The sequence below is a fragment of the Rhipicephalus microplus genome, chromosome 8 (genome assembly GCF_043290135.1).
Source record: "Rhipicephalus microplus isolate Deutch F79 chromosome 8, USDA_Rmic, whole genome shotgun sequence".
NCBI classification, from domain to species: Eukaryota; Metazoa; Arthropoda; class Arachnida; order Ixodida; family Ixodidae; genus Rhipicephalus; species Rhipicephalus microplus.
This window is the reverse complement of record NC_134707.1, coordinates 63,838,964-63,983,142: the sequence shown is the minus strand read 5'-3', so window position 1 is coordinate 63,983,142 and position 144,179 is coordinate 63,838,964. Positions and strand designations below refer to the sequence as shown.

Genomic DNA, 144,179 nt, shown 5'->3' with positions numbered 1-144,179 from the left:
ATATTACCGCCCGAATCGAGGGTGACGACTATCGGTCGTGCGGCCGCACTATCGTCGCTCACCGCGTCCTGTTTCTCTCGTACTTGGTGCAGGCGCCGAATGTCGTTTTGCGCATGATGCAATGTGTTCGCCTGTTGTTCACTTGGCACACCGACTGCAGGCGGGCTTTCCTAGCACGCCTCAGTACACCCTGGTTCATACGCCATGGTAGGGCAGGCGGGCGGCGGCGAGCCCGGGCTCCTTGAAGGTTGGCGTCACACGCGCCGACCAGTCCTGGCAGCTCACCGCACAGGAGGCCGCCTAGATGACAGCATCTCTTTTTTTAAAGATGATAGTCTTTCTTCGGGACCTTTGACGCAAAAATTTTGGTCTGTCTGCCTGTCTGTCTGCCTGTCTGCCTGCCTGCTTGCCTGCCTGCATGCCTGTCTGTCTGTCTGTCTGTCTGTCTGTCTGTCTGTCTGTCTGTGTGTGTGTCTGTGTGTACACTTGTCTGTTTGTCCACTCTTGACGGTACCGGGTACTCTGAACGGAACCAGCAGATACCTCAAACGCGGACCCCTTCCGCAGCACCCACCAATGTGTCTCAAGATTCAGCGTTCATACTTGTGCGATTGTCAATTAGAAAAAAAATTGGCTGCATAACCATGGAGTGAATGATGGAGAGTAGGGCGAAGCATTCGTCCGTTCATTCGTTCTTGCTTCCGTCTGTCCATGCGTCCGCCTGTGTGACCATCCATGCGTCCATCCGCCCGTCGATGCGTGCGTCTGTTCGCGCGTCCGTCCCTGCGTTCGTCCATGCATTCAGCCCTGCGTCCGTTCATGCCTCCATTCATGCATGATCCATCCATCCTCCATCTATCTGTGTGTCCGTTCATCCATCTATTCAACACTCCAAGTACCACCATTTCGCATCTTTTCATCATATATTCCCCCCATAGAAGCACCACCATCCAGCGGACATTCCAAGGACTAAACGAGAGGTGGCACAAGCACTCTCTTACGGTTTGCGCTTTGGGTCTACTTCCCACCTTTAACCACCTCGAGTTCATGGTTTATACTAGTTCGCTGTATTCATGGCACTGCGGTGCAACGCTCGCTAAACTTTTCTAAAATCAAGGAGGTTACACCCAGCGAGTATAAAGTAGCGACATTTTCCTGTCAGGTAGTGCTCAATGTACATACCAATAGCTGCTAATGGGGATCGCAGCGTGCGCGTTACCTAAAGGCCGAATGCTCCTCTCTCTCATTCCCCTTAGCAGCCATTAACATGTGCATTAAGCACTATCTTTTATCGTTCAACAACGCACAGAAGAAATCTCTCACCGGAACCACCTTGGAGGTCAAAATCGTCAGGACTGCTATTTCGGGTATGTGCCAGTGGTGGTTGCGTACTGCGAGCTCTAGTGGACTCATGCTCTAGTGGACTCTATCATTGCTCTAGTGAACAAATGCTCTAGCGGACTCATTCATTTCTTGCGCCTAGTTTTCAAGGCGCAAGTTTTCACATAATAAACCAGCTCTTGGTGTGTTTCCTCTTAAATCTGTTACAATATTTTCTTGAGTGAGTCTGAGTGAACTTAACTTTTCTAGCTGACCTATGGTGCTATGTGCTCATCTTGAGCATTACTAGCAGCCTTAACTGGATTCACGTTTACACTCACGCCTCCTGTTACGTGTTCTAAAGCAGTGTCGTTCATACACCGTTTCAGCCTACAGGTAGCAATATTTATTGATCAGAAGAGCAAATTAAGTAGAGAGGTGGCTTATCCTCCCTGCAGCCAACTCTTTCAGAGAATATCTTGACAAACATATCGTATCTTGTAACCTGTTTTAAGAAAAATACCGCACTGGTTTCCAAGCACTCGTAGTTTAAGGTAATATTTCAAAAACGGCCAAGAAGAGCACCAGTTACGGAACACCATGGTCGAAAAATCTAAATCAAGTCGACTCACTCGGACTCACTTAGGCTCAGGTCAAGTCGCGAGCCTCAGTTTGAGTGAGTTCGAATGAGTAATTTTTCCGTGAGAATGAGTCCGATGGATTCCGGCTCTGGAAAAGTTTGTGAAACCTGAGTCTGGGTCGCCGAAGGACTGATTCCTCTGTACGAGACAGCTAAGTGATAGCCGAAATTGTTGCGAGTTGAGTTAATACATCGATTTGCGGGATAGAGAAGCCAAGCCAAAGTGCCATTGAATGCGATGAAACCCTCAGTTTCGGGAGACTCAAACGTAAGCCTAGCGACAGCAAGGACAGGCGAACCCGCAACTCGGACTCAAACAAATAGAAGACAGAAATCGATAGCGGCAGGCAAATGCTCAGCTCTGTTTCTTTGTACCATTTTTACAGTGTGCAAATGGCAGGGACTTATATGACCTTAGAAGCACACTCAATTTTCTTCTGCCTTGTGATCACACAAAAGCTTGCACCAATGAACTTCTATATAGACGGATGCCATGAACTACGCCATCGACCCTGACTTCGGAGGACATAGTCGAGTGCATTGGTGGGACTATTTTTTTTTAGTGGCAGAGGCACTTGGCTGCGGCACTTCGGTCATTTGTGAGGCTTCTCCAGACTTCTCAAGTAGTGTCGGACCATAGTCCTATTCCGGTCCTTTTTCCCGAGAACGATAGCAGAACGGAGCACTTTGCCATGCGACGTTACTAACTTAACTAGTCAAAATGCTTTTTCAACAGCTATTCAAAAATGGATATTATTGGAAGTGCTGGTCTTGTTTCCGTGTTCTGCTGAATTAACGTATTTCACGCGCTATCTTGCGTCCATGCCACTAACTCACACTGCTTTTTTTTCACGCTTCCTAGTGAATGCGCTTGGTGCACTTTGTGTGTTTTGCATTAGACTGGCATTGCTGTTTTTTTTGTATATTCACGTAGCTATTTGTAACGAAAAATACTGCTGCTTTGCGAATAGCGCGTGCTTGTGCGTCATGACAACCTGTAAGCTTACTGCATTATTGCTTCCCTGTGTACCGCGGACCGTGTTCCTGGTCGCGTGTAAACCTTGTGTTCTAACTGTGCACTGTACCACTCCTGCCTTGGCTGCCAGATGGTGGCTGGCAGTCTTGAATAAATAAATAAATAAATAAATAAATAAAGATTGTAAACAGTGGTAGGCGTCGTCGACATACTGAGGCCCTTGTAGCGACGTCGCGGCTCCGTCCATCTCAAAACTCGCCACCACCCTCTATGGCGTCGTGACTAGCGGCACAGCGGTTGCGAATTCCGCATGCCACAACGTGGCTACGAGAGCCTCGCTATGCAGACAGCGCTCACCACTGTTTACAAGCACAAAATAGGTCTATAACTGTTTCTAATAGCAGTGTTTCAAACTAAGCAGCAGCGTAGTAGTGAATGATGAGTTGTGTACTTTCGCACCGCAGCCTAAGCAAGAAGTTGTCGCGAGCCGTACCTCTTTCACTGTTTGTCTCCACTCCTGCAAAAAGGAACGGGCAAGGGTAGGATCGACAGGCAGACGGAATGCGCCCGGTCAGCCGACATGTTCCCCAGAGTGGTTCTAAGAAAGGGGAAATAAAGAAAAGATCGTGTCGTCCCAACTGTGTCTCATGGAGGTCACCTCGATGAGAGATACAATTACATCGAGACCGTTACGACAGTTACAACGCATGTGGGAGGGAGAATTTCGAGTGAAAGTAAGAGGAATGCAGGAGAGAAAAGAGAACACTCATACAAAGCAGGAGTATGTGCATTTCTCTGCGTTACACTCAGCTTTTCCGTGGGGCACACACAAAAACCTTACGCATATTTTTTTAAACATACCAGGATTTATGGATCAACTTTTAATGCAAATCACGCGAGCTTTTCGCAGATGCACTGCTAGAATACAAACACACATCTGTTTCCGACGCCAAAAATTTTGCATCAAAGGATGATGGCAGCGTTTACGCGGAATTTCAGCAAAGGATGACGACTCTTTGTCTCTAAAGAAAAAAAAACGCGTTTTTGCATAAGTAAAACTGATTAGCTTTTACTTGATTGTGGATATGTGGCGTTTAACGCCCCAAAATCCCCATATCATTACGGGAGACGCCGTAGTGGAGGACTCCAGCCATTTCGACCACCTGGGGTTGTTTCTTTCTTTAGAAACTAATGTACCTTTAATCCTGATGAAGGCCAGACTCTAGGCCGAAACGTCGAAATAAACCACGTTGTGATCGCTCAAGGAGGATCTACTGGACTATATGCAACGCTACGGCCACTCAACCACCATGCCTGCCTACACAAGACTGGCCACAGGTGCACCTCCAGTCGAGCAGGTCTCACAGAAGTTCCCTAAACATGCACCAACATCAGCCATCATCGGAAACTCGCAAACAAGGTATTTACATCGGCATTTCAACCCGCATGAGAAGACGACGCCTGCGATCATTTCAATCCGCGGAGCCTCCACATTCGACATCGAGAAAGAGCTTGCCGGCAAACCACGATCTGTGACCACGCTCGTTTTTCACGTCGGTACGAGCGAGCTGGCGTCATAAAGACTAGAGGAATCGCTACGCCGCCTTCACCGCCTAGTGAACAACACGCTTCGGACACGCCAGGAACTCGAAAGGCTCGTTGTTTCATGCGTGCTGCCCCGTTACCTCAACCTACAGCTGGAACGATCGAACGGACAATTCGTGCACCGCTTCAACCGGGATGCTCGTCAATTCAACGAGACAGCCAAGGCCTACTGCCGAAGGCCAAACAAGGTGTCATACGTCGACTACCAATTCGAGCAGTTGCCACCAAGACGCTTCCTTGCTGCGGATGGGCTTCATCCGAGTTTTATGGGTGTCGCTTCGATCGCCGAAACCCTCAAGAGTGCACTCGGTCGCGGAGACTTCGAAGCTACCACGGGGTGGTCGACTCAACCAGCAGCTCCCGTCAATATCTGTTCAACACAACAAGACACCCAGGACAAGAACTCTGCATATCAACATACACCAGGAACCCCACACCAGGAGCCACACCCACCCAACATCACAGTTGAGTTCCCGACGATCCGCGAAACTGTGACTCCTGCGAGCCACAAGCACCCCCTCACCATCATCCCCTCACCACTACTAGGGGGGAAGCCTGCTGAACAGCCAACACGCGTCCCTCCATTGCGGATGTCGAGACCAAAAGCACTACACGACAGCAGCACTACACCACTTCTCAAAGGGAAGCCTGTCGAACTACGAAACCTCGTCCCCCTATTGCGGACCCCGGAACTGCCTACGAACGCGTTCGCCGGGAGCCCAACGCCAAAATCCTCCCTACAACGGCGAAGGGCTGCCGGACATAACTACAACCTGCGCACCTTATCAGTGCCATCCCCGCACCCAAAAGAAGATTGACTTCTGAAATGTAAGTCCAGCTCATCGCTCCCCAGTTGCAGTGCCACTTTTCTTAAACTACGAAAACTCGCTGACAAACGAATGAGACATGAAATGCATAAATCAACAATGCAAGTGTACCTTCGTGCTAGAATAGCCCCCAAGGGTATGACACTCTCCCTCACACCAGCCGCTACAAATCTAGATGAACATGACCAAATAACACGGAAAAATGTTCTCCTTGAGGCATCTCTTAAATTAACAGAAATCGCTCTTATTCACAGTGATAAGCAGGTAAACAAACTGGTCGCTATGACCAACACCATTCTCCGCCACAACACTTTATCGAACGAAGAAATCACCCGATTAACAGAATTTGAACAGAATAAATACCAAGGCATCATGACCACAAAAATTCATAAACTCAATAGAGACCATGTGCCAAAACCCGCGTTCCCTGATATAGTTCCTAATCACTACAACACCACCACCCAGGACACCAATAACGGTACAAACGAGCACCCATCTAGGAACACACCCTGTGACACTGTGGTTGTAAACTTATCGGGCACGAGCTTGTCACCTGACGAAGAAAAACTGCTATCTAAGGGACTAAGCTTTTGCCCAACCACAAAATGTTTCGATGAATTCCACTTGCTCCGAGACCTCGACAACTTCGCTCGAAGCTTAAGGTTGCGCAAATATTTCTTGGACAGGCCTTCTAACCACGAAACAATTCACCGTCGTAAATCAAATGACTGGACACCGAACAGTAATCGAGACCAGTGCTTAGACCTTTATATCACCGCAGTACAGAAAGATATAGTACACGAATACCACAGACAGAAAGGAAACCGAGAAAACTTGACAAAATCTGAAAAAATAAGTATGAAAAATTTGGCATCTAGGACAGACATAACAATAAAACCCGCTGACAAAGGAGGAGCAGTTGTAGTCCTTAATACAGCCGACTTCTTACAAGAAGCATACCGCCAACTAGACGACTCAAGGGGGGGGGGATAAATAACAAGAGGGAAGGCAGAGAGGTTAACCAGGCACATGCCCGGTTTGCTACCCTACGCTGGAGGAATAGGAAGGGGGCATAAAAATGAGAGAGAGAGAGAGGAAAGAGAAGAGAAAGAAATAGAGAGAGAGAGAGAAAAGGAGGATTGTCAGTCAATCGGCTGGCGCGTATGCAGCGGTGGCACTACACAAAAGTTAAAGGTGGTCACATAGGCCTGTAGTCCTCAAAAAGCACAAGACAGCTTTGACTGCTTTTTTAGCCGGTGAAAGGCGATGACGGTGTTCCAGTAGCATCTGCACAGAGAGTGGCCGATCGTCCAATTGTCGCAATGCGTCCGAAAACTTCTGTCTTTCAGAGGCAAATCGAGGGCAATAACATATCAGATGGTCGATGTCTTCTTTGGCGCAGCAGACGTCGCATTCCGCATTGTCGGTCAATCCGATGAGGGTTCTTAATGCTTTTGTGAAGGCAACCCCCAACCAAAGGCGACAAAGAAGTGAAGCTTTACGTCGACGAAGTCCGGATGGAGGTCGAAGTTCCAGTCGAGGGTTTATTTGGCATAGTCTCGTATGTCTTATACTTGGGGTGTTCCACTCCTGCAGACTCAGACTATGTGCCAGGTGACGAAGTTGCTTTGCAGTGTCAGTCCTTGACAAAGGAATCGGAAGGGTGTGTTGTTCTTGGTGCTATGTGCGAGCCGCGTTGTCTGCGGAATCATTGCCACTGATCCCACAATGGTCAGGAAGCCACTGAAACTTGACCTCGTGGCCTGTTTCTGTGACGTGGTGAACAAGCTTGACAACTTCGTAAGTTAATTGTTCATGGCAACCTCGTCGAAGGACTAACTGCATGCTCTGTAGGGCTGGTTTTGAGTCAGAAAACACAGCCCATTTACTCGGTCTTTGGGATTTGATGTACTCTAGGGCGCCACGCAAAGCCGCAAGTTCTGCCGCTGTGGACGTAGTGACATGTCACAGTTTAATTCGCAGAGTGATTCCTCTAGCTGGAATCACCACCACACCACCAGAACCAGACGCTGTGGTTGAACCATCAGTGTATATGTGCACGTGGTTGTTGTACATTTCGTGCAGATGGCTCAAGCTCAATTGTTTTAGGGCTGATGAAGGCAAACTTGATTTTTTCTGTATTCCTGTAATTGAAACACGTACTTGTGGAAGTGTCAGGCACCACGGAGGATACACCAGTTTCTTAGCAGGCGTAAAACCTGACGTAAACGACACACGATGAGCACAGACAATTGCACTAAATTTCGTGCGGGGCCTCTCAGTAGCGAGGGTTGCCAAGTGGTAAGAAGGATATTAGCATGTTGCCTGAGGTACGTACGCATCGTTTCAATGGTGATGTGTGTCATGATCGAGTAGTCCTGTGTAATGGCAATTGTTTCAGCTGTCGATGCGCAGCGGGGTAAACCAAGGCATATCCTAAGCGCTTGGGCTTGAATATTTTGGATTGTGCGCAGGTTCGTTTTGCACGTGTTAGATATAACAGATAGGCTATACTGCACGTATCCAGTAAGATTTTACGAATGCCTCCCAGGTGATCCGACAGACGAATACAAACGTATCGTATCAACAGAAGTAAAGAAACTGTTGGATGCAGAAAAGATAACCAACACTGACCACAAACTGATGCGAGCAGCATACCCTCGTCCAGGTCGCTTCTACATCCTCCCAAAAATTCATAAACCCGGTAACCCAGGTCGACCAGTCATATCAGGCATCAATACAATAACTGAACCCATATCAGGGTACGTGGACAAACTAATAAGCCACATTCCATGCACCCTCGCGTCGTACATAAAAGACACCACACATTTTCTTCGAGACATTGCAGGTCTGTGTGTGCCGAAAAACTCGTACTTGGTTACTCTTGGTGTCTCTTCATTGTATACAAATATTCCTCACGATGACGGCATAGCTGCATTACAAAACATGTACACGAACCATAGACAATCTAACACCCCAGATTTCTCTGCCAACGCACGAGGATGGTCCTCGAATTAAATTCATTCGAGTTTAACCAAGAGTATTTTCGAAAAATAAGCGGGACCGCTATGGGCACCAAAATGGCACCTAATTATACCAACATATTTATGGGAAAGCTAGAATCTGAAACCAATGTTATACAAAAGATACATAGACGAAATCTTTCTTATTTGGACCCACAGCGAGGACGAACTTCTCAGCTTTATCGACACTTACAATGCTGTACATCCGAACATACACTTCACACACACATACTCGCAAGTAACCATAAATTGTTTTGATGTTACCATAACGATAGAAGAAGAGAAGCTCTCTACAACCCTATATCGCAAACCAACGGATCGACAACAATACCTCCATTACCAAATCGATCACCCACGCCACTGTAAAAACAGTATTCCATACAGCCAGGCTCACCGGTTTAAGCGAATCTGCTCTAGAGACGCTGACTTTGACACGAGCTCTCAGAGGCTAAAACTTGTGCTCTAGAAACAAAAATACCCCCCAAATGTGATTATAGACGCTGTTCAAAAAGCGAGAAAACTAAAGCGTGAAGACTTACTTATGAAGCAACCACCACAAGAAGACCCACAACGAACAAACCTCTGCTTGACTTACAGCACAAACTTCCCCAATGTAAACAAAATCCTTAAACGACATTACAACATTCTGGAACAAAGTGAACGTCTGAAACGCGCATTTCCATCCGCTCCAGGCGTCGTTTACCGACGACCACGTAACCTCAAAGACACACTTGTCCACTCTCAAATTAACACATCACCCCCCAATAATTCATGCCGACCTTGTTTAAAGCGATGTCTTGTATGTAAGGTGATGCGAGAAAAGCAACCAGCACACAATCCAAGTTTTCGATTAACATACGAGGAAACCTAACATGCGATTCCTCTAATGTGGTATACCTACTCGAATGCAACGCGTGTGGTATGCAGTACAGCGGACAAACAGAAACACCATTTGGGATTCGCTTCAATAATCACAGAGCCCATGCGAAATCAGCCCCAAGTCTACCTCTATCAAAACATCTCAATCTTCCCGACCATGCATTCGACAAACTATCAGTAACGCTCTTAGAGACGGGATTTAAATCAAATCGAGAACGTGAACAACGAGAGTCATACCTTATTCATTGATTTAACACCCTCAATAGAGGAATAAATAAGAATCCTGGAACACTTGCAGCAAATAAAGCATTAGAAAACAATAACGGCAATAATGAAAATAGTAACTGAGTTCACGGCACTGCAGCTGCGAAGGGCACTGGACAACTCAAAACGATTCCAAGTGTAACTACTCTTCCTAAGTGCAGCTGTCGTCTGTTTTCTGTTTTATTTTACTACCCAATCAATTGTGCCATGTATGACATGCCCAACATCAACCCTGTGCACAGCCGGGAGGCCCCCACTACACGCGTAATCCAGAAGCGGGCAAGGAATTCACATTGCGCCCGCCTACCAGCCTCTGCCTAATACGCGGAACCCCTCTTTCTACGACGAAATGTTGACAGGGCTCCGAGTAGTTAAAGGCTTAGAACTTTCCTAAAAAAGCTCTTTTTTGCCCCACACCGAACCGCCAGTGCCAGGAGGCACCGTCTGGTCGGGAAGAATGCGTTAGTGAAAGGAAGCATACACAGACCACTGACATTAGAAAGGTGAAGGGGAGAAAGGGGAGAGGGATGAAGGGGGAAGTGGAAGGAAGAGTGGAAGGGGGCGCCCGAGGGGAGTCCACCTTATATTCTTTTTTTCTCTTTTTTCTTTTTTTCTTCTTTTTTCTTTTTTTCTTCTTCTTTCTTTTTTTCTGTCTTTTTCCTCTTTCCTTTCCCTCTGATTTGAGATTGTATAAAGCTGAGCACCAACAAACTGTGCCTTTCATCCTGATGAAGGCCAGGCTCTAGGCCGAAACGTCGAAATAAACCACGTTGTGACCGCTCACGGAGGATCTACTGGACTATATGCAACGCTACGGCCACTCAACCACCATGCCTGCCTATATATATATATATATATATATATATATATAGATAAGAGAAACAAGCGTGTACTTAAGGGCTCGTTTTTTGTTTTACACAATAATAATGAGATCTAACGGACAATAATGCGAAGGAAGGTATAGGGTAAGTTATTAGGCCAGTTGTAATGTAAATGAGAAGAAAGAAAAGTGGGTTAAAAGATACCTTGCCGTGGTATATATATATATATATATATATATATATATATATATATATATATATATATATATATATATATATATATATATATATATATATATATATATATATATATATATATATATATATATATATATATATATATATATATATATATATATATATATATATATATATATATATATATATATATATATATATATATATATATATATATACTGTGGTGAACGCCTGTGCCCGTTAAGCTTTAGACTGTTCTATGGATCAATAGCATGGCCCCGCTGCGGTGGTCTAGTGGATAAGGTACTTGGCTGCTGACACGCAGGTTGCGGGATAGAGTCTCGGCTGCGGCGGCTGCATTTTCGATGGAGGCGAAAATGCTGTAGGCCTGTGTGCTGAGATTCGGGTGCATAGTAAAGAATCGCAGGTGGTCAAAATTGCCGGAGCCCTCCATTTTGGCGCCTCTCATAATGAGATGGTAGTTTAGGGACGTCAAACCCTGCATATCAATTAATCAATTGTTAGTATTGCTTATTTATACCTTATAGAAGGAGGTGGAGGGAAAGGAAAGACAGGGAAGTTAGTCATTTAAGACCAGCTCGCCACTGTGTGGTGGGAAAGGGCGTAAAGGGAGAAAAACGTGACACAAAATAGATGGTGCAACATTATAGAAGGCTCTTATGTGTATCTATGTCGAAGAGTCAGGCGCATTTTTAAACATTTGCTGCGAGTAAGCTGCAACTCCTGATTAGTAATTGTCAGCTTTAAACCTTCACATAATTGATACTCTAAGCTATTCAATTTGAACAAATTTACATGCAACCGAAATGATTATGAAATGCCTGTGTTATAGAGCGGTGGTTCCGCTACAGATGTACTTTTCGAAAGTGCTTTTCTTTCTTTGCCGGACTACCTGAGACGAACTTCGCCTCTACGAAGACATACTCCTAGATATCAAGCAACTGCAGTGATTTAAGCAAGTGAGTGCAATTGTAAAAAAAACATGTTCAATGAGAAGGAGGAGGAGAGGTTGGAAGTTCGTATCTGCGTTGTCGTGAAGACATTCTAAAGAATAAATTACCTCAGTAAACTCCAGTTCTAAGAGTCCCCTTTCGTGCTCGAGTCATGCTCAAAACCCTTCACATTTTCGAAGGGATTGAGGACACGGCCTTTCATTTGACACATAAGAAACTCCAAAAGAAACTCCAAGTGTCAATTTCAAGTCGAGTTCGCCGTTGTAGCGCCCAACAAATGCTGTTTACTTTAGAGAAATTGACGATGACTCACCGTGAAGGACTCAATAGCACTGCGTAAACTGGTAGGACAGCGTATTTGTTCACATAGGGTGGGTTTTAGGTATGACACGCGAACGTACGTTGTGAACGGTGGGGAATTTCCCGTCTCTACTAAATGTCGCGCACTACTGAACGCCTCTGCTTCAATGTGTTTTCGAGAAACATACCGCGCAAAAAAATTCCCGCGTATCAACGAAGTCAATGATGATAAAGGAGCTTGCTCCGAACGTTAAACCTGGTAAACCGTGAATCCTCTAGACATATGTTCAATCGTCATCACTTAAAGACTTGACACAAAAGTTGTTGTGGTGTCAATGTATATACACGCTATATACACTATGTTTTCTTTTTGAAGAGCCATGCCACACGTCCTGGTGCCAGCCCGCAAGCATGATACCATCCGCTGTCTTGTACAGGCATTTTTCCTACGCAAACTTCATATTGTCGCCATTTGATTGTGGGGTGTACGAGTTCTATGTACAGCGCGCGACTCGTTGTCTGTGTAGAGCACACATTGGGCTGTCGGCAGATGCGCCATTGTGAGCACTCAAGAAGCTGCAACGCGCGACGCCTGGAGCGGCGTCGAACATGGCATTCACACCACTTCCACCTCCAGCGTTTCGAACACGCCTCTCTTCCTTGCCCGGCACTCATATCGAGGCGCAGTCATCGTAGTCCTCACCCGTTGCGTGGAGCCAGGATGAAGCCTCGACCAATGCGCTCAGGTGAGCGACCGTCGGCGGAGCGGTGGCATGCCACCCAGTGAGCGCTTTCGAAACTAAGAGCACAGTTGCGCCTCTAGCGGGAGCAATGAGCACTTGTGTACACACCGGCGCAACGACGAGAGACAACCCCCCAGAAAAAAGGCGCAAGCTCCTTAAAAGCACTCCTCATCGTTATGTAAGCTGCATATTCCTCTCCAATGAGCATTTTTAAAGTCTGCTGAAACTATATTGATTGTGAATTCAATCACAAGGCTTTATGTTATTAACTAGACTACATCACCAGTGGTCGCTTAGGGAGAATCACAGCATGATATGTTCGGAGAAGCAAGGTGTTATAATATTATTTGCATGACCACTGGATAAAAAAGCCTTACTTTTTTTATCCAGTGGTAGAAGTATTGATATGGTACAACATATGCCTCTACTCGGTGTGTGCTGGTCTACGCGTTATGGAATGAATAAAAGCTATTATTGCAAGGCAATTTAGCGACCACTCTATAAAAGCACCCAGTACACCCCAGCACGCCGTCGGCGCCGCCGTGCATTCGTCAGCGAAACCATTGTCAATGCATTCATAGCTATTCGTGCCTCTGGCGTGAAACTTTTCTCAAAGCTGATGATTGATTATCAAAGCTAATGGGATAGATACACCCAAACAAACTGCAAGGTATGAAGCCGCGATTTGGCATTTCACCGTAAACATCAAGGCCTTGCCGCACTGAACTTAGACATCCCAGGCCATCAACAGGACATACATTAATCACACTCATACCTTCTGTCCAGTGGTGATCCATCATTGTGTCAAAGATGCGGCGAACACTAACCGTGCTTCAAATTTTAATCAACTGTAAATAATTGAAGAAGCTTTGAAAACAACACTTTTTATTACCCTACCGCGAGCGAGTATCATTTCACCCATCCTTCTTCAGCGGTAGTGGTTGGATTCTCAAATGTCATTCGTGATTGGCATTTTGTAAGGACGTGTCCAGTTTTACTGTGATACCTTTAGGCAATCCGCAGCGCAACCTCCGAACGGAGGTTGCTGCTACGATGGCTACATTCAACAAAGCACCTGCCTCCCGGTCGTTGAATTCAATGACTTTGACAAGGAGCACGTGCTGATGCCAAATATGTCAGTGATAGTTTTACTATCGTGAACACTCGCCATTCACTTTTGTTAGGGTGAGGGCTTGGATAGGAGACAGAACGAGTATAGAGAGAGAAAAGGAAGAGAGACAAAATAGGAAGACGAAGAAATATGCCGCAATACGTTTGCTGACGGCGAACAGGGTACTTTAATTGCGATTGTGTATCCCGGGCATTATTTTCTACTTACACTGAAGTATTGAATCATCATTCATTAAACGCTCAAGTATGGGCTTAAGTATGGGCTTAAGTATGTGGTTTTCTGAGCTGGAATTTCAATTATAAAAGTGCATTGGTGGAGATTTATATTTGAATATCTGAAACGCAGTTGTCTGATCGGACCTCTGAAAACCAGCGTGAAAAAGTGGAAAGTTTCACGTGTGAAACTTGAAATTGCTGAAAACTAAAGTTGCAACCAGACATGTCTGCAGTAAGTCTGGTGGTTTCTGGTAAATTCGCCTAGGAGTGCTTATTTAGGTTTATTTTTTCTATGTAGAACAACCTGTCAATCATGTTAAATTCATTTACCATATGCAGCTCGGTTTGAGCTTTAAACTTCTAATTCGCAATTGGATTATCCGACACTAAATTTTTATTAAAAAGTGATATTGCTACATGCATGTATACTGATATTCTAGGGGGCGACGCGCGTGTGTGCCTGACGAGGAAGACGAAGGGTTGTCTCCGCTCGATCGCTGGTGAACCGGGCACGCCATTACCGCTGGTTTGGAATATATCTAATCCCCAGCCTCGTCGTTACGGCGTCTCTTCTTTTCCGTAACATATTTGGTGGAGGTGGAACGTTCCCCGTCTTCACCACGAAGCTTCGCAGTGGCCGCACCATTCAGTCTCCGGCCATGGCTACCAATGACAACAGCCTGTCAGCGTCTCCATCTGTAGCTCCAGCGACTACATACCTGACGATGCCCACCCCCCGTGATCCAGGTACATTCTCCGCACAACCTGGGCTCGACGTCGACTACTATCTCCGTATGTACGAGCGTGTTAGCCACACACACCGATGGGACCCTACGATGATGCTCGCCAACGTAATATTTTACTTGGACGGCACTCCACGGGTCTGGTTCGACGCCCATGAGACCGAGCTCACCAGCTGGGATACCTTCAAGGAGCGACTACGCGACATCTTTGGGGACCCGTCCGGTCGCCAAATGGAAGCGCGAAAAGAACTCGCCACTCGTGTGCAGTCGTCAACAGAGTCGTATGTCTCGTACATACAGGATGTCCTCGCGTTGTGCCGAAAAGTCGACGAGCAAATGACAGAGAGTGACAAGGTGGGCCACATACTTAAGGGCATCGCGGACGACGCCTTCAATTTGCTCGTATACAACAACGTCACGACCGTAGATACGACTATCAAGGAATGCCGTCGCTTCGAAATGGCCAAAAGCCGCCGTGTTCTGCCTCAGTTTACGCGGCAACCAAACACGGCTGTTACATCCACTTGCACCGATCTCGGTGCCGCACCACCCATGCAGGACAGCGTGACACGAATAGTTCGACGGGAGCTTGAGGCGTCAAGTCCGGCACCATTTCCTTCACATCCGCTCGATCATGGCGCCGCAGAAACGCCTCCGCCGGTCTCCGTTATTCAAGCCGTCGTGAGGCAGGAAATTGCAAAGCTTGGTTTTCCTGTGGCCTGCTCTGTGTCCCGACCCGTCTCCAGACCAATGACAACAAATGCACCACATTTTATTCCGCGATCCCGCAATCCGGCGGAATGGAGAACTGCAGACGACAAGCCGATCTGCTTCCGCTGCCACCGAGTTGGTCATATCTCCCGCTACTGCCGCAGCACTTGGACGCCCTCAAACTGGAGTCAATTTTCCTCTAATCGACCATACGAGGACTCCCGTCGGTATTCGCCCAGTCGTGTGTACCTTTCTTCCGACATCCCCAACAGCCGCTCCACTGCTCGTTCGCCGCCACCTCAACGTCGCCGTTCCCCATCGCCCCAACCACAACGCTATCCGTCGCCGGTCAACTGTGGATCCTCTCGGACGGAAAACTAGATCATGCAGCTCCGGGAGGTAGTGCTGCATCGCTTGCGAATGATCCAAATCCTTCATTGACGCTCCCCACTGATACGAACTTGATTGAGGTGTATGTGGACGGTATTTCCTTGACGGCGTTAGTCGATACTGGAGCTCAAGTGTCTATAATGAGTGCTCATCTGTGTCGCCTGCTCAAAAAAGTCCTCACGCCTGCAGCAACTAAAGCCCTCCGTGTCACTGATGGTGGAACTGTGGCCATCACTGGAATGTGTACCGCTCGTGTTAGTATTGCCGGCCGCCATGTTCCCGTTTTATTTACGGTGCTTGAAAATTCGGTGTTACGGTTCTTTTCCGTAACAATATGTATTGTTTATGTAACCACACGTCCAAACTTTTGAGATGAAACTGTAACGAGTTTCTTTTGCATTACCTGAACTTGTAGCGGGAACTCTTTCCAAAACTGGGGATGAAAGATGAACAAGCTTCAGTTCCTGTTTCAGAAGAGCGTGTGCAACAAGGGTATATACTGACTAGAGCAGCACCTCCTCTATTTTAAATGCCTGCCGCATGAGAACAAGAACAGCTGCCACATCATTTCCCTCCTTCATTTTCGATTAGTGTCAATCACTTGCACCACTTGTGGCGAACGGTGCAAAAACTCGACATTTTGCATAGCCTCTGAAATGGTCGTGTATAAAATATTGGCCCCGTGTGTGCATGTTACAGTGCAAATGTCGTCGAAAGACGATAGTCTTGCGTCTAGAGAGAGTGAACAAAACGTTTATTTGATGTTCTGTGCAAGGAAATAGATGAATGGTATACCAGAGGCGCTGCATTAGAGTGCTTCGAGCGTGCAGCGGAGGCGAATGAGCGCATCAGGTAACCCCATACGTGAGACATGAGCGCTATCTGGTAGTTATCTTGGAAAACGAAGCGTGCGCGTCCTGCGCACCCGTGTTGGAGGTGATAAGGTGTAGAACGCAAGGCGACGTGTAGGTGCCACCACCGTGTCGTCTTAGCAAAGCGTTGGAAACACTTGCCATTACGTGCAAGCGGTGCGTGATCAGCGCAGCGTCACTAAGGCTACGATTCCTTAAATTACTTGTGCGTGCCTTTTCCAGTGAAATTTACACATGCATAATATTGACGTTTTCTTATGGTGCCTCAGATATGCGCAATAAGTGGTTTTTAACTGATAATCGCACAAGTATGAACGCTGAATCTTGAGCAATATTGGTGGGCGCTGCGGACGGGGTCGGCTGTTTGGAGAACCGTTTGGTCACTTTGGGGCCGGTTAGGGTACCATTAGGGCGGACGAACAGACAAATGCACAGACAGACAGACAGACAGACAGACAGACAGACAGACCAATATTTTTGCGTTGAAGGTCCCCAAGAAAGACTATCGTCTTTAAAACAAATCTCGAATTACTCTTGACCGACGCACCCCTATGGGTCACAAGTGAAAAACCCCGTGATGACAGTGTCAGTCGCGAGTACAATCGCGAAGGCAGGGCGACTGCGCTGGCAACAGGAGCCAATCTTCAGGCATCTTAAAGGGCGGGGGGCACTAAACTTGGGTAATGCGTGTCCTTTGCTGTAAGCGTTTCTTTCAGCTCCAAAGCATGATACACACACCAATATTCGTTTATTTTCGCTAAATAGTTTACCATTGCTCTACTTATGTGGACCATTTTGGTTTTGATTTTGCGGCGCCGAGTTGGGCAGTGACGTCGTTGCATAGGCGGCTTGGCAACGTGACCGCACAAAGCTGTGACCGACATCGTGCTGAGTTTCGTCTCCTTTCACACGCACGTGCCAAACAAGCGCCAGCAAAACAAACGCGCTGACTGTCGCCATGGCCAGCTGCATTAGCATCCAGGCAGTGGCAAGGAAAAAGGCCGCCAGAAGGAAGCAAAGAGTTTATAATTACAACATATGCATAGAATGTGGACGAGTAAGCCGCTTGACGCTAGATGCACCGGCCTTTTATAGGCACCGATACACTGAAGGAGCACGGTGAATCCCTGCTGTTGGATGCGCGCGGCGTTTCTGACAGACAAGGACGCATCGAGAATCTCCTCGAAAGCAGCCAGTGTTCTCGATGGACGCACAGTTTCTCTACAAGGGATGCCAACACACTTGTCACTACAGATCTGGTTTGACGTGACGACAACTGCCGTTGCTTCTCCTATTCTGAAACGTCAGTGTTGCTACGCAAGCAATTGGGTTTAGATCGTAAAAGTGGGCATTTAGATACACTCTTAAAAGTAAATTAAAATATATTCTACGCGTTGCGGTGATGTTTATTCAAACAGAGGAGTCGCAACGAGGTCGCAACGGAAAATGGGCTTACGGCAAGTCTGGCAAAGGCGGCACAGGTTCTCGCGCAATCAGAGCACGGGGTTCTTCGTTCTCTTTGGAAGGCGCATACGCGTTAGGGCGTATGCTCCACTACAATACCACCGGGGTGAAGAGTAGCCATCCTGGCGACTCAGGGAGTAGGCACAATGAGGGGGTCGTAGTAGGGTTTGAGACGGTCGACGTGTACTGTCTCACGTCCTCGACGGGGCAAATCTGGCGATTGTGTTAAGGACTCGATGATGTAGTCCACAGACGAGGTTGCGTCAAAGACACGGTATGGGCCATGGTACCGAGCCAGAAGCTTAGAAGAAAGGCCAGGAACGTGCGAGGGCACCCACAGCCACACGAGAGAGCCAGTACGAAACGTAGGTGCTATGTGATGAACGTCGTCATGTTGGGTCTTTTGTAGACCTTGAGCCTCACTTGTCATAGACCGAGTGCTCTGGCAGCAGTCTTCAGCGTATCTGGCGACTTCTGAAAGCGGGGAGCACTCCGATGCATCAGGGTTGTACGGGAGTATAGTGTCGAGTGATTCAGATGATTTGCGACCGTACAACAGAAAGAACGGGGAAAAACAGTAGTCGCTTGCGTTGCGGTGTTGTAAGCGAAGGTAACAAGAGGTAATACAGCGTCCCAGTTAGTGTGGTCGGAGGAGGTGTACATCCTCAGCATGTCGCCAAGTGTGCGCTTGAACTGTACAGTGAGACCATTCGTCTGTGGATGGTATGCGGTAGATTTCCGGTGGATGATGTTGCATTCAGCGAGAATAGCTTGGATGACCTCCGACAGGAACACTCAACCCCTATCACTGAGTAATTCCCGTAGAACTCCATGGCGTAGAATAAAGCTGCGCAGGATGGAGAGTGCAACATCGTAGGCGGTCGCTGCGGGCAGAGCTGCTGTCTCAGCGTAGCGTGTCAGATGGTCGACGCTCACAATAATCCACCGGTTTCCAGAGTGACTAAATGGGAGGGGGCCATAGAGGTCGATACCCACGCGGTCGAATGGGTGAGCCGGGCATGGGAGTGGCTGTAACATGCCAGTAAGGTGCCGCGGAGGTGTCTTGTTCTGTTGGCAAGTGGTGCAAGACTGAACGTATTTCTGCACAAAGCGATGCATTCCTCGCCAGTAATAACGTTGGCGCAGCCTTTTGTAGGTTTTGAGGACACCTGCATGAGCACTTTGGGGATCTGCGTGGAAATTCATGCGAATTTCAGAGCGCATATCATTTGGGACAGTAAGGAGCCACTTCCGACCTGCAGGCGTGTATTTCTGGCGGTACAGAATGCTGTCTCGCACGGAAAAGTGGGCTGCTTGCCGGCGTAGCAATCTCGGGGAAGGGCAGCAGACGGGTCGGTAAGGTAGTCGAATAACAATGCAAGATTTGGGTCTTTACGCTGCTCCGAAAGCATGTCACTGGTGTCGATTGGTGACAAGGTGGTAAAAAGGGGTGACAAAGAAGATACGTCTGGTGTTAATGGTGATCCAGAAAGTGCATCAGCATCCACATGCTTGCGACCGGAACGATATACGACACGGATGTCGTATTCTTGCAATCGAAGTGCCCAACGCCCCAGGCGTCCGGATGGGTCTTTCAAGGTGGACAGCCAACATAGAGCGTGGTGGTCTGTGACCACGTCGAAAGGACGACCGTAAAGGTACGGGCGAAAATTCGTCAACGCCCAGATTATGGCCAAACACTCCTTCTCTGTCACGGAGTAATTCAATTCAGCCTTCTTGAAAGCGCGACTTGCATAGGCGACTACGTATTCGGCTTGGGTGCTTTTCTGTTGTGCCAAAACCGCACAAAGACCGATGCCATATGCATCGGTGGGAATTTCTGTGGCAGCAGTGGGGTCGTAGTGACGAAGAATAGGTGGTGAGATCAGCAGGCTGTGCAGCTGGCGAAATGCGTCGTCACATGCAGGTGACCATGCAGATATACCTTTGCTGTTGGAAATCAGACTCGTGAAAGGTGCGATGACGGATGCGAAGTTGCGCACGAAGTGACGAAAGTAGGAGCAGAGATCGACGACATTTCTTAGGGCTTTCAGTGATGTGGGCAACGGGAAGTCAGCGACAGCTCGAAGCTTATCGGGATCCGGAAGAACACCGTCTCTTGTGATGACATGTCCCGAGATGGTTTGTTTTTGTGCTGCAAAGTGGCACTTCTTGAAGTTATGTTGTAGGCCTGCCTGCAGAAGTCAGACACGTCAGAATCTCGTGGAGGCGAAAAAGATGTGTCGGGAAATCAGATGGAAAGACTACGATGTCGTTAGGTAACACAAGCAAGTTTTCCACTTGTGGGGGCACGCAAGATGGTATCCATTATGCGCTCAAATGTGGCAGGTGCGTTTCAGAGCCCAAATGGCATGACTTTGACCTCCTATAGGCCATCCGGCATTACAAAGGCTGTTTTAAAGCGATCACATTCAGCCATTGGCTCCTGCCAATACCCAAAACGCAGATCCAAGGTTGTAAAGTACTTGGCGCCTTGTAAACAGTCAAGAGCATCGTCTATTCGTGGTAGCGGGTAGACATCTTTCTTCGTAATTTTGTTTAAGCAGCGATAGTCCACGCAAAATCGAACGGTGCCATCTTTGTTCTTTACCAGAACCACAGGTGATGACCAAGCGCTTTGAGAAGGCTGTATGACTCCACGTTTAAACATGTCATCTACTTGCTCCGTAATGACGCGGTGCTCTTCGGCGGAAACGCAGTAAAGATGCTGTCGCAGAGGCTAATGTGAGCCGGTGTCAATAGTATGAGTGATAGTCGTGGTGCGGCCCAAAGCAAGTTCTTGAAAGTCGAAAGAAAAGCGAAACTTGTTAAGGAGAGCAACAAGTTGGTGGCGATGCGAGAGGGGAAGGTCTGCGTCAATAGCATTGTCAAAGGCTGACGAACTTGATGGCTCAGATGCATGAGCGATTGGGGCAATGTGACATGGCGTTTCGTCGGGAAGAATAATATCATCAATATGGTCGACTGGTTGCACATAACCTAACGTTTCACCTCGAGGTAAGCTAATGGGGTAGTTGCAGTGGTTGGTAACCAGCACTATGGTTAACCCAGACACAATTGTAAGAACGGCAAATGGGAGAACGATGCCCTTGCATTCAGTGAAAACCGGAGATAGCGTAAACACCACCATGGTGTCAGGTTGCGCCACACATGAAAGGCTAATAGGGACCGAAGCTCCCGGAGGCAAGGTGATGTCGTCTTCAACGATGAGTTTGCAGAGAAGAGGAGAATGGTCGGGCGATGGAAATTCACATATTGGCTTAAGGGACACTTCCGCACGGGAAAAATTCATGATAGCATCAAGACAGGATGAGAAATTCTAACCCAAGATGAAGTCATGAGAGCAAGATGGTAAAACGAAAAATTGAACGATGTACAAAACGCCTTGCATGACAACGCGTGCCGTACACACAGCCGAGGGATGAATGCGTTGCGCGCTAGCCGTGTACAGCCCCATGCCACAGAGAGATGTGGTCACTTTCTTCAGTTTGCGACAAAATTTTGCGCTCATCACAGAAACGGCGGCCCCAGTATCAATTAACGCTAGTGTGGCAACTCCCTCAACATCGACATCAACAACATTTTGCAGCAAAAAACGGAGGCCTTGATAACTGCGCAGAAGTTGCAGTTCTTGCCTCCGAACTACACTGATTAGTTTCCCTCCTCAGGAGGTAGTCGACGACGCATAGGCGTTGGCGATCGGCGACGAGGGGATGGGAAACGAGCCGTCGATGGGCGGCGATCCAAGTCGGAGTGCCTATAGCGAGGTGGGGGGCCTGTAAACTGGAGGCGAGACTAGAGGAGGTGGAGCCGAGAAGGCGACTGGATGCGGGGGGGGGCGGCCACAGCTGCGTAGCTGAGAGGTGAAGGTGGCGCAGGTCGTGCGTAGCCGGCAGTTGAGAGATCAGATGGTATCGAAGTGCATGGGTAAGAAGCCGGAACTGTAGGAAGGGCATGGCAAATTTCAGTGCGTATGGCCTGCTGCAGTGTCGAAGGGAGGCTTAATTGTGGTGGGCGCGTTGCTATGCGGCAGCAGGGAGAGCTGTCGGGCGACTTCCTCCCTGATGAAGTCTTTAATCTGGTTCGACAGAGTTCCTTGGCGAACGTTGCCATTTGCGAGTGCGACGGCCGAGATCGAATCTGGTGATGGGACACTCTGCCGGGCGATGGAACGCTGACGACGCTATTCATCGAAGCTCTGGCACAGGCTTACGAGGACTGCCACCGTGGTCGGGCTTTTCGCCAGCAACATCTGGAATGCGCCATGCTCGATGCCCTTGAGAATCTGTCGAATTGTCTCTTCTTCAGGCATAGATAGGTCAACACGCCTGCAGAGGTCGAGCAGATCCTCAATATAACTAGTGAATGTCTCGCCAGGCTGCTGGACTCGGTGGCGTAGACGCTGGTCAGCGCGGAGTTTGCGGACCCCTGGTTGGCCGAACGCTTCGGTCAGGAGGGTCTTAGGGCCAAACCTCATAAGCGCGAAAATGCACGCGACAGTGACAAGCGACGCTATGAGCGACGAAACAGGGCGTTCGCGCGACGTGTCGCGTGCTCGTTTTCGCGCGATCGTTCGGTTCTCCAGATTTGGAAACCGTCGCTCATCGCCCGAAAGTGCTGGGCTCAAGCAGCCAATAGCGAAATACCGGAAAAGACAAAGACTACATAGGTGCACGTGACCCTGCCCAAGTCACGTATGCGCAACAAGAAATAACGCAATGCTTATTATGCATGTGCATATAAAAAGTGCTGCAAGGCAATAATAAACACTTTCCGTTTCATTACACAACAATATATCGTATTTTTAAATTGCATACCACTCGCCACGTGGTTTTCTTGGTGCGAGTAGACGGCCTCATGCCAGCAACAGTGGAATTCGCTCGCCGAAGCCCTCGCGTGAATGAGGTTTGTCTGCGCTAGCGACTGATCGCGCGAAACCGATCTACGTCGCGTCGCTTGTCACTGTCGCGTGCATTTTCGCGCTTATGAGGTTTGGCACTTAAAGGTAGACCAGTTGGCAATGGAAGTTTCGCAGTCAGTAAACCACAGCTTAGTGACGTCAGCCAAGTAAAACATAACGTAGGTGAGCTTAGAGTCGCTGTCCCACTTGCTGCTGGCACTTACGCATTCGAACAAGGAGAGCCAGTCTTCGACGTCTTGCTTACCATTGCCGCTGAAGATTGGTGGGTCTCGCTGACGGGTAGCACCAGAGCAGGTCGACGGGGCAGCCGATGGTGCTGGCTGTGCTGGGATGGGCTGGTAGGCGACTGCGTCAGTCGTGTTGTACGGTGGTCTTTCGGCCAACTTGCGAGAGCGGAGCTCCAGGTCTGCTTAGGGATCTCAGCAGCCTCCACCAAATGCGATTATGTTTATTCAAACAGAGGAGTCGCAACGAGGTCGCGACGAAAAATGGGCGTACGGCAAGTCTTGCAAAGGCGGCACAAGCTCTCGCGCAATCAGAGCACGGGGTTTTTTGTTCTCTTTGGAAGGCGCATACGCGTTAGTACGTATGGTTCACTACAGCGTTTGTTTTGCCGACCCTTCGTGTGGAGAGTCGTTGCATACAGAGGAAACCCACAACAGACTTGGGATGGCCTCGAAATTTGGTGACACCACCCCTTTACATAAATGAGGCGTTGGCTAGAGTATGGTTGTCGGCGTTCTGTTCTGCACCTAATTCGATAAGGCTTACAGTGCGTGACTCAAAAATGCAGACTGTCTACAATGTGCCCCATGTCATGCTACAATTTCGACATGCAGCAGAGCGTTATCTGTGCAGACACAGTGCAATCAGACAGCAGAAGGCTCGTGATTCGTGTATTCGGTCTTCGTGTTGTTCAGCGAGCTAAAAAAAGGTAAGGTTGTGTAGAGAAAGATGGTCGCTAATATTCGCACGTAGGTAATTTATGCAAGGTGGCTCGCCTAATTTATGATGTGGGTCATGCCCCGCCGCGGTGGTCTAGTGGCTAAGGTACTCGGCTGCTGACCCGCAGGTCTCGGGTTCGAATCCCGGCTGCGGCGGCTGCATTTATGATGGAGGCGGAAATGTTGTAGGCCCGTGTACTCAGATTTGGGTGCACGTTAAAAAACCCCAGGTGGTCGAAATTTCCGGAGCCCTCCACTACGGCGTCTCTCATAATTATCAGTAGTTTCGGGACGTTAAACCCCACATATCAATCAATCAATTATGAAGTGAGTGATTTTTGATGCTGAATGCTAAACGCTGACAAAATTAAAAAAATCATTTCAATGTCTGTTCAAAATGCTCCCAAGAATGAGCACGCCGACATCCAGCAGTTAGCCTTCGCGAAAATGTGATCACCGTAATCGCAACTCCATTCTGTGACATTTGGGTTATGGTCTAAAGATCAAGGACCGGCCACTCTCAGTAAATGCCTACGTAGCGACAAGCGAAAGGACAACTAAGGGCGTCATTCACGGCTTAGACCCCCACATGACGCCTGAAGCGCTAAAAGCCAATCTCCGCATACGCACACAAGGGGTCAAAATTCTGCAAGCACGTATATTTAAAAACACCAAGACGGCCATTATAACATTTTTTGAATGGATTACACATCAGTACATCTCTTCAGACGGCGGAGAACTTGCTTGCTATGCCTACAACCTTACCACCCAGGTATGCAGAGTGTACCATCAGGTTAGTCACCATTCGGACCTCAGCCCCCAGCCGGAAACCCAAGTGTCGCGTTTGTGGACAATGGGACCCTGCAGCCGGACACGTGCGCTCTCCGAAGTGTGCAGCTTGTAGCAAGGGTCATTTGGCAGGCGACCGAAGTTGCAGAAAGCGACTCGAACCTCCGCAGAAAAAAACCTCAAGGGCTAGTGTGCACCAGCCTACTCTGAACGAGACCTCACCGAAGCAACCTCAACACCCCCGCTGGTTCAGTTCTGATGATGAACAATCTGCCCAGGACCACTGGCCTGAGTTGCCAGAGACTCGCCCAATGTTCAGCTCTAGATACAGATCTGGATCGAGATCCCGGACCCGGAAGGACTCTACTCGCAAGACCCCACCCAATTTCCCCTCACACAAGTCACCTGAATCTGCGGCTCCAGACACTGCGATCAAGAAAGCGCCCGATCGTGGTGAAGTGAGCTATGCACGAGTTGCTTCTCCCGATGCTCCTATAACAGCAAATCAGGAATATCAAAAAATTACTAGTGAGAATAAACTCCTCTGTGAAAGCTTGACACAAATAAAACGAGAGTTGGCCTACCTCAAAGCTAACCGCGGTATGAAATCGAGCCAAAAACACTTTCTAAAGCAACCGGCACATCTGGCCAGGTTACGATTGAGTCGAATTTATGGAAGTTACATTACAACAAGTAATGCAGCAACTGCAAAGCATGCGAATCTTTCAGCAGCAAATGTATGCCGAATTTCAGAACCTAAAAAGTTATGTAGATGAATCTATCGCTAGCATAAGGGCCGCTGTTTTTAAACGGCCTAAAAGCAGCCTGGGTGCACCGTCTATCCGTCGTACGAAACAACACCCAACCTCGTACAGTGATAGCACTATCCATGGCGAGTAAAACACGAGCACATACCGAATATTCCGAAATTTGGCAATGGAATTGCCGCACCTTCCACAAACGGGTGGCCGCTCTACAACGATTTCTGAACGCGGCGCCAGTCAAACCTTATGTCATTTGTCTACAAGAGGTTGGTAATAAGCCAGTCAAACCGAGGGGCTACAACACAATATCAAATCCAGACTACCGTAATATCGCCACGTTGGGTTGAAAGTAAATATGGACCAGTATAGATTATCTGGTAACTAGCAGCATTAACCACCGAATCATAGGTGTACTACTGCACAAGTGTAGACAAGCAAAAAACATACTCACGATTGTGTATAGCTCCCCTAAAGAAAACATGGCCAATTTCGACGCACTCATTCGGTATGCCAAGAGTAATTCCAGCATCCAGGATCGACTACTGCTTCTTGAGCACTTCAATGCCCCTAACACTACCTGGCGCTACCGAACAGATACCCTGAAAGGCCGGCAACTCGAGCGAGTTCTTGATGCACATGGGATCCAACTTCTCGTACTCCCGAAACACCCGACAAGGTTGGGTGACAGTGTAAGTGCTGACATATTTCCTGATCTTGCATTCATAAATGATGTCGAGGTGTTCTGGAGCAACCTATGGAAGAGAATCTCGGCAGTGGCCATTACATTTTGAGCGGGTCGACAGCCTCCCCCGAAATTCCGCAATGTCATGGCCATGTTGTATTAACAGATTTGGTAACTTATCGTAAAGTCCCACTGCCCGAAATTTTACCGGATAGCGCTGAAGATTTGGTAACGGATATACGAGAGGCTCACAAAGCGACTTCTAAGCGGGTTGGGCTCACAGTGGAAATCCTGGTAGCTGATAGCAGTCTGAACAATATGTGCAAATCCAAGAGAGGGTTGACCAAGCGTTGGAAACAACAGTGACTCAATAGAAAATTGCGCCTTAAATTTGCTGAGATATCTGAGCAGGCAAACGCTTACGCGCAGCAGTTGGAGATGGCAAGCTAGGCGAATTTTCGCGACTCACTCCGAAAAATCTTACACAGCTTTAAGACATCGGCAATACTGCGCAGCATAATAGAACTCGGTAAAGACAAAACGGCAGCACACCAAACTCTTAAGAAGCTCGCCGGGGAATTTCTAGGAACAGATGACGTCCTCCTCACTAAGCTCCGAAACGAGTACATAGGTGCAGGCACCACTGTCCCGTGCACTTTAGCGTACCAAGGCCAGAAAAAACGCAGTGCTCGACGCACTGATCACCAAGTACTATTCGCGGCCGCGCAAGCAGCAAAGCGCAATACTGCCCCGGGACCTGACCAGAGAACGAACGCGATGTTTCGGAATCTGAGCGACGTACACCTGAAACAGCTTACTCGGTATTTTAATTAACAGGTATGGGAGAAGGGCGTGGGTTCACAACATTGGAATGAAGCCAAAATTATTTATATTCCGAAGCTAGAAAAAACACCCGACCTACAAAATCTAAGACCAATATCACTACCATCCTGTCTTAACAAATTATTCGAAAAGGTGATTGACACACGCCTCACGACTTATATTGAAGATCAGAACCTTTTTCCAACAAGCATGTTTGGATTTCGCCAGCATTTGTCAACACAGGACGTCTTCCTTCTACTTCGTGAAAAGGTACTCTGCAATACCACGGTTGATGCAGAATATCTTGTCGTAGCTCTTGATTTGAAAAGCGCATTTGACACTGTGTCTCATGAGATCATCTTATCTGAGCTAAATGACATCGGTTGTGGGCAACATATATGACTGCGTTCGCTCTTTCCTCACCTCTCGCACTGCTACAATAGGCCTAGGCAATACACGCTCAGATCCGTTTCCTATGCCCAATAAAGGCACAGTACAATGAGCGATACCACCCCCTCTTCACTTCAACATCAGCATGAGACGCTTAGCAAGAGGACTAGACAACGTTTAAGGGATAGGGCATGCGTTCTATGTGGATGATAAACTCTATGTATCAACACTGGCTCTTTGGGACAAAAAGAGCGAACCCTACAAGACGCAGTGACTGCTGTAAACGACTTTGTTTATCAGAGTGGAATGAGCTGTGCTCCTGATAAATGTGAATTTATTAGAATCCGAGGCAGAGGCTGCCGCGTTCACGAGCCGGTCAAATTCTTTCGAGAAGACCACAAGATAAACGAGGTACAGAAAATGCGAGTCCGCGGACTGTGGCTACAAAGCTATCAAAATCATCAAAACCCTCGGAACGATGGTGAAGCAGATCAGCCATACGATTTATAGAGTCACCTATCACCGAAAAGGTTTCAAGGAAGCTGAGAAGCTCCACCTGGTTCAGGCTTTTGTCCTCAGCTTGCTAACATGTAGAGTTCCTTTCCAGGAAATCAATAAAACTAATTTAAGTGCCCTAGATGCGTTTATACGAACATCGTACAAGGCGGCTCTCGGTCTCCCACTTGGAACGTCCACAGAACTTCTCTAAGCCCTCGGTATACACACTCATTGTGAGGAGTTACTCGCAGCGGTGCTCATTTCTCAACGAAATAGGCCTACCTTAACCACTACTGGGAGAAAATGGCCACGCCGTGTAGGTTACCCTGCTCGTCTTCAGTAGGTGGGAGAGGAACTGAAGTCCGTGGCTAAACAGCTACGTGAAAAGATTCTGGCAATGTGAGCGGCAGGTTCGGTTAGGTTTAAACAAGGTCTCCAAATGGGCAGAAGAAAATGGATTCCGACTGAACCCACAAAAAGCACGTGTTTCTTGTTCCACCGAAAGAGAGGCATGCACTCAGAATCTGACATTGAATGAAACGGTTATCGTCTGTCTGTTAATGCGGAGCATAAATTCTTAGGCCTAATCTTTGACTACAAGTCGACCTTCGTATTGCACATCAAGTATTTCAAAAAAATGTTTCAAAGCAAAGACGTTTTAAATGTGTTGTCAAGTTCTTCGTGGGGTAAAGACAGGCACTGTCTTATGAATTTGTATAGAAGCCTCATTCACACCCGCTTAGATTACGGGGTCGTAGTTTATCACTCTGCGACTCAAAGTGATTTGAAGATGCTGGACTTCGTGCACCGTTTGGACATTCGCTTTTCTACGGGTGTTTTCCGCACTGGCCCTGTGGAAAGCTTGTATGGTGAATCGAATGAGTGGTCACTCCACTTACAGAGATGTTAAACATCTTTTGTGTCCAACCTTAAGGTGAACACAGACAAAGAACATCCATCTCATTTCACAATCATTGATCGGTCTTATCCTGCCCTGTTTCACAGCCATCCTTCAATGAGGCAGCCCTACTCACTTCGTGTCAGAGAGCTCGCTGAGGAAACAGATGCGCCATTTCTGGAACACTGTTTGATGGCTCCTTCTGCATATCTACCACCATGGCAGTGGCAGCTTATAGACTGTGACATATCTTTTGCGGATGTCACAAAGCACGCACCTGTTGCACACATCCGCACATACTTTCATGAACTCCAACACAAATACAGTTGTCTCGAATTCTACGCCGATGCCTCAAAAACGGACACGTCTGTCTCGTACGCTGCAGTTGGCCCATCCTTTCCAGATGACGGTACTCTTCATCCAAACACAAGCATCTTTACTGCAGAAGCTCATGCGATACTTGCGGCTGTCAAACACATTAAACAAATAAAACTACAAATCCAGTGATATACACAGATTCCCTAAGCGTGGTAAAAGCCCTCAAAACCCTTAAAAAACACAAAAATTACGGTCTTGTATTTCTTTACTCACTCCTATGCACAGTATACGCACTCAAACAACATGTCGTAGTGTGCTGGGTGCTAGGAAACTGTCAGATCGGGGGAAATGTCTGGACGGATCAAGTTGCTGCATCTGCCCAAAACAACGCTGCTACCAATACATCTATAGCTGTCCCTGCGCTTGACCTGAAGCCCTACCTTCGATGGAAGCTCAGGGCGTGTTGGCAGCGGCTATGGCATAGACAAACACAAAACAAATACCATGTGTAGTGAAAAGGAATGCCAACATGCAAACTACTGCAGCGACATCGACACGTTGGCGCGAGGCACGAGCTAAGACTGCCTGGTTGCTGCTGCGACGCTGCCCGTATACCCGGGCCGCTCTTGCTGCTTCTGTACCGACGCTGATACCGCTTTCGACCTAGCATTTACATTATATTTTGGTGGAGAGTGCTGCAGTCTTCCCCAGTCCTGGAACTGCGTAGCCGAAAGCTGCCGTCCGTCATGCCTGACGACGCTGTCTTCAGACCCCCACCGGCTTCGCCACGCAGGAGCTGTGCCTGTGCCGAGCTCTTGCGAGAACCCGACATCTTCAGCAGCACCGACGAGAAGGACGTTGAGGATTGGCTGGAATCCTATGAATGAGCCAGCGCTACTAACAAATGCGACGATCCCACAAAGCTTGATACCATGATGTTTTATTTAACGGATGTTGCCAAGTTGTGGTACACAAACCATGAAACGGATATCACCACTTGGATGACCTTAAAAACCTGCATCGTTGATGTTTTCGGATGCCCTAGTGTGCGCAAACTTCACCCAGAACAACGCCTGTGAAGCCGGTCCCAACAAACTGGTGAGACATTCACCAGCTACATCGAGGACATCTTCGACCCCTGCCGGCATGTCGACCCGACGATGGCGGAAACTGACAAGGTACGACATATCATGAAAGGCATTTCCGACGGCGTCTTTGAAATGCTGTGCTTCAAGAACCCTGTCACTGTCTCGGAGGTCATCGAATTGTGTCAGAGTTTCGATGAGCTGCGATGACAGCGTCTTCTCACGCGACGCCCTAACGTCCCGGATGGCACCCTTCAAGCCTGACCACCACACCTGACTTTCAGTCGCTGCTATCGCAGATCAAGAAGTTTGTACGTGCTGAGGTCGCTCGTCAGCTATCACTATTATCAACAGTCCGCCAACCACCTTCACCTCTGCCAGCAAACATTCGCCAGGTCATCCAGGAGCAAGTTTGCACGGCTCTGCCATCTGCCCATGACACTTCACCGTTGCCGAGCCCTGTTGCCTGTGCCGAGGTAAATGCAACTCTAAGCTATGCTGAAGTGGTGGCTCGACCACTTCTTCAGACTTTTACCTCACTACCCTCAGCCGTGCCGCTGCGACCCACTCTTCGGTTCGGTCAGCCAAGGTCCGTCCAAAGTAGTTGACAAGGACAATGGCGTACACTCGACAATCGCCCAATATGTTTTGCTTGTCGGCTGCTTGGCCCCATAGCACGTTACTGCTGTCGGCGCGTCCCTGTCTACCGCCAGAGCTACGACCAGAGTTTCGAACCTGCCCTTTATGTGCCACCGTGCCCTTCGTTCACTGGCTCTCAGCCCCCCGACCAGACGTCATTGTACGCCGACCACCACCCTCCTGTTAACCGCCGCTCGCCATCACCTCGATGCCGCTCGCCCGCGCCGATGCGTCGTCATCCTTCATCGCCGGAGCGGGAAAATAATTGCCACAATTCCAGAGGCAGGAAATGCGTCGCCCGCGAAAAGACCAAGGCCTAGCACTTCACCAACGAATGTTCTGGACGTACATGTAGACGGCGCCGCTGCACTCGCTCTTGTCAACACTGGTGCTGCAGTTTCAATGATCAGTGCTACCTAGACTCTGCCGCTTGCTCAAAAAAATTATTACGCCACTAGCTAGTATATCACTTCGTACAGCCAGCGCAGATCACGTCACGCCGGCCGCTAACTGTACTGCTCGCACGGCGATTGATGGCCTCATCTATGTCGTTGAATTGCTAGTGTTGGATTTCTGCTTCCATGGCCTTATTTTGGGTTGGGACTTTCTCTCCGCTAATAAGGCCGTCAATGACTGCTGTCGTGCTGAGGTGGCAATTGAAGTGCTTGGCGACACTCCGTTGTATGATGCTCTTGAAACTGGGGACAAACTATTTGTTGCTGAAGACGTCATCATACCGCCGCACTCTTTTGCCCTTACCATGGTGTCTTGCAACTCGCTCGCCGAGTGTAGTGCCCTTTTCAATCCATCAGCTCTTTTAGTTCGTCGCAAGTGTTCACTGCTACCTTATGCCCGTCTGGAACTTCATGACGGCGTCAGCCGACTGGTCATCTTGAACCTCTTGTCATTTCCTGTAACACTACTTCGGCGTGAGTGCGTCGGGTGTGTTTACAGTCTGGACCCTTCTGCAATTATCGACATGCCGACTGGTCCTTCCACCAAACACGAAGTCACCGGAGTAACCTGTGCTTCTTCGCCGCAGACTACTAAGCCTGACGCACTGAGCAGCTTCATCGCCGACACTTTAACCATTTTGCAACGTGCTCAGCTTCTATGACTGCTGAACAAGTTCCGTTCTTCCTTCGACTGCCAGCGTACTCCCCTCGGCCGCACGTCAGCTGTGTGCCACCGCATCAACACGAGTACCAATGCACCATTGCGTCAAAGGCCCTATCGCATGTCCGCTGCCGAGTGCCAGGTCATCGACGACCAAGTAGCTGACGTGCTCAAGCGTGGCGCCATCCAGCCTTCGTATAGCCCCTGGGCATCTCCAGTCGTTCTCGTTAAGAAGAAGGACAGGTGAAATCGCTTCTGTGTTGACTACTGTCGTTTTAACAAAATAACTGGAAAAAGTGGAAAACATGCCTGTGCTACTTCGATGACGTTGTTATATTTTCACTAGATTTTCCAACCCATCTTAGCAGGCGGGATGAAGTACTGCAGTTCCTAACTGACGCCGGCCTTCAGCTCAACCTGAAGAAATGCCGCTTCGGCGCAAGTCAGCTCACCACCTTCGGCCATGTATCTAAAGAGGGTATTCTCCCTGACACCGCCAAGCTTGGGGCAGTTGCAGAGTTCCCTAAACCTGTGTCTCTGAAGGATCTGCGCAGCTTTTTTGGCCTCTGCTCGTATTTCCGCCGCTTTATTCAGAATTTCGCAATAATCACCGCCCCATTGACTGAACTTGTACGCAGTGACTCGAAAAGTTACGCTTGGTCACCCGCCTGTACCGATGCTTTTGAAAAGTTGTGCCGCCTGTTAACCTCGCCACCAATCTTGCGTAACTTCAACCCGACTGCTCCGACTGAGGTACACAGCGATGCCAGCGGTATTGGACTTGGCACCGTGCTCGCGCAGCGCAAATCGGTATTCCAGGAGTACGTAGTCACATACGCAAGTCGTACACTCACCAAAGCAGAGAACAACTATTCTGTGACATAGAAGGAGTGTCTGTCAACTATATGGGCTCTAGGTAAATTTAGACCCTACCTATATGGTCACCCCTTTGACGTAGTCAACGATCACCATGCGCTTTGTTGGTTATCCACGTTGAAGGACCCCTCCGGCCGTTTAGCTCGCTAGGCTTTGCAGTTGCAAGAGTTCAACATGCGTGTTGCCTACAGGTCTGGTCGACTTCACGCTGATGCCGACGCTCTATCATGCTCACCCGTGTCCTCCGAAAGCTCTGCATATCTTCACGATAGTTATAGCGCGAGAACAAAACGACGACACAGAGACAATAAAAACATAAAGGACACGAGCGCTCGTGTCCTTCGTGTTCTTCTTGTCTCTGTGTCGTCGTTTTTTTTTTCGCGCTTTAAATATCTTCATTCCATACCAACTAGCCCAAGCTGCCACACTTCTGCATGTCTATCTGCCATGGACAAAATGGTTGCGTTCCCAGAAAACTGACATGGCGTCTGAGCAACGTAAAGATGACTGGATCAGCTCTCTTCTGCGATTCCTTTCAGACCCGTTGACTTCTCCATATTCTCGAACGTTGCGCCGTGAAGCGGCTCAATTTGAGATCCGTGATGTCCTCCTTTATCGCAGCAATTACAAGTCTGACGGCCGAAAGTAGTTACTGGTCATACCTCGCCATCGTCGTGCTGCAATATGTTTAGTTTTCCACGCTGACCCTCAGTGTGCACATGCGGGCATCTTCAAAACATACGTTCGGCTTTCCTCCCGGTTTTATTGGCGAGGCATGTACACTTTTTGCGCAAGTACATTCAGTCATTCCCGCAGTGCCTACGACTGGAAGCTCTGCCTCAGCATACATCTGGTTCAATCCAGCCAATCCCTTGCCCAGTCAGGCCTTTTGACCGGATTGGAATCGATCTGTACCGGCCTCTTCCAATCACGGCTTCCGGAAACCGTTGGATCGTTGTCGCTGTCGCCTACTTGACGTGATACGCAGGAACAGCCGCTTTGTCTGCTGCCACAGCACGTGACGTATCTCCATTTCTCCTGTGGAACGTTATTCTCCGTCCCGGCGCACCGCGTGAACTTCTCAGCGACACAGGACGTGTATTCCTCTCTGAAGTCGTCAACACACTCCTTGCCGAATGCCGTATCATTCACCTGACTACCACCGCCTACCATCCGCAGACGAAAAGATTGACGGAAAGATTCAACTGTACCCTAGGGGACATGATATCTTAGTATGTTGCCTTAGACCACTCCGATTAATACCTCATTCTCCTTTTTGTGACGCATGCATATAACGCTGCTACACAGGCAACTACGGGCTTTTCGCCATTTTTCCTGTTATATGGCTGAGACCCTTTCACCACACTAGATAACATTCTGCCCTACCACCCAGATTCCTCCAAGTCTACGCCTATCTCTGAAGCTGCCTGCCGTGCGGAGGAATGCCATAAGCTCGCCGAGTCGTTTACAACCATCGACTAATGGAGACAAAAATCTCGACGTGACGATAACCGGGCACTCTTGCGTGGCTTTGGGTTCGCGCTGTGCCTACAGGCCTTTCCTCGAAGCTTGTTTCAAAATACCAGGGAGCCTATCGCGTAGTCTTGCAGTCCTCACCTGTTAACTATATCGTCGAACCCGTTGCGCCATCCACAGACCAGCGCTTTCGGAGTCGTGAAACCGTTCACATACAGCGGCTGAATGCATATTACGATCCGCTCGTACTCTGTTCACCGTGAGTAACCAGGATGGCTCCTTTTTCGACGGGGGAGGCATTGTAGTGAAGAGGAATGCCCACTACTGCAGCGACATCGACACGTTGGCGCGAGGCACGAGCTAAGACTGCCTGGTTGCTGCTGCGACGCTGCCAGTATACCCGTCCAGCGCTTGCGGCTTCTGTACCGACGCTGATACCGCTTTTGACCTTGCATTTACATTATACATGTAATAAAACCGATACTCGGAAATGGGCCACCAGTATACAAATCACACTACACGCAAGTAACGCTGACCAGATTACAAATAGGACACACACACAGCACACTTGCATATTTGTTGACTGGCGGCGAGCAACCCCAGCTGTGAGAGATGCGGGGAACTGCTTACAGTTTTTTATATACTTGTTCAGTGCAATGAGCTTAACTCTCTAAGAGAAAACCACTTTTTAGTACCCTACCAACAGCAACTTCAATTACATCTTATCATGCTCATCGGTAGAAGTCCTCTTTTTAAGCTTGAATCGCTGTTCATGTTTTTAAAAGATATATATAGCTTTCACTGCATATTTCGAGGTGATCCGTAGCACGACCTATGTACAGAGGTCGAGGCTGTGGTGGTTCCATTAAACACAGCAGCTGCCTCGCTGCCCTTGGGCTCAAGAGCATGCATTGACGAGTCATTCTTGCTAATCTCATTTCCTCAATGTAGTTTTATCATCACGAACACGGTGTTTAGTTCCACTGCACACATTTCATGTCACTTCCATCATTTTAAATAGTTGCATGCTTTAACTCACCTCAGGGCGTGGAACTTTAGGCCTCTTTACAGCAACAAAACATTATCTTAGTTCACATCCCGTAGTATTGCATAAAATCATCCACCAATACAATTTTATCAAGATTTTTCATGGCACTCTTTGGCCAAGTATGGTCCTTGCGCCATTAAAACCCATATATTATCAAGCGGCCCGAACAACTATGTGCTCGCAGTCGTACGAGCGGCCCCGGGTCAAGGCCTTCTGACTTGCGCCACGGCACGAGCCACGTCCGCGAATAACGCTGAGGCTTTAGCTATCGCGCTTGCTATTAAAACTAAGAATATTCTGGGACAATCGTCCCTTATTCTCACCGATTCTATGGCCGCATGTAGACTGTTTTTCACGAGAAGACTACCACACAGCACCATTCGCCTCTTAGGACCGGACCTAACGCAAGACCATGCTATCATCTGGTGCCCGTGTCACGCAGGACTACGCAGCAATGAGAGAGAGGGTGGCGCGGCTCGTGCTTTAACCAACCGAGCGGCCTACCACTCCGACGACAGCCCCTTTCTACCGCGAGATATTCTTGAAAGTAACAGCTTGAGCGACAAAGGTACAGTGCACCACACACAGCTTTATCTGGGCGGGACTCTTATGACTGGCGCCGTATACAAACAAGCACCTATCTAAATCTATTGTTGAAGCATGCCATTCACACTGCGATGTACAGCGATAGTTGGCTGTGATGCTGAGGCAGGCCCTCTTTCGCCGACATAACGTGGGATTGTCAGAACAGGCCAACCGAAATTACCTTGCCACAAATAGCCGGCAAAATTTCCGCAAGGGAGCAGTGGGAGATTTTGCTCGCCAGCGAGGATCTCGGGGTGCAACTAGCGCTCTTCAACCAGGTGCAGCTGGCCGCTAAAGCCAGTGGAGCCCTGGAATAGGAGCCCCACTCACATGCTCCCCGTATCTTCTTTTTTTCAATAAACGTTTTGATATATATGAGTCCATGGTCAAGCGCTGTCAGAAAAACGCGATTCAGAATACGTGATTTCATCAGAAAAAAGGAATTTCATCAACCTGCGTACTACTGAGTGAAATGTCTAGATTTCGATTTTTGTCGATATTTTCCAGACATGAAGAATGAGAGGAATATTGTGAGTAGCACATGCTACTCCGAAGGCGTTGATGACTGGAATCACGTGCACAATGCGAGCATATGGTGTGCGTGAAAACAAAAGGGGGTGACATTCAGTTATTAGAAATATGTCGGGTCACAAGCTGAATGAACTATTCTGAAATAAACAAAAAGTGAAGTTTTAGCCAGGCAAGCATTGTCACTTAGAAAACACAATGACCAGAAATACGTAAATTTGAATCTGTAGCCTCAAGGCTTGAAGATAAAACAGGCTGAAATGTTTTCGCCTATATAGAGGGCATAGAAAACAAATTTTGAATTCAGTATTCTTCCCATCTAATATTTCGTTGCAAAGTGTACAAATCGTATGAAATTTCTGGTAAAGAAATGCTGTTCGGTATAGTCTTTTTATTTGCTCTCCTGTCGACCACAGCTCCTACAGGTAAGATATTGGTTGTTGCGTAACACGCGTTGCATGTATTTCTGGGGGGAGTGCTGCGTAAACCGAAGTGCCAATGTAGATATTTCAATGTCACGTTAGTTATTAGTACTGGTCTTAAATGAAGAAAATTCACTTGAAGTTACTGCTTGAAAATTGTCTTGGACAATCGACATCTTTGAGGAAAGAACAGGAGAGAAAGGATAGAACCAGTCTAGAACAACCGGTACGCTACCCTGTACTGGGGACAAAGATGAGGAAGTTTAAAGATGAAGAAAGGGAGAAACAGAGAGGAGAGCGCGCACCCCGACATTGACATGCATGGTCAACATCTGCCAGTGCAGACCGAGCACAAGTTTCTTGGACTAATATCAGACACAAAACTAACCTTCATCCCACACAAGTATTTGAAAAGCAGGTGCTTAAAAACAATTAATATTTTGAAAGTATTGTCACACACTGCGTGGGACAGCGACAAGAAATGTCAGATGAATTTATACAAAAGCCTCGTACACACACGCCTAGATTGCGGTGCTATAATCTATCAGTAGGCAACACTATCAGCCTTGAAGATTCTTATCTGTCCACCATCCAGGCATTCACCTCTCTACGGGTGCTTTTCGAATTAGCCCTGCGGAAAGCCTGTAGGTAGATTCGAATGAATGGTTGCTCGACATACAAAGATCTTACCTGTCTCTTGTACTTTCTGAAGGTGAAGGCAAAGGCAGACACGAAACACCCCTCTCATTTCACAATTAAAGATTTGTCTTGTTTTCGCTTGTTCGAGAACCGTCCTTCGTTAAGGCAGCCCTACTCGCTCCGTGTGAGGGGCCTGGCTGAAGAAACAGGTGTGCCTCTTGTCGAACACAGTTTGATAGCTGCTGCAGCATATCTGCCACCGTGGCAGTGGCAACCTATAGAGTGTGATGTCTCTTTTGTTGAAGTGACAAAGCACGCACCACTTGCACACATATATACATACTTCCTAGAACTACAACATTAACGCACATGCCCTGAGTTCTTTACCCATGCGTCAAATTCCAACACATCTGTGTCATATGCAGCGGTAAGCCAATCCTTTTCCGAGGCCGGCGTTCTTCATCCTGATGCAAGCATTTTCACAGGAAAACCTTACGCAAATCTGGCAGTCGTAAAACACATAAAACGGATAAAATTACAAAAGACGGTAGTACACACAGATTCTCTAAGTGTGGTTAAAGCCCTGAAACCCCTAAGAAACGCATGAACCCCGTGCTGGTGTACTTTACTCAATTCTGTGCACACAGTACACATCAAAACAGCATGTAGTTGTCTGCTGGGTGCCAGGGCACCGTGAGATACAAGGGAACGTTTTGGCCGATAAGCTGGCTGCTTCCGCCAACGACACTACTATTAATGCATCAATACCAATCCCTGCACTTGACTTGAAACCTTTTCTAAAACGAGAGCTCAGGGGGTATTGGCAGAGCAAGTGGGATAGACACAGAGGCAATAAACTCCGTGCTATTAAAGCCGTAACGAGGTGATTGGCCGTCAGTATCAAAATCATGACACGCAGAAATAACACTAACAAGGCTTACAACAGAACATACGCACTCTACACATTGATATCTTATATCTACCGGCATTCCACCATATTGTGAGAGATGTGGAGAACCACTTACCGTTCTCCACATTCTCGTCCAGTGCAATGAGCTAGATTATCTAAGAAAAAAGCTTTTTTTACTGCCTACCAACAGCAGATCGCGCTACACCCTGGAATGCTCATTGGTAGAGATCCTCTTTTTAAACTGCAATCACTTTTCACGTTTTCAAACGATTTTCATAGGTCTCATCCCATATTTCGAGGTGATCCGTAGCATGACCTCTGTACCGTGGTCGTGGCTGCGGTGACTACATCTTCATCATGGTTTTACTATCATGATATTTTGCCATCCACTTTCACTGCACATATGTCACGGCACTGTCGTGAATTTATTACTTCTATGTTCTTACCCGCGTTAGCACGAGGAATTTCAATGCCCCTTTACAGCCACGCATCATATCATTGTTCATATCTCTAGTCTATTGAAATGGTGCTCTTTGGCCGTCAAGGGGCCATAGTGCCATTACATACCACTCATCAACAACCCCCGTGGCGTACAATGCACCTTTCTGCTTAGTTGAGCTACAGGCCTCACTTAACTACTACAATAAGTCTGCCCCAGGCCGCGACCGTGTGTCATATGAAATTCTAAAACACCTGCCTATAGAAATCCAAAAAGCCCTTCTCTGCCTGTATATTGCTGTATGGTTTTTCGGTGAGGTGCCCTCGACCCAGAAAGAAGCCAAAATTATTCCTGTTCTAAAAGAAGGCAGAACCCGTCCTCAGTTTCAAGCTACAGTTGTCTTTGCAAGGTCTTTGAAAGAATGATAAACAGGCGACTTATGCACTTCATTGAAACTAATGGCCTACTTGGCCCATACAAGTGTGGGTTTCGAGAGGCTACGTCTACCACGGACCACCTTGTCCATATCGAGGCTCCAATTCGTGATGCTTTCGTTCATAATCAATTTTTTTTCTCTGTGTTCATCGATATTGAAAAGGCCTGTCATACAACGTGGCCCTTTGGCATACTGAGAGAGCTCTCACACTTTGGTGTACGGGGTAGAAGTTTTGACATAATCGAAAGTTACTTGACCAATCGCAGATTGTGTGTTCGATTAGGCACTGCTTTGTCACGAACATTTGTCCTGGAAACAGAAGTGTCACACGGAAGTGTATTGAGTTGCACTCTTAATAGTTAAAATGAACTCCTTGCACCTCGGTATCAATCGTAATATGCTTTACTGCACATTGTTGATTATGTACAGGTTGCTTTCAAATCATGCAACCCCTCAATGTGTAAATGACACTTTCAAGTAGGTTTCAACAAAGTTTCTCAATGGGCAGATCAGAATGTTTTTAAGCTGAACGCGCAAAAGAGCTCGTGTGTCTTGTTCTGCCGGAAGAGCGGCGTTCCTCACGCCCCGAGATTGACCGTCAACGTCTGTCTGTACAGTCTGAGCATAAATTTATGGGTCTAATATTAGACACAGAACTAACCTTCATACCCCAAATCAAGTATATAAACTTGTGCTTAAAGACATTGGATATTTTGACAGGGTTGTCACACACTGAGCGGGATAGTGACAGGAAATGCCTGATGAATTTATATAGAAGCCTTGTGCGCACGTGCCTCGATTGCGGTGTCATAACCTACCAGACTGTGACACCATCTGCTCTTAAGACGTTCGACACCGTCCGCCACCTCCGTCCACCAACTTTCTACGGGTGCTTATGAACTAGCCCCGTTGAAAGCTTGTACGCAGAATCAAACGAGTGATCGCTAAATCTGCAGGGATGTTATATGTGTTTTACATATATCTCAGGGTGAACGCAGACGAAGAACATCCCACTAACTCCACATATTATGACATGTCCAATTGTACCTTGTTCCATAACCGTCCTTCGCTGCAGCTGCCCTACTCACTCCATCTGAGGAGCCTCGCTGACGAAACAGGTGTGCCACTTTGAGGACACCGTTTAATGGCTCCCGCAGCATGTCCGCCACCTTGGCAACGGCAGGTTATAGACTGCGATCAATCTTTCGTGGAGGTCACTAAACACGCACCTACTGCACATACGCACGCACTTCCTCGAACTACAACACAAGTATAATTGCGCAGAATTCTTTGCAGATGTTTCTAAGATGCTTCACATTGGCATGTCCTATGCAGCTGTTGGCCCATATTTTACAAATTCTGGCATACTGCACGCCCAAACAAGCCTTTTCACCGCAGAAGCCTATGCGGTATCTGTAGCTGTCAGGCATATATTGCAAATAAAACGCGCGGTTGCGTACCCAGATTCGCTGAATGTTGTGACACCTCCTGAAACACTAAAAAGCATAAAAATTTTGTACTTGCGTTGCTTTAATGTCTTTTATGCGGTATTTACGCCCTCAACCGACATGTTGTTCTATTCTGGGTGCCAGGGCACCATGAAATCGCTACAAACGTGGCAGAACACCAGCTAGCTGCGTCTGCGCACAACCATGCACCCGCCAGTACACCCACGACCGTCCCTTTTCTTGACATGAAACTTCTCTTACGACGGGAGCTTAGCGCATGCTGGCAACGCCTATGGGATGGGCAAGCAAACGACAAACTTAAACCGATGCTTGGAAATTGGCCACCAGTGTCCAGATCACGCCACACACATGTTATACTTACAAAAAAGCAGATAGGACACACGCACTCTACACATTCATACTTTTGGTCAAACGATAACCAACCCATCTGTTAAAGGTGTGGAGATCCACTAACGGTACTCCACATTCCAGTTCAGTGTAGTGATTTAGACGATTTGAGGTAAAAGAAACACTTTTTGTTACCCCACCGATCGCAGCTACCACTACATGCGATCATGCTCATCGGTATAGGGATCCGCTGTTTAAAGTTCAGTCACTTTTTAGGTTTTTTAAAAGGTTTCCATACATTTTACCTCATATTTCAAGATGATCTGTAGATTGACCTCTGTACAGAGGTCGTGGCTATGTTTACCCTCTCAACCAGCATTCTCATTTATTTCACCTCGATGCGTTTCACGTCACCGCCAAGATTTTAGTATTTTTAGTGTCAACCCACCTCAGGGCGTGAAATTCTAGGCCTCTTTACAGCCGTTCAACACTACCAATGTTCATATTGTGTTCATATTACTAGAATAACGCACCATTGCTTTTCCCTCATTATTGTTCATGGCGCTTTTTGGCCATCACATGGACCTTGCGCCAATAAATACCATATGTTATCATATTAGACAATATCCAGATAGGCTTTAAAACGCACAACCTTGCAATATGCGAGAGTCAGATTCAGCTTGGTCTGAATAAGGTGTCGAAATGAGCAGACGAAAATGGATTCAGCCAACGCCAGGCCCCAGCACTCCTCCTTTCCAGCCATGCGACGTCACCCTACTCTGCCCGAGGAAGCGAGCCACCACTCCCCAGGCAACGTTCGGGCGACCTGCGTGAGATGGGGCTAGCTGCGACTTTCCCAGCATTCCTCGCTTTTAATGCCTCGGTGTTTTTGGTGCTGTGTGGCTAAAGAGCTCCTCACTGGCCACACTTGCCATTTTTCTTCGCCGTTATTCGTGTGGTGCTAAATATTTTTGTTTTTCGGGCCTGTCTGCCACATATTCGGAAGAATGGGACGTTACTGTGTACCGAACTGCAAAGGGAATTTTGACACTGGCCCCAAAGTACGACTGTTCGAGTTCCCTCGCGATCCTGAGAGGAGATCATAATGGCAGCGAGCTGTGTGGCGTGGCGACATAGATGTTGCAAAGCTTAATAATCCACTGGTAAGTGTTTGTTTTTACGTATGTCACCCAAAAATATTTGGGCACAGAAGATTACTAGCTATGTAACGTTTTGCAAAAATTCGGCTGATAGTAGGACCTATCACCGTGGGAGAAGGGAGCTATCTCTCTGCATATTTTCCACGTGGTACCCACGAAACATGAGGGCATTCACGCACTTTACATGCACGGGACTTGCTGTCATGTGGTTGTTTTTCTTAGAACTTGTTGTTGAGCTAGTTGGAAACTCGTCATGTAGATACTTAGCGCAACTTTGTATTCCTTCGAAAAACACGCTCACATTCACACACACATCTACGCAAATTTAAAGTGCGTTATTTGAGTGGATGCGTGTTTTTCAAGGGAATACGAAGTTGCGCTAAGTACTTGCAACACTGTTTGTTTTTGCGCTCACTAGAATTTCAAGTGTTAACGTGAGAAAGCCTATATCAGACCGGACTTGTGGCATCATTTTGTTTGGTTGCTTGCATCAGCGCAATTTTGTTCAAAACGGATTGTGTTGCTGCACTCTTCCTAGTATGGAATAAGACACCACAATTTTCGATAGCGACGCCTGAACTGTCCTAGTTTTGTTAGATGTGCACAGAGGCACAATTCACGTGAAAACAAACTGATTTTGATTTATGTCTTTTGTGCAGGTATGCGAATGTCACTTCAAAGAGGAATATCTCCGCACAACGACAAAATATACAGATTGTGACGGTCGCACCATTGAATTGAAGTCAAGATGAAGTTTACGCGACTCACGCACGATGCTGTACCTACAATTTTTGCGGACAGCCCTGACTACCTTTCGGATACTCACCAATCTAGAGAAGAGCCAGGAATGAAGAAAAAACGAAGAGAAGATGAGCAACTTCAGAAAGCTATTGAGGAGTCCGTGCTGGCGCACAAGAAGGAGTTGGAAGAAAACAAGTTAACATGCCTAGATGACATAAATTCTCGCCTGAACCTGCTGCAAGAAAAAAATATTGATCAGTTGTGAACGCTGACGGCCATGTCATCTTTGCGCACATCGAGGCAACAATAGAAGAAGCTCCGAATATCTTATTTTGTCTATAGTCATATTATCGGATATGTCTGTGCGCGTCTTTGTGGGAGCTGCTAGCCTTAATACGTCTAACAAACTGCTTGGCATTACAGAAGCAGTTCATGACATGCGTATCCTGGTGCAACTTCTGAATGGCGTGCAAGAGTACTGTCGTAGAAGAGATTTTGAAAAAGATGAAAAAGTGAATGGAGTGTTAAAGCTTGTGGTTTCTCTCCTCGAGGATATTTGAAAGGAAGACCTTTTGGAGGATGAAAGATTAGAAGCAATAATGTTTCTCGGGGAACGGTGCCAGCTCCTGATGTGCCGAAGCAAAAGGTATTCAGCTGAACTGTTAATTCTTTCAACTTTGTTTTACACTATTTCTCCCCATGCTTACAACTTTTTGCGAAGCAGTGGTAACATCGTGTTTCCTCACCCTTCGACAATTAAACGTGTGTGTGCTGCCCATGATGTGAGCCCTTTGAAGGAACAAAATCAAGAAGGGCTCTTACGGTACAAGAAAAAAAGGGCCAGCCTACTGAAGTTGCATGAAAGACATTTCACGTTGATGCTTGATGAAATACATTTGTAACAATTCTTTTACTACAAGGCAGGCAGGTTAACAGGAGCTTCTGTTAACGGCACTGAACCAGCGAAAACAACGCTCGTTTTTATGGTTCAGAGTTTACTGTCAGCATTTAAAGATGTAGCACACATATTACCAGTGTCTAAAATTACAGCTGAAGAACTACATAAGGTGCCAAAAGAATTAATATTCATTCTTTAAGATTGTGGCCTTCACGTAGTGGCAGTAATAACAGACAGTAACTCAATTAACAGAAAGGTAATGTCACTGTTCGCAGAAAGCAACCATTTAGAAATAGTGTATCCTCATCCAGCGGATACTCAGAAACCTTTATTTCACATTGTTGACACAGTGCATTTGCTAAAATGCATTCGAAATAATTGGATTCACCAGAAAAATTCCGACAAGTGCCTGTAATATCCACATTTTGATTGTTATGGTGACTAGAACAAAAGGCTGGAAGGTGCATCGGTCACAACATTAGGAAAACTGCATCACGCTGAAGAAAATAGTGTTGTGACAATTGCTTATGGGCTAACTTACAAGGCTCTGAACCCAAGTAACCTAGAGAGACAAAATGTTAAGCTCGCTCTCAAGATATTTAATACCTTCGTGTCATTGGCTTTGAGAAGTCAAGATGAAATTTTGCATTTGGTCCTTGCTGATGGTGCAGCAAATTTTATTGATCTAATTGTAAAGTGGTAAAACATCGTGAATGTGAAGAATCCTCATAAAGGCTGCAGGCTAAAAAAGGTGGGGCAAGAGTCAGTGCGCAATATCAGCTGTGAGCAGCTGCAATATCTGGACAAGTTGTTTGGCTGGCTTGATTACTTGAAGGACAGAAACGTGCAAACGGGCACTCTCACAAAATAGATTCACACAGAGACTCACACACAGGCTAACTACGTATGCCCTGATCGAGGTGCCGAGGTACTGCTTAGAGGAACTTACTTTTAGATACGTGCTCCTCGGTAAATTCTAAACTGACTCGCTTGAGGATCAGTTTGGGAGGTACAGGCGACTATGGTGTTCGCACTATAACGCGTCGATAACATATTTGTTAGAGGCTGAGGCTAAGATCCGCCTACAAAACACACTGATTTTGGCCGACATGCCTGAATCACCCAGTCAGAATGAAAATGAGCCTAATGTTGAAGAGACAATCAGGAAGTACGACATACGCTTGACCAATGCAGAATTAAACAAGCCACGACAGGACATGGCTGCATTGGTCTACCTCGCCGGCTACTGTGCACACGCAGCTCTTAAACGACAACCATGTGATAACTGCCGTGACATACTGACAGTCACAGAACGAGAGCTAGAAGAAAGTGAATATGTGCTGATTGACAGCATCAGTCGAGATGGATTGAAGTTCCCACAGCCAGCTGTAATTCATGCAGTCCTCTACACAAAGGTTGTTTTTGACCGTGTCACTAGTAAAGAACATGAGCTTCTGTTTCACGCCGAAAGTAATCATCGATTGACTCTACTTAGTGTTCTTATGTATTTGTTGAATGACAACGAAGAATTTGATGCTTGTGCAGCTGGCCACACTCCAGATTCAGTAATGAAAAATGTTTTGCTGTCAGCCATTTAGATCCTGCTCAAAAACTACGCTTTTCTGAGGAATGAAGCGCTGAGCAAAAAGAAAGTGAATGGAACGAAAAGAAATATATTTACGTTGAAATGATAATGTGTTTGCATTTCTGTGTGTATGTGTTTGTGTGTGTATGTGCATGTGCATTCACTCCCGAAATAAAATTTATTTTTTGTTCTGAAACTATTGTACGTTTGGTATCACTCTCCGAACTGCTTGGAAATGTGGATGGTGCACAGATTTAAAGAACAGTGATGACAGAATTCTGCATGCTGTAAGAATTATGTTTGGTATAAATTCCAATGACCAAGGTGACCAGATATTACAACTCATAAGATATTCCAACCTGTAAACCGAACTACAAAACAACAAAAAAGCTTTCAGGTTTGTTTATTAGAATAAAAGCGTGTCGCGTACCATTAGGTGACAAACACCAGCTGTCATGTCCTGCAAACAGAAGACAAAAAAAGGCAGCGAAAAATACATGGACGCACTACAGCTATATGTGCGAATGTACATATGCGGTCGAGACAAAAGGCACCTCTGCGGTGGAATGCCCCAAGATATGATCCAGCCTTACATTAGCCTCTTGATTATCGCATTGACTTATTTAACGCGAATTAAAGAAAAAGCTGCGATTATAGGTAAAGCGACCGCTGTCAAGAAGCGCCGCGTACGGGCTGAGTATGGTGACGTCATGGAGCAGTGCGGGGCCTTCAGTAGTCTAGGTGACGTTGATTCAGCCTTTACCAACAAAAGAGCACCTGCGTCCTATTTTCCAGAAGGCAAGACCTACATTAAGATCCAGATATTGACCTCCAGGGCAATCGCCTTCCGATAAAAATGGAACGAATTCCTTGGAGTCATACTAGACATGAAATTAACATTTGTATCGCACATCAAATATATTAGAAACAAGAGCATGAAAACAATGTATATTCTAAAGGTTTTATTGCGCACAAATGGAGCAGGGAGAGAAAATGTCTGATGAGTCTGTACAAAAGCCCTATACTCACGCGCATAAACTACGCGGCTATAGTCTATCAGTTTGCCACACCAAATGCTTTAAAGATGTTGGATTAGGTCCACTTTTTGGGCATCCGCCTTTCTACAGGCGCCTTCAGGATCAGTCCAATACAAAGCCTATACGTAGAAGCAACCAACAGTCGTCACAGTAGCAAAGATCATATTTATTGTTGACGTAAACTTTCTAAAAGCAAATGGAAACAACAACATTCAGCATATTATGCTGTAAATGATCTGTCCAGCTCTTATTTGTTCCTTAACCATTCTGTTTTGGCATAGCCATTCTGTCTAGGTGTAAGAGCTCTGGCTGTGAAAATGAACGTGCGGCTGTTTCAATATCAGATGATTGCTCCTGTTGAACAGACCCGCCGTGATAATGGCAGCTTATAAACTGTGATTTGTATTTTTTAGAACTCACGAAGCACGTCGCGTCCCCACATAGTTATACACTTTCTTGAACTTTAGCATGAATATTTTTGTACTAAATTCTCCACAGAAGCTTCCAAGTCTTATGATAGCGTATCGTACGTAGCGGTCGGCCCATGCGTGTCAGAGGCTGGCATACTACGTTTTTAAATACAAACATATTAACGGCAGAAGCATACGCTCTATTAGTGGCTATTAGCTACAATAATCAAGAATACCTAAGGCAGTTATATACATGGACTCGTCAAGCGACGTGAAATCACTGAGAACATTGAAAAAACACAAAAATTGTGTGTTTTTTTAGATATTGAGGACAATGAAATAGCTGACTGGCTAGCCACATCTGTCCATACAGACGGCTATAAAACATCCTGCACTGGGCGTGAAGCCCTTTCTGAGCAAAGTAGTTCAGTCACACTGGCAACATCTAGGGGTAGTCAAACATAAAATAAGCTGCACATGGTCAAGGCAGAGCCAGGCAACTGGCCACCAACATCAAAAACAGGTTGCGCAGAAGTCACACTCTGTATATACAAAAAATAGGGCACACTTACAATACTCGCGTATGCATGTTGTCCGGGGGTGACTCGCCTAGCTGCGATAGATGTGGTGAACCCCTGACAGTGTTGCATGTTCTCACACAAAGTGCAGAACTAAAGCTGCTTAGAAGAAAACATTTTATATTTATTTATCAGCACACAATTCCTTTCCACCTTTTAATGTCTTAACTCAAAGCACCTCTCATTGAACACGAGTCACTTTTAGAGTTTTTAAAACATGTGTATACTTTCAATGTCATCTGACCAGGTAATCCGCAGCACGGCCTCTGAACAGAGGCTGCGCCCCGCCGCAGCTGTCTAGTGGCTAAGGCAATCGGCTGCTGACCCGCAGGTAACGGGACCATATCCCGGCTGCGGCGGCTGCATTTTCGGTGGCAGCGAAAATGCTGTAGTCCCGTGTGTTCAGATTTGGGTGCACGTTAAAAAACCCCAGGTGGTCCAAATTTCTGAAGCCCTTCACTATGGTGTCACTCATAATCATATGGTGGTTTCGGAATGTTAAACTCCCACATCAATCAATCAATAAATAAATCAATCAAACAATCAATACATTAATCCAATCAATCAATAAATCTATCTATCTATCTATCTATCTATCAATCAACAGAGGCTGCTGTTTCGATACCTACTCTATAGAAAGCACCGGCCACCCAGCCCTTACTCTCAAGGGTATTGAAGAGGCATCCATGCAAGTCAATTTTTCTTACAGAGCTAATTATACCACCTTCGTCACCCAATTCAATTGCACTCAATCAAATATATCTCATGGTGATGATGTCGATAATGTGTGGTATTTTATGCCGCAAAGGTCGTTTGATGACCAAAGAGCTCCATTTCAATAAACTAGAGATGTGAACAATGACATAGTGCGTGGCTGTAGAGGGGCCTTAAAATTCCTCGCGGGGTAAAAACGTGGAAGTATTTAAAATCACCACAGTGTCATGAAGTATTTCCAGTGAAAGCGAATGGCGAAAGGTCATGCTCATAAAACCACGGCGAGGATGTAGTCACCGCAGCCGCACCCTCAGTACAGAAGTCGTGCTATTAATCGGCTCGAAATATGCAGTAAAAATCATGTACGTCATTTAAAAACTTAAACAGCTATTGAGGTTTGAAAATTGGATCCCTACCAATGAGCATCCCAGGGTGTAGTGGGAGCTGGTGTTGGTAGGGTAGTGAAAAAATTGGCCCTTTATCTGCATGTACTCTGCAGATGTCATCGAAAGACGATAGTCTTGCGTGTGGAGGAGTGAACAAGACTTTTATTTCATATTCTGCGCAAGAAAATCAGTGAATGCTATTCTGGAGGCGCTGCGTTAGAGTGCCTCGAGCGTGCAGCGGAGGCGAACGAGTGCATCAAGTCACGTTACACGGGAGACATAAGTGACATCTGGCAGTTATCTTAGAAAACAAAGCGCATGACTCTGAGATGGGTGTGCGCGCCCATCTCAGAGCTGATAAGGTGTAGAACGCAAGGCGATGGGTAGGTGCCACCTTCGCTTCGTTTTAGCAAAGCGTTGGAAACACTCGCCTTTCCGTCCAAGCGTTGCATGGTCAGCGCAGCGTGATAAGCGCTATAGTCCTAAAAATGACTTATGTATGCCTTTTTTAGTGAGAGACGCACATGCAGAATATATACGTGTTGTTATGGTGCCCCAGACATACGCAATAATTGCATTTTATATGACAATTGCACAAGCATGAACGCTCAACCTTGAGTAACATAGGTGGGTGCTGCGGATGAGGTCGGTTGTATCAAGTACCCATATGCCATTAGGCATGGACAAACAGGCAAATAGACAGACAGACGGACGGACGGACGGACGGACGGACGGACGGACGGACCGACCGACCGACCGACCAGAATTTTTGCGTCGAAGGCCCCCAAGAAAGACTATCGTCTTTAAAAGTGCTTTTCTTCTCAGAGAACCTAACACGTCGCACTGTACGAGGATGCAGAGAACCGTAAGTGGTTCTTCACATCTCTCACACATTGGCAGATCGCCACCAGACGAAAGCGAATCAGTCTCATGATTTTATATATTTGTTTTACGCAAGCAGTGGTGCATAATTTTTGGCCCCCATACAGCCGCCTAACACCATCATCGTTCACACGCCAATCTTGTTCTGGCGCTCTTTCGCCATCAGAGACACTTGCGCCAGAAAGCACCATTCATCATCATCATCCAATGTTTAATCAGCACTGAATAAACGCTTAAGTATTGGGCCTTTTGATGTGTTTTTTAGCTAGAAATCCAGCTTTATCAGTGCATTGGTGGAGATTTATATTTGAATATCTGAAGCGCGGTTGTCTGATAGGTCCTCCAAAACTGGCGTGAAAAAGTAGAAAGTCGCAATTATGTGGGACTTGACATGGCCGAGCAGGACAGTAGCAGTTAGACGTGCTCGTAAAAAGGCCGGTAGTCTCTAGAAAATTTGTTTAGGGGTGTTTATTTAGGTTTATTTTACCTACGTGTACCACCCGGCCAATCATGGTAAATTCATGTAAACTAAACGATGCCAAAATTTGAAAAGAATCCTTTGAATGTCCATTAAAGATGCCCCGAAGGATGAGCACGCCGATATCCAGCAGTCTGCCTCCTTCAAAATGCGACCGCCAAAATTGGAGTTCAATTCCGTGACATCAGGGTCTGAAGTCGAGTGCCGTATACGCGATGCGTCTAAACAGGAAAAAACTGATTTCATAAACTGCATGCTAATTGAGTGAAATGTGTGGATTTAGATTTTTGTTGATAATTTCAGGGCACGAAGAACAGAAGGAGTCCCCGCAGGGGCGCCTGTGAAAGCAGGCGTTTGGTGTGTAGCGACACCACGGACCTGAGCTAACGGTGGAGTTCTGACTCCCTCCCATGCCTAGCCGTGCGTGGCTCCGCCGTGTCCGGGGAAAAGGGGATCCTGGTGGTGGAGCCGACGCCAGGTGATCGGACCTTTTGGCCCACTGGCAGAGGCAACACACCCCTTTGGCCCCGGCTTCACGTAGACGGCACTCCCGGATTGACCCGCCCGGGGGGAATCGGCAGTCGCTTTTTCCTGTCTCCACCTCACATCTTCGTCTTTTCTCTTACTTGAAATCTTTCCTGTCCTCTACTCACTTCCATTGACTTCCGTGTTTCCTGGCAGCAAGGGTTAACCCTGTGTGGCTATCCTACTTTGGATACACCATATTCGGTTATAGTGGCGGCGTACAGCTGGCGCCTGCAGGGCCTGTACTTACAGACCCTGCAGCGTCTTCTTGTAGGACTCCATGGTGGGTGGCTGGCGCCGCTGCCGAAAATAAACATTTACATATGGCTAGTTCCTTCCCCCTACTCCCTGATCACCCTCAGAAAACAGGGCGCACCGATGAAGTCTTCCAGTTTTTTGGTCACCGGAAAATATTTTTTCCCAGATTCCACGTTATCCACGCTGACACACCCGGTAAATCAGTGCGAACGCTTTCACCCTTTCTTGTTTCAAAGTCTTTGACGGAAATTTTTAGCTCAGGATATAAAGCATCGAGAATGGCAAGTGGTGACCTCCTGTTGGAGCTCCACGACCAAAAATAATATGAGAGACTGCCTAATCTAGTGAAATTCGGATATACCAAATTAATAGTAACACCACACCGAACCATGAACACCACCCGTGGCGTTGTTTCAGATGATGACCTGTTAGGGCTGACGGAGGCTGAACTCCTGGAGGGTTTTAGCGAACAGAATGTCATCAGCGTGAAACGAATTAGGATGAGGCGTGATGGCAAAGAAGTCCAGACAAACACCTGATACTTACCTTCAATTCATGTGTACTGCCCGACTCCGTTGAGTCTGGGTATATCAAGCTTCGAGTGAGGCCATATATACCAAACCCTCTCCGATGTTTCAAATGCCAGCGGTTCGACCACAGTTCACAGAACTGCCGAGGCTGCCTAACTTGCGCGAAATGCAGTGCCCAAGAACACACATCAGATGCCTGTGAAAACTCTCTTCACTGTGCGAACTGTAATGGGGAGCATGCCGCATACTCATGGCCATGCCCACGCTGGAAAAAAGAAAAGGAAATTGTCACAATTAAAGTAAAACAAAACATTTCATTTAGGGAGGCACGAAGGCAAGTGTCCTGCCTACCAGAAACCAGCTTTGCCGAAGTGGCGCGTCAGGGGGCAGCTCCGCGACAACCCCCGGCGCCTGTCTGGCACACGCGTAGTGAGCCAGCGGTGACGCCATCCGCCCCCTCGGCGGTTGCAGCCAGTGCTGCTCCGCCATCCAAGAAAGACTCACCAACCTCCGGGCTGGTAGCTGCGAAGGTCTCGTCTTTTGAGGCGAGGCCCTCAAAACAAACGCAGCGCTCGCAAGAGCGCCTGTCCAGTGCCTCGCAAGAGGCAATGGACCCAACACCGGGCGTGAGGGTGCAGCCAGCGCCTAAGGATCGGCGGGACTCCGTCGACCGATCCAAAAAAAAAAAAAATCTCGTTTCACGGCCTCTGGAAAGGGTCCGTGAGCTATCTTTCTATCCTTGAGCACACAGCGCAAAACACATCTAAAATGGACACACAGATCTTACAGTGGAATGTGAGAGGACTTCTCCATAACCTCGATGATATTAGACAACTTCTTAATAAACATACTCCAAAGGTGCTGTGTGTTTAGGAAACACATCTCAAGCCCACACAAACAAACTTTGTAAAGCTATGCACTTTCAAGGACACAATTTCAAAGCTTCGTTGATGAACTTCCTCCGCCATATATAGTCGTCGGTTATCTAAATGCACATAATCTTCTATGGAATGACTCCCCTTTAGGTGCGCGAGGACGCCTAATAGAACACTTTCTGTTTTCGTCAGAGACATGTCTACTAAACAAAAAAGAACCAACGTATTATAGCACTACACACAACACATACTCTTCCATAGACCTGAGTATTGTCTCTTGTACATTAATTTCATATCCTGAGTGGTTCGTTCTCAAGAACCCCTTTGGGAGTGACCAATTCCCAATTATGTTGAAGTTAACAAAAGAAGATACATGCTTGCCTGACTTTTCTCGCTGGAACACCAAGTCAGCCAACTGGGAACTGTTCCGAGAAATTACATTTTTAGACGGAGATGAGATTTCTGATTTTAATACAGACGCTGTAGCATACGTAGCAGGTTTTATTATTGACGCTGCAGTGAAATGTATTAAGCAAACTAACGGAATGACCAATAAACGTCACATCCCGTGGGTGAAGGACGATTGTCGGAAAGCGCGCAATAGACAAAATAAAGCTTGGAGACTACTCCGAAATTACCCAACGGCTGAAAACCTCGCCAATTTCAAACAGGTCAAGTCCCAAGCCAGAAGAACGCGTCGTCTTGCAAAGAAAGAAAGTTGCAATAGGTACATCTCTGGTATAAATTCTTACACTGACAAAACGAAGGTTTGGAAAAGGGTAAATAAGTTAATAGGTCGGGAGTCATACCCCCTACCCTTGGTAAGTAGCCGAGGGGAGAGCCTGGAGGAGCAGGCTGACTGCCTAGGCGAACACTTTGAATATGTCTCAAGTGCATCACGTTACACAGAAACGTTCTTAAGATTCAAAGAACGCGAAGAGTGGCAACCCCTTAAATGTAAACGTCCATCCAGGGAGGCTTACAACTGCCCATTTTCATTAGCTGAACTTAAGGCATCTCTTGCATACTGCAACAACTCGGCGCCAGGTGGCGATCGTATTATGTACGAAAAGATCAAGTATCTTCACCCCGAAGCACTAAAACACTTCTAACCCTCTTCAATACCATGTGGTAAGCGGGGTATATTCCATTGTCATGGAAAGAAGCCACAGTCATCCCGGTACTTAAACAAGGCAAAGACCCGTCTTTGGCCGCCAGCTACAGGCCAATAGCGTTAACAAGCTGACTATGCAAACTATATGAGAAAATGTTAAACCGGCGCTTAATCCACTTCCTTGAAAGTAACAGTATACTAGACCCCCTAAAGTGTGGTTTCAGAGAGGGTAGGCCGACAATACACCACCTTGTTCGCATAGAGACATATATTAGAGATGCATTTATTCATAGGCAGTTTGTACTTTCAGTATTCTTAGACCCGGAGAAAGCGTACGATACCACATGACGATTCGGGATTCTACACAATCTTGCCGCCATGGGCAACCATGGGAACATGTTAAACACAAATGAAAGCTATCTGTCTAATCGAACCTTTCGCGTAAAAGTAGGAAATGCTCTCTCTAGATCATTTATCCAAGATACTGGTATTCCGCAAGGGGGCGTGCTTAGTTGCTCACTCTTCCTTGTATAAATGAACTCCCTACAGTCAGTACTTCCAAGCGCGATGTTTTATTCCGTGTATGTTGACGATGTGCAGATGAGTTTTAAATCATGCAATATATCTATCTTCGAACGACAAGGGCAGCTTGGAATGAATAAATTGTCTAAATGGGCGGATGAGAATGTTTTAAAATGAACAGAAAGAAAAGTACTTGTGTACTCTTCTCCAACAAACGAGGGGTAATGCCACTACCAAATACTGCGATCAAGGGAGACGAACTCTCTGAGAGCAGCGAGCATGATTTCCTGGGAACCATTTTAGATTCTAAGCTCACGTTTACTCCCCATATTAATTATGTAAAAATGAAGTGTCTGGAAGCGATGAACCTCCTAAAGCTCCTATCACGTACCCCCGCAGGGGCGCCTGCGCAAGTAGGCGTTTGGTGTGTAGCGACACCACGGACCCGAGCTAATGAGAGAGTTTTGACTCCCTCCCACGCCTAGCCGTGCGTGGCTTTGCCGTGTCCGGGAAAAAGGGGATCCTGGGGGTTGAGCCGACACTGGGTGATTGGACCTTTAAGGCCCCCCGGCAGAGGCAACACAGCCCTTTGGCTCCGGCTTCACGCAGACGGAACCCCTGGGCTGAGCCACCCAGGGCAAATCGGCAGTCGCCTTTTCCTTTCTCTCTCTCCCTACATCTTCGTCTTTATCTCTCACTTTTTATCTGTCCTGTCCTCTAGTCTCTTCCGTTTACTTCAAAACTTCCTGGCGGCTAGGGTTAACCCTGTGCGAATAGCCTACCTTGGCCTAGGCGCATTGGGTTATAGTGGCGTTGTACCGCTGGCGTGTGCAGGTTTCAGCATCCGCAAACTTGTAGCGTCCCCTCATTGGGCTCCGTGGTGGGTGGCCGCCAATGCTGTTGAACAAATATAAGACAGGCATGCATGGAGCATTCCCCCTAATGTCTGATCGTACCGGCTTAAAGCGGGTACGCACCGATGACATAAATTTTTTCAACCAGCCAAAAGAAACATTTCCCCACTTCCACGTCATTCACTGCGAGAAAACGGGAAAGCAAGCCAGGACCGTATCACCATTCGTAGTTGTCAGGTGTCTTACTGAAACTCTCGGGGCTGGAAACAAAGTAGCCAAAATGGCTAGCGGAGACCTTCTCCTCGAAATTCGTGACAAAAAACAATTTGTAAAGTTAGACAGCCTCTCAACGTTTGGTGACGTTCCGATCATCGTAACACCACACAGATCTATGAACATAACTCGCGGAGTGGTATTTGACGCAGACTTACTTGACCTGACCAAAACTGAACTTTTGGAGGGGTGGAAGAGCCAAAATGTCACTAATGTACAGAGAATTATCATCAGATGTGGTAATAAGGAAACTTCGACAAAACACTTAATACTCACGTTTGCAACCAGTAAACTACCAGAATCTATTCAAACAGGGTACACGAAGACACCTATCAGGCCGTACATACCAAACCCTCGTTGTTACTTCCAATGCCAGAGGTATGGTCATGGCTCTAAAACTTGTCGTGGTCGCCAGACTTGTGCACAATGTGGAGTCCTAGGCCACGTGTCTGCGAACTGACAACAACTGCCACACTGTGTAAACTGCGAAGGCAACCATGCCGCATATTCACGCTCCTGCACATACTGGAAAAAATAAAAAAATAATTACGTTGAAGGTGAAGGAGAACATTTCATTTAAGAAAGCATGGCGAAGAGTAGCACCATTCTATGGACCTACATACGCTGATGCGGCGCGTCAGGGGGCACCACCAGCCCTCACCACTCCTTCAGCCCGCGCACACCGAGCCGGCGGTTGTGGCACCTGCGCCCAAGGCGGCTGTAGCCCAGGCTACACCGCCTACTCCCAAACAGAGACCAGAGACTCCAGAGTCCTCGGGTCTCAAGGCCTCACCTCACCAGGCGAGGCCCGAAATTCGAACTAACAGCCCGCATGTGCGGGCATCCAGTGCCTCCGAGGAGGCAATAGATACGTCGGTACCCTTGGTGCCGAAAGAGCGGCGTGGCTCCTTGAACCGGGCCAAGAAAACAAAAAAAGCAGATAACAGGGCCTGTTGACAGCCCTGTTAAGTCAACTCAAACTCCCTGTCTAAACAGCCACTAGCCTTTCGTACACGCAGCACTATTTTACATTCATCATGAACACTCAAATTATACAATGGAACGTCAGGGGCCTTCTCAGAAACCTTGACGACATCCAAGAACTCTTACATGAACACTCACCAAAAGTGCTGTGTGTACAAGAAACACACCTTAATTCAAAACACACAAATTTTCTTCGTAAATACGTTATTTTTTGAAATGACCATGATGATGCCATGACATCATCCGGAGGTGTTGCCATCATAGTGAATCAAGGAATTGCATGCAGACACAACTCCAAACATCCCCTGAGGCAGTAGTTGTTCGAGCCGTTCTTTTTGATAAACTGATCACAATCTGCACTATTTACATTCCTCCTAGCTATCAGCTGCAAAAACGGGATTTACACTCTTTATTGATCAACTTCCGGAGCCTTATGTTCTCCTTGGAGACTTTAATGCGCATAGCAGGCTATGGGGTGACTCTCGGTATGACGCGCGAGGTCGACTGATTGAACAGTTCCTTCTTTCGTCCAGCGCGTGTCTCCTAAATCAAAAAGAACCAACCTATTATAATCTAGCTAATAACACCTACTCCTCCATAGACCTAAGCATAGTATCTCCATCTCTTGTGTCTCTACTCCAGTGGAAAGTCGTCAGTAATCTGTACAGAAATGACCACTTCCCCGTAGTTTTGAGCACAGCTACAGTAACTAAGTGTCCAACACGTGTTCCCATGTGGCTCATAAACAGAGCCGACTGGGAACAGTTTTATACCATCGCTCGTCTAGGTTGGAATGACATATGTATTTTAAACATTGATGTTGCTGTCAACTACTTCACAGCGTATTTGATTGGTGCTGCAACAAAACGCATCCCACAAACAAATGCACACCCTGGAAAACGACAAGTGCCATGGTGGAACTCTCAATGCAGAAACGCGCGCAAACAGCAAAACAGAGCTTGAAGGTTGCTTCGGAACTCACCGACAGCCGAAAATCTTGACACCTTCAAGAAAATAAAGTCTCAAGGCAAGAGAACGCGTCGGCAGGCCAGAAGAGAAAGCTGGTAGAAGTTTTTGACAGGGATCAATTCATACACACAGGAGGCTAAAGTCCGGAACATGGTCGGTAGGATAGCAGGAAAACAAGTACACACACTTCCACTCGTAAACACTCAGGGTGATACCTTGGAAGATCAGGCAAGCTTCCTCGGTGCACACTTCGAACAGGTGTCCAGCTCGTCCCAATATACTGACAATTTCCAAAAATACAGAACAAGAATAGAAAAACAGAAACTCGAACACAAATGCGCTAGCTACGAGGCATATAACCAAGCTTTCAGTCTATCTGAGCTGCGAACGTCTCTAAACTACTGCAGTACTTCTGCCCCAGGTTCTGACCATGTGGTGTATGAAATGTTAAAAACCTACCAATCGAAACACGAAAACCCTTACTTTGTTTGTACAATGCTATCAGGTTTTCTGGCACTACCCCTACCTCCTGGAAAGAGGCTATTATTATTCCCATTTTAAAAGAGGGCAAGGACCCTTATTTAGCTTCAAATTATAGGCCTATTGCACTTACAAGCTGCTTGCGCGAAGTCTTCGAAAAATGATAAACTGCCGACTTGTACATTTCCTTTAAACAAACAATTTGCTCTACCAATTTCAGTGCGGGTTTCGAGAGAGTAGATCCACCACAGACCACCTTGTTCGTATCGAGGCACAGATTAGAGACGCCTTCGTCCATAAACAATATTTTTTCTCTGTGTTTCTCGATATCGAAAATGCTTATAATACAACATGGCGTTTTGGAGTTCGAAGAGACCTGTCCCACCTTGGCGTGCGCGGAAGAATGTTTCCCATAATCGAAAGTTAGCTGTCAAACAGGACATTCCGTGTCCGAGTGAGCACGGTTGTTTCGCAAACATTTGTTCAGGAAACAGGCGTGCCACAAGGTGGTGTACTTAGCTGCACACTTTTATTCATCAAAATGAATTCTTTGCGCTTGTCCATTCCTCACAATATGTTTTATTGTACATATGTCGATGACGTCCAGCTTGGCTTTAGATCTTGCAATCTGGCAATGTATGAGCGACAAGTTCAGTTAGGTTTAAACAAGGTCTCCAAATGGGCAGAGGGAAAGAGATTCCGACTGAACCCACAAAAAAGCACGTGTGCCTTGTTCTACAGAAAGAGAGGCATGCACTCGGAACCCGACATTGAACTGAACGGTCAACGTCTGTCTGTTAATGCGGAGCATAAACTCTTAGGATTAATCTTGGACAACAAGTTGACCTTCGTACCGGACATCAAGTATTTAAAAACAAAATGTTTAAAAGCCATGAATGTTTCAAAAGTGTCGTCACGTACTACGTGGGGTAGTGACAGACAATGTCTCATGAACCTGTATAGAAGCCTCATTCGCACCCGCTTAGATTATGGGGCCGTTGTTTATCAGTCTGCGACTCAAAGTGCTTTGAAGATGCTGGACCCCGTGCACCATTTGGGCATTCGCTTTTCTACGGGTGCTTTTTGCACCAGCCCCGTAGAAAGCCTTTACGTTGAGTCAAATGAGTGGTCGCTTCATCTACAGAGAACTTACATGTCCTTTGTATATTTTCTTAAGGTGAAAGCAGACAAGAAGCACCCATCATACTGTACTATTAGTGATCTGTCGAGCTATATTCTGTTTCAAAACAGGTCTTCGATGAGGCAGCCCTTCTCAGTTCGCCTGAAGGGTCTAGCTGAAGAAACTGGAGTGTCACTTGAACACAGTTTAATGGCTCCTGTAGCGTACCCGCCACCCTGGCAGTGGCAGACTATAGATTTCGATGTGTCTTTCCTAGAAGTTACAAAACATGCACCTATTGCCCATATCCGCACATACTTCCTGGAACTTCAACACAAATACACACGTTCTGAGTTCTTTACAGATGCCTCCAAGTCTAACTCCTCTGTGTCCTACGCTGCTGTCGGCCCATCCTTTTCGGATCTGGCCCTCAACACCCAGACACAAGTATCTTCACAGCGGAAGCTTACGCAATACTTGTGGCAGCTAAACACATCAGGCAATTACAAATACAAAAAGCAGTAATTTATACAGACTTCCTCAGTGTGTTAACGGCTCTGCACAGTGTTAGAAAACAAAAAAAAACGGTCCTTGTCTCACTTTACTCCATTTTGTGCACACTCTACACACTCAAACAACATGCTGTAGTGTGCTGGGTGCCAGGGCACCATGAGATCCAAGGCAACGTGAGGGCGGATCAGCTTGCTGCATCCGTCCACAAAAGCACCGCCACTACACCCATATTAATCCCGGCCCTTGATCTGAAGCCGTCTCTCAAACGAAAGCTCAGGGACTACTGGCAGAGCATGTGGAATAGACACACACAAAACAAACTACACATTATTAAGCCACACCTTGCCCATTGGCCACCAATATCAAAATCAAGTCATACAGAGGTAATACTAACGAGGCTCAGGATAGGACACACATACACGACACACACATATCTTTTGTCCGGTGGCGATCCACCATTGTGAGACAGATGTGGTGAAGCATTAGCAGTCCTTCACATGTTAATCCAGTGCAAACACTTAGAAACTCTAAGAAAACAACATTTTCCATTACTTTACCGACAACATATACCTTTACACCCTGCAATGTTCGTCGGTAGGGAACTGCTTTTTAGTCATAAATCATTGTTAGCGTTTTTAAAAGAAATTCATAATTTTCATAACATATACCCGGGCATTCCGTAGCCCGACCTCTCCAGAGAGGTTTTTGCTGCGGTAGCTACACAAGAAAGCACTTGCCTCATGGCCCTACGCAAGGGTATGAACGAGTGAGGTACTTGTGCTAATGCCATACATGCCCACCATCGTTTTTCATTATCACCAACTTTTGTCACCTATTCACACCACACACACCTTTCACGGCATGGTCATGATTTTATTGTATGTTTTTACAGCCTTACTGCGAGGAATTTTTGGGCTCTTATACAGCCGCTTATCACAATCATTGTTCATTATTTTAGTGAGATGAACTGGCGCTCTTTGGCCGTGAAATAGCCTTTGCGCCACAAAACATCAAACATCATCATCATCATCATCCTATCACGTACAACATGGGGTAGAGATCGAAAGTGTCTCTTGAACTTGTACAAAAGCCTTGTCTGGTCTTGCCTTGATGATGCCTCTATAATTTATCATTCCGCAACGCCAAGTGCTTTGAAAATCCTAGACCCCGTTCACCATCTGGGTATCCGACTTGCAACCGGTGCTTCCAGAACAAGTCCGATCCAGAGTCTCTATGTAGAGTAGAATCAGTGGTCACTTCACCTGCAGCGATACTATAGTAGTTTCACTTATTTTATAAAGGTACGCGCAAACATAAAGCATCCTTCTTATTCAGCTATGGATGATATGACCGCTGCCACCCTCTACCATAATCGACACGCAGCGAGAAAGCCGTTCTCTTTGCGTGCAAAAAACTTAAGTGAGGAAATTGGTGTTCCGCTTCTAGAACTTTGTCCTACGCCCACAACAAAGCATTTACCGCCATGGCAGTGGCAGCTTATACATTGTGACACTTCATTTGCCGAGATCACTAAACACGCACCAGAAGCACATATTAAAATGCATGTCCGACAACTCCAGTCTAACTACTCATGCGTAGAGTTTTTACCGACGCTTCTAAGTCGCATGCAGGGGTGGCTTATGCAGCCGCCGGACCATTCTTCTCGGAATCCGGTGTACTGTACCCGGAATTACGTATATTTACGGCTTAGGGTTATACACAAGTGTCGGCTGCGAAGCATTTACGGAACTCAAACATACAAAAATCAATTATATTCACAGACTCGCTAATGCATTAGGATCCCTTTTGAGATTAAGAAATCCGGTGATAAATGAGCTGGATTCCGTTCTGTGTACAGCATGTATGTCCAACCAGCATGTTACTATTTGCTGGGTACCTGGCCATCGAAGCATCGAGGGCAATGTGTTAGCTGACCAAATGACCACGTCAATTATATTGTGCCCTATTAACCCCACTGCTACTGTCCCTGCAACAGATCTAAAACCCTTCCTACGTAAGAAACTGCGAAATCACTGGCAACGCGTGTGGGACACAGAAATAAATAATAAGCTTCACTTGATCAAGCCGCGGTTGGGTTACTGGCCCTCCGCTACAAGAACACGGTGGACTGATGTCCTATTCTGTCGCCTCAGAATAGGACACACATATGGTACCCATAGCTTTCTTCTGACTGGCGATGAACCTCCTTCGTGTGGTAGGTGTGGCGACAGGCTAACTGTCCTCCACGTCCTCCAGGAGTGTGCCGAAGCTGAAAGAGAGAGAAAGAAATATTTTGCTTTAGCATACCGCTATCATCTCCCTCTACATCCTAATATGTTCCTCGGCGAAGAGCCGCTTTGCGACGCAAAATCAGTCCTTGGCTTTTTAAAAGATGTATTATTGCATGTTTTTACCCAACAAGTTCATAGCGCATCCTCTATCTAAAGGATGCCGCTGTGATAGCAGCTTTCATTGAGCCCAGGCCTCCATGCTCTTGTTTAAGGGCACTGCAGAGGCACTAGTGCTCCATGCCAAGTTTTTATTTCATATACGTATCATTTTTAAAGCATTTTATGTCTCCTCAGCACACATCATTTGTCATTGCTCTAATTTTACTCTATATATAATTTATGCGCCTACAGCGACTGTTTTTAGGCCCATTTACAGTCACATCAAATCTGTTTTAGCCATACTGCATATCGCACAGTTCATTATCATCGTTCTGGCACTCTATGGCCACATCTTGCCCTTGCGCCAATAAACTTCACTAATCATCAACAGAAGGAGTATCGTGAGTAGCGCATGTGACTCTCGAAGGCGTCCACGACTAGAGTCACGGGCACACTTCGAGAAAACAGTGTGTATTAAAACCGAAGGGGGTGACATTCAATTATAGCTGGAACATATGTCGAGTCACAAGCTGCGTGAACTATTCTGAAATAAACATAAAGTGAAGTGATAATCAGGTAAGCATTGCCATTTGGAAAACACAATGGCCAAAAATGCTTAAATCTTATTTGGTAGCCTCGATGCTTGGAGATATGAGCGGCTCAAATGTTTTCGCCTATATAGGGGGTGTACACAGCACATTTGTGATTCAGTATACTTCCCATCTAAGATTTTATTGCAAAGTGTGCGAAGTGTATGCTGTTTCTGGTAAGAAATGCTAATTGGTATAGTCATTTTCGTTGCTTTCCCAGCGACCACAGCTCCGACAGGTAAGACATTGTTGCGGAACACAAGTTGCATGTTTTTCTGGGTGCAATGCTGCTTAAACTGAAGCGCAATTAGTGATATCGCAATGCCGAGTTGGTCCTCAATACTGGCCGTACATACAGAAAATTCACCTAAAATTACGGTTTGAAAACTGTCTTAGACGTTCCACAGTCTTCGAGAGTTCAATCGTCATTGTCCGTGAATTCATCCCTGAAACTATGTGGTCTGGTTTGAAGACAGCGTGTGCTCTGCCACAGACTGCCAGAGCGACGAGTTTGGGAACGCTCAGAAGAAACAAAACAAGGCGTGGGCATTGCACCACAGTTCTGTGACAGCTTACAACCCAAAGAACGTCCAACTTGTGAAACCCCAAAGGTGTGCCGTAGGCTCGCAGGGAACGTCGACAGGCTTCTCCCGAAGCGTCGATTTGCACATTCATTAGGAAAGTCTGGATAGTGAATGGGCAATAAAAACGTTCACTTTGTTTAGAGCACCATCTTCTACGATGTCCGGGTCATCGACACGGAAGATAGCTGGATAAAAAGGCAGTTCACTGAGTACTGCCATATCCTAAGAACAACCAGAAGCATCAAAACCTCAACTGGGACCTTGCCGAGTCTATACGTGCATGGTCTGCGGAAGCAGTGGAGAAAACACCGTAGCAACAAGAAAGACGGCAAGGAGGACGATGGAGATCGGTCACCACTAAGAGAAGTCACTAGCCTCTGAAGATGAGGCCTAATCAGTCCCGAAACGTCGGGTTAGTCTTTGGTTTTCAATTTTAACATTAGTAACTTTGTACTTAAAGTGGCTGGAGAGTTTATTTTATTCGTATGAATTTTCATCAGGCCAGGCAGATATATGTGAAGTATGTTCACTTTCAAATAGTTATGACGGTGTTACTCTCTAGGGGCCCATTACTAGGGCAAACTTTTTAAGCAGGCGAGGCATGTGTACTTGCGAGTGCTGTTCAGTACATTTTCCGTCGCAGGCACAAGATTTCACAAAGCATTGTTGATTCTTGGTAACAAAGGCTAACTATAACCTTTAAACCTGCAGTAAATGACGGGGTATTGAGCATATAGGTCTGCTTTATCATTTCGTCAGGTGACTCGACATGATGAAGTAGGGACTTTCCCCATATGAAGTTCATGTATTCAATTTCGTGCATACGTATGGAGTTCTTGACTGCGTTCTGGATCTGGCGAGCTGATTTGACCATTTGGATCCAAGTTTGAGCTTCTAGTTGTAGATGACGCCTTTTAGTTTGCGCAATCCTGGAAAGACGAGACCTTTTTTATCACGTTGTAGGTGTGTTGTTGCCGCAGTGAAGCAGTTCTACGAACTAAGCACAGTTTACCTGTGATTGAGCTGCTCAGTGACTGAATACGTCATCTTCCACAACGAAGAATTTTGTCTCAAATGTTTCCTTGAGGCTGGCCCCCTGAAGTTAAATGCACCTCGATCCTTGTTTATGAATTCAGCAAAAATTATTTTGGGCTGTTTTTTTTATCTTTTCCAGTTCACGGCGCAATATGAGTGAACAGTTCGCACCCTTGTCCTGCTCGAAGACCGTGGGCGTCTATTCTAATTTTACTGTTCCGGTCAAGCGATCTTCTTTATTGCTGCTATCTGACAATGCTTCGAACTAGAAGTATTCTGTCTGCCTGTCTGCATTGGCTTCAAGTGATGCGACTTCTTGCTTTTTTGTGGTGGGACTTGCAACTCTGACTCTATATGAAGCTTAAAAATGATGTATTTTGCGATTTGACAGCTTTTCTATAGTACCAACTTTCTTGGGAACTGCTTAAACTTCTGCTTGACAGCTCACGCATGACTAAACTGTTTCGCTTTGCTCTTCATCTTGCTCACGAGCTCGGTACATTTCAACAGTAGTGGCAAAAGAAGCGTTTTCCGACCGAAGCCTTTCTTGAAGTTTCCTGTTTCTTATTCCCAGAATGATTCTGCTTCTCAGCGTACGGTCCTCCAACTCTCTGAATTCACATCTCTATGCCAGTGCACGCAGCTCAGTAAACCATCGTTAAATTGCTCGTTTTCTCTCTGGTCACGTTTCACAAACAACATTTGTGGTACGCTAGGTTTAGCGCTGCTTTCTAGGATGCTTCGAACTTTCTCTTGCATACACAACGTCGTTCATTTCCTTCCATAGCTTGAAATATGAAAGTACTGTATGTTCTGCGCCCGTCCTCTCCTACACTGAGAAAAAATGCAGCACATTCAAGGAGTGAATAATGATGAGTGGTGCGCAGCGTCCACGCGTTCGTCCGTCCGTTCATTCGTCCGTCTGTCGGCCTGTCCGTTCATCTATCTGCGCTTCCATCTGTTCGTGCATCCATCCTACTTCCATCCGTGCGTCCGTCTGCGCTTTCGTCTATGCGTCCATCCGTGCACCCATTCGACCGCACCTCGGAATCCTATCGACGAGCACGAGTCGCAGTGACATTACGCACTCGGCTCCCCTCGTCGTCCATAGTCCGACAGTCAGCACGATCTGGCAAGCGCACTCCTACGGCGATGATCCAGGAGAATGAGAGATAACGGGTGCGCCGGTGGAGCCCCGCGCATAAGCCGATCGGAGAGCAGCTGCACTGCCATCGCCATCTAGTGTACCTTCACCCAACTGCCGTATTGTACGCATGTCTATGGAACAGCGCCCTCTTGGAAACGAAACGAGAAATGGAATGCGTACAGCATCATTTAATATATCTTCAACATACAACAACCAGCATCATTCATTATCAACCAGCATCATTTATTATATCGTCAGTTTGCACGCCTCTTTGTGGAACAGCGTTATCTATTGTATGATAAGGAAGACGCTTCTGCGTACAAAGGATGGTCGATGATCGACGCCACTAGAGCACTGGCCAGGCCTCACCATAAGGAGCTTCGCCCCTAAAGAAGTGGCTGTATGTACCTCGTTGAACGGCGTGTTCAGATAAGTGGCCGTCCCGAAAAGCTAGAACTCATGCCTCCATATCTTCCAGCTCTGCCAAACTTCTCCCGTCGTGTGCTGGGTTCTCGGGGGTGGTGCTATTGTAGTAACCGGAGTGGTCGGCAGCAGATGACGTTGGTGTCCATTGTCTGCCATGACATCGTACTCCTAAACCTCGTTGCACATAGGCTGCCAAGATGTGCGATAGCTTTTTACTCGTTGGTTGCGTGCCGTTCACTAATCATCTACTTCTGGCACCAAGTGGATGCGCCTCACCATGGTGCCGAGAGGAAGAACGTTTGTTCAAGAATGCAGTAGTTAAATACATATTAGAAAGGGGGGGGGCGCTAAGCAAGCACCTGTGCCTAATTGTGCACCACCTGACAATAGATAGATAGATAGATAGATAGATAGATAGATAGATAGATAGATAGATAGATAGATAGATAGATAGATAGATAGATAGATAGATAGATAGATAGATAGATAGATCTATCTATCTATCTATCTATCTAAGTTGGACATGCAACTCACTACGCTTCTGTTGCTGTTTCAGGAACCTTTATATATCCAAGACTGTTGGAAAGCAGGAATGACGACGGCAACCTTTTGCTTTATATTTGTGATGACCTAATGCTTAACCTTCGTAAAAGCAGAATAATTGCGAAAGACTTCGTCATTACATCATACACTGAAACTAGTTCAGACAATGTGATCGTAAGTTTCACTCGACTAAGTGTCTACCATTCGAAAAATTGTTTTTTTTACTAATTTTAACAGTGCGGCTGTGTTAGCTGGTCGTAATGTGTCTGTTGAGTCTCCAAACTATTGTCATCATAAAAGATCACGCACACCTTTGCTCCTATTCGCGGACGTGTCAGATGCTTGGAACATCGCGTCTGCACGATGTTTTGACGCAGACATCGCAATTAGATCTTGCAAGACAGTAGGTCTTTCGGACACCTTTCTGAGCGCGGTAGGTATTCTGGAGGTAAGCCAGCCAGGAGTCAGTGAGTCATTGAAGAACTTTATTATGAGGTCCTGAGAAGTTTAAGCCACCAGGGAGTCCACGAGAAACACTCTAGCCGCCGCTACAGTAGGCGAAGGCCGAGTCGGGGCGGGAACCTGGTGGCGTTCCACCACTTCGTGGACCCTTTGGAAGGCCTTTAGTTTACGGTGGAGCTCGGGGCTCCTGAGTGCCTCTTGAAAGTCTGACTCACTGGTGGGAGGTCTCTGAGATAACGCGGGGCATCACCAGAGCATTTAAGAGAGCGAACAGTATGCTTCTGTGCAGTCTGGGCATTGGAAATTTATGTTCGAGTTGTAACAGCTGAGTTGGCCTCGTGATGGGTATGGTCTCGTTTGTAGCTTGTGAAAGGCTACCTCTTGTGCACGTTCAGGTTTTCTTTGTGGTAAGAATTATTGGCTTCAGTCATTTTGGTAGTCAGAGGTGAAATAAGTTTTGTCTGGTCCTGGAGAACCCCGATCAGACAACTACCGAAGGAGGGCCGAAGCAGTTATTGGCGACGCCCATGGCGGTACCGGAAGATCCGCCTGTTCACAGGACTCCTGGACCGCTGAGAACTGAACTGAGGGCTCGAAGCTTTTAAGAACCCTTTCGAAGTCATGTTTTGTGTTGAACTTTGCGCAACGTAGTGCCAGGCGCTTCCAGATCATGAGAGCTAGTGTGTAAACAACTGCCCCAGAGCTAGGCGCCTTCTGCATTTATACACTCAGAAAAATGTCTGAACGTGCTACGAGACGGCAACAAACCTGCCTGTAGCATCTCGAAAGCAGATGACTGATGGTGCCTGCATCGCCGTGGTTCGCGATTTTTCGCGCATAGTTATGGGCGAGTTCATTGACGTTCAGACAGTTTGGATGAACCTCTGAGCCCAGGTGTGCTAGGAACCAGGTAATTGTGTGAACGGCTACTACACTCTTTACCCTTAGAATAGCAGCAGCTTCTATGGAGATCGCTCTCAAAGCAAACGCCCGGACAACAGCCCTGGAGCCAGTACATATTTCAGAACGCGAAAGGTCCTTCATCGTCATAGCGGCAATGAGCTTAGAGCTCCACTCCACCCATGACATTGACTACTGCCAGGGTCACACCACTGCACCTTGCTGAAGACCGTATATGGCCACAAACCATTTATGATGCTCTGTTCCGGTCGCGTGCACGCCTAGCACGTTGACGGTTGCCACCCCACTGTCGGTGTCGTCCTGAAACCCGTCAAATTGCGGTATTTCGCATACAACCTACGATGTTGGATGGCACGTGAGAGTGCCGAGAGCACTGAGGCGAAGTAGCCGAGCTGGTCTGCGAGCGGCAGCAGGGCGCACCTCAGCTCCCTTTGTTGTGCAGATGAGCTGCCCTCAAGGATTTGTAAGGCGGCTGCATCTGACATGGATTTGCTAGCGCTCAGAGCGGGCAGGGTGGCAGGGATCAGCGCGTAAGGTCGTCGCTGTAATGGCGTTGACCGTGACGCGGAGTCACGCGATAGTACGCCGCAGGTTCACGGCGATGTCAGTTGTGAAGCCCAAAGGATCAAGGATTACAGTCTCTGTGTATGCAGTGGTTCCCGCACACTCACTCTCTCAAGATTGAATGTGGGCAGAGTACTGGGAACGGAGTGCTGGTGATGGGAATCGTGAACGGCATTACTTAAGAACAGGAGCTCGTGTGTATTTCTACCGTGAAGTGGTAGCATGGTGTCCGTTGGGTCGTGTCTTGGTACCGCAGTGGAGGCATGGAGGCCGTCCACTGATTGTCTGATAGGCAGCTGAAGCAGTGATCGGAATGTTGACTCTAACGCCAAGGAAGGGTGGACGGTGTTCCTGCATGGGGAAGCCCGCGCTACCGATGACCCGCAAGGACAGGTATAGGTAACTTCAGCCGTAAGCTACTCTTGTTGGACTGCGCGAATGTCAGGGATAAAGGACATAGATAGCAGCTGAAACAGGGCCAGCTGTCTGTTTGTTTGTTTGTTTGTTATTCAAAATCAAGGGAACGTACCCACTCTGGGTGTAAACGCGACTTTGAAGTGCATTTACACTCGCCAGACCCGACACCAATTGTGCTCTGCGGGCTGCCTTGGAGAGTGTTTTTTCTCTTGTCGTTGGTCTATGTACACTGCAAAGACACAAACAGTCCTCCGGTGGTTTTTCGAAGACCCTACCCGCGCCTTGTCGTGCTCACAGTCTTTCATTGGCCAATTCTGTAGTCACATTGAAGGCACACGCAGCGATACTGACTAAACTTGCACACCTGCCCCTCATTTTCACTCATGCTACCTACTCTGCCATTGTCCCTTTCCGGCTGCATGGCGCAGCCCCCGCCATAATCCATGGTAACGAGAGACGGGGCGGGGGCATAATAGGGAAGCAAAGAAAACGCTTTCGTTGTGTGCTCGAGCTGCCTATTCTAAAGCCGCTGAAGCCTCGGAGAGGACATTAACTCCCCCAAGATTGGCCGCTTGGTGGTCGTTTGACGCAAAGACATGGGTCAAATTTTCGCTCACTCGCTGATCTCCCACAGGCACGTCAACGACGGGTATGCGGATGGGTTTTGCTGGAGTTTTCAGTTTGTCATCATGTTACACTACGATTAAAGTTGGTCTTTTGAGGCGTTGTCGTCATTGTCGGCCTAGTGTGACCATAGGGTCTGGCGACTTCTTCGGCGGGCGACTCATCGGCCGATGGTTTGCGTCTGCCTTGTGTCTTTGTCAGTGTCATGTCAGTATCGCGTCGCTCTAGTGTAAACGCGCCTTTAGCGAACAAAACAACAAGCGATGGCCATCGGGCAAGCACTGATAGATTATGCTCTAGCTGCGGTGTCGCAACAGACAAAGCTGCAAAAGCAGACGCGCTTTCTTTATCTGTCGGCTTATGGTGCTGTAGGCAGCCGTGTCAGAGCGCGGGCCAAACGCTCGCGTGTTTGTTTGTTTTTTCCAATAAAAATGGAGACCACGCTTTAAGGTTGCCAAAGTGATACTCCCAAGACTTCTGTCTCGCTGCAGCGATTTCCTACGATTCGGCAACGTTCGGATTCGAACTATAGTGATAATCTACTCGTAAACAGTTGCATCACAATTTTTCATCTGTATTGTTGCATACTGCAAGTACAATATTCAGCTTATACAACAACCTTGCTTCCTAAATCTTTCTTGTTGGTCTTCCTTTTCTCTTGCATGTGTCATTGGCCAGCCATAAGGCTAATTAACGCGTAATAATCAAAAGATATATAAAAGGAGAGCAACAAGAATAAATAATTGTGTGCTGTGCAGGGAAAAAACAAGACGTCGCAACCCCATCCAGTTGGCACATCGTATCATCATATCTGAGTTTACAGCAAAAGCTGTTATGAGATCAAAACTCGGGACACGCGCAGTTGTCCGCCGCGGCTGGTGTCCATAACAACATCGCATGAAATTATACAAAAAACCTAGCCCCAATGACACATTGGTGTTCAAACCCGGGAACCGCGGGATGCCAGCCCAGTATTTTAACACTGAGCTTCGCAGGTGCTTGAGACTTGTTGGCTAACTGGCTTTAGGTAGGCTTGATGTTGGGAAAGCAATCGCGTTAATGCGACTTATAAAGCGTTTTAAAACAGAGGAAGAACAACCAGTCATGGCACAGTGCGAATATTATAACAATTGGGTCGTCGAATGCTTCAAACCCTTACAAAAGCTTCTTCTTGTTCAGTGAATAACTGTGGCGCATACCCAATTAAGCCATAATTTATTATTGTCAGCCACTGCATGAACAACGGGCTCCAAATTTCTTGCCATTGAAACCACGCTTCTCAGAAGAATGACGAAAAATAGCATAGAGATTGCCGACCTACTACCCAAATAAATTAATTTTAATGACCTAGCGGGTATCAAGCAAGTGCGCTTGCAGTAGCTACCCAATAAATGCCTCGAACGCGGCACGGACAATAAATATAACAAGAACAAGAGCAACAAGTTTCGAAAAGGCTCTGAAAGGCCGCTCTTCTAGCTTTCGCTGTGAGTGCGCTGCGCCTTCCGAGCAGGCCTGGCTTTTTTTTGTTTCACTTAATTGTCTCCTTCATATGTAGATGGCGACGCTGGAAACAAGCCGCCATACGCTGGATGCATGGACTTCTATGGACGTTACGCTGCCAGTTTACATACTACCTTGCGAGACACCAAAAAACAGCGAAGCTCGTCAGAGTGATCGACAGACGCTCCTTACATCATGCCAGGAAAAAGCGCTCTTTAATATTTCGTCGGGAATTATATACAGGAAGAATGATCACACAAATTCTGTGTTAACTGGATGAAGGAAACAAAGATAGCGCTTCTCTGCAGGGCTGCCGCACTATTAGAGTAGCACGTAGAGCATACGATGCAGTGGGTGACGTTATCAATTTTGAATTTGTACGAAGAATGACAGCGACGGAAAAAGCCCAGTGAAGGCGTCCATATACTTGGTATCACAATAAAATAAGCAGGTTTACTTTCGTGGTCAAGTAACAACCACCGTATGAGCGTTGGTCCCGGTTTCAAATCCTAGACTAGGGCGATGTTTTTATTTGGCAGCTTTGTAATATAAAACGGGCCTCCAATATTGTTTTCACACACATCCTTTACCTTGCAGGCTGCGATAGCACTGATGATCGTTCTCGAACATTTTTCCGTCACTAAAGTACAATGCCTTCCATATTTCCAGGTTAACAGAGCAGAACTAGAGCGGAACTTGTACCACGACACGGAGCACCGTTCTTCGCTTCTTGTCACGAGACGAGAAAGCGGCGTAGAGGTGGTAAGTGGTGGCTAACAAACGTACGCTAGAATACACGGCCAGACGCTGAAATTCTCCGAGCGTCGGAAAGGGTTATTATCCTTATATTGTCCTGAGTTCAATGCTAAGTTCTCTCTTTTTCTTTAGTCTCTCGTTCCCCTTTACACATGTAGGGTAGCAATCAATAAAGTCCACTTAATCTCTTCATTCCTGCATTCTTTCTCTGCTTCTTTTATTGGTATGCTTCGTCGGGGCCGCCAATGTATTGGCATTGTAATGAATTTCACGCCCCCCATTTTTTCTTACTAGTCATTTCTTGAGTGTCCTTAAATACCGAAACAAAGAAAGCACGGAAAGGTCGACGCCGATAGGCGGAATGCACATTGTCGCCCCTTTATCACTGACTCCTCAGCCAAGTTTGGAAGAACAGTTTTGTGTTTTCCTTGAAAAGTTATCTGATATTGGCGCAAAATAGAGCGCATACCATTTAGTTGAAGTAAAGAAGTCTTAAAGTTCTTCGCTTTTCATAATATATGCCAAATGCATTTTCAATACATCAAGGAAAGTCCTCCTACTGTAGAAGTATTTCATAACCTACGACATGATCAGTATGAACTGATCACCCACATGCATGATTAACATGAACCTTAAGCATATGAGGTTCCCCGCAAATAACAGACGTCAAAAGCGCTCACTGTGACACGTAAAGTTTTTTTTCTTTCACAGCATGCTGTTACAAACACGCATAAATATGAATGAAAGCTGGCAACAGCAGCATACGCCTGCGATGAAGAAATATTTATTGCGGCGGGCTCTCGAAAATTCAGTTTCGTGGGTGACTATAGGTATGGGTGATGCGCGAGGGTTCCATTGATTGCAGGGCTACTGCTAATCAGTCCTGACGTCCTAATAAAAGGCACCCGTACATCGAGACACAGTGTGGATTATCAACTGAAGTTCATTGCGTCAAAGAGTGTAAATTGTAGGGAACTATGCGAACGACGACGAAGCAGCATGAAACGGCAAGCCACAGCGTTGGTGCACGCGCGACCCGAGCTTTTGTATTTTCGGCCTGTTGGCGTTCTTCGCTCTTCTGGCGTTCCTCGGCCTTCCAGTAGGTCTGTACTTAAGTAAACTTCGTGACATCTGGTGGAGGTGTGTGGACTCCCGTACAAACCTGGAACTTCGCTCCCGTAAGCTTCCCCCTCTACGTGACACGAACATGGCCACCGAGACGCCTCTCCAGGTGGGACCTTCGACCGTCCATGTCACTTGCGGTGCCGTGTATCCTCAACGAGACCCTCCTATCTTCACGGGCTCCACTGAGTCGGACGTCGAAGATTGGTTGGCGAGGTACGACAAAGTCAGCGCAAGTAACAAATGGGACGACCCAAGTAAGCTGGGCTACGTCACATTCTACCTTGCGGACACCGTGCAACTGTGCTTTAAGAACCACGCAGCTGACATTACTACGTGGTCTGCATTCAAGACGGCTATTACGGACGTCTTTGGACGACCTGCGGCACGCAAGCTTCAAGCCGAGCACCGTTTACGTCACCGTGCGCAGCAACCAGGCGAGACCTACACGGGCTACATTGAAGATGTGTTGCATCTATGCAACCGCATCAACTCTACTATGCCTGAGGAAGAAAAAATCAGGCACATACTGAAAGGCATTGACGACGGCGCCTTTCAGATGTTGCTCGCGAGAAATCCCCAGACAATTGCTGTCCTCGTTTCCCTCTGTCAAAGCTTCGATGAATTGCGTAGGCAGCGCGCAATTGCTCGTCAAGCCCTCACGACGCCAGACACGCTCGCAAGCTTGCACCTAGCTGCCCATCCTACCGATCAGCAGCCGCTGCTTTCGACAATCAAGGACTTCGTCCGCGAAGAGGTAGCGCGCCAGCTGTCACTGCTGCCACTGACACATGAGCCTACGCAAGCTTTGGCACCGAACCTTCAACACATCATTCGGACCCAAGTCGCTGAAGCCCTTCCGCCAGTGCATCAGCAACCACCAGTCACAACGCCTCTCACGTACGCCGCCGTCGCTGCTCGGCCTACGCAACAGCGTATGCCATATGCTCAACCTGCCACGCCACCCTATGTCGTGCCTACAACCCCAATTGTGGTGCTGTACCCCTACGCGAGATCTTCAGCTCCATTTTACCGTCGCTCAGACGCTTGGAGGACGCCGGATAATAGGCCCATCTGTTTCGCCTGTGGTATCGCTGGACACGTCGCCCGCCACTGTTGCCGAGATGCCCCTCCAGTCAACACCGTGGGCAGGCCAATGGCGTCGTCGTCTAGGACGTCATCAAGGTACACTACTGACGGTCCTCGACTCTACGCAAACCGTCGGTCACCATCGCCCCGACGACGCTCCCTGTCACCTATGCCTCGCCGACCTGCTACGGAAGAGGGAAACTGATCGCTGCAGCTCCGGAGGCAACAGCTGCATACAATTCAAACTGCTTAAGGCCTCTATCTTTCTCGCCGCAAAACGTTATTGACGTCATTGTTGAGGGGACCGCCGCCCAAGCGCTTATCGACACAGGGGCCGCCGTTTCCATAATCTGTGAGACCTTATGCCGCAAGTTGAAAAAGGTGACGACGCCTCTTTCGGGCCTGATGCTCTACATGGCCAACTCGCAGTGCATAGAACCTACAGCTGTGTGCACTGCACGTTTCATTATCCAAGGTGAACTTTATGCCATTGAAATTTTTGTGCTGGCATTCTGCTCCCACGAAGTCATTCTTGGATGGGACTTTCTTTCGCGTCATCGGGCCATCATAAATTGCTCACGTGCAGAAGTTGCCCTTACACCGCTGCCAACCTCTTGTTTGGTGGATTCTCTTTCTGAAGCTTACAAACTTGTCGTTGTTGCAGACACGGAAATAGCACCGAGAACATCCACCCTTGTAGCCCTGACCTGTACGGCCGCTCCTGCCGGAACTGTTTTGTTCACTCCGTCTGACGTATTTACCCGCCACCGTAGCCTACACCTGCCCTTTGCCGTACTCACCGTGGAATCTGGTGCTACCGCCAAGCTCGTCGCGAACTCGCTATCGTCGCCAGTTACCTTACTTCGCGGAGAATGTTTGGGTAACATACAAGACGTTGACCTCTTGCGCCCTCTAGAGTTCGCCGAACACGCACCTCACCTCCAGCTCAATGCTATGACGCCACCTGTGGCCACACTGCCCGCGCCAGACTCATTCCAGCCCTCTGTTGCCGCTGAGCTATCGCCGACACAAAGAAGCGAACTCTTGTCCCTTCTTCGAGAGTTCCGTTCTGCCTTCGATTGCGCTCAACCATCTTTGGGTCGCACAGCGAACATCATGCACCACATTGACACCGGTACTCATGCTCCCTTACGCAACGACCATATCGAGTTTCAGAGGAAGAGCGCCTTATTATCAGCGAACAAGTCGACGATATGCTCAAGCGTGGTGTCATCCAGCCATCGCAGAGCCCTTGGTCGTCCCCTGTTGTACTTGTGCGCAAAAAAGATGGGTCTATCCGATTCTGTGTCGACTACCGCCGGTTCAACAAGATAACTCGGAAGGATGTGTACCCGTTGCCACGCATCAGCGACGCTCTCGATTGCTTGCAAGGGCCAGAATATTTCTCCTCGTTAGATTTACGCTCAGCATATTGGCAAGTTCCAATGGCTGATCCTGACCGATCGAAGACAGCATTTGTAACACCTGATGGGCTGTATGAGTTTAACGTCATGCCGTTTGGACTCTGCAACGCCCCAGCTACTTTCGAACGGATGATGGACACCATCCTTCGCGACTACAAGTGGAACACGTGCCTTTGCTACCTAGACGATATCGTCTTTTTTTCTCACGACTTTTCGACTCACCTTGTTCGTCTTCGTGCTATTCTCACGTGTCTCACCTCTGCTGGCCTTCAACTTAACATCAAGAAGTGCCATTTTGCCGCACGTCAGCTCACTATACTGGGTCACGTCGTCTCCAAAGAGGGTGTTCTCCCGCATCCGGCGAAACTCCGCGCCTCGGCCGACTATCCGAAGCCCAATTCCATCAAGGCGCTTCCAAGTTTTATCGGCCTGTGCTCATACTTTCGTCGATTTGTGCGCAACTTCTCTTCCATCATCGCTCCTCTTACCAACCTGTTGACAACTTCCAAAGGCATTTCTGCTTCGTCAAAAGAGTGCGACGAATCCTTCACCGCGCTTCGGTGGTTATTATTATCTCCTCCAATACTACGTCGTTTTGACCCTGATGCGCCTACGGAGGTCCACACCGACGCCAGTGGTTTCAGTCTTGGTGCTGTATTGGCTCAACGAAAACCAGGGTACCAAGAATACGTGGTCGCTTACGCTTGTCGAACGCTCAAGAAAGCCGAGTGTAATTATTCCGTCACGGAGAAAGAGTGCCTCGCAATTGTCTGGGGTTTGACGAAGTTCCGCCCATACCTTTATGGCCGCCCTTTCGAAGTCGTCACGGACCACCACGCTCTATGCTGGCTATCATCGCTCAAAGACCCGTCGGGGCGCCTTGGTCGTTGGGCGCTTCGCCTACAGGAATACGACATTCGTGTTGTATACCGATCCGGCCGCAAGAACTCCGACGCTGATGCGCTATCCCGCTCGCCGCTACCGGCTGACCCAGCCTCCTCGTCACCTTCTTCAGCTGTCATAACACCAATCGACTTCACAGACATGGCAACGGAACAACGCAAAGATGTGTGGATTTCCCAACTCCTCGCCTTTCTGACTGATCCGTTAGCTAATTTGGTCTCAAGAACTATCCGCCGTCAAGCCACAGATTACGCTATTCGAGACGACTTACTCTATCGGCGGAATTACACGTCTGGAGGTCGGAGGTGGCTGTTAGTGATACCCAACCACATGCGCTCGGAAATCTGTACTGCTTTCCACAACGACCCGCAAAGCGCTCACGCTGGCACTCTCAAAACGTACAACCGTCTACGTCAGCGGTACTACTGGCGCGGCACGTTCACATTTGTCCGCAAGTACGTACGTGCTTGTACTGCATGCCAGCCACGTAAAGTCCCACCTGAACGCCCTGCCGGTACACTTCAGCCTCTGCCTTGTCCAGCGCGTCCGTTTGACCGTGTCGGTATCGACTTATACGGACCACTTCCCACGTCGTCTTCTGGAAATAGGTGGATGATTGTCGGCGTGGACCACCTCACGCGTTACGTGGAGACGGCAGCACTACCCGCAGCAACCACGAGGGAAGTTGCGTTTTTCATCTTGCGCAACTTTGTTCTTCGCCATGGTGCTCCCCGCGAACTTTTGAGCGACCGGGGGCGTGTTTTCTTGTCTGACGCCATTCAAGCGTTGCTCGCTCAGTGCAACATGGTTCATCGCATGACGACAGCATATCACCCGCAGACGAATGGCCTCACAGAACAATTTAATCGCACTCTCGGTGATATGTTGACGATGTACACAGCTTCAGACCAGACTAATTGTGACACTGTCCTTCCATTCGTCACGTATGCGTATAACACCGCTACGCACGCGACAACAGGGTTCTCCTCTTTCTTTCTGTTGTACGGACGCGAACCATCGTGCACGCTGGACACTATCCTCCCATACACGCCCGACTCCTCTGAGTATACTGCATTTCTAATGCTGCCAGGTACGCAGAAGATTGCAGACGATTGGCCCGTTCTATGACAACCGAGGACCAAGGCCACCAGAAGCTACGGCTTGACACCGACCGACATCTCTCTACTTTCACGACTGGTGCTCTCGTTTGGCTCTGGATTCCACCGAGCACTCCTGGCCTTTCGTCGAAATTACTGGCACGATACCACGGGCCCTACCGCATTCTCGCCCGTACGTCACCCGTCAATTATGAGATTGAGCCTTTGACACAGTCTCATGACTTACGCCGTCGTGGCCGAGAAATTGTGCATGTGAGTCGCCTGATGCCGTATTACGACCCCGCTATAGTGACTACGCCTTAAGTCGCCAGGTTGGCTACGCTATTCACCGGGGGCTAATGCAGGGAACTATGCGAATGACGACGAAGCAGCATGAAACGGCAAGCCACAGCGTTAGTGCACGCGTGACCCGAGCTTGCGTTTGTTTTGTATTTTCGGCCTGTTGGCGTTCCTCGCTCTTCTGGCGTTCCTCGGCCTTCCAGTAGGTCTGTACGTAAGTAAACTGCGTGACAAAATAAATGACTTTTTGAATATCAGCTCTCGTGTTTCACCCCAATATACGCTCTCACCACCCTCACGTTCGTTTTTGTGTAGTGTGAATGTGTAATGCCTACCACTACTTCTTGCTTAGAGTTAATGAAGGCGGAATGAACTCAGAATCAACTCCCTCTTTACTGTGTTCCTCCCTTAAGCTCAGCTTTTGCTTGACAATTAGCGATGGCACCCAAAGACGAAAATGTACTTGCATTTGTTTTGAATATTATTTTTTTCAAATCCTTAGTTGATTCCAGCTGCTAGATATTTAACACATTGCAGTACGTAGCAAATTTAATGAAAATTAGCAACAGCAGCAAGTATTTCTCATATAAGTAACCAAAGGTCTCCTGAACATAGCATGAACTTCTTATTGCGCAGTTTTTGTTACGAACAAACTGCGCAAGCAGAACCAACGAGCCACTGCTTTGTGCGAGTGCACTGAGCGTGTACTACAATACACTCTGAGCCTTACTTACAACTGCTCTTTGGCAACCTATGTTTACACGCTACCATGTTACGATGATACGATGATGGTAGTGACTTATATTTATCCCGGCATTTCAGAGAGGAATTTTGAACGATAAACTCAGGATTACACCGGCTGTCCTTGCCGAGCGTTTCGATCAAGATCTCATTCCTCATGAGGTATTTACGGTGGAAGAAAGGTCAAGTTTTTTTGAGAATGGAGGTGAGCCACCTACATCCCTAAATAGTAGATATCTGTCTTCGAAAAGGAATAGAGTGAAGAGTTTTACATTTTTGTTGTGCTCATTTTCACAACGTTGGTACTCAAAAAGGAAGTTTTGCTTTTTCTCGAAAGTCTTATGCATGCATGTGAAGCCAAAACAAGAGATCGCATGTAGGTACCATTCGACGGTTATCGTGCAATCGCTGCACAAAATTGGAACAAACACCGAAAAAACGAACTGCACAGAAATAGCGTTCCATCTGTTTACTATGTTCTTGCTGTGTTCGTCAGATTTCTGCTCACGTAACCTACCATAAGAGACGCACCAACTCACCAACTTCAAAGATAAGAAGGTTAGCTCCAATTCTTTATTAGGGATAGGCTCTGATATAATTATCCGGCACAGTTCAGGACATTCGTGCACCCACTTTTGAGCTCATATTACCCCATATAGGCTAAATATCCATATAGGCTAAATATATTGTGCTACAGAAATCTCGGCGTCGGAGGACTTGGCTGCGAGCAAAGAACCAACGTTGTCTAGAAGCGAAAAAAATGTGGTGTAGGCAAAGAATTAAAAAAATGAGGAGCTTGAGGGAAAACGGAGTTGAGCGCATGTTTTTTAAAGTCGAGTGTTTTATTAAATAGTACTGCTAGTGATTGAAACTCATTTTGAAAGAAGTTCAGGAATTACTGACAGCACTTACGGTACAGCAATACGCGAAAGGAACCACATATTGCCAAGCTTCACTTCAGTAGTTTCACCCCTGTATCAAAGACACCCCACGTATTTTAGACGTAATAGTTTGAAGGCTTAAAATACACAATCAGCAGGAACCGACATCTTTTGTTTTGTAGTGACCCACTGATCTGTCAGAGCTTTGGTGATGTGGTGTCAGACTTGTGGGGAGACTTCAACAGCTCGAAATCCTATTGCAACATCTTTATTGATGAGATACTAAAAAAATGCATATTTCCATCACATTGGCATACTCTGATGCATCGTAGCATTCACTTTATGAGGCAAACATTTTTTCATATATGAATAAGAGCGGACGTTTTAAAGAGAATGTAACCGTACTGGCACATATCCCGGAGAGGCATGGAACGGCCGGTGAGCAGAAATTCTTCGTGTGGCAAGGACTTCAAAGGAATTCATCGGCCTCTTATCACTTCAGATCAAGAAACTTACTTAGACATTTGAGGCTCTTAAATATGAACTCAAGGTTGTCTTATGATCATCTATCAATACATCTTAGAGCCATTGTTCTCCACACTTTGCAGAACATCAGGACGTGAAACTTGGTCACCTCCTGCTGTAACCTCCTAACGACTTAACTACACTGGACTTGATAAACTCAAGTGAACTTAACAAATTTGACCTTTACAGCGATAGCTGTTATGAGATCAAAACTCGGGTCATGTGCAGCGCCATAGTTGTCCGCCGGTGTCCGTAACCACTATACCAAGGACACAAAGGGGCTCGAACCTGGGCCCACTGCGTGCCAGCCTAGTGTTCTACCGCTTGAGCTGCGTCGGCGCTTGGGACTTGTTCGCAAACTTGCCTTAGGCAGGCTTGATGTCGGAAAATGAATCGCGTTTTTACGAGTCATAAAGCGTTTTAGAACAGCAAAAGAATAACCAGTTGTCACACAATTCCAATAGCGTAACGAAGGGGTTGTCCAATGCTCCAACCCATTAAAAGGCTTGTTCTTGTTCTAGTATTAACTGTGGTGTATATCCACTTCAGGCATAATTCATCATCCTCTTCAGTCACTGCATGAATAATTGGCACAAAATTCCTTGCAAGTGTCTAGCGGATAGCACATTTTTCAGAAGAGTGACGATAAATAGCATAGCGAATGCCGGCCTACTGTCGAGAAATCAATATTATTATTATTGCCTTATTGAGTACTTAGCAAGTGTGCTTGCAGCAGTTACACCCCATGAGTGGGTAGAAAAAAATTCTGGAAAAAGGTTCTTTTAGCTTTCGCTGTGAGTTTGCTGCGCCTGCCGCGCAGGCCTGGCGTATTATTTATGGACCAACTTGCTATCTGCAGATGTGTATTTTACACATTCTTATATAAGTACGTTTTAGAGATCTTTATATTTAAATTACAATATTCATTGAAGTACCATAATATTAGGAGTTTTATTTATTTCTCGTGCGTTAAATGGACAGAGCTGTAGGCCGATTTAGAGCCACTTGCTCGTGCCGTTGTCATACAAGGCATAACCGCATACACATGCTAACTTTTTCATGGTGCTGTTTTGCCCAACCTTGACCTGTTCACCTAAGCAAAATGCAGTCACACTTTCATTATCATCATTATAATATGACTGCAATAAAAATATCGATAAACTGGGTTGCTTTGTTTCTGGTTATTTCCAGATACATATGGCGAACTTCAGAGTGTGATTCATTGGGATAATGCAAGTTTTGGCAAGTACATAATGTGATCGTTTCTGCATCAAACTTCACAAAAATCTATTTATTAGAAACGTCTTACCCAGATTTATCTAGAGCAACTAAGCTGTGACTGCACAGTTTATTATAAATTAGTGATAAATGAGTTGTCTAGCACTGATATCGTCCCAGTTGTCCACATATAACTGTCACCACATATTACTGCACTTGACTATATTGGTTGTGCTGAATACTGGGCTGCTCAGTTTGTGGTATCATTTCTCGTTTTGAGGGCTCTTGTAAAATACTGGTGCTCTTCTTTATCCCTTTGAATATTACATCTTCTCTCGCTAAAGGGAATGTGAAGCAGCGGGCGCTAAGGCTTACACCGGCAGAGAGAGAGAGAGAGGAAAGACTTTATTCACAGGATATTGTGTGGGGTAGGTGCTGGCCTCGCAGGGCGCGGCCTACCCTTCTGATGTTCTAGTTTATGCAGTCCTAGAAACACTGGGCCAAGAACTCAAGGGTCGAACCTGACCCGACAGAGGATACTTGGGTTCCCGCGCCCCGCGCTTGCAGGTCACGAGTTCCCGTTCTCCTCTGCCTGGCTAGGGCCCCCTCGAGCCGCTGGATCACCCATTTCTGAGATTGGCAGTCCATCGAGCGGATCCACCGCTCCATCTGCAGAGGCGTTGACGCTGTTGCTCATAGCGGCGTTGCACAGGAGAGAAACCTTGGGAGGCGCCAAGCACGTAGGGATAGACCGTTGTTTGTTATTGAAACATGTCAATCACTGCTAATGAGCAATAAAAGATAGATGACTCTGATTAGACACAGATACCCGCAGTGCGCTTTTAGTTAATAATAACCTCCGGAGAGCTAAAATAAATGGCAAACTGTACGCGGCGATAGTCGAGGCACTCCAGTGTTGGGTGTTATGAACGCCCTACGGGTTGGGCAGTGCTCTCCCACCCCCTTGCTGGCCTTCCTTTAGGAGACACTAGATGTGCCCCTCAGAGACACTTGGCGCGTTCCAAAAAGACGCTGGACGCTGGAAAACGTCTGCGCATATATTCTTGCAGCAATTTTTGAGTGATACAAAAGTTATTTTTGAGGGTACGAACGTGTTCGATGCTAGATTTCGTAGTTCATTATTTTTCCCAAAGCCGTGGCTTGAGAAGGCTAGGGTCATAATCAGCTTTTTAAAATGACTTGTTTTCGTCGTGTGACAGCGCGCAGGTATATATATATATATATATATATATATATATATATATATATATATATATATATATATATATATATATATATATATATATATATATATAGAGAGAGAGAGAGAGAGAGAGAGAGAGACAGAGAGAGAGAGAGAGAGAGAGAGAGTATTATTTCAATGGGCAGTTAGTCTTCGCGAAAGTATGGCATATGGCACAATGGGAGTGTTATCAACAAGGATTAATATATTTCAGAAGTTACTAGACCAAATTTTAATGTAAAATGTGAAGAAAGAAAAGTGGGTGAAATGAAATGATAACTTGCCGTGGGCAGTAACCGAACCTGCGCACGTTTGGTCACCGGTTCGGACCCCTATACTTTCCTTGGCATTATTGTGTCAGATCTCATTATTATTGCGTAAAAACACGGAAAAACGAGCCCTTAAAGGCCTACCCCAGCAGTTTTTTGGTGTCAGCGGATCTCAAAGAAATTCAGTGGGTACGCTCATTTGCACGCTGGCGCCATTCATGCCAAATTGCAAGCTTGAGAATTTCACAGATTCTTTTAAAATTATTTTATAGCTTGCCTCAAAACGCTGACCTCGCTTGCCCGAGGTATTGGCAACATTGTGTGTGTGACGTTGAGTTTTGCCTGACGGAAGTGACGAACTGATGTGTCACTGCAGCGTCTGCTTGTCTACTAAGGATGGTGTGGGTTTGGCCGGCGTTTCCTTGGTTTAGCGCGCAATTTTTTTCGGTGTTGTTGGGCGTGTTGTAGGTGCCAAGTGGGGTTTCGTTGGGAGCCACACACGATTCGCCACATAATCACCATATATTCACCATATATTCTGTGCATGGGAATTTTCGTTTACCTAACGCTCACCCAAACTATGGGAAAATGACTGCTAAATTGGCTGGTGTGTTCGTTTGGAACTCAATTCCTCCTGAAATTAACAATCTTTCACGACAAGCTCATTTTGCCGATGAAGCAAAATACACTTAATCACTGACCTAACTAGAACATGTTAGATATAGGTGCAATTAGAAAATTGATATTGGTTCATTTTTTTACTTTCTGCTTGTTTTGCACTGCTTTGATGAATTGTACGTTTTATGTGTAATAACAGTGTCGCTATTCCTATGGTGTAATTGGAGATGTATACTTCCTCTAAAGAAAACGTAGTTTTATGTATGGTTTAGTTCTGCTCTTCTAATTATTGTAGACTTGTTGTTTATCTTTGTATTTTCGAAAATTGAGTAAAGTACTTTCTTTCATTTTGTTCACGCTACACATTGTATTTAGAACTTTGTCACAACGCCGATCATCTGCTGCATATTATGCGTCATCTTATTCACAATATGTTAGGAGGCCCTCCCGACAGTTTTTACTCTGGGACCTCCTCATCTACTCCGCTTATCTTTTCATTTATATGTATGCTTACCCTTCAATAAACTTCAAATTTCAACTCAACCTTGTGAAGAGAGAGAAAGGATTCGTTCTTATTTTTTCGCTTTGTCGGGGTCATCACCCAGAGCAGACCTCACTGGGCCAACCCAGCTTTTACTATTGTACCTGATGGCCGTTTTTGCCAATCTCTCATGAAATCCAACAAATGAGGAAACCACATTCACGTCTCCCTCCTCGCCTCCACTTTGCCTGTAATTGGAACTTGCGAAAGGGGGGGGGGGGCACTTACTTGGTATTCTACAAAAGACAAACGGTGACCTTCTGCACGTTGCACATTTTATTAGCTAGCATACACCAACCACTTCCAGGGCAAACACTGTTCTGCATATTTTTTTCGCACCAAGTAATTGCAAATAACACTCCCCGAATATATCGTATTAGTGGCGTGGGCCAACATGTGCATCGCGTGGTGCAATGTCTGCGCAGCGTATTTTTTCTTAGGCCAAATTTGTGGCACCGGAATTCAGAATATTTGGCTTTAAAATTTACGAGATGTGCATCACTGTGGTGTAGCGGTTACGGTGATTGGTTGGTGACCCGAAAATAGTGAGTTAAATTGCGGCCAAGGCAATCGTGTTTCAATGGAGGCGAATTGCTCAAAGCCTGTGTAAAGTGTCATTTCGATAGACCGTCTTAAACACCAGATAGTTCAAGTTTACACAGTCCTCCCCTTCGATGACCCTTATTGTTAATAACATTTAAAAGATGAATTATGTAAAATGTCACGCTATATGAACGCTGCTGTAATTCTTTTTATTTTGCAGAAGCAAGAAACAATAGCGATTGTAATGAGACGTTTGTCGTGGAGCTCTGCGTGGCAGTAGGGTCCACATATGAAAGTGCGTTCAATGGAACTGAGGAGCTAGTCACATATATAGGCACAATGGTAAATGCGGTAAGTAGTGAGAAATTAATTTTCAAATATTTACAGCACACCAACGTCACCTAGCTTACCATATTAACATAGTAGCGTGAGACGTTGCCCTGCTAAGCTTAAATACGTGGATCAAATAAAAGTCACCGAACCTCGTTTGTATGTGGAGGGAGGGAGGGTGCAGGCGTAGAGCAAAAATGGCGGCCCACCCTCATTTTTGTGCATGTTAAAGGGATCACTACCATAACCAATCTCCCATCGTTGCGTTGAGATATTTTCATACGTTTGAGGAAAGGCTTTTGTATGTGTTTAGCCGATTTGATGGATATGTGGGGTGTAACGTCCTAAAAGCATCATATAATAATTAGAGACGCCGTAGTGAAGGGCTTTGGGAACTTCTACCACCTAGAGTTTTTTAACGTGTGTGTTGAACCAGCTTCACTAAAAATTTTAACGTTGATTTTCTATGGGCAACACACTTCATCTGCGAAAGCTCTTGTGAAACCCCGTCAGTTTATGGCGATGGTGAAAAAGCTTCATTAATTGTCCGGCAAATCAGTGCCCGGGCTCCGGTCTCTCATGTCGGGATGTCAAGACCTTGCCTCTGCACCGCTTCCCCACAGGGGCGTCTGTGTAAGCAGGCGTTCGGTGTGTAGCGACACCACGGACTTGAGCCAACCGGGCGGGGGGGGAGGGGGGGTTCATGTCTCTCCCACGCCTTGCTGTGCCTGGCTTTGCCATGTCCGGGTAAAATGGGATCCTTGGGTTTGAGCCGATGCCGGGTGACTGGACCTTTAAGGCCCCCCCCCCCACAGGCCCCTTTGGCCCCGGCTTCACATAGACAGCACCCCTGGGCTGATCGAGAGGAGATAGAGACAGGAAAAGGTGACTGCCGATTTCCCCTGGGCTGATCCACCCAGGTGAAATCGGCAGTCGCCTTTTCCTGTCTCTATCTCCTCTCATCGTAGTCTTTCTCGCGCACATTTTGTCGGTCCTATCATCTCCTCTCTTCTAGTTGCTTGTACTTTTCCTGGTGGCAAAGATTAACCTTGTGTGCTTGTCCAACCTACGATAAACCATATTTATATTATAGGTATAGTGTACTGCTGGCGTTGCGCAGACGTGTTCACATGCTCTGCCACGTCCCGTAGTTGGGCTCAGTGGTGAGTGGTAGGCGCCATTGCTGAACAAACACTTTCTTTCATGAGATCACCAAACACCTTCCTAAGTGATCACAGCCTGAAAAGGGCGCACCGAAACAGCCTCACCGTTTTTATTTGGTCCTTATGCCACAAGACACCGCCCATCATCATCATAATGTGTAATGAAAAATGAAGACATGTTCCCAAGTAGTAGTAGTTCTCGAGTTGTAGTATTTCATACATTGTGAAACCACAGGAAAAAAAGGAACAAATATCATCGTTTCTAGTTTCAAGATGCCTCACTGATACCATCGAGGCTGGCTTCAAGGACACCGAAATGGCCAGTCGGGACCTGCTAATAGAAGTTAAAAACAAAATGCAGTATCACAAACTAAGCAACCTTGTTGCATTTGGGGACAAACCTCTCACCATTGCCACTCACCGGATATTGAACTCAGTGAAAGGTGTCATATCGGATGAACCTCTTGTAGACCTTACCGACGAATAACTTTTGGACGGGTGGAAAGACGAGAATGCCATACATGTTCAGCGCATTAAAATCAGGCGAAATAATGCAGAATTCCCCACAAGGCCCATCGTACCGACGTTTGAAGCAAACACACGCCGAGACACAGTCACTAAAGGCTATCTCATGCTCTGTGTCCGACCATATATACCGAAACCGAGGCGTTGTTTCAAGTGCCAATGGTTCGGCCATGCTTCCCAAAGCTGTCGACGGCAGCTCATGTGCGCAAGGTGCACCACGAGAGGGTACTCTGCTGATGACTAGGTTTGAGGCTGAGGCCTACTGCGCAAACTGTGATGGTGTCCATGCCGCTTATTTCCGCTCATGCCCAGCCTCGAAAAGAGAAAAAGAAATTGACACAATTAAATTCCAAGAAAACGTTATTGTCCAGTAAGCCCGACAGCGCGCAACACACACTTTCCTACATAAGTTATTCGCCGAAGTGGTGCAAGGAGGGTAAGTACCACGACGGTTTTCGACGAAGCCCCTGACGACGCCTGGCGTGCCGAGGCAACCGCCAGCAGACCCCACTGTAGAAGCAGCCGCGGCTGCTCCGCCCTGTCTGAACACGGCCCCACCAAAGGCCCTTTTGATTTCTGGCAGCAGCCAGGGCAGTGCAGAATCTAAAGAGGTCCCCTCGACCTCTGGCCCGGTGGGGACGAAGGCTTCGTCCGCCGTGACAAAGTCTACCCTACGTACACGACTGTCTGGCGCCTCTCCAGAGGCGATGGACACCACCGGTCCACCGGCGCAGACTGCGCCGATGGAGTGGCGAGAGGCTTGACCGCTCCAAAAAAGAAAAAAAACCAATTACAGGGCCTCCTTAAGGCTCTTTTGAGTAAGTCACTTCCAATCCGTACACACAGCACTACTAGACACCCAATATGTAAACACCTAATATGCAATGGAACATCCGAGGGCTACTTAGAAACCTCGACGATGTCCAAGAACTTTTGCACAAACACTCACCAAAAGTGGTGTGTTCAAAAAACACACTTGAAACCAAAAGGGGGGCGCTGCTGAGCACCCGCGATGGCAGACGTGCCGGACCTTGGCTCCTTGTTTTCTTGTCAGTTTGACTAGTTTTTCTCCGCTGAGAGACCACGGTTAGTTGCCGAATAAGTGATAGCCAGTTACACGGTGAGCCCGTGTCGCACATACAGCGTTTTTGGAGAACATTTTTCTCTTTTTCTCTGTGTTTTGTGAACTTACCACCCTAAGCCTAGTGAGCAGCTTCGGACTGGCCTAGGACACAGCTGCCTGTGGCCGCGTCTGCACGGCCGTGTTGTTCCTGGTGAACCTGTTATGCCCGGCGCGTTTCAATCGAATCTCAAGACGCCTACTCTGAAAACGACCACGGCATGCGCAAGCGTTCCAGTGAATTCAAGCTATTTCCCAACGCTATCTGACGAAAACGAGGCAATGAATGCAAAGCAGTCTACGTTGTCTTCACAATCGTCTACCGGACCTCGTGTCAACGACGCGGCAGCGGGCTCTTCTACCAGCACTACTGAACTCCTCGACAACGGGGTACAAAAGAATAATGCTGTGTGCTACCAACGCCAAGTGTCACCGAACAGACTGCACGCCGAACGGGTGAGTCGGCCCCGCTATCAGGCCGCTAAACAAAGTGCATAAGACAGACATTCCGACACAAGCCCTTACAGATACCATAGAGCAAAGCTCTCCGTCAACCTTTATTGCAGAAATGTCAATTCTCCGCTATGACATAACCAATAACTGCGTACGGATCACACTTCGTGACAAAGGTCATTTTTGCAAACTGTGCACACTCTCGCGCTTAGTGGCAAAAGTCAATGGTAGCACGCGAGTAATTGATGTCGACACATCGCCTTTTCAGCCACACGCAATCGGCAGCTCTCGTGGGGTAATAAAACTTAGACCCGGCCTACCAATCGAGTACATCAAAGCGATTCTGCGCTGTGAACTGGCAACAATCACCGATGTGCGCATGCTCGATAAAACACAGCTGCTGCTTTTGACATTTGATACAGACTCCATACCGAAACGCTTGGTGTTTGAATATGAAGTCATCCGTGTTCACGTATATCGGCCTCGCCCGGTCGCATGCTACAACTGTCATTGTTTGGGCCATGTTACCAAATACTGTTCCTTCCCGCCAGTATGCCGGGACTGTGGCAAAGCTCCGCATTAGTTCGACCCAAACTGTAAGTAGTTTCCTCGTTGCGTGGCTTGTGGAGCGTCTACGCACATTTCACTCAGCCCTCATTGTCCTGAGCGAAATATATCTGAATCAGTCCTTCCTCCAACACTAATGATTCATTATCTACGACATCTGCCACACAGCCTACCCCTCCGACGCTTCGGAAAGTAACCTGGGCTCAAACAGCCGCTTCTTCTGATCTGACTCAGGTTATCAACAGCCTTCGCCAAGAAGTACAGGAATTACGGAAGAAAAATTAGAGACTTCGTGACCTCATGCTGAACCCAAAAAAAAGGGGGGGGGGGGAGTTGGTCCCCAACGCCAAGCCGCACTCGGTCTCGAAATAAAAGAAGGAGCTGTTCTCCGACACGTCGTTCCAAACCGGTCATAGACAAGAACTCTGCCTACTTTCACATTATTGGGCTCCTGCGACAAAAACGGGCTCAAGAATCTAATAAGCTGGAGCATGCGATTCGGTCGGAGATGGCTAACACTCCAACACAAGCCATTGATACCATGCAAACTAGGTTTGAAAATATGTTTGATGAACTGTAGCGCAATGTCCTCACTGATGACAATAAGCGCCGCAAACCAGGGCCTTCCTCATGAGCTCTTTCGCTCAGAGGGTGCATTGGAATTGTCGTAGTTTTAACCAAACGCGCTCCACTATCCGTAATTATGTTCAAAGGCATCGCCTCTTGTTTCTTCTTCTCCAGGAGAAGTGCGGCACGTGCTCGCTTCCTGGTTACCGTGCTTTTCAGACACCAACCATCAAACATAAGCGGCAGCTTCCCAAAAGGCAGGCAGCGCTTCTGGTGTAATGACTGCCCAGCCACTCAATTGGACATTCCTGATTTCAGTTCTAATGCTCGTGATATGGTAACTGTTAAAATTTGTCCTCCTGGCCAAAAGCCCTTCGTGGCCGTGTCTGCGTGTTTTCGCCCAGGAAATATTTCAGTTAGACACTACACATGGCTGGAGACGCATAGCCAAGCATCTAAGAACCTCCCTGTGCTCATTTGAGGTGATTTTAATACTCATCACCCTGCCTGAGGTGCCCGAAAGCCGAATAAACGCGGACAATATCTTTACGACGCTATTGAACTCTCTTCTGTAGAACTTTGTAGCGCCCCCGACACCCCTACAAGAATAGGATTACATAGAGCACAGAGAGACACGACTCCAGATCTTACCCTCGCCAGCCCCCAATATGTTCGACACTGGACAGTCTCGACCCTGTCATGGGGCAGTGATCACCGCACAATATTTGTGGCACTTCATCGAAAACGCCTCCCGATTAAAACAACAACAACGATGACTAATTGGAATACTTTTCGTAGTAATCTTACTGGATCGTTCTCGACAGTTGAGGGCCTTGTGGACAATGTTCAATAGACCCGTGAGCTGGCACACGAAACAGTGCCATGCGAAGACCGTACTCAATCAATGGATAACCATTTAGGCAATTCATGGAAAACAGCAGACTATTTAGAAGATACCGCTCGCATGACAAACGACACTCTGACCTCATGAAAATTGAGTGCCAATTTAAACTTATCAATGAATATCACCTCCCACTTCAAAGTGAAGCCTGGCAATCCACCTGCGAATGCCTTGGCCGTGTACCGGGCCTCCAACGTCTATGGCGCATTTTTCGTAGCCTCAGCGGGAAAGGCAAAGGCAACCCTCCTCTGGCCGAGCTGTTCTTCAAAGCAGATCCGTCCGTTGTTGATTGATTTATTTATGTGGTTTAACGTACCAAAACCACTATATGATCATGAGAGACGCCGTAGTGGAGGGCTCCGGAAATTTCGACCACCTGGGGTTCTTTAAAGTGCACCCAGATCTGAGCACACGGGCCTACAACATTTCTGCCTCCATCGGAAATGCAGCCGCCGCAGCTGGGATTCGATCCCGCGACCTGTGGGTCAGCCGCCGAGTATCTTGGCCACCAGACCACCGCGGTGCGGCGATCCGTCAGTTGTGGAAGACCAAGTTATTACCACTTTTTTTCCTTATGCTTCACTCACTTCGCCTACATCTTCGAAAGCCGGCACCATAACGCAACCTGACCCAAATCTCGAGCGATCGCCCATTTAGCATGGGAGAAATGCTAGCAGCCATCAAACATGGGCGTCCTCGATCGGTGTGCCTGGCCATGACTAAATCACACGGAAAAAACTCCGCAACCTCGGAGATGAAGCCCAGGACGCACTTTTGGCGCTAATCAATGACCTCTGGGCCTCAGTAAATGTTCCGGAGAACCTTAAGCTGCCTCTTATTTAGCCTATTCCGAAACATGGAAAAAAGAAGACCCTCTGCAAGAACCTCCGGCCAATATCTTTAACGTCTACTTTATGTAAGCTCATTGAAAGCATGATTCACGCACGCATGTCCCATTACCTCGAGATAACCCGGCCGGGATACCATCTAGCCCAGGCGGGTTTTCGCCCTAACCTCGGCACCCATGACGGTCTTTGTCTGCTACGGCGCGTTATCAATTGTACCTCACGAAAGATGTTACCTGACTACTTGCTGGCCGTCGACATGCAGAAAGCGTTCGATAACGTTCACCATAACGCCATTCTTCAAAAACTAGCTAAGTGCTACCCAAGTCAGCGTGTGTAGACATGAATTCAGAATTTCCTTGCAGCTTCGCTCATTCGCTTAAGCGGTGCATCACCTTAACGGAGCCCGAAGACTTACTACATGGACAGAGCTAGGTGTTCCACGGAGATCTATTTTAGGACTGACACTATTTAATTGGGCCATGTGCAGGGTAGCAGAAACCTTGAACCGGACACCACGGCTATATTCACCATCTATGCTGATGATAATTTTATATGGACAGAGGCATGGGATTATTCTGACAAAAAATCCATGAAGACCGAGCTGCAGGCAGCCCTCCTTCAGGCAGCCCTACTCAGCCCTACTCAGGCAGCCCTACTCAGGGCAACCCTACTTAGGCAGCCCTACTCAGGGAAGCAAGCTTAGATATCATCGACATATACATGGACGCTACCCTCACCGATGGCGAAGCTTGTATAGCATGGATCTGCGCGAAGACCACCGAGTACACTGGGACCTACTGGTGCCATCTACCGAACGGTACTTCTATGCATGCCGAACTACTTGCCATATGGGGAGCGACTGCAAGCCTCCCATACACTATACAGAAACTCTTTCGTGTCTTTACCGACTCTCACACTGCCTGCTCGGAAATGTTTCGTTCGGCGTCGGAGGATGCTACAGCTGCTGCAATTCAAAGCATCATTCGTAGGCATGAAAAAACCGACAGGCCAATAGAAATTATCTGCGACAGTGACATTGCGGCAGTGACGTGCAATCAGTGCGGGCTGCGCTGCCGCGCAGACCTTCACCATTTATTGTGGCAGTGTTCCGCATTCGAAAAAGGGCGAATGGCCATACGATTTCTGCAAGCCACAAAGTATCGTGAAGCGCTCCTTATGACCCGGACATGCAGTTATTTTTTGCCCAATATGGAAGTCAGAGCGGCCTGATCAGAGTGGTTTAGGGGGTCGACAAACCACAGTACTGACCCTATACCGCCTCAGTCCCAGTGATAGCGAATACAATAAGTGTAAAACTCGTGACACTGTGAACTAGTATAGTGTAATTGGAAGGTACTGCTCATTCCCACAGAGGTCCTGTGCCTCCATTTTTTTTTTCTTTTTTCAATAAAGAACTTTCCATCCATCTATCTATCCAAACCAAAACACACCAATCTCCTTAGAGACCACATTATTATCCGCAAAGACCGAGATGATGCAACCACATCATCAAATGTCGATGCTATTGTATTAAACAAATGCATAGTGTGTCAAGATTTGCAGATACAAACGGCCCTTGTAGCAGTGGCCATTCGTGCTGTTGTTTTAGGCAAACTTGTTACTGTTTGCTCAGTGTAAATCTCCCTCATTATCAAAGCAGACACAAGAATCTCAGTCTTTTATGGATCAACTACCTGAACCACATATTGTTTTTGACTCTAAGAGTGATGCGTGAGACCACTTGATTGAGAACTTTATTCTTTCCACTGATGCATGCATCCTAAATAAGAAAGAACCGACGTTTTTTAGCCTTGGGAACAAAACACAATCGTGCATTTATCTTAGCATTGTTTCTCCTACACGTTTACCTGCTGTTAATTAGGATTTCATTGAAACTCCTATGGGAGTGATCACTTTCCCATATTACTGAAGACGCCAAAAGAAAATGAATTTTTATCTCAGGCTCCAACTTGGAAGGTAGACAGAGCTGATTGGGAGAAGTACCAGAGTCTTAGTACTACATCGTGGGCCAAGGTCTCCTCTCTAGGAATTGTCTCTGCTGCTATGTATTTTACCGACTTTACTATTGACGCTGCTTCAAAATGTTTCCCTGTTTCTTCAACTGTATTTTAACTGTTTCTTCAACTATATTTTACCGCTTTTACTATTGACGCTGCTTCAAAATGCTTCCCTGTTTCTAAAACTCCATATGGGCTTCTGGCAAGATTCCCTCTGTTTGGAAAGAGGCCGTCGTAATACCTATTCCTAAACAGGGCAAGGATCCATCTTCTGTATCGAGTGTATTGCTCCGACTAGCTGCCTGTGCAAATTATTTGAAAAGATTATTGACGGCCGATTAGTACGCTTCCTGGAATCATACAAACTCTTCGACCAATATTAGTGAGGATTGGGAGAGGGTCGGTCCACTACGAACCATCTCATCCGCATAGAGGCGCAAATATGCGAAGCTTCCATTCATAAGCAGTTTTTTCTATCTCTCTTCCTTGACACGGATAAGGCATACGATACAGCATGGCGTTTTGAAATATTGAGAGACCTCTCACGCTTAGGTATACGAGGTAATATGCAAGTGTAATCGAAAATTTTCTGTCCAATCGCACATTCCATGTTTGAGTGGGCAGTGCGTTATCACGACCGTCCTTGCAAGAAATGGGAGTGCCACAAGGCGGTGTCTTCAGTTGTACTCTTTTTACAGTAAAACTGAACTCCCTGTAATTGTGCATCCCACGTAACATCTTTTATTCAGCATACACTGATGGTCTACAGATAGCCCCACCGCGGTGGTCTAGTGGATAAGGTAGTCGGCTGCTGACCCGCAGGTCGCGGGATCAAATCCCGGCTGCGACGGCTGCATTTGCGATGGAGGCGGAAATGTTGTAGGCCCGTGTGCTCAGATTTGGGTGTACGTTAAAAAACCCCAGGTGGTCGAAATTTCCGGAGCCCTCCACTACGGCGTCTCTTATAATCATATGGTGGTTTTGGGACGTTAAACCCCACACATCAATCATGGTCTACAGATAGGTTTGAAATCCTGAACCTGTCGCTCCGCATGCGAGCGATAGGTTCAGCTTTGTGTTAACAAAATCTGTAAATGGGTAGATGAGAGTGGTTTCAGTCTTAATCCACTAAATGGCTTCTGTGTTCTGTTCTCTAGGAAGAGAAGCCTCTACCCCGATCCCCATATAGAGTTGCAGGTTGAGCGCATAACTGTCAAGTGTGAAAAAATATTCAAGACATATTTCTAGACACGAAGCTCACATTTGTACCACACATTAAGCACATTAAGAGAAAATGAATGAAGACAATGAAGATCTTAAAGGTGCTGTCCCGCACTTGTTGGGGCAGTGACAGAAAATGTCTGATGAGCCACTACAAATGCCTTATCCGCACGCGTCTAGACTGTGGAGCGATAGTATACCTGTCCGTCAACTAGGCATTCGCCTTTCTACGGGTGCGTTTCGTACAAGCTCCTTGGGAAGCCTTTACGCGAACTCAGACTAATGGTCGCTACATATACAAAGATTGTACCGATATTTTACGTATTTTTGAAGATAACCACAAGGACCTACCACGCCACATACCCTGCTATAAACGACACATCCAGCTGCCAGCTCTTTCAAAACCGACTCACAGTGAAACAACCCTTCTCGCAGCGTGTGCGAGCACTAGCTGAGGACACGGACACCCCATTGCTCGAACGCTGCACAATGACTCCTACTTCATGCACCCCGCCATGGCAATAGCGGGTTAAAAATTGTGACACATCTTTTATGAACATGATAAAGCGTGCCTCAACCCTACACATTCAGGTGTACTTCTGCGAATTAGCACGCAAATACACCTAACCTGATTTTTTAACTAATGCATCGAAGACTCACGCGGGGCTGGCCTACGCAGCGGTGCGCCCATATTTTTCGGATGCCGGTATTCTCCACCCTCACACAAGCATTTTCACACCCAAGGCTTACGCAATACTGGCGGCAGCAAAACATAATAAAGAATCAGAAACAAGTAACGCAGTCATATACATGTATTCATTAAGCATCGTAAAAAACCTTAAAAACCACCATAAAGTACAAAAAGGCTTCAAGGCCCCCCGGCAGAGGCAACATACCCCTTTGGCCTCAGCTTCACGTAGACGGCACCCCTAGCCTGACCAACTGACCAACCCAGGGGAAATCGGCAGTCGCCATTTGCTCTCTCTCTCTCCTTACATCTTCGTCTTTATCTCTCACTTTTATCTGTCCTGTCTTCTACTTTCTTCTGTTGACTTCCAAACGTCCTGGCGGCTAGGGTTAACCCTCTGCAAATCGCCTACCTTAGTCGAGGTGCATTGGGTTATAGCAGTGTTGTGCCGTTGACGTCTGCAGGCTTTCAGCATCTCTAAACTTGCAGCGTGCCCTCGTTGGTCTCCATGGTGGGTGGTCGCCCACGCTGCTGAATAAAAATAAAACTGGCATGCGTAGAGCATTCCCTTTACCTACCAATCGTACCGGCTTGAAACGGGTACGCGCCGATGACAAATTTTTTTAACAGGCATACCGAAACCTTTCCTCACTTTCATGTCATTCACTGTGAGAAAATTGGAAAGCAGGCCAGGGCCGTCTCTCCTTTCGTAGTTGCTAAATGGCTTACCGAAACTCTTGACGCTGGATACAAGGTAACCAAAATGGCTAGCGGAGACCTTCTTCTCGTAATTCGAGACGAAGAACAATTTGAAAAGCTAGACCGTCTCTCAGCTTTCGGTGACATACCGATAACCATAACACCACACAGATGAATGAACACAACTCATGGAGTGGTATCTGACATGGACTTACTTGACCTGACCAAGACTAAACTTTTGGAGGGGTGGAAGAGCCAAATTGTGACCAATGTAGAGAGAACTATAATCATACCGATAACCATAACACCACACAGATGAATGAACACAACTCATGGAGTGGTATCTGACATGGACTTACTTGACCTGACCAAGACATACCGATAACCATAACACCACACAGATGAATGAACACAACTCATGGAGTGGTATCTGACATGGACTTACTTGACCTGACCAAGACTAAACTTTTGGAGGGGTGGAAGAGCCAAATTGTGACCAATGTAGAGAGAACTATAATCAGAAAAGACAACAAGGAAACACCATACGAACACCCGATACTCACGTTTGCAACTAGTAAATTGCCAGAAACCACTCAAACGGAAGACCTCTCTCAGGCCATACACACAAAACCACGGTCGTTGCTTCTAATGTCAGAGGTATAACCATGGCTTTAAAGTCTGTCGTGGTTGCCAGACCTCTGCACAATGTGGAGCCCTGGGCCACGTGTCTGAGAACTGCAAAGAGCAGCCGCACTGTGTAAACTGTGGCGAAAAACACACTGCATATTCACGTTCGTGTCCATACTGGAAGAAAGAAAAAGAGATAATAGGGCTGAAGGTGAAAGAAAACATTTCTTTTAAGGAAGCAAGGAAAAAGGTCTCACCATTCTTTGGCCCTACATATGCTGATGCGGTGCGTCAGGGGGCACCGCCGCACCAGCCCTCGCCACTCCTTCGGCCCACGCATAGCGAGCCGCTGGTTGTGGCACCTGCCCCAAGGCAGCTGTTGTCCAGACTACACCGCCTACTCCCGAACAGAGACCGGAGACCCAAGGGTTCTCAGGTCTCAAGGCCTCGCCTCACCAGGCGAGGTCCGGAATTCTAAACACCGGCTTGCACGTGCGGGCTTGCAGTGCTTCCGAGGAGGCATTGGATACGTCGGTACCCTTGATGCTGAAAGAGCGGCGTGGCTCCTTAGAGCGTGTCAAAAAAGCAGATAACGAGGCCTGGTGACGGATCTGTTACTTAAAATCAAACTTTCTGCCTAAACAGCCACTTGTTCTCCGTACACACAGCACTACATTACTTTCACAATGAACTCTCAAAGAATACAATGAAATGTCAGGGGCCTTCTCAGAAACCTTCACGATATTCAAGATATTTTACACGAACACTCGCAAAAAGTGTTCGCAGTGTGTGAAAAAGCGTTCGCAGTGTCACACACTCGCAGTGTGAAACACACTGAAATCCAAAACACACCAACATTTTACGTAAATACGCTATTTTCCGATAGAACCATGATGATGCTTTGACATCATCCGGAGGTGTTGTCATTATTGTGAATCAAGGGATTGCATGCACACACTTTACACTCCAAACATCCCTTAAGGCAGTGGCTATTCGATCTGTGCTTTTCGACAAACTGATCACAATTTGTATTCTTCACGTACCTCCGAGTTATCACCTACAAAAACATGACTTCCAGTACATGATCGATAAACTTCCGGAACTTTTTGCTCTCCTTGGAGACTTGAACGCGCATAGCAGGCTATGGGGTCACTCTCGTTGTGACGCCCGAGGTTGACTGATAGAACAGTTTGTTCTCTTTTTCAGAGCGTGTCTCCTGAATTGAAAAGACCCAACCTATTATAACCTCACTAACAATACCTATTCCTCCATATACCTAATCATAGTATCTCCACTTACTGCAAAAAAACCTGTTCTAGCGCAGGTTGCTTAGGCGATGACATGTAAATTGCAGAGTCGGCTCTCTTGATATAAACACTCACAATACACATGCTCCAGCACACTCAACTAGGACCGCGTCTCCGCTTGAAGCGTGCCAGGTGCCGCCATTACTTGGTCAAAATGCGGTGCAGAAAAGCGCACTTGCGAATTATGAAAAAAGGTTCATTTATTTCCGATACGTAAACTTAGCTGGCACACGAGACTCCAGCTGTCCCCTAGAACTACAATGCACTTTGGTGTGCGTTGCAGGATCACTAGTGGTATGATATGGTTCTTTTAGGCGAGTAATGCGACGTAACGTTCAAAGTTCTCAATAACAATGCTGAAGGTTACAAATGAGTTTGTGCTAATACGAATTACTTTTTTTCGCAAAGGTTGGCCTTTGGTTCACTGAACTTACTGATCCACCGATAAGGTTCTTGCTTAGTGGAATCGTTAGATCTCAGGTGAGTTACTTTCTCGTGATTTAGAATGTTTCTCAGTTTCGCTTCTGCTTTTGGTAATGTCCTAACCTATACAAAGGAAAATACCATACAAATAAACAAAATAGGCTCATTTTACCACTTGCGTGATAACATATTCGTCACATAACAGTACTCATACGATAATATGCTGATATATTTGTACTTAACATATCACTAGTAGTCCCCGCTGATAATACCTAAATTCCACTACACTCCGCGGATATTACGCATTAAAATGCGGCGGTGGACGGAAATATTTTCTTCCCAAGCGCCTCAAGTCATGCTATAGAGTATCCAGTTCATAATTAGGATTCTATGAACGAACGGATATAGCTGAAGTAGAAGAGTTTTATCTAAAGAAAATTTGTTTGCACTAAATAAAAATGTTCTAATACTCCGACTGGCAGGAATTCTCAACCTATAGAGCTTACCCAGCGAGGCATTGCTTAGTGCGTAAGGTGTCTCGTTGCTAAGTTAATTAACTTGGGCTGGCTTCCTGACTAGGGAGGTCGAAGTTACATTGGGACTAAATGCTAAGAACACCCAAATGCTTAGACTTTGGTGCCCGTTGAAACCCCAGTGAGTCGAAACTTACTGGGTTTACTAGATGTTAATGGTTGGCGCAATTCTGCCACGAAATATTACATGCATTAAGAAGGCTCCTTCCAATACATGGCTTTTGTTGTGATTTTTTTAAGATACGAAGCAGCACTTTGACTAGCCTGTGTAACGCTGTCCATCCGTGTTCCCGTGCAAACGCACCGTACCACGTTCCCCCCGCCGCAGTTGTTGCAACGATGCCAAGTAGGTCAAGTCGCAGCTACGTGTTGACGTCACTCTGTTTCTTACCGCAGCAGCTTCCGGCTCCTCCCTTCACACCTAGGTGGTATTGCTTTACCGCCCACTCGCAACACACTTCTCTCTCACTTGACCCTCTCCACAGCTCACGACGCTTCACCACATGTTGAGTGGAAACACTCTTGTATGAAACTTGCATGAAACCGCGCCCGCCTCGCGTGTATTAAAAGAAATGTTTGCTTGAGTAAAAGCTACACCATGTTTCGCTTAAAACCGTTCTTCCAGCGCCCGCATCGACGCCAATTTTAGCCAGGTCAACTGCATGCACGCAACTGCTGTTTCGCATCATATCGTGGTTCCCTTTTGGGAGATGGTCCATAATTTTTTTGTCAAGCCACCGATGGCCTCCGAGATGAGTTCACCACTGACGCTAAAGGATGTATATAAACAGGTAGACATTAGGATGCAAAATGATGCATGCGTGCAGGCGGAGGATCTAAATGCATCAAGTCTCGGAGAAAGGTCTGACAGGTTACAATACCCTGTCTCACTCAAACTGAACGATTTTAAACTCTAATCGCTTAAAGCCCCAGCTAAAGCGTACGCCGTATGCAAGATACCCCTTGCACTGTGTCCTAGCATTAACCAACCCACATCCGCTTATCACCTTGCTTTAACCTCGCCTCACCGCGCAGCATAGGCTGAGGAAAAGCCGCCTTCAGACCATGTTCTTTAACGGAGACAGTACGCGAAGCCGCAGAGCCATGTTTACCTGGCTTGGCACGAGCCGAGTGGGAGCGACGAAAGCCCGCGCTTCTACTGGAGACGAGGTTTGCACTTGAAGCTGCGGCACAACCAGGTTTGCCAGTGAGTTTTTGGAGCACGGGAGTTAGGACATTCTCTAATGGTCTGTGACAGACTGTGGTTAAATTTCACATTGTCTATGCCAAGAGAAAAACATCAGCCAAGAAGCCCAAGTTGAGCCCCCATGATTGATCAGCTGTGCGTTTCTCAAGCTTTATGTGGGGAGTCTAAAGTGCATTGTCTATTATTTCTTTATTTGCTTTGATCTTGAATGTTCGCTCATGGACAACGCAGGTGTTTCACTCACAACCAAAAATAACCCAGCTGTCGACAAGGCCACCAGCAATAAAATTTATGCGCGACAAGTTCTTTAGCACTGTCGTCTTGAGACACACTTCAACCTCTTACGTGCTCTGAGATACAGAGTGTATATAGTTACTGCAACTCTGGGGGCTTTCAAAGCCAGAGAGTGATGGAGCATCATCCTTTATTACGGCACCAGCCAAAAGAAAGCTCCCACTTCTCCTCGCTCAGTTGTCGCTTGAGATCATGGCGGTGCCAGCAGCTGTACTGGACAGCTGACGTGCCGTATTTGATCTTCCTTCCCCGCAGGGGCATCTGCGCAAGCAGGCGTTTGGTGTGTAGCGACACCACGGACCCGAGCTAACGGAGGGGGGGGTTCTACTTCTTTCCCCACCTAGCCATGCGTGGCTTTACCGTGTCCGGGGAAAAGGGTATCCTGGCGTTTGAGCCGACGCCAGGTTATTGGACCTTTAAGGCCCCCCGGCAGAGGCAACACACCCCTTTGTCCCCGGCTTCACGTAGACGGCACCATTGGGCTAACCCACCCAAGGAAAATTGGCAGTCGCCTCTTCCTGTCTTGTCTTGTCTCCTAGGAGATCTTGGCTCTCTTTCTTTTTCTCCATCTTCGTCTTTTCTACTACTTTTGATCTTTCCTGTCCTCTCCTCACTTCATTTTACTTCTGCAATTCTCGGTGGCAAGTGTTAACCTGGTGTAGATATCCAACCTTGGGTAGATATATTAGGTTATAGCGGCCAGGTACAGCTGGCGCTTGCGTCTCCTTCGCGTCTCGCAGCGCCCCCTTGTTGTGCTTGGTGGTGGGTCGCTGGCATGGCCACTGAATAAGCTACCTAATTCATGGGAACTCCTAGCCCTCTCGCAACCAATTGCCCCTCCAAGATGTGGCGCACCGATGCAATTATTGAATTTTCACCAAACAAAAAAGATAGCTTCTCGAAATACCAGCTCACCCAATGTGAAAGTGTAGAAAAGAAAGCTAGAAGCATTTCTCCTTTCCTTGTGTCCAAATGACTTATAGAAACGCTAGGCATCGGCTACAACGCCACAAAGACCACCAGTGGTGACCTGCTACTCGAAATAAGAGATTACACACAGTACCAGAGACTGCATGACCTTGCATCATTTGGTGACCAGCCTATCACAATCTTACCGCATCGAACAATGAACACCGTGAAGGGTGTTGTATGAGATGGAGACCTGATGGACCTCTCTGATGAGGAATTTCTAACAGGCTGGAAAGACGAAAATGTCATTCAGGTGCAGCGTATCAAAATGAGAAGAGGAAAGACAGAACCCCCAATGAAAAACATTATACTCACTTTGGCATCTAGCACTCTCCCCAGTGAAATAGCAACAGGATATCTTAAACTTCCAATCAGACCTACATACCCAATCCGCGGCGCTGCATCAAGTGTCAGAGGTTCAGGCACGGCTCCCAGAGCTGCAGAGGACAGCTTACCTGTGCAAAATGCGGCACCAAAGGTCATGCCGCTGACGATGACTGTCAATTACAAGTCCACTGCGCAAACTGTGAGGGTGACTATCCCGAATATTCCAGGTCATGCGTGGCCTGAAAAAGGGAAAAAGAAATAATAATCACAAAGTTTAAATTGAACATAAGCTTCCGTGAAACGCGGCAGCGCGTTTCCCCACATTGAGCAGGGAACACATCGTATGCCGAACTGGTGCGAAAGGGGTCAGCACCACTTCGGTTCTCGGCAATGCCTTGGATTACGCTTAGTGTGCCGAGGCTCAGCAGGGCACCGTGGGGGAAATGTCTTGGCGGATCAACTTGCTGCATCTGCCCAAAACAACGCTGCTACCAATACAACCGTAGCTGTCACTACGCTTGACCTGAAGCCCTTCCTTGGACGGCAGCTCAGGGCGTGTTGGCAGTGGCTATGGGATAGACAAACACAAAAGAAATTACATCTAATGAAACCTATGCTTGCATATTGGCCACCAGTATACAGATCACGCTAGACGCAGGTAACACTCACCAGATCACAGACAGGACACACACACAGCACACATGCATATTTGTTGACTGGCGGTGAGCAACCCATCTGTAAGAGATGTGATAAACCGCTCATAATTTTTCATATACTTGTTCAGTGCAATGAGCTAGACTCTCTAAAAAAAACCACTTTTCACTTCCCTACCGACAGCAACTTCTATTGCATGCAGTCATGTTCATCGGTAGAGATCCTCTTTTTAAGCTTGAAACGCTGTTCATGTTTTTTTTTAAATATAAGTAGCTTCCACTCCATATTTTAAGGTAATCTGTAGCACTACCTATCTGCAGAGGTCGAGGATGCGGTGGCTTCATTAAAGACAGCACCTGCCTCGCTGCCCTTGGGCTCAAGGGCATGCATTTACAAGGTATTCGTGCTAATCTTATTTCCTCAATGTAGTTTCATCACCACCAACACAGTCTTTTACTTCTGCTACACATATTTTACGTCACTTACATCATTTTAAATTCTTGTATGTTTTAACCCACTTCCGGGCGCCGAATTTTAGGCGTTTTTACAGCCACGAAACATTATCATAGTTCATATCCTGTACGTATTGCATCAAATCATGCACCGTTGCCACTTTATCAACATTTTCCATGGCACTCTTTGGTCCAGTATGGCCCTTGCGCCATTCAAACACATATATTTTCATCGTTTGGTCTTCCTTTCTCAGCTGATCAGGAAGGCCTGCTACAGCTCGGGGTCTTCTATTCTGAAGCCCTCCATACGAGTCTTCTCAAAGCATGCCTACAGAGTAAATGTGGATCCTCCCAATCTTTACACAATTTGAAGCGACCCTAGCACTGCCTTGGATAGAAGCTGCTGCAGCTAACCGGGCACAAATACATGTCTATAATTTTGCAGGAGGAGCCAGACGTTCAGCTGTTTTAGGGTTAGTTCTGTGCAAGCTAGTGAGTACCAGGCCCTTTCCAGATGACGAATTTTTCTGGTGCGTTACTATGATGGGCAGCAAGCGAGTGAGTGACAAATTGGCACAAACCCCTATCCGACAGATACTCCGATGGCACTACCAAAAGTAATTTAAAGGGTGGCGCTTTTCTGCGAACTGTTGCGAGTCCTACCAAGCCTGTGTTTTTACAATGCGCGTAACATATCACACAAATAGGATGTTCATAATGTACCAGTAACACGCAACAAGTCGCAGTTTCATGCTTTGAAAAATTATTTTACTGTGGCCATGAGCGTCGGCAGGATTGTTCTTGGAGGATGCAAAATCACGGCTGGCGGAGGAGGAAATCGTTAGTGTGGTTCGAGGGAAGTGGGGGAGTTCTGGTGTTGCTTGAGGGCGGCTAGTGCCCCTTTCGCATCCCCCTGCCGACGCCCATAACTGTGCCTTCATTTTATGTGTTACATTGACACACTAAAGCAGACGGAAAGGAGGTGTCTTCTACGTACACCACGATGCCAAGACGGCACACCAACACGCTCTGCTTAGCGTACCCACCATATACAAGCGGTACGTGGGATATTCAATCCGCTGAAGCTTTTATGAGCGAAAGCGATGCAGGCATTTTGACCTTTAGCCAGGCTGCGGCACTATTTGCAATTAGTTTCCGCAGCAACCGCCATGAATCACACAGCTTCGGATTCGAGGCTGCTTGCCACACGCTCCTGCGTTGTCTCTCATAGTTTTAGCGATATCACATGACGTTCTCACAACGTTGACAGTTTGCTGTCGGCTTTGTATTTTGAACACAGCGTGTAGTTTGCAAGTGTGTCTAATCAATGATAGGTCGATTTGGCCTCGTAGGTTGCCAATGGTTGCTTCCCGTCGTGATTGTTAAGTCATTGGTATCAGCCGACGTAAAAAGGCATTTCTCGAGTACTGAGTAACACTAAGTATGCATTCACTTTTTATTATACTTTCACACTCATTGTTTTTCACAGAGTGTGAACATAACAGGACGAAACATTTGTGGGCTGACGCTCAACGATATGAGCAACCGCAATGTATGTGGAGCGGACTCTCTTCACGCATTATATGCCACCGCAAGGCTGTTTCAATGGTGCGGCTCGGGACATTGCGACCTTGTCTTGCAGCTTACCAAGTACGTGAGCTCTGTTGAATATATTTGAAAGTGTCCTTTGTGTGACAATTTCAGGGAACGCAGTGTTTTCGATGCTCGAGGAGCGCGTCATTTCTTCTGCTTAGCAATATGCCTGCTTATTGCCGTAGTTACATGAAATTCAAGGCTCGTAAGCCGATGCCCGAGCAAATGACCATTTCGGGTACAGGAAAGAGCTTAAATACTGAAACAGCTGTGCTAAAATGTGGTATTTGGCAGTAGCCAAGTCTATCAGCCACGATTAAAAAAACAGCGGTGGTATTCAGTCGGACTTTTCTTTTTTTCTGCGGCAAAGCGAGAAATCTTGACATTAACTCAAGTGTAGATACTACAGCCATACGACTAACGTCGACTACTCGAAAATATATAACCTGGAGTTCATTCGTGTTCTTTTTGTTTTTACTTTTTCAGTCTTTCATACGATAACTTTTACACATGCAATCTTTTTTGTTGTAGTGCTGATCTGGCGATGTACATCAATGAGACATCAATTAATGCGCAAGTCAAAGGTAGGTATTTTTCATTGCTTTAGTAGCACTCGCAATATTTGCCGTACTGGCAAATACGTACCTCCACATTCACAGCGTTTTGATCGTAAGCTCCAGATGACGGGTTCTGTTGTAGGGCTGGGCAGTGGTGCATTCCTAAAACATACCATGCAAAAAATCACTTCCTTGCCGTTCAGGTCACATTGCAAAATTATTTCAAAGTCTGAGCACGCTATTTAGGCGCAAAAATGAACACTTCTGAAATACATCTCTGTTGAATAGAATTAGTTATACGTGGTATTAAAAGTTGATCTGGAAATAAAATAAATCCTAAAGTAGTACTCGATCTTGGGAATTTTCAACTTACTTTTTAATGTAAAAAACAAAATTGAGGGTGACTAACAATTGCCCGATGCTTTCCCCTTCTAAAGTGTTTCTTAACTTTTCGCTAAGATTCACGTGTTCAAAACCGATTCGGCAAAGTGCGGCAAACGTCAGCGCGATAAGGTTCAACACTCATAGCAGCACTGGACCAGTAAGGCACTTTGCAAGTCCGTGTCTGACATTCCATCTAACGAGCTTTTCTACCTGCGAAAATAGTGATACCGAAAATGCGTATGCTAATAAATATTGGGCGTAATACGGCTTTAATCGGGTAATTTAGAAGCTTCTTAAAAGCCACCGCACAATGTACCACGAGTTAATTTAAATTATATCGTCGAATCATCATTGAAGGTTTGTTGGTATTTGTATAGTATTTGTAGTCGGCATCAAGAGAGACTGACACAAGGGCTCTGCAACCTGATGATGAGCATGCAGATCAGAATATTCGTTGCATGGCAGAGCGTGCAGACCTTCCTGGCTTAATAGGTTACATCACTACTCAGCTAATCTCGTAAGCGGCCAAAATACACTGTAAAAAATTTTTAAAAAAAAACAGCAAATGCATGGCAAGTTTGGTGACATAGGAGTTTTGTTCCTAGCTGTTTTATGCTTTTCATTTCAGAGTGATTTTCCATCTAATGTGTGTCATTCATTTTCTATATTTTACAGAGACTATTTTTTGACACCTTCTTTAAAAAAAACAAGCTGTTTTTGTATTTTCACGCAATCTTTCTGCGAATGCATTTTCTGTTATTTTGCAGACTCTTCCTCTTTAGAATGGAGTTTTGGTTACATACTATTCTTGCAATAGTCACAATTCTCCCAATAATGCTTTTTCTGTAATTGTACACAAGTTTTCTCTGCTTTGAAGAATGTTAAAATGAGAAATATTTTGCGATCATACTTTGTTTCTATATTGCTTGTGATCTTGCTCATTTAGAAAAAATGTATTTTTTTCTCTCCTAAACTCAGCACATGGTTTGACTGAAATTTAGATACTTGTACAGTTTACGTACCATGATCTACAATACCATGCAGAAAATAGCATTAATTGGGCAAGCATGGCACTAGCACTAAAACCAATGTGCCATATTTACTAGTGAATTTGAAGACAATTGTATGAGTTGTCAAATTTACTCTTTACTCGAGCTCAATAGAACTTGTAATGAACCAGAGAACTCACCAGGGCAGCCGCCTAGGCCGATGAGCAATACTGCTACTTCAATGATCGTCGTGACTTTGAGGTTCCTTCTTGGTTTATTCCCGCCATTGCGCTTGAAGAAACAAAGAAGTGAGAATAATAAGCCAGAATTGCCACAAGGCCGATATTGCCTACTACTGCCAAAGCTTAGGCGCTGCCCGAAGCATGGCTCAGACACTGCTAACCTTAGAACTGTTTCCCTAACGTCCCGTTCGGGTTAAGCTTTCAGATGTCATTTTCAGTCGCCTAAATAAGTGCACAGGAAACAATCCCTTTCTCGCGCCAACAATGAGGGGCTTTTTACACGTAACTATTTTCCAGGACGCCATGATAAGGTTCATGCATGACATTTTTACTCCATAATTGTAGCAAGAACACTCATCTTGCTCTGGGCCTGGACCTTCGCGGTGCGATCAACATAAACCATAGCTCTATTTAGGTGAACCAGACATGATTACCTATAGCAAGAAAATATCTAACTGTATCCGCAAATTTATGAGCAGTACACAGCCGTCTTTAAATTTTATGATGTAACAACGCAAAAAAGAAAGATAAAAATAATCATCCCAGCTCTCCGTACGACGGGTTAACCAGGGAAAGCTCAAACGTCAGGCCCCGGCATTCGGCAGTGGGTTCAAAATTATTGGCTACATGATCTTGCTTCCCAATGATGTTCTTTTCAAAGAATATTGGACTCATTTCTTCAAACAACCTGAATGTGTGCATACACGTTGGGCTTTGGTTTACCGCAGTGTTTCTTTCACGTGCCGCACATTGTGTCTCGTATGATCACGGTAATAGAGGAGTGTAAGGAATGGTTCGATTCATTTCGCAATATCGTTCTCGAACTACACGTGATCAAAGGCGCCACAGGCGAAGCCGAAGTGCCACTGGAGAAGCCTCTGTCTGAAGTGCGTGTTCGCACGGCGAACGCACTCTCACATTCGTGACGTTGACGCTGGTGTGCCCGCAACGTCACTTGTTTTAATGCGGCGTTGTTTGACACGTTTGACATCCCTAGCTAACTGGGCGGCGTGCTTTACAGGATTCGCTAGCCACCGGCGCTTGCATTGCCCTGGGTGATTTAGCGCGGCCTGAAAGGCCGCCGCATCATTGGTTGCTGCTGGCACTCGATCTTGCGGACCTTTTTTTGCAACCGGACTGCATTATCGGCCCGGCGAATGCAAGCGCTCTCACGTTTCCACTGTTGGCGCTCTTCTAGAGTAATTCACGGCCTTTTTAAATAGAAGCTTTCAGTAGAAACTGATGCGAGCGTGCGCGGCGCCACGGCTACGACGGGATAGACGTCACTCACAAATGCAGCCAATGGCGCACGTGCTTGGGTGCGGCGGCGAGAATGACATAGCTGATAGCACAGACAATGGATACAACTCGTGACACCAATTCTGAACGGTCTTTCGTTTCTCCTGAGGCCATATACAGCTTCCGCCTGCAAGTATAAATGCACGGGAATACAAAACAGCAGAAGAAAGCCCGAACAACGAACGGCATGACGGTTTGTTCCCTCGCTCCAGCTGCCGCTTTTTTCTTACGCAAGCGTGTTGTTGAGTCGCGTCCGGTTGGAAGCCAAAGTAGACAACTGCTTACCTTAGGACGTATAATGTTTCAGCGTGTTGCTATCCAATTGAATTATTCATTCCTGTCGCAAAACTGCTTAATTTTTTTTTGTAATATGTAACTCGACTATCTTGCAGGTTTGACTTTCCTCGGTAAAGTCTGCACCAATTACAGCGCCTCGATTGCAGAAGATGCACCACATACGTACAGTGGAGTACTTACGGTCGCTCATGAAATAGCACATTCGTAAGTTTGTTTGCGGCTTTAAATTATGCCATCAGAGTGATGGTAGCGCAAGATCGGCAAGATTTTCAGCTTTGAAATCCTACAATATCATATCAGCCATAAATAAACTATCATTGTGATCAAAGAATAAAGCCATAAGACTAAAAAATGCTTCATAGTAGTAGCTGGAACCAGTAATACTATAACAATTAATTTACGCGACACAGTTTCACTTTACTGCGCAAATTGTGAAGCGCCCTCCACGCCCCAGAAATTCTGGAGGGAAGCATAATGTCTCAATGACCACTTGTCAAAATCACATATACCTGCAAAATTTTTTCAGCATGATCGGAGATGGTCGAAAGCTTACCTGGCGCAATTGATATGAAATAACATAATATATATGTCTATCTATACACAGAGTGTTTCAAAAAATGTGTTCAATATTCTTTAAAAATTACAAAACGACACTGTTTCCCTCACATTGGGCTAGAAAAATGAGCGAGTGTCAATAAGCGGCCTCGAAGTGTAGAGAGTAAATTCACGGTTGAAAACGGCAAGGCAAACAGTGTTGTCACTGAGGGTGTTGTCAAAGTGAACGGTAGATGCGCGTCAGCTAAATTACGCTCATTGCATCACTCTGCGGTGGTTACCAGTGGCCGATTTTTTAAAATTTCTAAGTGGTTATGGACTGTTCGTAGGAAGGAACTTCAACGTATCTTCTGTGTGTGAAACCTCAGTGTACTGTCGGAAGGTCCATGTCTTGTACGTGTATGAGGGTGGCTGACTGTGAGCAGTATCTACAGTGCGGTGTCACGAGGTGTGGGTATACCTTGCTATAAAGCCAGGTGTTGAGAAAGACACCTGTCTGAAGCTTGCGCCACAGGACGGCATCACGTCGGGGGAGGTCTTTATGAGCTGGAGGATGGCGGAGACGGTCTAGTCTGTAGTGCTGTAGAATGTTTGTGTTAGTAATAAAAGGAGTTAGTTCTTCGTGGGCCTGGGGGGGGGCGAAGAATGGGAATTGTAGGGCGCAAGGAACTCCGCCTGGCAGTTGAGATATCGGACGAGAGTGCGAGCCTGCGCATTTCCATGGCCTGCAACCGACTCGTGAGATTACCCAGCAATGCTGGGTAATCTCACGCGCACAGGAGGCTGCGATGTCCCAAGGGATCCCCACTGACCCGTTCTAACCATCGTAAACTACCCGGTCCCCGCTATTGGGAGAAGTAAAGTTTTGATCATCATCATCCTCATCATCGTAGGAAAGGAAGGGCTTGAATTCGCCCATTTTACTCGATCGGCTATCGCCAAGAAGTTATTTCTGTGAATTTGTATAGTTACTGCCTTAATCGTTATTTTTAAGCATCTGAAGATGCATTCTGCTTCAGGAAAGGTAACGCCGAAAGTGGCACGCAGATGCCTGCTTTCTGTGATTTTTCAAAGAATATTGGACTCATTTCTTCAAACAACCTGAATGTGTGCATTCAGGGGTGAAACAACCTTAATGTGTGAATATTTGCATATAGCGCGTGCTGTTAGCCATATCTACATCCATAATTAATATTGTATTCTATGAAGATAATGATGGTGATTAAAGCTTTATTTTGGTCCAGAGAAGGTGCAGGAGACAACCCGCGCCTCCCGGCTTATCCAACGTAGGGACCGCCAAGCCAAGCATGACGGCCCGTTCACGGGCACTCTCAACGACCAGGGTTTGATACTATACTCGTAAATCATGAGTGACCAATAACAATATAATTTTTGGCGCAGTGCTCTTTCACCACACCCGGAAAGGGAGCCACAAGGCCAGCCAACTAATTAATTTCATCGTTTTGGGCCATGGACATGAAAGAATTTGGTCTCTACTTTCAGACTCGGTGCAAGTCACGATGGTGACAATTTGACGCTTCCTATCGATGGTTATCCTAATGCGCTGAACTGTTCGGCAGAAGATGGATACTTGATGAAGCTAGCAAACGATGGACATAAAGGGCTTTCAAACTGCACAAAGGCCCAGATCAAGTGTCTTGTCGGGTACGTAAGGGCGATTTTCATCATGGCCTTGTTGGCTTTGCAAAAACGGCTTTATTGTTTTACGCAAATTCTTGTGTTGCTAAACTCGAGGATACTTGTTAGATTGTCAACGCCACCACACTACCAGAATACCTCTGTACATAAAATTGAGAAACACTTCTTAGAGCCGTAGCTTCTTTAAAATAATATGAATTGACAAACCATGGCACGTCTCATGATCGTAAACTATCTCGACTACTTAACCCATTTCCAATCTGCGCAATGACAGTGCCTGTCTTTATAGGTTAACTTCGAAATCAAATCGACTGTTATCTTGTGTTATCGCATTTTGCTGGTCAAGTCAATACAGTTCTTTGTTGCCCTTCACTCTCGTGTCCTCTGCCTACGTGATGGCGAATCAAAACAAAATCATAGATTTCCCTCAATAAAGAAACAGTGTCTATTTTTGTAAGTGTAGGGGGCCGTTTGGAGGGGTGGTTGCCTCAAAAGCATCCTGTTTTGCTATTTTCGCATACAACTGAATAGTTATGACGCATTTATCAGTAGTAAAGGGTAATATAGTCTCTTATTGAATGCCTTGTGGTTCACTACTAACGAAGTCGCCGATCTGCTCTTCCATACGCAGTACTTTGACACAGTCTTGCATCGAAGTACTAAATAACTCGAACTACCCGAACGGCTTTTATCCTGGGCAAAATATGACACTGGAAAAGTTTTGTAAAAATGCGTATCCGCAACATAAAGACGTAGCCCCTGACGTATGTACTTGCCATTTTCTTGTCACGATCATACAGTTATCATAATACATGCTTTCATGAGCCTATACCTACGTTTACTGTATGAGGGCGCAAATTTTGAAAATTTTTGCCACAGCTACAAATCTCTGCGTGCGCGGAAAGGCTGTGTTCAAGAAAATGACCCGCGAAGTCCGAAAAGAGTCAGCCAGTGTTTTATTTATATTCCACCAACGTATGTGCGGCTTCAACACTCAAATACTGAAAGTTATCGCCAAGTATGTTATTAGTGAACGACCAAATCACCATTGGCGAACATGATGATCGATCAAATAATGATGCTTCAATATGTAAATAAACTAGAGAAATGCCATAAGCGCTAGGAAAGTTCTACGACTGCTCGGTTGTTCAGCCACGGTGTTCTAGTGGCAAAGGTACTCGGATGCTCACCCGCAGGTCACGTGACTGAATCCCGGCTGCGGCGGCCGCAGATTTGGGTTGACGTTAAAAGCCCCAGGTGGTCAACAATTTTGGAGCCCTCCACTACCGCGTCTTTTATAACCACATGACGGTTTTGGGACGTTAAGCTCCACATATCAATCAATCAATTATCAAGTCACTAGGTTGGAAAATCAATCCGAATACGTTTATTATAGGTGGAACTGTTAGTTATGACAAGCCCCAAAGTACAGCTTCCTCACAGCTGCGTCGATAAACTCAATAATTCATGAGCCAAGCACGACATCAAGAAAGAAAGCATGACTACGGCACGTGACCGCACATACTTAAATTCTATGAGCGTAACTGCCATTGCATAAGCAGCCGTACGGATAGGTACAGTACCAGCGCTAAAGACCTCATGAAAAATTGGCGGCTGTCGATGCCAATAATTCACGCAAAAGATGCTGGCTCACAAACTTGGAAGTATTCATGATTTTCGACTGAATTTCAACATCTTCCACCTTTATGCTTTTGCTCGCTGCTTTCTTTAAGGCAATAAAAATGACGTGCCCAAGTTCGAGTTCAACTTTCTATTAGCGGTAGTCCCTGCGTAACCAGGCATGCATGTGTGAACTAAATTACACGTGATGTGCTGCTTTGCGAAAAACAAAATGGGTTTTCGAAATCCCACGTGACAGCGGGGTTTCAATATGGAAACACAGGGTGTGCAAACAAGGGCGCAAGAAGTCACGACACCGCAAACGCTGAATGACTACTCAAGAGACGCACAATGGTCAAAAAAAAGAAGGCACAGAAATGAGCGCGTGCCCATTTGGCCTGTGTAAAGGGACTAGATTGAGGCGTTTACTCTAGCCTTACACAGCATGAAATACTTGAAATGTTTGCGGCTGAGGAGCAGTCTCTGTATTTTGATGATCGCGCAACGTTGAGAACAAGAAGGCCCCCATAGAGTCAGTGATGATGATTTTTGCCGGCACGACTCGACCAATCTAAATGAAGACGTGGCTACTAATTTATCGTGTTGAAGCATTATCCCCGCACCCACTGCAGTGTAACAATTCTGGAGCTACGAGCATACCCTCAAGGGACGTAGATCGGATGTGAGGTGTCCCAGCAGTGCTGAACAACATAAACCCAATGAATGTTCAACCCAAGAGGTGAGATGTTGTCCATCTAGAGGAACGCTCGCAGCTGATGGCGAAAGCTGTCCCACGGGACAACACGAGGTGCAACCGCTAGAGATCATAGAACAACAACGATGCTCCCGGTGTGAGGCCCGATCTGTTCTTACTGAGCGCTCGCGTGGCTATGCTACCACTGCCAACCGGGCAAATCAGATGCTTGAGCCGTCGTTGCCCAATCTAATAGCATCAACCGTGGAACGGGTGATGGCGAAGTTGATGGATACTCTATTTATGAGCCTAACGGAGTCATTGGTACAAATGGTAAGCACTCAGTTGAGTCAAATCTTGCAGGGCGGTAACCGATCCGCTGTGCCCCCTTCACTACTTTCACCAGTTCAGGTTACTGAGATTTCAACCGAACCAGACCCTTCGACGCCAAAGGCACGCACGTCTACCTCTGGCCGGAAAATATTTGTACCCCTTGAGCAGGACTTGTCTCACAACCAGAACGAATGTACTCTTATTCAAGAAATATGAAAAGACGAGTTTCTACTGAGGGACAACATTCCTCAGTGATTTTCAAATGAAGGAATGAGAAATACCAGACAGAAAACCCATAAAAAGAATTTTTAAGGAATACAATCTTACAGAAAGTAGCTGGCATCTCGTCAATAGAGGTTGTTTAAAAGTACTACTGTGGAGTTGCCGCTCCATTTTTTCGGCAGCTACTGATCTACTTTATCTTCACATCTTCCACTGATATTTTTTGCTTTACGAGAAACTTGGCTTGAAGAGAAAAAAATATTTCAGGATTCAAAATTACCGCCCATTTTATTTGGACCACCCAAATTGAAGTGGTGGTTTGGAAATATTCATCTCATCTAAAATCGCTCATAGAGCCAAATTTACATAAAAATCAATGACTTCAAAAAGGAAGATTACAGCATTAGGCATTACTATTCCTGGGTTTCTCTCATCCTCGTTAATTATTGCATATTTTCGGGCGGGTGTTCAAAACTCTTCCGCTCTATACTGCAGTTTTCTATTGCCAAAAAATATCATGTTAGTGGTTGATCTATTGTCATAATATTTCATAGGGCTCTAGAACTGATTTAAATCTCAAACGTTTGTGGGATTGGACGAATAGAATTAACTTTACATGCATGAACACAAGAACCCCTACTTTTATGTGTTAGAAGTCCTATTCAGTGCTTGATCAAACTTTTTCTAACGCTAACCTGACCATCTCATCTTGGTCTGTGATCAACTCGGGCACGAGTAGCGACCATGTGCCTATCTTATCCGAGATGGTATGTCCAGTAACCTCTATTATTAGATCATCGGTTACGTATGCGAACTTCAGTACATTCGAGAAGACATTATGAGGCGCTTTATTTAACGAAACATATGATAGGGAAGCAGACGCCATCCCAATGAACGACATTTTAATGTACTCGTTGAATATTTCTATACTTACCATTGAAAGCTCACAACCATCAACCAACCCGTAAAAGAATGCAGACTGTTCGTGGGCTTATAGACTAAGAAAGCTGCTTGGAAAAATTAATTTTCAACCAGTGTCCCAGCAACTGGAGTGAGTATAAGTATGCGGCCGCTATTTTTAGGAGAACCATTGCTAATGCGAAAGACAAATTGGTCAACGAACAACCTGAGTTCCGTTCAAAGCGGACAATAGAAAAGCACTATTTCGCTTTCTGAGAAATAAGGAAGTTCCTCTGGTACTGAAAAAAAGTAGAATCCGTAATATCATCACCAGGTGAACTGAAGACTTATCTCAAAAATATAGCTCAGGGCCCAAAAAGTCGCTTCACTGCTGTCCTCCTATACCAAGCCAAGTCACGCTGTAGGCGTGAGGATTCTGAAGAGGTTACAGCTGCAGAACTAGAAAATATAGATAGAAGACTACTCCATTGAGCTCCTGGTTCTGACGGCATGACGACGTCGGTGATAAAATCAGTACATAAAATTTACCCAATTGGCCAACTCGAAATTGTTATTCACTCACTTAGCAGCCTCACAGGGGCGTCTGTGTAAGCAGGCGTTTGGTGTGTAGTGACACCACGGACCCGAGCTAACGGGGGGATTTTGACTCCTTCCCACGCCTAGCCGTGCGTGTCTGGGAAAAGAGGAATCCGGGGGGTTGAGCCGACGCCAGGCGATTGGACCTTTAATTGTGCTGCCTCGGCTCTCCGGCAAAGGCAGCACAGCTCTTTAGCCCCAGCTTCACGTAGACGGCATCCCTGGGTTGACATAACAGGGGAACTCGGCTCATGAGTCGCCTTTTCCTGTCTCTCTCTCCTTACACCTTCGTTTTTCTCATACACTTTTTATCTTTCCTGTCATCCTCTCTTTTCTGGTTACTTCGGAATTTCCTGGCGGCGAGGTTTGACCTGGTGTAGCTGTCCAACCTCGGGTAATTATAGCAGGTTATAGCGGCGATGCCTGGCCCGTGTCTCAAAGTGTTTGTTGCTCAACCTTGTAGCGTCCCCTTGTTTGTATCGGTGACGCACCGAAGACACAATTTCGCTCAACACACCAAAGCTGATTTTCCCAAAGTATCGCCGTATCACTTTCCCCAAAGCCGGCCTTTCCAAAGTACAACGTTATTTGCAAAGTACCGTGAAAAAAAGACAGTCTGAGCCATTTCTCTTTTCCTCGTGTCCAAAACTCTAACAGGAGCAATAGGCCCACGTTATAAAGTGACAAAGATGGAAAGTGGCGATCTTTTTCTGGAGGTTCGTGACAACGCTCAGCATGAGAAGGGTTCTAAACTTGTAGTATTTGGGAGAACCCCTATTTTTGTGGGCCCACACAGGTCAATAAACACTGTGAGTGGTGTGATTTCCGACGATGATCTCCTTGAACTTTCTGAAATGGAACTGCTCGAAGGTTGGCAGGACCGGAACGCGGTCAAAGTCCAATAAATCACAGTAAGGCACGACAACAAACACACCCCTACAAAGCATATGATAATTACCTTCAGGGCCAGTTACCTGCCAGAAATAATTGAAACCGACTATTGTAAGCTTGGTGTAAGACCGTAAATCCCAATCCCCACCAATGTTTCAAGAGCCAAGGCTTCAAACATGGATCGCAGAATTTCAGAGGGCGCGTACTTGCGCAAAGTGTGCATCCATCGAACACATACCCGACAGGTGCACCTCAGAAACAACTCATTGTTGGAACTGTGGAGGAGATCACTCACACTAGTCACGATCATGCCCCACATAGCAAAAAGAGGAACCAATAGTAGAACTCAAAGTCAATCTAAATCTGTCATCCCAAGAGGCACGTAAACGTTTTTCGCTGGACAACCCCTCTTATCCCCCTTTGCCGACTTGACGCGCCGGGGTGCCATGCCACACGTTTCCACACCCACAACTGTCACACAGAGTGTGGCCGCGGTCGTGCCATCAGCGCCCCCGGATGGAGCAGCCTGTACTGCTACACCACCTGACAAACAGGGCCTGAAGACCACCGTGTCTGCTGAACCTTGGACCACTGCAAATGCAGTTAGGTCTGAAAGTTCTTTGAACGTGCCTGCCAAGCGGGCACCATCTACCACCTCAAAAGAGGTGATGGATACAACTCCCGCACCTCCGGCGCCAAAGACACCGAATGGTAGGCGCAACTCTTTGGAGCGCGCTAAAAAAGAAAAACACCAAATCACAGAGTCCACAAAAGGCCCTCCTAACACAACACTTTTGTACACACAGCACCACACAACAATAAAATGACACAAATACTACCATGGAACGTCTAAGAACTGCTGAGAAACCTTAACGATATCCAAGAACTTTTACACAAACATACACCTAAAGTGCTGTTTTCTATGTCATAACGTGCTGTTTTCTATGTCATACACCAAATTTCTATGTCATAACGTGGTTTTCGGAAGGACCGGAATGATTCTTCTGACGAGCGATAGCAGACGACGCTCGGTGCATGTCTCACGCCTTTGTGTGAGGAAAACCAAGTAGATCGGCGCTGAGCTCACGCGCGCTCGAGGAACGTGAAATAGAAAAAAGGTTTGGCAGTACCTTCCTGATCTTGAAAGAGTGTGTACGTTCTTCTTGGGCCTCCTTGGAACCCAGTATACCCGACGGCCACAACGGCACGTCACTATTGGTGCCCAACGGCTCTAGGTTAACTAAGAAGACGTTTACATCTTCTATGTGGGGACGTCGCTCCTTATGCTCTCTTTCGGCTCAACCACTGACGTTTGGACAGCGTCGGCTCCGTGATGCCAAGATGGTGACTGCCCCGTGTTCCGTCAACGTGTTCGAACAGCTGGATGACGCCGCCCGGGTGGAAGCCTACCGGTCAGCTGTGTCCGAAGGCGATATTCTCAACACCGAGAAGGGCCTGCTCCGGAGCGAATCAGAGGAACTGAAACTGATGATTCTCCAAGACCACGACACCGCTAAAGACGACGACGCACCAAAACAGCCTCTCGAATCGGAAATGAAGGCAAGTCACGACGTCTTGTGTAACTTGCTTCCTCCACTAGTAGAAAGCATCGAGCGTCAGGAGTTAAAAACGCTTAAAAATTCGGCCGCCAAATGAAGCAAGAGTGCAGAAGAAAGAAGTGCGTGGATGAATTTCAAACGCGGCTCGAGAAAGCAACAAAGCCAAGCAAGAAGCTATACTCCCGAGTGCATGTCTAACAGTGGAGACGCTTGCGATCGGCTTTCGAGTTTCGCGGCGAGCTCCTCACCGCATCTCGGGAAAGATCTAAACGTCTGATTTCACCAAGAGGACTATTGGTTTAGATACTTCTGCGTTCTCGACGAGATGGTCATACCATTACTTATTTCAAGGCTCCCAGCTAAAGACTTAACATGAATGCGTCACCACATGAAGGTCGCTAGTATCAGTACTTGGGCTGACACGAAGGCAGCGTTCAACCGACTTTATAACATGGACTGCGATGTAACATCTAAGCAATGAATGTTCGGCGCAACGCACTGTGCAGGAGAGTCATGTACAGACTTCGCATACCGAAAGCTCGACCTGATGGAGCAGTGCAACTATCCTGTACTACAGCAGAAAAAACGACAAGTTATCATGGCTACTCTGTCACCCAAGGCAAAGAAGAACTTTTTTGATAAACCATTAAGGCGGCTAGATGCTATGATAAGCTCTTTTCTGCGCTTTGACCAGATCAAGAATTCGGAGGAAAGCATTCAGATTTTGGCTGCGGAAGAACGTGGAACGCCATCCACAAAGCCATCCGACAAATACCGTGCTATGGCAAAGCGTTCGCCTCGGAAGTCTATGCGCCATCGTCAACGCACTGACAGAATAGAGTCTAGCGGTTCCTCAGATGATGAAGTAACTCAGAAAAAGGTGAAATGAGGTACGAAAGCGAAGCCATCACAGTCGCAGCAGTGGACTCATTCCGCAACGCGTGTTTTTGAAAGGTTGCAAGGAAACGCCTTGAGGGTTCGCAGACTGTGCTTGAACTGATCCAGAAGTAGCCATTTTGTCACGCAGTGTCGTCTACCGCTAACTGCACAATTTTTGCAGTGGGAGGAAGATTTCGAATCTTCCAACTCACAACTGCGGGGAACCGAACAGCTGGTGACGCCGTAGCCCGCGAGGAGTCGCCAGTGATTGAGCAGGTGTCATATGTCTCTGAAGCAGGTACTTTTTTTGTTCTTGTCGCCATCAACAGACAAACGATTAAAGCCATCTTAGATTCTGGAGCTGACAAAAGCTTGATTACGGCACGAATAGTTGACAAGTTCGAATTAAGCATAAGGCCTTAGTCCCTAGGTTAGGTAGGAGCAAGCGGCCATCCGCTACAAAACTTAGGTCAACTGAGTGCTGTGGTGACAGTGGACGGCCAAACACTGCAGCATGACTTTGCCGTCGTTCCCCAGTTGCCTCACGAAGGAATACTGCTAGGTAATGACTTTTTGCGGGCTGCAAGAGCCGTCATCGACTGGGACTTGGAGAGCTTCGCGGTATCGGTCCCCCAACGACTACGCAAAGTCTACCTGGTTAGGAAGCAACCACTGCCAGCTTTATCACGGAAGTTAGTTCCTGTGACCTGGCATCGCGTGTCAGAAGATTAAAATCATTTAATGGTCATCACCGGGACAAAGCTCTTGCACGACCACTATTAAGTCATAGAGGATCCCTTGGTAACAGCTGCATCGGAAAATACAACGAAGGTTTTGATCATGAAGTGCTCTTCTCAAGCCGTCTTGCTTCCTTATCATATGACAATTGGCCTCATTGAGGAAGCAAACAGAATTTACGATATTGAACTTTCTGAAGAGGACTGCCAACAGATCTTCCAAATTTCATGCCTTCCTTCTCCTGCGGACCTTGATGCGCCACCAGCTCCTACGGCCGTCGATTCGCAGCACCGTTCATTGATTGATATGTGGGGTTTAACGCCCCAAAACCGCCATACGATTATGAGAGATGCCGTAGTGGAGGGCTCCGGAAATTTTGACTACCTGGGGTTCTTTAACCTACACCCAAATCTGAGCACACGGGTCTTCATTTCCTCCTCTCTCGGAAATGCAGCCGCCAAAGCCGGTATTTGATCCCGCGACCATCGGGTACGCAGCCGAGTACATTAGCCACTAGACCACCATGGCGGGGCTCCGCAGCACCGTTCAATTGCAATAGGAGACGTCAGCTTTAACATTGGAACAATGTTATCTTCCATTGAGCTGCAGGTCGTGAAGGATTTGTTGGTGCAACATTCGGTTTATTTTCCACAGTCAAGTACAGATGTAGGCTCCTGCACAGTTGAGTAACATTGCATTGCAACTGGAAACGGAAAGTCATTATCGCAACGTCCTCGCAGATTGCCACCATCACAGCGTGATCTCGTCAAAAGTGTGTTCAAGGACCTCATTGATGCCAATATAGTGCGACCATCTCGGAGTTCTTAAGCGTCACCCCTGGTCCTTGTAGCAAAGAAAGACGGGACGAAGCGCATGTGCGTTGATTATCGATGTCTCAACCCCGTCATTGAGGACATTGTGTACCCTTTCCGAAGAATTGAAGATGCGCTGCACGCACTCACCGGAACCACGTACTTTTTCTGTTATCGACTTGGTGTCTGGATTTTATCAGATCGCCATGCATCCAGATGGTAGACAAGAGACTGCCTTCGTCACGCCGTGTGGTTTTCACAAATTCCTCTGGATGCCATTTTGCCCTAATGGTGCCCCATTCACATGTCAGCGAGCCGTTGATACAGTCAGTGACGGTAATAAATACGACAATGCCGTTGTGTATGTGGATGACTGCGTGGTCTTCATCCAAACATTTGAAGAACATGTTTCGCAACTTCAGAACATATTTACAAGGTTTGAAATAACAGCCTTGAAGTACAAGCCACAGAATTTTTTTTCTTTTTTTAGTACTGCCTTCAAATATTTTGGGCTCGTTCTCACAAAAGACGGTGTATCTCCTGACCTATCGACACTGGCAGATGTTCAGGCTTTCCGGCCTCCTCGATATGTACAGGAACTACACTGATTCATCAGGCTCACATCATATTTCAGGAAGTTTATCCCGAACTACAGCGTTATCGCAGCACCTTTTCAGTCACTCCTAAAGAAAAATGCTACTTTTTCTTGGGAAGAAGATGAGCAAGGGACATTTGAGACATTAAAGCGCGCACTGTGCCAGCCGCTTGTCCCTAAGCTATTCTCCGAAAAACCACAATTTGGTGTCCAAGTACACACAGATGCATCTCCGCTCGGCTTGGGAGGTCTATTGCTGCAAGAGGATGAAGAGCGACGATATTGTCCAGTGCTATACTTGAGTCGACCCCTCAAAGGTGCGGAGTTTAATTATTCTCCGGCAGAACAGGAAGCTCATGCAGTAAATTGGGCATTAGAAGAGCTACAACAATACCTTGATTGGCCGAAAATTTCAAGTCTTCAGCGACCACCATGCACTGGGCTGGGTCTTGCGCTACAAGGAAGAAAGCCAACGCCTTCATCGTTGGTCACTGATTCTGCAGGAATTTGACTTTGATGTCATATATAAATCAGGAATTGTGCACTGCGCACCAGATTTCCTTTCCAAGAATTCGCTCATTGTTGATGATGCTGAACCAATTCTTGCAGTATCATATCCATCACTGAGATTGTGTGACAACATGGGCGGGGTGCGGCGTCAAGATTCGTTTTGCGCTGAAGTCCTGGATATCGTTAGGGGTGCGCTGGGCAACAAAAAGCAACAGGAACGCGTGGAAAAGAAGTTTATCACGCATAACGATGTGTTGTACGAAAAATACCAAGGCCCAGTCAGCAGTCGATTTCTCCTCTGCCTTCCTGCACAACGACAAGCTGACGCACTCCGTGAAATGCATGAAGGATGATACGGTGGCCACGTGGGCATCAGGAAAACATTCGATGCCTTTAAGCCTAAGTATTACTGGCCGAATCTCTATGTAGATGTCAGATGGTACGTGCGTCACTGTGCCCTTTGCCAGAGGATGAAGATGTGGACATCGGTGCCTTATGGTCTATCACAGCTAATAGACGTCCACTACCCATTTCACACACTTGAGATGGACATAATAGGGCTATTCAAAACTTCAAGAGGTTACAAGTACGTCATTGTAGCCATTGATTACCTCACAAAGTTCATGGAGGCAAAACCATCCCGGAACATAGAGGCCGCAACCGTCCAGAAGTTTGTCGAACGATGGATCATCTTAAAGCGTGGATGCCCAGACACAAATATCACGGACCATGGTACTCCAATGATGGCGCGCTCTACTGAAGCATACCCCGAACACCGGGCATCAGACATGCTGCCACTACCACTTATCACCCCGCAGCAAACGGCCTATGCAAAATAGCCAATAAGACAATCAAACAGGTGATTGCCATGACTACCACCGAAAGATGAAAATGGGCCGATCTCCTCCCTTATATTGTATTCTGTTACCACACCGGGTACCAAGACGCGGTTCGCCAAACTTCTTTCTTTGGAAACTCTAAATATCACGAAAGCTTATGATAGCTTAAAGCATGTGAAACTGCTAGATTCACTTAAGAACTTAGGGCTGCCATAATACTTTGCGACCTGAACCCATGCTTTCTTAAGTGATAGAGAATTTTACTGCTCGCAGTCTGGTGTCAATTCTTCAAAATATACGGAAAGGAGGGGTCTACCGCAAGCCTCAGTACTATCATCCTGATTTTTCAATGTACTACTATGTACCATTCCCATACAGCAAGATGTGCAGGCCTATGCGTATGCCGATGACAGCGCATTTTTTGCTGCGTCGGCGGACATTTACACACTTTACCTAATTATGCAGACATACATAAATAGTCTGGAAACGGGGCTAGATGATATTAAATTATCGCTAAATAATAATAAAGTGCAATTGTTGTTTTCACACAAAATGTCCCAGGGCTCATCTCACTAGTGTACCGACAAGATGCCCTGCCTTTGGTCGAGTCAGTTAGGTAGTTAGGAGTAACCTACACCACAACACTCAGCTGGAGTCCCCACGTAGAAAACCTGGCTGCTAAGGGAGCACGTGTCGTAGCGATGCTGCGTAGGCTCAGTAATTATTGTACCGGTTTGCGTAGAGACGTGCTCGTCATGATTTGTTGCTTCTACATTCGACTGATATTCGAATTCGGCTGTGTGTTGTTTTCTTGCGCTCCGGTTTATAATGTTGGACCGCTGATTCTGTTAAAACGCGAATCGTTACACTTATGACTGGGGCTACCGAAATATGTTGCGAACAATGTCCTAGATTCTAACCGTACAAACAAGCTTTAAATATAAATATCATCTCAGAGGAGGTCACAGTATGTAAGCATTAACCAGCAGGCCTCATTTTTCAACCAACAATGGTCTGGATTGCGGTGCTCTCAAGTTATTTTTACACAGAAACTTTTGCACCCCTTACGAGTTCACCTGTGCGAAGTACTTGCATCCAACACTGCAGATGCAATCAGGGTTGAATTTAATTATATATATTTCAATAATGCAAAAATTTTACTATAGCATGTATGTAAAGGGCATTTTGGAAGGTCATTTAGCCTATCTAGAAACCTCCAATGTGATAGCGACTCATGGTTCCGTTTGTGAAGAAAAGGCAGACGTAGGAATCCCATCATTCTATCTAGATTGGGCTTTCTCAATTCGATTACCCGACTTCACCCCTATTTACCAAGCTGAGCAGCTGGGAGAAGTCCTAGCACTGCGTAAATTGCCTCAAGGCATATGAGCGAAGTTTGTTCTGACAGACTGTCTCTCTGTCTATGCTGCCCTAAGCGCACCAAATTTGTCGCGTGTGTTAGAGACATTGCACTCGCTCATTCCTAGACATGTGCGACTCATTCAGCTAACCAGGCCATAGAGGTTTGCCTCTTAACGAGCATGCAGATGCACTTTCTATATCTTACCTAAATGGTCTTGCACTGCCGATTTTACTTACAACTGAGTATCGATACCACAACTGCGCGTTTTGGAAAACGTACAACGACGAATGACTTCCAAAAATCTCCTTTGATCTCATCAGACTATCCACAGCTATAGTTCCCTTCAAAGAGCAGGTGGTGTACATCAAGAAAGGAGGAAATTGTAATTACAAGGCTGCGTTGTCGAGTCCCTTTATTGAACTTTACCTTCACAGGTCGGGTCTAGCACAACCGCCTTTATGCCTTCACTTGAGAGTGAATCTCTGGAGCACATATTCTTGGCATACCGAACATTTCCAAATTGAAGTAAAAGACTACCAGAAGAACCCCTACGAAAGTTGGGCTTAATCTTGTCACTTTCGGTGATTTGTTGATTGGTGCAACCGCATTCGAATTTAGCCACAGGAACATTGTCAATGCTGTTACAAATTTTCTACGCGAGTTTAAAAAAATAGAATGCTCAACGTAGCTAAATTCAGTTGCTTTAGGCATATATGTTTTTTGGTGTGTGGTAATTATGCCACTCATTTCAAGCTTATTTTTAAATCGTCAAGTTCCAATTATTACCTCTCTTACCTAATGCATTGAACACTTTCCTTCACAAAATGAATTATTTTAACAAACAACGCAACGTCCGATTCATGACTCATCCTCCTGGGTGGCTTGCGCCAAGCTATTCAGGAAGCGACCAACCAACCAACTATCCAAGCGGCATGCTTGCGCGCTAACGTAAAAAATAACTGTTAAGGCATTTGATTTTATCTTTATGCAAAGTAGTCTACGACTGGCTCGCGCATACGCTGCCCCTGTTATCAATATACCATGCCTCATTATTAGAACGCGTTTCGTTGTTTCCTTTCATTGAATTTTGACGTGCACTTAGACTTTTTACGCTGTCAAGATAGGTTGGAAGGTGACCCTCCGGTTAGTATCACTTATCTTCCAGCAACATCTGGTTAATTCAGCGGCCCGTCTCTCCAACGTAGCGGCCACACCTGAAAAGGACCATACACCACACTTGCGGGGCAGTCAGTAAAGTTGTTCACGTGTTCTGTAAAACAAATATCGCATGGCTCCTTGTCCCTTTTTACTGTCTCAATATTTCCCTTCAAAGCATTACAAATCTCGCCTAGCTGATTGGCAGCCGTGAAAACAGCACTGATGCCGTGTCGGCTTCCTGCTCTGTTTAGCCTCTGAAATACACAATCAAAGTGTGGTATACCTGCGATACGCTTCTTCGAAAACATGCTCGAACCTAACATAAAACTCATTTAACGTTCCACGACCGTGGCCACTCTGACACGAGAATAATCTACATCTAATAGACGCGGATCTCATATCTAAAAAGCGGGATTTCCAGTTACGATTATATGCTTATTGACGTTGGCCTATTTGATCCCCGATGCTGACGGCTAAGAAAAAGTATGGTCACAAATAACACAAGTTATAGAGAAAAAGACGCATGTAAATGAGTGTTGAAGTTCATTCTCTAGCAGGGTTATCTATGTTGAATAAAATCAACCTGAAGTTTGCTTAAGTTTTGCTTTTTGATGGTTAGGAGATGTGCACCTGAAAAAGAGTATATTATATGTATTTTTGGTAGCTGCGTATTTTTATGTATTTTTCACCTCCTCAAGTTGCCATCTTTCCCTGAAAATATGCCTGTTTTGAAAATCCACCCCAAGAGTTCATACTGATTTTGCCGTTTACGTCTGATCTTTCTTTTTTTCTGTTACGAGTTCATACTGATTTTGCCGTTTACGTCTAATCTTCTTTCTTTTCTTCTGTTACTTCAAGAGGACCAGTATAGAAGAGTGTAAACTAAATTGTTGCTGGCCCTCAGTCATCGGAAATGCCGAAGATCTAGATGCCATCAGCGCGGACTATTCAGATTTTTACGAAGACTTATATCAAGGTGCAGCGCCCCAAACATGCCACCAGCACATTATGCCAGAAGCCATGCCGTGCGGGGGAAACAAGGTACTCGTGGCGTGATTTTTGTTTGCATTAGTTTTCTCCAGCAAATTGACGACAGCTTGATTTTCTCCCCATTCCTGTGCTATCAACATTGTTTGTCACTGCTTTAGCCTCTGGTGGTTTCTATCGAGTTGCACAAGCAAGGGTTGCACGTCAATTCTGTTTTGTACCTCTATTGCTACCACTGGGACAGTATGCTTCATTCCTTTTTCTCCGTTTCGGGTATGACAATCAAAACATATCTGTGGCTCTTCAAACTATGTATGGTTGTACTAGCAACACATGCACGTTTTGCATAGCCAAACATTACACCTATAGCTGGTCAAACGCGTAGGGGATCATATAATTTGATCCTTACGCGATCAAGTAATTGTGAAAATGCATGTAATTTCACTATCATTTAAAATATCACGCGGGGAAGTTCGAGAATCAGTTCCCAATCAAGTAAGGCCGTCGGTTCAAAAACGAAACTGAAATGTTTTTTTAAGCGTGTTGCGTTATTTTAAAGGAGCACTAAACGGAAATGATGAGTCTGTTTGGGTGACCAAGGGCTGCACATTTCGTGATGAGAGTAAAAACCAAGGAGAGGTCATGCCAGTGGACAGTGGTGACCCCATGAAGGTGCAGTGTTCTGGCGGTCCTGCGAATCTAGCAAAGCGAGGTCTTCCTGTCAGTGCGCCTCAACCAGATGCCATCGCGTTAGAGCAACCACCAAAAAAGGTAAGGGCCACCCCTTATAATGCCTTCACGCGCTCTGCTTCTCAGTCTTACCCAACGACCGCCCCTTCCCAATCTTTTCGAATGTACATGAGCCCCCTCTCATGCTACGACATAACTTCATTGCCCATCAAACATGTGCAAAGGGTCACTGACCATGCTCTTGAAACAAAGCGATGCAAAAGGTTCGCAACATACAAATCGACCAACACGATTACTCTGCACTTGGCGTCTCTCAATTATGTGCAGAAATATGCTCTATAACCTCTATATCACTGTCCGAAGATCGCAGCTACTTGTGCAGTGCTACTATGCATCAGGTCATAATATACAAAAGCGTGTTGTGTATGTCATTGACCCTGAAGACTATCCTGAGATAGTATGTCGCAAGTTTTACACCCCGACGCGCAGGTTTCTCGCAACGAGATTCATTAGCAAACGTCGTACTTGCTTAGCGACGGTACAGGGCGTCCAATGTACTCCAGACAAATTTCACTACTATGGGGGTTTCTTGCGCTCCAAACCCTACCTTCCTCGTGCGATTTTCTGTTATCGTTGCTTTGGACGGAACACATGAAGACATTTTGCCCACAGCGTACTATTGACCCAAAAAGGCTCACACCATATGGCCAACCACGACATCGATGTGGCATATGTAACTCTGATAAGCAAGACATGACAAGCATAAACTCTTCGACTAAGCATAAGGCCACAGCAAGACTACGAAAAGCTATACAAAAACAATATAGTAAGAACTAGGAATGGCTTCGAAGTTCTTGCTGAAGAGCCGGAGGTACTCAAGGCAGAACACGCACAAGTCTCTGAGACACACCTTCACCTGCACTACTTTGTGGTTACACATGGCAGACAATCCCAGACTATGAAACCAAAGTTAGCGTAACCACCACCTGAATCGGATGAAGGCTAAGCTTATATTGACGCTTGGATAAGAGCACTGGCCAAATAAATTGAGAGGCTACACAAACGTAAGAACTGGTCATTCTGAAATGTCAGAAAACAGGACCTACACGCAGCAAATCATCGGGTGCACATTCCCCAGTTACACCTGCAACCCTCCCGACACAACGGGTCGACCAAGCTGTTTGGGCGGGAGTTTTAGATCAGCTTGCTCAGCTGATGTCCCTCATACAGGATTGCTTGCATTATGCCTAACTTGCTGCAGCAGATATCACGTGACGCATTTCTCCAGCGGAACTGTCGAGGCTTAAGCTTCAAGTTGGGAGAATTAAGAACCAAGCTTGAATTCAACAAGCTACATGTAGAGGCACTACTTATTCAAGAGCATAATGCCACGTTCCATTTCCCAAGTTTTTGTTATCGTCCCAAAACACCACACCATTCTCAGCGTGAACCGCGCCTGCACTTTTCGAGAAGGTTCCGGACTGTAGTAGATCATTTCGATAAGATCACGCCCACTGTGTGAACGGTACAGAATGTTCTGGAATTTACACCACCGCCAGCGATAACGCTAGAACATTCGACGGCAAGAGTATAAATGCCGACGCGCTTCGCCGCTTGTCAGTTGTTGATCGAAGGCCGACGCTCCGTTCGCCGCTATCAGTCCGAGACTGCTATCTGTGCGAGACTGCTGCTGTAATTGGACTTTCCGTTTACCGGGCACAGGTTCGCCCAAAAAACAGTTAAATCCCAACACGAAGTCTCCTGTCTTCGGCCACGTCACGACCCCGTGACATCTGGTGGAAGTGCTGCTTCGTTCATGTACCGGACGCCCCCGTCAAGCCGTGAACCCAGCCCACATCGCGGAGAAGACACCGACGCCAACCAGGAGCAGCGAACAAGCCGCCGACAGCAAGGGCTACCACCGGAGTACGGGATTCTAGAAGACAAGGCGCGGAAGACCAAGGCCATGACCGCGACTGCAGCGACAATGACAACCGCCGCATCCCAGCCCACGATGGTCATACATCAACCCAGGGAACCACCAATTTTCCATGGGTCATTGTTCGAAGACCCGGAGTCCTGGCTAGAAACATACGACCATGTGGCCGCCCTCAACCACTGCGACAACGAAGAAAAGCTCCGTCGTGTGTACTTCTACCTGGAAGACACCGCAAGGACCTGGCTAGAGAATCGTGAGTCCACGCTCCGAACGTGGGATGTCTTCTGCGGCGCATTTCTGCAAACGTTTGCGAGCGTCGCTCGCAAAGAAAGGGCCGCTGCTCAACAAGAGACCCGGGTTCAGCTACCAAATGAGAAGGTTGGAATTTTCACACAGGAGATGACCCGCCTATTTCGCCATGCTGACCCAGACATGCCTGAGGAGAAGAAAGTTCGCTTCCTCATGCGAGGGGTCAAACAGGAGCTCTTCGCGGGACTAATGAGGAATCCACCGAACACCGCCCAAGAATTTGTATCCGAGGCGACCACCATCGAAAAAACGCTGGACATGCGCACCAGACAGTATATTCGTCGCCTGACTTCAGAATGCGCTGCTGCTCAAACCAGTGACTCCGAAAACCTGCGTGAAACGATCCGAGCGATCGTGCGGGAAGAGCTGCGCAAACTGTTGCCTTCGGCGCACCCTCAAGTGGATTCGATCGCCGACATTGTGCGAGAAGAAGTTCGGCAATCACTTCGAATTCCCCAAACACCGCTGCCCGAGCCAGAAACTATGAGCTACGCCGCTGCAGTGCGCCACAACACTCCTACCCGTCCACGCCAAAACGCCGCCCCGTCGCACTTCCGTCGCCGGACACCACCGCCGCCACCACCCCCACCGACGACCTACCGTTCACCAGCGGGCCAGCCCGGTGCGCCGAGGAAAACCGACGTTTGGCGCACCTCTGACCACCGCCCACTGTGCTACCACTGCGGCGAGGCCGGGCACACTTACCGCCGTTGCCAGTACCGACAGATGGGACTGCGTGACTTCGCCGTCGATGCACCACGTCCGCAGCCAGGGGAACGGCCACGTGACATCGCCGACTACCTGACAGGAACTCAATGGACACCCCGAAGTCCTTCCCGTTCGCCGTCGCCCCGCCGCCGCATGTCACCGCACCCCCGGCAGTACTCCGGCCCAACGCGGGGCCGGTCTCCTAGCCCGTATCCGGGAAACTAAGGCCAGCAACCGGTGGAGGTGCGGTTGCTGTGCGACGAACTACCGAAGATCCTCCAACGACGACGACGCCGCGACGGAGCTTTCCGAACACAACGCCAACCAGGCAAAGCCCTTACGGCGAAAGCTCACTTACCGGAGGTGGCCTGACGACGCAACATGGAAGCAGCGGATCAAGCCGACGCAGCCGTGACCCGACGCCACGCCCTAACTGTAATGCGAGACGGCGAACTAGCGACATCGACGTTCTTATTGACGGCCACAGTGTGACCGCTCTCGTCGATACTGGAGCCGACTATTCTGTCATCAGTGGGTCGTTCGCCGCGAATTTAAAGAAAGTTAGGACAGCTTGGAAAGGCCCTGAAATCCGCACAGCCGGAGGTCATCTTGTAACGCCTGCAGGAATCTGCACAGCGAGAGTCACCATTAACGGCCGTATTTATCCTACAGACTTCGTAGTCCTACAGCGTTGCTCAAGAGATGTCATCTTTGGCATGGACTTCTTATGCCTCCATGGTGCTGTCATCAACCTAAGAACAAAGTCGATAACGTTATCCACAGAAGAAGCACTACCACCGCGCACGCCGTCAGGACACCATGCCTTGAATGTGCTGGAAGAACAAGTCACCATTCCGCCTCGCTCAAGCGTCATTATTTCAGTCGGCGCACCTAAATCACCTGACTTGGAAGGCGTCGTTGAAGGCAGTCAGCATCTGTTGGTCACCCGAAATATTTGCGTCGCAAGAGGAATAGCAGAGCTGCGGGGAGGCAAAGCAACGGTTATGCTCACGAATTTCAGCAATGAGTACAAACATGTGAACAAAGGAACAACGGTCGCATACATCGAAGAAATTGTCAAAGCCACCAGTGCTTTCGCCCTCGCCGATTCTGTGGAACCTGCTCAGAGGAACCGAGCCCCTCCCATAGCTTTCGACGTCAATCCCAGACTACCGAACTATAAGCAAGAGCAGCTCAAGGCCCTGCTCCTGCAATACGAAGATTGCTTTTCGTCGTCATCGAAAATTCGGCAGACCCCAATCATGAAACATCGCATCATAACCGAAGAAAATGCCAGACCACTCCGTCAGAGTCTGTACAGGGTTTCGACGCGAGAACGTGAAGCCATGAAGAGACAAGTTGATGAAATGCTGCGGGATCACATTATCCAGCTTTCTAAGAGTCCATGGGCATCCCTCGTGGTGTTAGTGAAGAAAAAGAATGGGACCCTACGTTTCTGCGTCGATTATCGCCGCCTGAACAAAATCACAAGAAAGGACGTGTATCCACTCCCGCGAATAGATGACGCACTTGATCGGCTCCATAACGCCAAGTACTTTTCGTTAATGGACCTCAAGACTGGCTATTGGCAAATCGAAGTCGACGAAAGAGACCAAAAAAAGACGGCGTTTATAACACCGGACGGCCTCTTCGAGTTTAAGGTGATGCCCTTAGGCCTTTGCTCAGCGCCTGCAACTTTTCAACGCGTTATGGATACAGTACTGGCAGGATTGAAGTGGCAAACTTGCCTTGTGTACTTGGACGACGTCGTCGTGTTTTCTTCGAGTTTCGACGAGCATCTTCGGCGCCTTGAAGCTGTACTTGAAGCCATCAAGACGTCCGGACTCACACTGAAGCCAGAAAAGTGCAGATTTGCGAATGAGGAGCTCTTGTTTCTGGGACACGTTATCAGCAAGTCTGGAGTTCGTCCCGATCCACGGAAAACAGCCGCCATCGCCGAATTCCCACCGCCCACTGACAAGAAGGCCGTGCGCCGATTTCTGGGCCTGTGCGACTATTATAGGCGGTTCGTGAAAAACTTCGCCCGCATCGCCGATCCTCTCACTAACATTACCAAGGCCGACGTGGAGTTCAAGTGGGAAACGCCACAGGAACACGCTTTCCAGGAGCTTAAACATCGCCTCCAGACGCCTCCGTTATTTGCCCATTTCGACGAATTCGCCGAGACAGAAATACATACTGACGCAAGCAGCGTAGGTCTTAGCGCCGTTCTTGTGCAGAGGGCTGACGGACTTGAAAGGGTTATTAGTTACGCCAGCCGATCGCTATCCAAAGCAGAAGCAAATTATTCCACAACAGAAAAGGAGTGCCTCGCCATCATCTGGGCTACGTCGAAATTTCGCCCCTACCTCTACGGCAAGCCCTTCAAAGTTGTTAGCGACCACCACGCCTTGTGTTGGCTAGCCACCTTGAAGGACCCTTCAGGTCGCCTCGCACGATGGAGCCTGAGACTTCAAGAGTATGACATTACTGTCATTTACAAGTCCGGCAAAAAACACTCTGACGCCGACTGTCTCTCTCGTGCGCCTGTCGACCAACCACTACCCGACGACCCGGATGACGAGTACTTCTTGGGAACGATAACTACCGACGACTTTGCTGAACGACAGCGGGCCGACCCGGAACTTAAGGCCCTAATAGAATACCTGGAAGGCAGGACCGCCGAAGTCCCGAAGGTATTCAAGCGCGCACTTGCGTCGTTCTTTGTACGAAACGGTCTTCTACAAAAGAAAAACTTTTCACCACTTCGAGCTAAGTACCTCCTTGTGGTGCCTTCAGCTCTGCGACCAGAACTCCTGCAGGCCCTGCACGACGATCCGACGGCAGGGCACCTCGGTGTTTCTCGCACGCTTGCGAGGATACAAGAAAGGTACTACTGGCCACGTCTTACCACCGACGTCACTCGTTATGTGAGGATATGCCGGGACTGTCAGCGACGCAAGACACCGCCGACAAGGCCAGCGGGACTTCTGCAGCCAATTGATCCACCTTGCCGACCTTTCCAGCAGATTGGTATGGACCTACTGGGGCCATTCCCGACGTCGACTTTCGGAAACAAGTGGATCGTGGTAGCTACCGACTACCTCACCCGCCACGCCGAGACAAAAGCCCTGCCAAAAGGCAGTGCATCCGAGGTAGCTAAGTTCTTCGTCGAAAATATCGTCCTACGTCACGGCGCCCCGGAGGTCCTTATCACCGACAGAGGAACGCCATTCACTGCCGACTTAACTCAAGCGATCTTGGCATACAGCCAAACAAACCACCGCCGGACGACAGCGTACCACCCACAGACCAACGACCTCACCGAGCGGCTTAACAAGACGATCGCCGACATGCTGTCAATGTACGTCGATGTCGAACACAAGACATGGGAGGCCATTCTTCCGTATGTGACCTTCGCATACAACACGGCGGTGCAGGAGACGACGCAGATATCTCCATACAAATTGGTCTACGGAAGGAGCCCAGCAACGACGCTCGATGCCATGTTACCCAACGTCACCGACGAAGAAAACCTCGATGTGAGCGAGTACCTTCAACGCGCCGAAGAAGCCCGACAACTTACGCGTCTCCGTATCAAGAATCAACAGACGACCGACAGCCACCGTTACAACCTTCGACGACGCTTCGTGGAATACCAGCCCGGTGAACGTGTTTGGGTGTGGACGCCGATACGCCGACGTGGACTAAGTGAAAAGCTTCTGCGACGGTACTTCGGACCGTACAGGGTGGTTCGACGTCTCGGCCCACTTGATTACGAGGTTGTCCCCGACGGCATCACGAACTCTCAACGACGCCGATCGCGACCTGAAGTCGTTCATGTCGAGCGCCTCAAGCCGTTTCATGCGCGTTAACAAACTGAACCAGTGTTTTTTTTTGTATTATTGTTGTATCGTAATTTATTCATTGTACTTTCTTGCATTATTATTGTACCTTCATCTTTAGTTAAAGCATCGGGACGATGCCTTTTTTTTTCAGAGGGGGGCAATGCCACGTTCCATTTCCCAAGTTTTTGTTATCGTCCCAAAACACCACACCATTCTCAGCGTGAACCGCGCCTGCAGTTTTCGAGAAGATTCCGGACTATAGTAGACCATTTCGATAAGATCACGCCCACTGTGCGAACGGTACAGATTGTTCTGGAATTTACACCACCGCCAGCGATAACGCTAGAACATTCGACGGCAAGAGTATAAATGCCGACGCGCTTCGCCGCTTGTCAGTTGTTGATCGAAGGCCGACGCTCCGTTCGCCGCTATCAGTCCGAGACTGCTATCTGTGCGAGACTGCTGCTGTAATTGGACTTTCCGTTTACCGGGCACAGGTTCGCCCAAATAAACAGTTAAATCCAAACACGAAGTCTCCTGTCTTCGGCCACGTCACGACCCCGTGACAATATTAAGCTGCCCTTTCTGTACAGTTCTAATGGGTATCATAACCCTTCCATTACAGATAGACGTTATAAATACAGGTTCAACTCCGCGAAAAGCCACAGTGTATGTGTCATCGCATGTTACTTATACAGTGATTACTATGGCACCATGGTGCAGTAACAATCAAGAAATTGTCGCTGTCCTGACACGACCAATGAACACTCCTGTCATTCTAGTACCTTTTCATGCCAGACCACAGCGCAAACATTAAAACTTGGAATGAATAGCGCATCTGCGTTCTATGTAGCCGAGGATTCCTATCATCGCGACTGAATATTTCAATGCTTCACATACAAATTGGGTATACAAGCCCAACTTCCAAAGAGTATGTCAAGTAAAAAACATCATGACTGGTGCCACGTTTACTCTGTTGAACCATCACGCTGCAACGCGCGCTCCAGGCCTCACATGGTGGTTGGGTCTTAGGACGCTGCAATGGCGGATGGACCTGGTTACCTGGAGTACTGACCATATTTGTCTATATAGATTTAAAAAGAAGATGCATAAATAAAATTCAACGACGCGTAGTGATCACGCATTGAGATAAACTTCGGAAAACGTAAATTGATATAGTACCCACAAAGCCTGCAGCAAATCTTCTCACTTTGCAAGAACTGCTCTAACGTAACACAATCATGATCACCGTTGACAAAGGGCAACCTCGACCAGATCTCGCTCTTTTGCAACTTTGGGTGAAGCGACGTCGGGCAGAACTGTATGTGTGGAGGAACACAGATGTACCAGGTAGCCGTGCATATGCTAACCATGTAGCAGCAAAAGCGCGTAGGCACGAAAAGCAGCTTTCTCGACGATGGTGGCATTTGTTGTTTGAAAACTTGGATCTGGCAGGGGAAACAGAGCCCTTTGGCGTACGTTTTGGCTGATGGAACGCGGTCACAAGTAACCTGAGCTTGCAGCGAGCGTTAGGTTATCGTTGCAAAGGACTCCACAAGAATATGCAGAGCCGGCTTCAAGAGCATTTTTACCGAAATACGACAGCACATCTTCTATACACTGCCCCGACATCGACGAGGTTGACCTGAGTGCCGAATCCGATGTAGCGAGTTCTTCGGCATGGCCAAACTAATAGCGGTGATTGAAAGTTCTCACAAAAGAACAACATTTGGTCCCGATGGTATTCCGTACGAAGTTTTCAAGGGCATATGGAAGGTGAAGTTTTTGATTCACTTCTGCCGGCACATAATAAAGCATGAGAAACTGATGACGTCGCATTTGATTGGAAACCAGGAATATCTACAAATAACCAGCCATCTTTACGCCCAATTTTTTAACCGCTACCATCAGAAAAATGTTGAAAAAATACTGGCCAGACATACTTTCTGGTGGCTTGCATAACACAATAATTACCATCCGCCTCAAATTGGGCTACGTTCTTATTTGGGGACTGAAGGCGGACTTTCTATCTTGTCGAACGACATTTTACAAGTTTCTCCACACAGCCACGCAGTAAGCACTGTAGTAGCAACGGACTACCCCCTTCACGCTCCGTAACGAAAGCTCACGACTGTATGGACCATCAAGTCATTATATCCAACCTCATTGAGCTGGGAATTCCACCACAGATAGTAGGATTTATTTACTCTTTTGTTTGCAGCCCCACATTTGCGATAAGAGTAAATGGAAAGCAGAGGTGTCCCACGAGGATCTGTTTCGGTTCCTCTTCTGTTGAAGATTGCTCGAATACCTCTAGCTTGGCAACTGCACCAAATTCTAGACGTGAAGTTTCTGATATGTGCTAATGATGTGATTTTGTGGCCTATGCATAAAGACGTTTCAAAAGAAGCACTGCAGCTTCAGGAAGCCTTTGATGACTTCAGAACTAAACTCGTAACACAGGGTTAGACATGTCCACCCAAAAATCAAATTATATTGAGGTGGCTAAGAATGCAGGACGCAGAAGGATCAAGCAGTGCCCTTTTACATTTACACTAGGGGCAGTGACCATTCCTGAGGCTTTGGAGGTCCACGTACTAGGTCTCAATATTCACCAGTGTGGCAGTGATGTGCAAGGGCTCTGCTTAGTCACACAGAGTCCCACAAAATGATTCATCTGCTTCACCGCATCGTGTCACAAGCAGCTGTAACTCGTACTGATGTAGATTGACATCTCGTCCGCACAGTTCTGCAGCCAAGAATTCTATACGAGGAGCAATTTCAGTGGTTAACTTTGGCACAGCTTGCGCAGTTGGAGATTATAATTGTGATGATAGGCCCATAATAACAGCGTTACCTCGAATCACTCCCCTACAGTTGTTACAGGAGTACGCCCAGCTAAACACGATCGCAGAGCCAATTTTGGCGAAGAAAAAAAGATTGTGAAATCAAAAAGCAACTTGTTCGAGTTGTTGCTGCATTGCATGCCCACTTTCAACGTGGCTCTCGCATTGACAAACAGCCCGGGTCTATGCCTCCCTGGAAATTTCACATCATCACATCTAATAGCCCCGCAGCGGTGGTCTCGTAGCTAAGGTACTCGGCTGCATACCCGCAGGTCGCGCGTTTGAATCTCGGCTGCGGCGGCTGTATTTCCGATGGAGGTTGAAATTTTGTAGGCCCGTGTGCCCAGATTTAGGTGCACGTTAAAGAACCCCAGGTGGTCGAAATTTCCGGAGGCCTCCACTATGGCGTGTCTCATAATCATAGGGTGGTTTTGGGACGTTAAACCCCACATATCAATCAATCAACCATCACATCTAATATCGCGACAAATTCATAGCGCACCGATACATCAGGTACAATTGACGAACGCTTAATCGTCGAACACGCATGCGCTAAATACTGCAAAGTATATAAAGATGCTGCTATCCTACAAGACGGCGGAAGGACATGATTCCGGAGTACTACGCATAATTTTTTCAGTGGTCACCAGCGTAATTTATCTACGGCAGCCTGTTCTCTTGTGATAGAACTTCAAGCCGTCCATTACGCTATCCAGGATGCCACCTCTGAGCTGCCTACAAGTAAGCAAGTGGACGTATTCACTGATTCCTTAGGAGCCATTAAGGAGCTCAGGATAGTTTACAATGTCATGGGGATCTGCAAGACAATTCATAAGATGAACCACAATACACCTACTTGCGTCAAGATACATTGAATTTAGGGCCATGCTGCAAACCCGCACAACATCGATGCTGACCAGCAAGCGCGCTACCTTCCAGGCATATACCTTCAAACCAATCTCCTTCCACGTCAGCCCCTTAACTCATTACATACCCGCAAAAATGCAGGATACACGTGCTCTGATTCCACAGTGTGTCTGTTCTCTCCCGCCTCACCTAACAGGGGTGGAGGAAGTTGTGCTTAGGAGGCTTCGGGCAGGGGTGGCCCTTACGCCGGCCGGTATATAATCGTGGCACTGGTCGCATTTACCAGCTGGTCCATATTGTACCACACCAATGATGCAAGAAGATGCATACCGCCTTATATGGACATTTCATGGGCTGCAGCCGGAGCGCTCTCGTAACATCCTTCAAGCCGGCCTTCGCTACAGCTACACAACCAGTTACAACTATCGGATACGTGACAACACATTCCACAAAGCATTACTTCATACACAATGCCGGCCTAACGGCACACATTTATTGCACATACACGGAAAATGTTATGCTTTGAAGGCAAGCCTATAACGCAATAAGAAAAGTCTGTTTATATCAATGACTTGTGCTCTTAGAACCGTACCAATGTTAACTTCATCATAATTTCATTAAAAGAAAAAAAACAAAGAAAGTATTATTGTTTAATTTCGCGCTGAAAGCACGACACAGAGCGTGATGGCTTTCTAAGCGTATTTATCGCATTCTGGCTACATGTTTTTGACAATTTCTGAAACTTGGCAAGTAGTTTCTAACGCCCGATACGTGGACAATGTACTTTCATTGGGCGATTAGAAACTATGTGAAGCCTAGTAGACGCCTTGAATTTGTATGACGTTACAACGTTTTCTGCTGGAATTTTAAGACGGCGTCACAACTCGCATTTTCTTTTTTGCGCGTTTTCTTAGCGCGACTATTGTAGTATTGTGAAAGGCTAGCTTACTAATAGAAGAAAAATATTTGTCCTCTTGAGTGCACCTTTGAACGGACGGCCTAAATAACCCCGCGCGAAGGTGGTTCATCTTTTTTTTTTGTATCCCTGCTACAGTGCGGGTGGACGTAAAAAAAAAAGACGTGGTGATGAATACTATGGCTACGAACTGGAATCCTGTACGAACTAAGGCTGAGAGCTAAGTTGTTTAGAGTCTGATATCGTGTATGTGCAAGAAACGCTGGCGAAAAAGAAATGCCGCCAGTCGTGTGAGTGAAACGGCTATTGTGCGGTTAGTTGCCTCAACGCAAAACTGTTAAAAAACAGAAGGTACAAGGCTAGGGAACAAGCCTTCTCATATCTGCTGAGTTAGCGCAGGCGCCCACGCGTGTGACTGCGCCTTTTTGTCACTATGTCACCAGTGACGCATTCCACTTCCGCCACCCCTTCACGCTTCTACACCGGCGGAAGCCTGTCGGCGTGTTTTGTCGTGCTTGAGCCGCCCCCATCTGCTGTCCTCTCAAGCTTTGAGTCGTACGTAGAACATACGATGCGTAGAGTGGTGTTATTGATATAGCTTTTTGCGGATATCAAGACGACGGCAGTCTTGCAGCTCAAGGGAAGATATAATTGCTATAGCAAATAACACACCTAGGCTCGCAGACACAACGGATAAATTGAACAGCCGAAGATTGTGAGCAGAAGCTGTGCGTCACTGACTGCTTGATTAGTGTGATAAAGTGGGTTTTTCTATTATAACCCAGCGTTCTTATATAACAAAAATTTTGAAAGAACAATTGAATAGTGTAGCTAGGACATGTGACTGAAGAACGCCGTATTCAAAATTCGGCAGTCAAGCAGTGCAACGCAACCATTCCCTAACCATGCAAAACCTGTTCATTCGTTTAGTCACAAGAAGCTTTATTTTGTCGTATGTTTAGTGTACTGCTGTATAAAAACCTGCTTCTCGCGCCTAAAATTTGTGTTTTGATTGTTTAGTACTTGTTTCAATAACAAATAATACATCCTCACACAAGAAATTATTGATTAAAGTTTCTTCTAATGTCCTCCAACGTTCACTATGTTCTGTGAGCTGATTGAAACTTTTCCTGCAAGTCTTCTAATCTCGTCATCCCGCCTAACATACTGCCTTTCTGGGCAGCGCTTCCGATTTCTTAGTTTTCTGAGTGACTACCAGCTATCATTCTTTGGAGTTACGTGCCACGGCCAGCTTTACGTGTGTGTTTAATGACTATTTCGGTACTTATTAATGCACAAATTTCCTGCGAGGTTACCGAATGGTGCAAAATAAATATACATGTTGTAATTTTTTACAACTACTTTGAATTGCTGCTTGTGTCCTCTAGCCAACACAAGGCACTCATTGTCAGAATACAATTCTAGGTGCAGGAATAACGCCTGAAGTTTGGTGGCGTCCTCTGCTGCACCATTTGAAGCGGATAATTGTGCTGTAACAATAGATTTGTTGGCTACTTATTGTTGCTTTTTTTACAGACGTGCAGGCAAGGAGTTTGTGGGGATCATAACTGGACGGCGATATACAACATGTATCATACTTATCGCACATTCAAGACCCTGTGATTTTTCATACGCTGTGCGTCTCGTAATTTGTAACACCGAGACATTACCTGTACTTTGGTGAACGGAATGTTCAAGAATGAAATGATGCGAGGCTCTTGATACCACACAGAAGCAAGAAACCATTAATGGTTGAACAAAACAAATAAACTTTTCTTTATGTGCTCATTTGTAGAAGATCAAATCAGCTTTTTGCTTCCGTGTAAAACTTTGGGAGTAACCCTACCACTCCACGCAAGCTTAATGTGAATTATTTAGGACGTTTTCTAAGAGTGAAGGAGAAAGCTGGTGTAATTTATAAAAAATGTCACAATTAAGCCTTAAAGGCAAAGCAGTGAATGTGACAGTAAGAAATGCAGTATCAAATGAAGAAGGACAGGCAGCTCTATAGTTGCAGCGAGCCGCAGATACACAAAGAAGTAAGCTTGAAAGAACGCTCAGCTATACGCAACACAAGCGTGGACTAAGAACTGTCACAGTTGTTACGTCTCTGTGTTGAAGCAGTGCGCTGGGAGCTTCCAGAATGAGAAGCCGGGCGTCTTTTATAACTCTTATGCGGCGCGTGGAGTGACCGCGCTGCATCTTCTGCCCCGCGGTGACCTTGACGTAAGGTGTGCCCGGCGACTTTTTTAGATGCGAAGCAGCTTATGGCGCAGTTAAATCCGGTGTGCGGCGTGACCACCCTTCCTGCGCGTGCGCCAGCTCTCCCCCTCTCCTCGCACTCAATTGAGAAGGTTGTGTGGAGGAGGTGGCAGAGTGCTGCCGCTGCTTTGTTTCTCCTCAGCCGTTTATCTCTACGCCACCGATGTGCTCTCGCATATAATACTGCGCACGCTTGCTTCGTTGCACTCTCCTAGCAGCGATGGGTGTTCAATTTACGTCACACACATGGTAATACACAAAGATGCGAGAAGAGGGTAACGTAAATGGTACACAAAATATACACAACTTCCCATATAATCGAAACATCCTCGAAAAATACAAACAGAAACGACAAATGAAAACATAAGTGAACACTAGTGATGCTTGCACCCCCCCCCCATGGTCCCCCTTAGTGGGAGATGGTATAACTTTGTTCAAGCTCCAAATCAGGAGTGGATACAGAAATTGCCACCGCTTCGTGTGCGTCGTATAAGTAGTCTTCTAGCTGAAAGAAAATGCGGGTGTTATGTCAAAATTCACACGCTTACACTAAAGCGTACAGCCAGCGATAAATAGTTCCTATATATAGCTCGCCGTTATTAGGCCTGTAGAAGCATGGCATCTGGCTGAGCTGTAAAAGCGCCGCGAGGGGTCACTGATTCAGATCCCCGGTAATGCGCTGCGTAATTTTTTTTCTTCTGTCTTTTTTGTGTGTGCCTATTCCCTATTTCTACATACGTATAATTATTCAACACTTGATGGCGATGGCAAGTATTTACCGAGAGCGTCCCCATAATACTTATCAAAATGAAATGTCATGTTAACCCCGAACATTCTCTGCGGCGCACTGGTGCTTTGCCGAAGGCCATTGTCGCTGTCGTGAATACACACGAGTTGCTTGTAACGACGCACGTGATCAACACTGATGCTGAGAAATGTCCTGTGCTAAAGCCCCTTTGTCTCGGCAAAGTATCACCCCACCACGGTGGTCTTGTGGCTAAGGTGCTCGGCTGCTAACCCGCAGGTCGCGGGATCGAATCCCGGCTGTGGCGGCTGCATTTCTGATGAAGGCGGAAATGTTGTAGGCTCGTGTACTCAGATTTGGGTGCACGTTAAAGAACCTCAGGTGGTCGAAATATCTGGCGCCCTCCACTATGGTGTCTCTCATATTGATATGGTGGTTTTGGGACTTTAAACTCCACAAATCACATTATCAACTCGGGAAACTATCGCGCTCATCCCAATTGAAACGTTCCCTATGTCTATCCAATATTTACATACGGAAGGAACATCTTTGCCGTAAGTATCCTGCGGAAACATACGGAATTATCGGAAAGACGTAAGGAACGGACCATACGTACTCACTGGCCTCCTCCTCACCCTTTTGGCATCCTCATCGTTATCAGCCGCTTTCTTTGCACGATAACTGGTCTGCTTTGCGGTCGCCCTGAAAGACGCGCGCATCTTCCGCTTCGCATTTTATGTAATATTTTTCTCATTTTTTTCTGTACCACTAAGAAAACAGTTTCTTTCTTAATTGTGGTGCGTCTTGGTATATGACATTTCCCTTCATTCACTACTTTTTTTCTCGTCGTGCTGGTTTTTCTTCTGCTACGCACCCGCAGATTCGCATGCGCGTCACTTTTTGTGTTCGTCCTTTTTGTACGCTCGTTTGCTTTTTCGCGTAGTAACAATCGTTCAGGATCCGTTGGCTGTTTTATTGTACATTTAAAAGGCACCTAGTAAAGGCGCGATTCTTTCAGCTCAGTTCATTCTTAGTTTCAGACACCTAATTGCAAAGAATGTAGGCATTAAAAAAACACACGCACGTCATCGTATTTCATCTCGCTGGCACAGAGCTGGCGCCGATGCCAGCGGTTCTCCTCTTCTAGGACGAGAAGGGGAACTACCCCGAGCTTCCATCATTTGTAACAAGCGTTTCTTTTTAAGAGTATCGGCACGATATCTGGCAAGATGCACATGACGGCAAGGCAACTTAAGCGCAAACAAGCCGACAGCACAGCACACAAACGTCGTCGTCTTCTCTCTCGCTGGCACAGAGCAGGCTCCATTATATACCAGTACGATCTCTCCAGGGCCAAAAACGAGCCGTCCTGGTGACCTAGGGAAAGAACGCTACAGGTGCGTCTTGTCAGGGTTTAGTCAATGCGACGTGAACTGGATCGTAGCCTCAGCAGCGTTGATCGGACGATGAGTCCACTGGCTCGACTACGTAGCTTACGGTAGACCCCGTCACGCTGCAACATATTCTATCAAGCACGTGAATGCACCAGACTCTGTCAAATATGCATTCACCTGCTTACAGAAGTCGATGTCATCCGAAATATAGCTTGCAAAGGCCTCGTCACCTCTTTAGGCTCTGCCACGTAGGTGTTTTCCCACACGAAGCTTTCACCCGCGTGGCCGACCCAAGAACAAAGCGATGCCCACAGGGGCGTCTGCGTAAGCAGGCGTTTGGTGTGTAGCGACACCTTACCTAAACTTACCTAAACTGGTAGCGTTTGGGCATGTCCCAGTTTCTGTATGCCCTCTTAGGTCCTCGAACACAGTTCGCTGTGTCATTTCTGATGACGCTCTTTTTGTATTATCAGAGAGTGAACTATTGGAAGGCTGGCAAGACCAGAATGTAGTGAAGGTCCAAAGGATATAGTGATACGACGAAACAAAAAAGAAACACCAACAAAACAAATAATTATACCATTGGTGCCAGTGACTTCCCCGATTCGATTCAGACCAGCTACTGCAAGCTTCGTGTCAGGCCCTAAATACGAAATTATCGTGGGTGTATCAAATGTGAGCGCTTTGGACATGGGTCGCAAAACTGCAGAAGGAACGCTCCTTGCGCAAACTGTAGCTCCAACAAACAACCACCGGACGACTGTACTGCTACAGCCCGCTCTGCGAACGGCGGAAGGGACCATCCCACCTACTCGCGAACGCGTCCATCCTGGAAAAAAAAACACATCGTTGAACCTAAACCAAAAATTCAATCTGTCTTTTCTAAAGGCTCGTTAGTGCTTCACAACAAGCACTCCGCTTCCTTTGCAGATGTGACGTGCCAGGGCGCCGCATCACATTATTCCCCACCCACGATTGTCACACAAAGTGTGACCGTGGTCGCGCCGTCTGCGTCCGAGGCTGGAGTAGCCTGTGCTGCTCCGCCTCATGCTAAACAGGTTCAGCACACTTCAGAGTCTGCCAGACCTCGGACCACTGCACCTGCAGTTACGTCCGAAACTTCTTTGAATGTGCCTGCTCATCACGCACCATCCGCCACCTCACAGGAGGTGATGGATACAAGGCCCTCTCCTTGTGCGCCTCAGACGCGAAAGTATAGGCGCAACTCTTTGGAGCACTCCCAGAAAGAAAAACGGCGAATCACAGGGCCCCCAATAGGCCATGTGACCGGAAGTAACACTTTTTGTACTCACAGCACCACACATCTTTGAAATGACACATATACAGTGGATGGCTAGATTACGGCTGAGGAACCTCGATGATATCCAAGAACATTTACACAAACATAAACAAAAGGTGCTGTGTGTGCAAGAAACGAGCTTAAATTCAAGACACACTAACTTTCTACGCAATTGCGTTATCTTTCGAAAGGACCGAGATGATGCTGTCGCCTCATCCGGTGGTGTTGCTATAATAGTAACAGCCTGTATACATTTACCCCTTCAGGCATCCCTGGAAGCATTAGCTGTGCAAGCTGTCATCTTCAACGAATTGGCAACAATTCGCAGTATTTACATACCTCCACACCACCAACTGAATCAACACGAATTTCAGTGGCTGATCTATGAACTTCCAGAATCGTCTCTCGTCCTAGGAGGCTTTAGACGGACTCTAAATTCAAACAACTATTTACGTCAGAGTGAAAGCGCAATGTATGAAAACATCTAAAACAACAATGTTATGAACAACAGCGCCTTACTTACCGAGAAACTTAAGTAAATGCACAGGAACACAAGCGCCGTAGTAGGACATTTTCAAAATGTTCCTGATCACATCAGATGGACCGCCTACAATTAATCCCTAGTAATCGAGCTAACTGCACTAAATAAAGAACGTTCCGTGTTTTAAGAGACGCAATAGGATGTTGCTTGTTTGTTTCTGCATGATTCATGAAAAAAAAAAGAATCGCCGGACGTTACTATGGGGAATGGCACGAGTGGTTCAAATATTGAACTTTCGCGTAGTTCCGGAGGACAGGTGGTGCCATCTAGCGGGGCGCAGTTGAAACAAAAGCGTGTGCAATCTCGAAGCCAATGGCGGGAAATTGATTCATGACCATTGTTGCTGCTGTGGCTCCCGCTGCTTTCAGTCTGCTGCTACTAGCGCAGTAAAGCCGGGCAACGTTATGCATGGCAACAGTGACGTGAGACGGTCCGGTCGGTCCGCTTCTTGAGGCGTGTAATTTGAAGTGAGCTAACCTGATGCGGAGCACTAAAACGTGATTTTATTTCAAAATGGGCCCTTGTGTGGCACAAAAGTAACACTGCAAGGTTTCTGGACCACCATTTCAACAATCAACGTGGACTTAATTGTTGACCTTAGTGTTCCTTTAATGCTAATAGTAGCCTATGTGGTGACTCTCGCTGCGATGCGCGAGGCCGCCTTATTTAACAGTTCCTTTTCTTTTTCTGGTGCATCTATCTTCAATCAAAAAAAGTCAACATACTATAGCCTGACTAATATTTGCTACTCGTCGATATACCTCAACATTATCTCTCTATAGCTCCTACCGATACTCACATGGAAAGCCATAAATATTACTTACGGAAGTGACCATTTTCCTGTAATTTTGAGTACACTAACAAAATCTGGATGTCCTGCACATGTTCCCAAATGGCTTAAAAAAGCCAATTGGGACCAATTTTATAAAACAGCTAGCTTACGTTGGACTGACATATACGGTTCTAGCATAAATGCATCTCTAGAGTACTTTACTGCTTTTGTTATTGAAGCTGCGGCTAACTGCATTCTGCAAACGTCTGGACTTCCCAGAAAACCGCGCGTTCCCTGGTTGAACAGTGAGTCTCTCAATGCGTGCAAACAACAAAACAAAACGTGGAAGCGTCTTTGAGACTTCGAAATCACCAAGAACCGTGTAAATTTTAAAAACATAATGTCACAAGGCAGGAGAACGCGTCGGAAGGCCAGAAGGGAGAACTGGCAGAAGTTTCTATCTGACATCACCACATGTACACATGAGGAAAGAGTCTGGAGCAGGGTCATTAGGGTAGTAGGGCTAGAAGCGCATCCTCTTCCCCTAGTAAACACACAAGGCAGCGGTTTAAAATACCAAACGAACTCCCACGGTGCACACTTCGAACAGGTCTCCAGCTCAACCCATTACAATCGAGCGTTCCAACGTTGCAACAGGACGCCTAATTGCTGCAACAGGACTGCCCCAGGTGCCAACCGAATAGTGTACGAAAGGCTGAAACTTCTGCCCCCTGAAACCCAAAAAACCCTCCTTTTCTTGTACAATGCTGTTTGCTTTTCTGGAGAGATCCCTTGCACCTGGAAAAAAAGCCATCATTATTCTAATCCTTAAGTAGGGTAAGGACCCATCTTCAGCATCAAGTTATAGACACATATCATTGACGAGTTGTCTGTGCAAGGTCTTTGAGAAAATAATAAACAGGCGACTGATGCCCTTCCTTGAAACAAAAAGCCTACTTCACCCATACCAGTGCAGGTTTCGGGAGGCTGAACCCACTACTGACCACCTTGTCCGTACCAAGGTACAAATTCGTGATGCTTTCATTCTATTTCTGTGTTCCTAGATATGTAGAAGGCTTATGGCACAATGTGGCGCTTTAGCATACTCCGAGACCTATCGCACACAGGTGTGTGGGGCAGAATGTTGGCTATAAGCGAAAACTGCCTGTCCAATCGGCCATTCCGTGTATGAGTAGGTACTGTATTGTCCCATACATTTGTTCAAGAAACAGGAGTGCCGCAAGGAGGTGTATGGAGTTGTACACTATTTATAGTCAAAATGAAGTCCTTGCGCCTCGCTATGCCACGAAATAAGTTTTACTGTGTATACGTTGACGATGTGCAGGTCGGTTTCCAGTCCTGTAACCTATCAGTGTGTG

At 46.8% G+C, this 144,179-nt stretch overlaps 1 protein-coding gene across 2 annotated transcripts; it reads left to right on the top strand.

Moving 5' to 3' along the window:
• The first annotated feature begins 36,716 nt into the window (after window positions 1–36,716).
• Window positions 36,717–137,574, top strand: LOC142769096 (venom metalloproteinase BumaMPs1-like). Of its 2 annotated transcripts, XM_075872021.1 has the most exons (14): window positions 36,719–36,922; window positions 65,754–65,914; window positions 70,898–70,990; window positions 77,742–77,865; window positions 80,258–80,308; window positions 83,719–83,849; window positions 96,941–97,012; window positions 102,881–103,041; window positions 103,516–103,568; window positions 106,848–106,956; window positions 108,811–108,972; window positions 109,598–109,730; window positions 123,535–123,717; window positions 137,323–137,574. In XM_075872021.1, exons 1-14 carry the CDS (start codon window positions 36,868–36,870, stop codon window positions 137,407–137,409), a joined length of 1,575 nt encoding a protein of 524 aa, XP_075728136.1. In that variant the 5' UTR covers window positions 36,719–36,867; the 3' UTR covers window positions 137,410–137,574. The 2 variants fall into 2 exon arrangements, with proteins under 2 accessions (XP_075728137.1, XP_075728136.1); XM_075872022.1 differs by lacking the exon at window positions 96,941–97,012 and having other exon boundaries at window positions 36,717–36,922.
• Window positions 137,575–144,179: the final 6,605 nt, after the last annotated feature.

Bases quoted from the DNA above. Each gene is read 5' to 3' on its own strand.
- LOC142769096 (XM_075872021.1), top strand. From the start codon at position 36,868: ATGCTGTTCGGTATAGTCTTTTTATTTGCTCTCCTGTCGACCACAGCT. The intron at 103,042-103,515 runs GTACGTGAGCTC...TTTTTGTTGTAG, and splicing joins CTTGTCTTGCAGCTTACCAA to TGCTGATCTGGCGATGTACA. The intron at 103,569-106,847 runs GTAGGTATTTTT...ACTATCTTGCAG, and splicing joins AATTAATGCGCAAGTCAAAG to GTTTGACTTTCCTCGGTAAA.